This window comes from Helobdella robusta (assembly GCF_000326865.2).
Source record: "Helobdella robusta unplaced genomic scaffold HELROscaffold_2, whole genome shotgun sequence".
Taxonomy (NCBI): Eukaryota; Metazoa; Annelida; class Clitellata; order Rhynchobdellida; family Glossiphoniidae; genus Helobdella; species Helobdella robusta.
In genome coordinates this window covers 7,765,499-7,901,644 of record NW_008704083.1, presented here as the reverse complement: position 1 = coordinate 7,901,644, position 136,146 = coordinate 7,765,499, and the positions used below count along the sequence as shown (strand labels likewise).

The following is a 136,146-nucleotide window of genomic DNA, read 5'->3' as shown; positions in this document are numbered from 1 at the left end:
TCACACACACACATACACACACACACATGCACACACATATATGAACGAACGAAGCAACGTTCCTTTTGTCCATAAACCCTCGTTATCGACTTTATTTAACTTTCCATTTAACTTTGTTTAACTCCGTTTTGGCATTTGTTAATGTTAACTTCTGCCATAAATTGTGAAGTGGAAATAATTTATGGAAGATGTGCGCAGTAAAAACTTGTTGAAATTTTATATTTTAAAAAATTTGTTCACCCTATTTTAATTTTAGTTATGCAAAGTTATAAAAAAAAAGCTTATAAAATTCTGAAATATGTTTATGTGGCCAAACTATTTAATGGGAAGGCAATAATTATCATTATAATCATTGCCTTATTTTCTATTTATTATTACTATCTATCTGTTTATCATAATGTTTCGTCTATTGTTTTTCGTATCCTAAAAAAGTTGGCTATTCAATGTTAAACATTTTTTGTTTAATTTTTTGGTATATCTTTATTATTGATTTTATTTTATGTATCTGTTGGCCATTGCTATAGATCCGGTATCTATGACGGATATTTATATGAGAGGATAGTGATCAATGCATAACTCCGTGACATTGAAGAAACATCTGTCCAGACTGATACGAAAGCAGTTTCCTTCTTCTTTGAATAGGCCTCTCGTCTTTGAAACTTGGAAATGATGTTGAAATGATTGTTCAAGTTATTAATAGACCTGCTGTCAACAAGAATGTTGCAATTATAAAAAACTTGTAAATTTTCTGTTGTGCTGTCATTGTTTGCGTCATAATAGTCAATAATCTTCATATTTTGTGCTAGATTTTTTCATCCAATCGTGATAATTTCAACATTTTTTCCAGTTTGTAAATAATTTAAAACACTCCTGTGATTAGAAGGCCAAACGTTCAAACAAAAAAATTTGTTTGAAAATATATCTCCTATGTTTAAGAAAATCATTTAGATGTACAACTTGCATTGTATTCTTTTACAGATTCTTTTTATTTTGAAATTTAAAATTCACTTTTCAAATTCCAATTTTTTTTATATTTATTTTAATTATTTTTAATCCATGAACAAACTTGAATATTTTTATTTAGACGATGTCAATCTGTCAAGTAGCATATTTTTATCCCAAGGAAGGCTATCAATATCAGACTTCGCATAACGTCAATCAGCCTAGGCATCTGAAAAACCAGAAACATCATCTGCTGAATGTTGAGCTATTTAAATGCAAACGTCAAGCTGAAACATTCGTACATGAGCTGACATTATATCATTATTAAACAAATACACAGCACTACATCACTTGTTTATGTATGTATAAGAGACTTGTTTGCTATCTGCAGATTGCCACGAACAAACACGCTCATCGGTGGATAAATCTGCGTAATCATGCTCGCATATCTGCATGTCCATCTATCACTGCGTGTGTACATCTTCTGCGAAATGTATCTTGCATTAGCCCGCTATTTTTTTTAACAATTTATTGCCATCTGGTTGATATGAACATAAATGTGAACGTTTTTAAAAATTTTACAAATTCAAGTTGGTTATCAATTTTGTTCATTATAAAAATGAAGCTCTATATAATTATTTTTTAATAAATTAATTTATATATTAATTAATTAAATCAAATTAGTAAGCTACGCAATGTTAAAATGATCAATACAACATTATGTGACGTTATCAGCGTTGACTTTATTTGCAAAGTGCATGCATCTCCTATAAAATATTTTTTTCCCTGTACTCTTAAATCGGGTTGCTTGTCCTATTTTTAAACATTTTTTGTCTCCATGGTTGGTCAACAAATGTAAGTTTCAAGTGAGATTTTTTAATAAAATGGCTATAAATTTTGCAAAAGAATACTTATCGAAGTGTATTAATTTTTATCAACTGTCACCAAACCTTTTTCTTTACATGATGGTGCGTGAAGAAATCGGAGAATTCGGTGATGCATTAACCACCATTTAAATGATTTATTCAGAAATTTTGGATGAAAATTATTGTGGCTGACGAGGTTTAGTTGCTGGTCCAGTGTCCAGTTTGTCCTAGTTGGTCCAGTTTTTCGTAATCATCTCTACCGAAAAGTGACGCTAAAAACTTCTAAATTTGCCAATGAGTTTCGACACGGTAAACATTTCCAAGCATCGTTTTTACAAGTACCGTTTAGTCATATACAGTATCAAAGTATGTGATTAAAATGTGGTGTCTTTATTAAATTTTACTTTCTGAATTATTTACCATCGTCTAAAAAATAATGAAGAATGCTTTTAATTCATGAGAAACATTCTAACAGATTCAAACTGAGGACATAATTTGCATTTATAACTTGCTTTGTCTTGCTAATTGTATTCAATTACCATGCATGTCTTGAAAATTAAATTAAACTTCGGATAAACATAATTATGCAGAAACAAACGTAAATTGATTGAAAAAATTTAATTAAAATACGTCGTGACCTGTTTATTTAAAAAAAAAAATAAAGGCAACTGATTTCCCCCGTTCGCCGTAATATTTTTTTGTTTCTGCGTATGTGCTTGTGTGTGTGTTTTTGTGTGTGTATTCATGTGTGTGTGTGCGTGTTTCTGTTTGTGTTAGAAATTACTCGAAAGTGTGCAGTGGTGTTTATAGGCAATCCCAGAGTAAGAAATATTTTGGCATTGGCGAAATGCGAAATTACTGCCCAACAAATTTTCAAGTTGAATTTGGAGATTATTAAACATCCAAAACTTTCATATTCTAATACTTTGTTCTTTACTCAATTGTTTATTTGATCAAAATTTAATCTCCCATCGTCTGTTTGTCGTTTGAAAATTTTAATAAGTTGTATCATCTATATAATGTTACTTTGTTCTACTGCATTGTAGAACTCCTTGTAAACTCCACAAACGTTACATCAAAATGTTAAACTGCGTTTCATCAACTTTCCATTAGTTTCCACCAAAACGCTTCAAAATAAAAATAGCATGACATCAAATTAGATGTAGAAAACAGCATAAACCATACAATAACTCCATCATTTTGTACATTTATGTTATTTGCAGGTCAAGTAAGCAGGCGCTGTTGACATGGAAAAAGCTATGAGATTAGCCTAAAAAATTATGGCTTATTCGCACATTTTTACCGTCTTAGATGCCTACACACACATGTGGCAGTTTGTGTTTTATACAATGTTTATGTTGAAGTCTTGTCACATATGTTAGTCGCATTTTTATGTTTTTTTAATCTGGCAGTATCTTAAATTGTTGATGTAATTTGATTCTTTAATTAACTAAACAACATCCCGTTTAAATTTGAAACAGACAATTTCTAAGTTCACGGTTTTGTATCGTTCACCTTCATAATCTATACAGTGTTCGTAAGTAAACTGAGGAGGAATATGTTTTATATTTTTGTTCGTATGTGAGAAGACACGAAATATCTTATTAGATAATGTTCTCTTAATGAGATGAGCAAATAAACATTGTCGGGTATCACGATTACTTTATATTGCTTTTACACTAAAAGAACAAAATTTTCATTCTTTTAAATCAGGAGTTACGCGAAAAATATTTAATTTTTCTTTTTATGAGCTAATAATGTTTACCGTGATATAATAATTAATAAATTTCCTAATATGCGTGCTTTAGCATATTAGCGAGTATGGCTGATAATGTCAGATGGAAATTTATGAGATGAGGATGCAGAGATGTGATGGTGATGGGTGTGATGAATGATTGCCATGTTGCAACGCCATTCCAGTTACGTGATGTTTTCACTGTTTCAGAATAAAGCAATACGTCTGGATTTGTTAGGTGTCATTCAGTGGGTTAGCCTGTGTTTGTGGATGTGATGTGATGGACGCATTTTCCTGCCGTTTATCGTTTTGTTGAGGTTTTGTTTCCCATATCTGGTCATAAATAAAAGTCCTTTGTCTCTTTCGCGTTGTTCTCTTATGATGTTATGTCCTTGAAACTGATGCGAAGTGAGAAGTTGTAGGAATCATTATTATAATGTTATTGTGCTAAATGTTGCATTTTACTGATTTTCAAGTTTTGCCAAAAAATTGAATTAAGTATAATTAACAGGGAAAACTTAATTTTTAAAAATTAAAGTAAAATTGTTCACTCAAAGCTTTGGCTCCCGAAAGTATTTGCTCACGAGGGTTCAAAATTTAGTTTCCATCAAAGAAATCATATTTACTATGGTTGAAAAGAAAAAAAATTGTATTCTATTATTGGATCACGAGAAAAAAAATTAATTATTATTTTGAATTGACCTCTTCAATATAATTGGGGTTTGACGAATGCACATGAAGCCGGCACGTGGTTATTCATAAACATTTCTAAATGCAAAAGCCAATCATCAATCATGAACTTTGGAAAGAATTGATTTATTTGGAAGATGAGCATATTTTCCAAAATATTCACGTTTCTGATTGCGGCCATTGATTTTTAGTCGCACACTTCGCCGATTTAAAAATTTTCACACTTGATTAAAATTTTAAATAAAATTTTTTAACGAAATAAATGAAAAAAATAAAGTAAAACATAAAACTTTTTTATAAAAAGTTAAATTTTAATTCAAATATGGTTTTATTCGTTTAAATCGCATTTATTATCTTTACTCAAATTTTCAAAAAATTTATTAAACAAATAAAATACTTTTTTGAAAGAGGAAAAGACGAAAATACAAAGAAAAACAAGATAAAAAAATATAGTTGTAATTTAGGGTCTGTTGAAGAAAATGCTATCTTTTTGTGTGTGTTTTTTACTGGTTTTTTCCTGCTTCTGCTAATTGTCAATTTATTATTAACACTTATTTTATTTTTACCCTCTGGTCAGGTCTATATGTGTTGTTTTTCTCATTCAGTTCATTCACTGGAAATTTTAAAAATTAGAATTCCCTATCAAACTATCCAGAAGTCAAAATTCAAATTATTGTTTTTTATTTTTAAATATTTAAAAAATAAATTAAGCAAAAGTCTTTTACTGGAAGAATTTTAACGAAGCCACACGCGTTAATTGAACTTGATGAATGGGCTTTGATGTGCGTTTATTGGAATTTCAGATTTCTCCCGCAGGAGTCCTCAACTGCGGCTGGTTGCTGATGAATTGAGTGGAATTGTTGCGAAATGGAAAAAGGATCTGTTGCGCTTTCTTTGCGATTTCCATTTCAATCTTATTTGTTTTTGTTTTTAGGTATGCTCACATTTTTGATAATGTGTTTGAAAAAGAGCTATACTATAAAAGTTTAATTCAATAGAATACAACAGTTATCCGATTTTATGCATTTGCTGTTAAAATTAATGATTAATAAATTTATATGTTTGTTGTAATTAGTCAGCTTTATAAGAAATGAAAAATTTGAAGTTTAATTTTTTTACAATAAATAGATCGACAAACTGAACATTCAAATGAGGTCATGACACATGCTGCATGGAATATGCCAACGAAATTTTTTTAACCGTTGTAACAAGCTTTTTTATAAATCAATCTTGTTTTATTTTATCTAGGGGCATTGCCCAGATACAAAATTTTAAAACTTTTATTGAATAAAAACCATTTAAATTGTTCTGTTTTTTAAGCCAAAACAATTAGATGCCCCGCAAACTTCGTGTTTATGGTGAATCTGAATATAAATATTTTTTTATTAAATCATAAAAACGGTGTATAGCTGCTGATCAATATTCATTCATTGATAGTCAGACAGGATTTATGTCAGCAGATGCATTCATATTTGCACGCGCACAGCACATGCAAATTTCTTTCAAAGCAGCCTCTAAAGAAACAGGTCGTTGGCAACGTGTGCTCACAAAAAACAAGAGATCTACTCATGCCTGTCTTCATCTGCCTCTGCCCTGCTACACCTCTGTCGTCGTAAAACGTCATTAATATAATATAATATGAGCAATTTATCGTTTGTACGTCAGTATGTTATTGTGTTTGTGTGAGTGTGTGTGTGTGTGTGCGACGATTTATGTGAGAGCCTCATAGTTATGTTGTGTATCACTGGTTTTATTCGAGGTATTCGACGTTTATCTTGAAAAGCACCACTACTGATGTTTGCATGCTTGTTGGGATAGGCTAGGCGAACGAGTAGCTGAACAAAATTCAAGTAGTTAACATGTTATCAAAATGTAATAATTTATATCAGCGCATACCAATCCAATCAATTTAATAAGTACTTTATATATATATATGTATATATATATTAAATATATATTATATATATATATATATGTTATATATATATATGTATATAATGTACACATATTATTCATTTTATATATATTTTTTATTTTATTTTATTTTATGTTTTTGCTGTTTCTGTTTATTTTGATTGCCAAATAAGCTTCGCTTCTGGTCCTAATAAAAAAAAGTATAAACTTGTTGATAGATTTTTAATTTGTATTCAACAAATGAGCAAACACAATTAGACGTACAATTTCTTTGCTAACTGGAAACAACCACGATGGTGATGATGATAATCTGATGAGGGAGACGATGATGAGGAAGACGACGATGATGATGGGGATGGAAAATATGGTGGTGAACCCGAAAAAGATGAAGAAGAAGAGTATGATGATAAAATCGAAGGTTGATATAACATGCAATGAGAAATGAGGATGGAGTTATTATTTTTACGTTTTTTTGAATGGGAAATGGAAAAACTTTTAAATTTAAATCTTGCTGGTTCATGTTGGCAGGTGTTCTGAGGAATGATAGAAAAAATGAGATGCTAATGGAAACTGTAGAAATCATAACATTTAACAATATAACAAACTGCGTGAGTCACACATACACAACACAAACACGCACACGCACACAAGCACCCACACACACTTTTCTCATACACAAACGTAGGTTTGCTTAAATAGATATATATGCTGTAAATATTCGCTTATGTGATATATGATCGTTTGTGTGTGTGTGTGTGTGTGTGTGTGTGTGTGTGTGTGTGTGTGTGTGTGTGTGTGTGTGTGTATCGTATTTTGTTCTTATAGGCCTACGATACTTTTCTCTGCCGTGCATGTTGCAACACACTCTGAGTATCATAGAATTTGATTTTTTCTCAAGAATAAATAAATAATAAAATATGATGATGGCGATGATGATGGAGATAATAAGAAAATGATGAAACTGATGTCATATTTAAATATGAACTCAAAATAATAAGGATGATCAAGATGGTAATGGTGATGAAAGAGTTATGAATATGATACATGGTCTGAAATGAAAGTGTTGATGACGGTGACGATGATGACAAAGTTGATGGTGTTGATGGTGATGATGGTGATAACGATGATGATATAGTGGGCTGTATCACGTGAAATAAAAAACCAAATAAAATAATTTTTAAACAAGAAAAAAATTTTTCTCCTCTATTCTTCGTTTGCTCGTGCGCTCACACCTTTAATTTCTTTTCATTTATCATTAAGTAATCATTTTATGATTTATGCTCTAAATTTTTATTTGAAGAAGTTATCTATGCGTTATCTTTTTCCTTCTTTTTGAAATGATAATGGGTTTTTCTTCACTCTCTCTCACCCTTCTCTCTCTCTCTCTTTCTCACTCTTTGTAATGTTTGTTAGAGATATTGATAACAACACACAGTTTATGTGCTAGTACATTTAAATGAAGGCCTCCCAAATATTACATGTGACATATCACTGCGACGCTATTAGACCATCGTGCCATCATCAAAAGGGACGGTGATCGTGGTGAGGATGTTGTTGACGACAAAGATGATAATTTTCACGTTTTTACTTGACCAAATTTTTGAAAAATTAAATTAATATAATCAATTTTATTGAAACATATCACTTTTCTATTGGTGAAGAAGGCAGTACATTTACAGCGATTGTAAAAAGCTGAAAAATTGCCGACCGATTACGTTGATAAAATTAAGTTTCAATAAGATCTTACCCGCAAGTAATTTTTTATCATTCAATTATTCTTTCATTTCATTTTTCATTTTTATTTTTCCATTCTTTATTTCATCTAACGTTTTTATTTTCTGTACTTTTGCAATGATGTGCAGCACGTGAATGGAGATAACTTGATTGCAATGATGGATGCGAATGAAGAAAAAATGATGAATGGCTTGATGAATCATTTGAAAAAATCCAACAACTGAACGCACCGCCAAAACTTTTTGTTTGTTTTTAAAGAAAGTAATGTTTCACTACAGAGTAAAAAAATATTCTTGAGACAGTCTACGAAAAACATCTTGTCAGCCAGACTTTTGTTTTAAGAAATAGATTTACAGACTGAAGTTTTTGAGTTTCTTTCTAATGAAATCCGTAAATTGTCTAAACTCAAATAAATTTTAGATAGGAATATAATCTGTTGGTGAAAACATGTAAGTTTGAATTAAAAAAATGTTATAAAACAGTTCAACTTGGGGTCTTTGTATCTGCCGCAACTAAATATTAAACGAAAATTTCTTTCGGTTTGAGTTTTTTTAAATTTTTAAATTTAATAATGTTTGCTAATTATTTGGTTATTGTAAAACAAGAACTTCAAAAAATAATAATCAAATTGTAGCAGGCTATTTTTTCTTAGATTTATTAATGATTTTCATTTTTTACCAAGTTTATAACAAATCTTTTAATTATTAATTATTCATGATTTTAAATTTTTGAAATTACTTTTATATAAATAAAAAAATGTTCAATTGCACGTTTTTGAAACTCACTTATGTAATCGTATCGAACATGTCTGAGACAATTCCTGGAAAAGAAACACCATCTACGCCGACGTAAATACGCAGTTTGTTAGCACGGCGCATGAAGCCACGTGATGGAGATGCTGGAAGAAAAACACTCCATTATCACCATCTCTTTCTACTTTAATTCGTTGTAATGAACATGATAAATTGGCTAGCGAGAAGAATTTTTTAAATATACACACGCATAAACACACACACACGCTCTCACACACGCACAAACTCACACACACGCTCACACACACGCACGAGCACGCACAGAGACGCAAACTTCAATTTGCGTTTACCTAAGCTCTTCATTTGTTGGTTTACAATTTTGTAAATTGTGAAGTAAATCAATAGTTAATTTTTAACAGTGTCAATGTTGATATTTCCTTCATATTTATAAAAAAGTTTTTCCAAGAAACCGTTCTTTCGTTTCCCAAATGCATCAAATAAATTAGCGGGAAACCAACAGTTTCCATAAGGAAATAACCAATTGCATACACGCCACTTCAAATGTCATTCAATTGTTTGTCACAGGAATGCATTTAAAATCAAAACATTTCAATTGTCAAGCATGCAAATATTGCAAAGATTCCAACAATCTTGCAAGAAAATTGTTTCACTTCATTTATAATTTCTATTTTTCTGATTGTCATAAAAAAAATTGTCTAAGTAAGCATGTGTGCAAATTCACATTTAATAGCAGTTTTGTGATACAAATATGTTGTTTTTATTATTTTAATGCTTTTCTATTAAAATAACTTCCATTAAACTTTTTTTAATTTCACATACGATGGCATATTTTGGCTACTTGTTGTTGTATGTTCAACTGAAAACTTTTGTCAAACACAAACAAGTTGGAAGAGTTTATCAAATTGTTAAGAAACATTGAGCTAATTGAACTCTGCGGCTGTTTATTTTCAAACGTTCGCCCTATTTTAAAGACATCACTTTTTTTAGCAAAATTTAATTTGCTGAAATTTGAAAATTTTCTTTGATTTTTAATATTTTTCATTTTATAATTACTTTTTTGCAAGTAAACAATTTTTAGCTTTTAATTTTTTTATTTCTGTCTTTTACTTTCTTTATTAAACAAAAAATTTAAACGCACATTCCGTCAAAATTGAACCTGAAATTTAAAAATAATTCAAGTGTCAGAATAGAGGGGTGAATAAAATGAAAATTTTTTAAAAATTTAAAAAATAATCTTTTTAGACAGCTATATTTTTAATGTTCCTCTTTAATTATTTTTTATTGGAAGTTTTGGATAGACGAATATGTCTTCCATCTAATCCAATGCAATTTTTTTTGCTTGGAAGATGGAGTCTCATAAAGTATTTCAACTAAAGCCTGGTTCTTCAGAATTGAATAGAAGCACGTACATTTCTGAACTGCGCGCTTCCTAAACAAATCTCCGTGAATAATATTTAATAAATCTTTTGAGTTAAAATGTTAAAATTATTGGTTGTATAAATGTGTATGTCAAATAATAATTAATTGATCTTTAACCAAATGCAAGTGACTGCGATGTAACATTTTTCCAGTTAATTTATTGCTGCTGAAACTGGCTGGTCGGTTCATTTGCTGTTTGGGATAGCTTAGCTGGTACTACACGAATTGTTTATAGCTGATAGTGTAGAAAATAAAAAAAAATGTTCTTTATGTAGACTAATCAAAAAATTTTTTTACCTTTTGAAAACAGGTTTTAAAATTAAAACATGTTTAAAACTATTTGAACATTATGATGTCTTAATGCACTAATTGTTTTCCCATATTTTCTTTCGTTTTATATCAAATTCAATTTAAATAAATTGCAATTTTTTGAAGCATTTTTGGAAACAATTTTATTTTTTCTCATTTAGCTCAAACTCTATTCGTTCAAAATATTTGTTGAAACTATAAACTGCACTTAAAAATCTCACCAAATTTTATTGAAACAAATAATTCAAAATTGCGCTCTGGCATATGCACTTATTTAGGACATTACCAGTAAGATGATTTCACAGCAACCGAGAAATGTAACGATATCACAAACAAGTCCTGTTTAATTTGTTACCGATTTTTAGGTTTCTGATAGATTCCATGCATTCATTCCAATCCTTTGAAATAATTAAATGGACAACATGTCGTTTCTTTCAAACATTCTCCTTTTTAAATTTTTTGTTCATTTTTCACCGTTTCCTGAGTTGAGTTATGAAAAGCTAGAAATTTGTTTTTGCATTTAAATTGTTAATGTTGCGTTGACATTAATTGGATGATGTATAACCTGCCCTCATGCAAGGAAGTAGTTACACTTAACAGCTCACTGAGTTTTTACATAATCAGCAATTATTTTGATGGCTGCGAAGAAGTTGAAATTCACTTTATGAATATTGTATCATCATTCTTTGAATTATTTATGCCGAAGCAAACTCTGTTAAACTTGTTGAAGAAAAGAAAACACGTTTGAAGAAGGGAACTAGTTTAAGAAAAACGTTCGTGCTTGGGTGTGTGAAGGCGGAACTCAACGAGTAGCAAATAATCTCAATTCAATCGTAGGCCGTCTCAACACAGAAATATTTCATCGCATCATTGCATCATCACACCATTACATCATCACATCATCACAATATCACAATATCTCATGAGAATTATGTTTTCTGAAATAAAATCTCCTTATATGAATTATTTATATAACACGTCATATTAAGTTGAATGTTTATATTTGACATTCTACTGATCTCAGCCAATGTAGGCTGGGGATCAATCATTTAACCCGCTATGCTTCAATCACGAAGTAAGTGATTTTTTAAAGAATAATAAAAAAAAATCATTGTTGTACAGGTGTACAGGCGCTTGTCTCTATCATTTGATTGGATGGAAGGTTTTGGAAAGGCTTGCAACAACCATTACAAATGTTTATCTGCATAAATTATTACGACCACTTTTTTGGTCTCATGCGTATGTTTACAACTTATTACGAATGTTTGCTTGCACGTATGCGTGTACGTAGTATGCGATACATACTCTAGCAAACATCGTGCACGTGTTGGGGCATGCATTTCTGCAATTCAAACAAATGAATGGCTTCGATGAATAACAGGGAGGAGGCTGCTGAAAAAGTATCCACAAGCACGTACACTTTCCATTTCACATCTTTCTCTCTCTCTCTCTCTCTCTCTCTCTCTCTCTCTCTTACTCTTTCTTTCTTAAATTTTGAAATTGCTTCAAATGAGCTGAAAAAAATGTAACTACTACTTCTTTGCACAAATTTTTCAAATTTTAACGAAGCGTAACAAAAGTTTATAAAAATTTATACGTAGATTTATCTGGTGTATGCATTTATATATTCTATACGCACGTGTGTAACTATCCTACCCGATGAATGTTACAACAAAATGGTTGGTTACACTTTACATCCCACTCGTTTTTACGTTTAAAAATTCGCCGCTAATAAATTACGAAAAAAGTTGGTTAATAAAAATTGAGGATTTTCAATTTGTAAAACAACACTGTAGCAGTTTTTGACAAATGTACAAACAAATGTAGAGGTAATTGAATCATCAGGAAATAAATAGTCAACACGATACTAAAGGACAAACAAACAACCGAACAAATGAACGTCTCGAAACGTGCGAACGAATTAAAAAACACGTAAACAATTTAAAAATCTAATGATTAATAACAGTAACAACTGATGAACCAATTAAAGAACGAATAGAGAAACGAATGAAAGAACAGAACAAAGAAGGACTTAAATGGATGACTGAAGAGTTTTATAGGGTCACATAGGGTGATGGATGGCAAGGTAGGTGAATGAACAGTGGATGGATGGCTTCATTAGTTAGTCCGTCAATAACAGCTCCTTCTTCTTTCACTGCCTACGAGTAAAATTTAAATGCAAGTATTATTGACACGGAGGTGCTGATAAGCATTGCTACTGCAGCTGATCATGCTGAGTACGATGATGAAAATGAAGATGAGGAGTAAGAAAAAAAAGAAGAAAAAGAAGAAGAAGAAGAAAGAAGAAGAAGAAGAAGAAGAAGAAAAAGAAGAAGAAAAAAAAGAAGAAGAAGAAGAAGAAGAAAAAGAAGAAGAAGAAGAAGAAGAAGAAGAAAAAGAAGAAGAAGAAGAAAAAGAAGAGGAAGAAGAAGAGATGGATGTTGATGAAAATGAGGAAGACAAAGAAGAGGAAGAAGAGGATAAAGATGGCGATGAAAACGAGAGCGACAAATAGGAGGATAATAAAGAATAACGACGTTCGGCAAAAATGTAATAATTCTTGTGAAGAGAAACTGCGGAATTAGAAATATAGCGGTGAGAAACGATACACATGACGTTAACCAATATCTAAATAAGGCTAATTGTATTTGAAATCACCGTTAAAATTAAATAATTGAAATGTTTTTAATATAAAAGCTGAACATAATCAGTTTTTTTGAAACACAAAATGCAGATATGCAATTGTGTTAATCAACTTATGCTTAAACAATCTGAAACTGAATAGCACTCCAAACTGGTCACCACATGTTGCTCGCATAATTTCAGTCAGTAAACAAAAAAAATTTTCATATTTTTTAATGAATACTTCTTCAGCGTGTGCTTTCTTTGGATAAATAATTTTTGTGTAACATCGCTAACTTCCGTCAAAATAAATGCTTTACAATTTCTGAGAAACTAGCTTTTTATGGAGGCAAATAAGAGCTAAAAATATTTGATACTTTTGAAGAACACATGAAATAAAAATACCAGTCAATAAAAAAGTTGCATACTGCCTTCAATTAGATGACTTGTTGTTGCCGTGGAATGGGTGGGCCCTCGTTAACAACAAAATGCATTTGACAAAATACACTTCGAATTTATTTTAAACCGTGACCATTCGAAGTATTCAAAATGTATTTAACAATTTATTAAATACAAAAGTAACCAAGATTTGCAAAAAATAATTTGATAAAAATTGTTTTGCACTTGTTGAAATTAATAAAGTTTATGAAACACCTGCAATATATGGTATCAGACGAAACAATTCTAACAAGAGATGCCTGGATCCAAATATACAACAGTCTAGTCGTTAGTTGCGTTGAAAAGTTTTATTATAAGTTTAACATCAGTTATTCGACAATTAGATTGCACTGTTGTAAATAATCTGAAATTAATTTTTATAGGGAGTATTAATTCATTAGGTTACCTGGATAAAGTGATTGAGTTGGTTTTTGAGAAATTTTAGAAAGAGGCACTGTACTGATGAGGTTCAAACGTAAACGTTTTATTAACCTGACAGTCATGTTTGATCCTGTAAGTTTTATAATTTAAAATTTTCAAATGGTTTCTTTCCGGAGAAAATAAAACTTTAAATGAATTAATTTTTCACTGATATCATAGAAACATCAAATCGAACAACAAATTAATTCTAAATGAAAGCAGTTAAATAAAACAAAAAAAATAATAACTCAAAACAGCAAAAGATTGAAGATTGAAAAAAAATCTTTATTATTAAAATGTGATTTCAAATTCAAAAGACACTTCTGAGATTTTAAAAACTTAAAACCTAATGCATTTATAGTCCTGATGCTTCGCGTGTCATCCACACAATGCATTTCAGAAAAATGAACTTGTATTTATTTGAATTAAGGAGAAATGAAATAACTACTTCATCATTAACATGAGACAACAATTTTTGAAAAAGATGAAGACGACGATCACGACGATGATGAATATGTATGTGGCTAGCAGCGATGATCGCTACGACGATGGCTACGATGATGGCTATGTTTATAAATCCTATTTTATGGCTGCAACTCTCAGAGAATGATGTTTCGAGGAAATTTAACGATGAAAATAAAACAAGTTTAATGTTCACAACAAATATGAGAACTGCTACCTACATTATTGTCGAAGCTACTACTTACACTCAATATTGTTGCTGCGACCAGAGCTAATAATATTAATATATTTACGTTTAACACTAGTATTCAATTATTATTATTGTAGTATTAATATTGTAGTATTATTGTATTGTTGATGCATACATTTCAGCCAAATTAGCGATATCCCAAATTTTATTATTCAATTATAAAAAGTCCCTATACCAGTTTTCTAAACGTAAAAATGATTGTTACCACATGCCGGTGGTATAAAAACTCGCACAAGAATCAAAGAAATAATGTAAAGAGCATATACAAAATTTAATTCATAAGATTTGTGGCTCTTTTTTTTGGTCATAATGTCTGGCTGACACCTTTTTTAGCGAACAGGGCCTCGCGGGCCGCTTGAAAAAGCTCCGCGGGCCGTAGTTTGCCCACCCCTGCAGTAGAACAGCAAACAAAATCATTAATAAATAAATTAAATAATAATAAACCAAAGATGGAACCTTGCGCGACGCCAGTTGAGAGACAGAATTGTTAACACATACATATTGATAGCAATCATTTAAATATGATTTAAACCAATTGTATGCAACACCTCTTATACCGTAAGCATATAATTTATGTAATAAAATATTAGGATCCAAAGTATCAAAGGCCAATAAAAATACCAATAGAATACTTTTTAGATTCAAGGGTGTTTGAGACATAATTCTGTCGTTTTATACTTCGTGTTATTCAGCAACAAACATTTATTTTTGTTTTTCTCAAATTTTTAATTTGTTTCTGTTAAAAACGATTCAAAATTAGACATCTTCGAACATAAATATAATCCATGTAGCAGTCGTTCCGCAATCAAATCACATAATAAGTGCCATATTATGTGAACGAACGAATCATAGCGGTTGCGTGCATAACTCCCACACGAGAAATTGTAACTCATTTCAACAAGATTTCACTGTCAATTTTGCCATGCCAGTTGCGCAAACATGGAATAATTCAGCCGCACACCAGACGAACAATATCACATCATTATACATTTCATATAATCCCTGACTTAAATCACAAAAATTATTCCTTCCGATGCTTCTTCTACAAAATTTTCCCAATGTTCTATTAATTTAACATTTTCGTAAACGGCTTTTAATTTTAGAAAAATCTTCTCCAGTGAAATAACTTACTATCCAATCAATCTCTTTTTTTATTTGATTAGTCTATAAAATATCTGACACAACCAGCTGCCTTTTCAAAATCGGCATGATGTCCATCGCTACCATAACTTCGTGCAAGGCTCCTGTCCACTAATCTATCAACTTTCATAATTGCATTACTGTCAATTTCTCTTTCGCGGCAGGCATATTGCTGGGATCCATCAAATCCTTCACACTGAAATGTAATAACATCGCGTTCTTACATACAATTGATTCTTTCGTACAATTAAACAAGTCACACAGTCCGAACCAATAAGTCTAGTTGAATTTTTTAGGGTAACATTTTTACATTTTAATTTTTATCAACATGCACTTTTTGACGTAGACGTAGCACAGAAATAAAAAATCATCAACGCATTAATGATTGCTTTGATATAATGGCATTACGAATCTCACTTTCAAACCATGTAGCAGTTTATTTGGATTCGACAATCACAAAATGATTTACTTATACATACATACAATAACCGAGAATCTACACCTGTACTTTTTCTTATTTGAATATTCTCTTAACAGACTCATTTTTCACGGCAATTTTTTGTGTCATTTATTTTCTGCCATCAATTTCAAGGTTGAGGAGCATGAACCTGAGCGGATTTATAATGCCCTAAACCAGCACACTATATTTTCTTTTCAGTTGATTCACGCCTCCTTTTAAATCTTCAATTATTTCATTTATTGTATTATCATCAAAAGTTTTCAAAAAATATTAATAATAATTGTAATATTCTAATTGTTATTGTTACTGCTTCTTATGTAGATGCATATTACTTCAATTCATTGTAAATATTTACCAACTCAAATATTGGCGTCATTGACGTTGTTGAGCAATATTAAAAAATATTTTTATTATCTAAAGTTTTCATTCTTAATTTATTCATGATCATGTGACCGAACCATTCAGGAAACACTTCAAAGTGTCCGGGATACGTTTGGTTGCTGGTAGATGATTGGCGGGAGAATGAAGAGTTGTTTAGATACGACCTTCTCATTGGCTGCCCATCGCATTTTAATTTTGTTGCGTGGTTTCATTGTCCAACAACGATTGAGCAGCAATTGAACAGGCAACGTCAGAAATCACTCCACATGATGCAACTACAACAATCTTCTCAACAACAGGATGAACGACACTCCTGGACATCCAGACATGGTCAACAACAAAATTATCACCATCAAAAACAGCAGCAAAGGAGGCAAACAGACACACAACATCGAATGAAAAGGTTCCTCGTTAACCACTCCAATTCACAGGAACAAATTTCATTGCTACGTAACGCCACGCCTCAATATCATACAAATCGCCAGAGTTTGTTTCGAGATTTGCATCACAAAGAACAAGCGGATGCTCAACAATACAATCAAGTTCAACTGCTGCAGCAACAACAACCGCTCAACGAAGAAATGCAACAACAGTTGAAAAGGTGTCAACAAATGTCCTTACGAATATTCTCTCACGTATCATACAAAATTGTTCTGGACGACGGAAAGAAGGTTGTTAAAAGAATTCTTTCATCACTAACGTACAAAAAATTTGTTGAAGTTTCAAAAAACGTTGACATCTCCGATGAGCTTTTACATGAAATCACGAATGATGTGCATTCCTCGCAGCATCATGTTCAGCCAACGAAAGATATTTATAAGAAAACGCATTCAATCAGATTTCATAACGACGCCGTCAACAACGCTGACAATCAAAACATCAACAATCATAATATCAACAACTTTGAAAGCATTGAAAACATCCCCAACAACATCAGAAACAACAACAACAGCTACAGCAGTAGCAACAATAGTAGACTCAACAACAATTTCAACAATATGCACATTGTTGACAACATCAGCAGTAAAAACGATAGCTGGAGTAAAGCCGATGAAGTAATTAGCAATTCGAATAACAAGATGGCCACGACGGGTAACTCAAGGAAGAAATTCATCTTGGTGAATGAGGAACATGTCGATCTTATAATGATCTTCCTTCTCGGCCTTCTTGTTTTTCAACTTTTTTCGCTCTTACGAGTTCTTGCTTACTACCACAACATACGACGGCGTTCTAGACGTCGGCAAAAATTAACCGAAGAAAGTTATTTCTGTCGCAATTGTTGCCAAAAGAAAGACTCAAATTTGAAAAGCAGTTTCATTGGATGCTTTGCTTTGGAATTTTGCAAGGTCAGTTGATTCATAAGTAATAACTTGCAGAATTGTTGTTTTGCTAATTTTTTGTAACAATAATTAATTTTTTCATTAATTTTTTAAAACATTTTATTAAAAATTAATTTAAAAAATTATAAATTATTTTAACTCAGAAAAAACTATGGCTGAAAGTTTTGGATCTTGTTAAAATTTTATTCATGTTGAATATTGCGTACGTTGTAATATCCTGCTGTCAGCAAGTAAACAAATTTCAACTAAATCACCCGACAGAGCAGACGAAAATAAATAAACCTCTCACAGTTATTAAATCAAGCTGCGTTCATAACAATAAAAATGCACTGCTGCATGCGTTGAACGAACCTCAGTATTACAGTAAATATGGATTTGAAAATGATGTCCACAATGAATGGATGGTCGTCTTACCAACGATACTGTCAGATTTCTTTTCTCTTTACCGGAGAAACAAAACTAATATTAAATATTCCGCCAACTTCTTCGATTATCACAAGATTGAAATTTTCAGTTCAAATATTTTGTTTGAAAGTCATATTACGAATTTTAAAAAATACAAAACATCCGTAAAGTGGTATATAGAAATAGAAAAACAGAAACTGTACGGCCTAAGAGTTAGCGCCATTCAATATTTACTGAAACAGATTTCTACAATTGAGAGTATAAATCTGTTGCAATTTCATAGAAATTTATTTTTAAAGAACAAAATCAATCCGGCCAACATTACCAATCTTTTTCACAACGTCAACAATAAACTCTCGAACTTTCAGTCAAAGTTCGCGCTGATACTACAGCAGAAACAAAGCCCCAACCAAAAATTTATTAACCAGGCCGTAAATCGGCCATCATCGTGTGCAACATTTGTTAGCGAGAACAAAATGTGCTGCACATGCTGCTTGGTCAATGAAAAATCAAACAAAAATGTAGGCCGGCACAAAATTGATGTGACTCTTCATTTCAACATTGCTAATCCGAAAGCCAAATGTTTTCCTAATGACATGTTTAGGAACATAGAATATAAAAAGATCAAAGACTGCAACATATACAACCAAAATAATTTTGAAGACGACGGAAAGGGCATTGACAACAAAAAGCACAACAAAAATAGCAACGCCTCAGAGAATGAAAACATCCTCATTGCATTTGACTGCATGGTTTGTTTGTTCCTCCTGGCAGTTTTAAATATATTTTCAATGCTTTACCGTCTTTTAATAAAAGTAACAGCGTCGGAATGCAAAGCGCAAACCAGCGGTAAGCCACTTGAAATTTTTGTTTGCAGATACAAACGCGACAACGACAAAATTAATAGTAACAACAGCACTATGGAGAATGCTTCCCACACGGCTTCAAGCAGCAACAAAGATTGGAAAAACATTTCAAACGATTTGCAAAAAAACAACCCTAACAGTTTGAATAAGAACGAAAGCACCATACCTGAGCAAATAAATTTATGCAAACTTTTAAAACTGTATCAAGATAGAAAATATTCTGGTTCGACAGAAATATCGTCAATACTTCAACATTTATCAAACAATAGCCTACCATCGCTGTCCATATTTTCAACGTTCACAAAGTTCAACGATTACAGTAGTAGCGATATGAATAATGCGCTGACACAAAACACTCAACATGCTAATTTCTTCAATCCTGCATCGTCAGCCTCCACACCGCCATCAATCATTCGTTCGTCTCGTTTATCAGAAGATCTCCGTGCCTTATTTTCCAGCAACAAAAACGTCGACGAAATTCTTAATTCGAATGAAAATTTTTATTTCAAGTGTGACTGGGGCGATGAAAATTCTAGTGTGAGTTTAATTAAGGACAGATTAATAAGCTACCACTTGAATTTATTCAACAAGCCCTCATTAACGCTACCCTCGCAGAGTTCTGCTCTTGCCAACGAATATGGTTATGTGTCATCAGAAATAATGAGAATCACAAAACTCTCCGACACCACCAACACCCAATCAACACTCATCGAATTATTAAGTTTCGCGTCGGTTTTTATTTTTTTGTTTGTCTTCTTCACGGTGATGCTACAAATCTCATTTGAAAATCTAAGTAAATTTTACGCCTCAAAAGAAAAAACTGAAAATAGAAATGACTTAATCGAAGAAGCGGTTTTTATAGATAGAAATATAAAATGGTTCGTCTTGGGAAGGTTTGAAACATTCGCATTTGAGGTCTCTCTCAGTAACGTGCTCTGCCTATTCTTAAGTAGGAAACAAAACTTTCTTTTCATCATTGTAACACAATAATATTGTTTGTTTAAAAAAGTATAAAAAAATTTAATCAATTAAATAGGATGAACTAAAAACTGATTATCAAATTCAATTAAGATCAAATGAAAATATAATTTAGGCTTTTCCCGAAAAATCATAAACAAACCAAAATTAACAATTTTGATTTATTTTTGTAATCAATGGTTCAGTCACAGTCGATGAAATGATCAATAAACGAACTTTCTCCTTGTTATCAGATGTCCAAGTGGAGGAGTGCAGTCATGTTGAAAGGCGTTTGTACGATGAAATTGTATTCACAATCTCCAACGTCGTCATTCCAGGAGTTAATTATATCGACGGTGAAATTGGGTTTTTTTAATTCAAATTAATCAATAAAAGTATTCTATATATTATATTGGTTTAACTGTTTTAGAACAATTATCATTCACATTCGTGCCCGTAGCAAATTCATTGAATAACCTAATATAACATTTTCCAGATGCTGAAGGCAGCAATCCAATTGTACACCTATCAAACGACCACCATCTTGGAAATAATAACCATTTTAAATTTATATTTTACGCGATGTCTGCCGTTTTCATTCTGCACTGTGGCCTTTTAACAATATTTGAAGCTTTACGAATCGTCCCTAGTAAGCAAATAAAAATGGACTCTTCTGATTCGATAATGGATATACATGTTTCAAAGAACGGCTCATGCTGCCGTCCAAAAGAAAAAATTTTGATCAGTGCAAAAAAACCAGAAGAGGTAGAATTAGTCGGAACCACGAGCAACTCTGACGTCAATTCTTCTCTGAGTTTAAATGTTAACTTAGTGTCAAAAAACTGTGAAAAATTAAAACATGATTCGAATTATTTAAGAGATTTGTCGACAATCAGTCAAACATTTACAGAAACGCATGTTTAGTTTTTAATATTTTAAACTTTAAGTTTTTTCTGAAAGATTATTCAATTATTCAAACAAAAACAGACATTTAAAATAAAAGTTGTCCATTATCTTTCATTAAAAAGAGTCTTTATATAACATAACATTAGAATTTATAATTATAGTTTGACGGGTTTTTATTCTTTTTCCTATTGATGTGCAAAGTCGTAAACGCTCATTAAAACCATGCTGACATGAAATTGTTGATAATAAAAATAAAAAGTAGCAAATGTGAAAATCGTTCAAACAAGATAAACAAATAAAAAATAATGTCCGTGAGAGAATGTCTGTGAAAAAATTTGTTTCTATTGTTGCGGTTGCTCTAATGTATGAGAACACCAAACCAAGAGGAGCAGACAAACTGGACAAGTATTTCGCCCCTACCGGAGACTCGTCAGCAGCCCGAATACCTACTAGAATCGTATTATAGTTTTTCCTTATATATCCCTTCGTTAATTTGTGGTGCTTTCATTTGCTATTGAGGATCGTTAGTTTTAAATGTTAGGATTTGCGATCTGACACTATCCATTAAAATCACAAAAGGTTTTTCGTCCTACATTAGCAAGAGGGTGATTACATAATTTACGCTTTGTTTTTATAACTGACAAATCTAAAACATAAACTTAAATTTTTTGTAACATGAAATTTCTATTTTTTACAAAATTTACGTTGGGTTAGGGTTTATACTCCTATAGTTAATGAATTTAAAACATGAATTTAACGTGTTAAAAATCATTACAAATTGACTCGACTTCTTTAATTAGATACTATATAGATATGTTTTATTGTTATTATGATTATTATTACTATTAATGTCAATATTATTATTTTTACATTTATTTATTTATAAGTGGTTCGTTGCATTTAACCTAAATTTATTCACTTGAACAAATTTTAAGCAGAACACTTTGCATGCATCTTACATGGCTTAACAACAACAACTTACCTAGAGATAGTATAATCTAGTGATCCATTAAACTCTTGAAAATATTTTTTACTGTTAATTCATGGATTGGTTATAATGTTGAAAAGTTGTGTCCCTGCCTTCTGCAGTTCGTGATATGCTGAATGGTGTCTTTTGTTTGACATTATTTTAACCAGAAACGTGGTTAAGAAAGGCTTAAGTACAAAAACTCTTCCCTTCAAAATTTTTTTATAGTTCGTTTAAAATTGTTGTTAATGGATCTGGTCCTTTGTTCTGTACATGAATGTTTTATTTTAACCGTTATGCCAGTGAACGGAGAAATGTTCATAGTATTTTGGAAATACCCAAAATCCGTCATCAACCAAAAATTTGTTAACACATTACCCAATCTATACACACTTATCTTGCCAAACTTCTGATTGTCACATGAAAGATGATTTGCAATGTTCTCTAACTGAGCAGTTTTTGCTTCCAAGTAAAACCAATAATTAAAAGAATACGGTCGAACAACATCGGTAGGACAAAAGTATTACACATCAATTTTAATATTTTTTTGTAAACTCAAATCTTTATTCTAAGTATATGACTTAAACCTTAAATCACATTTATAGAATAAAACAAATAAACCTTTAATAAACCTTTAATAATTTCAATTCTTAAAACTTATCTTTTGACTCTGTGAAACTGATAATGTTTTTTGTCGTCTGCTTATTTTGTCCTCGTCAAAGTTTGTAGATGTTAGGGCGTTTCGGACATGTCGAACAAATTGAATTTTGTGAAGCAGCCAGGTAAAAAATTGAAATTATTATTTAATGGCTTTTTTTAAATAACACTAATGCTGGTCAGTGCATGCAAATTTTGCAAATACAAACGCTGTCTGTTTTTATATGCTTTTTTGTCTAGTTAAGTTTTACATTCCCTTTCAAAACAAAACTCAATAAAATGGACAGGTATTGACTTTTTATTCCATTATGAACTTTACTGGAAGCGGGAAAGATTTACGACATAAAATAAAATTAACCTCACGACAATGAGATCTGCAACAATTTAAAATTAACCATACCGACGCAAAGAAACACCTCCTTGAAAGTGATCAGATCAAGTAATGTTCACTAAACAAAACATGCAATGCAATTCGATGGACATTACTGATTTCTAGAATTTTATTATGTGCTGGGCTGAACAGTGAACATTTGAAACCAGTGCAAATTTTTTTTAATTTGAAAACTTATAATTTTTTCTACATGATTTTTAAAATTATTTATTCAATCTATTGCAGCTCGGATTGTCATGATTGTTCTTTCAAATATGAAAGAGGCTGGTTTAAAATTAATTGAGGCTCTGGAACATTATTTTTTAGTTGTTTGTAATTTAAGTGGTTCAAATCGGCTGCCTTATTTTGGAATAGCTACTTTGGGCACTCAATACAAAGTTATTCTACATTTTTCTTCATTTTTGAACTGAGGTAACTTCTGAATTATTAATTCATTATCAAATTATTTCAAGGTTTTATTGCCAGTTTTGCATGTAAAAGGAAATTTTATGAAAATTTCTATGGCCTTGTCAAAGTTAAAATGGCAATTGGAAGATATTGATAGTGAAAGTTATGAAAATGCAAACTTTTTTAAATCTGAAATACTTCAAATTGGAATTCAAGAAGCTGTGGCTATGTTCCAAAATCAAATAATATCTTTATTAACTGTAATTTTATGTTATGATTTATTAATGACATTGCATGCAAATTGATTTAAATATAAACATTTAATTTATGATGCACAATAAGGGCCACAGAGTTTACATTTTAAAACATTCATTTTATTATAATATATTTTTGTTTCATTAGAATAATCAATGGTGAGGGTGTGTGTTCAAGATTTAAAAATAACTTGTGCAAGAATAATTAGAAATGAATATGTCTATCCTTAGCAAATAAACGTTGGATCATGTGGAACTTTAACAACCATTAACAATACATTTTTTACAATGCATATTTAACCAAAATTATTCATAATGCTTTTTCTTGCTCTCATTTAGTTTAAAAAACTATTTTATAAAATTTTCATAGGCAGCTGGATATCAATCGCAACTGGAACTGACAATCTTTACTACTGAAGATCAAAAATTAGTTTGCCCTGGTGTAGAGCATATTGCAAAACAACTTGACTTTCAACACATTAGAGTATAACATTTTTAATTCCAACAAATATCATTTTAGTAGGATTATAAAATTCTTAAAATTTTACTTTCAACATAAACACATTCATGCAGAAAATTCAAATAGTTTTTTTAAAAAATATTCATGACATGTGGAATGAACTGACAATCTCTGATGATAATATTGATCACCTTCAAACTTTTGGTACAGAAACCGAACCATCTGGCTTAACTGAAACATTGGTTTTAGAGCCAAGTATGATTATTAGATTATTATTGATCTAATGAATTTTTTAATATCAATTAACCTGTTTGTCAACAGTTTTGCTGTGTTTACAAAACTTTTTTATGGCCTGGTTACATGATATCAATACGGACAGTGAATTTATTAAAATTGTTTTTGGTCTGGTTACAGTTTGAAATTTCATAATAATTTAAAAAAGAATAATTGAAAAAATAAATATTCATTAGAATCTGGATTTACTGTTAAATGTGATATGCAAGAAGCAATGCTGAATCTATTATTTATATCCAGTTGCAAAGAATTTGTTAGTAAATTTTATTTAACCTTTGGTGTAATTTTATTTAAAATTGTTGTGAATTATGACCAACATTTTCAATTTTCTCCCACTACAGGATATCAGTTTAGATTTCAATAACATAAATTTATTGCCTCCATCAATGTTATCTTCATCTTCACAACTGAACTTGTCAGAAACTGCAGTCCGACAATTACTTGTTGTTGCATTAGTTCCAGCTGAATCAATTTGTGACTCTGTTATTTTTGGAAATGTAAGATAAATTACTTACCTATTTATTGAAAGAAACAAAAATTTAAACTTGTGTTACTGATAATTACAAATAAAAATAATTGCTAGCCACTGATACTGAAAGCCACAACTTGCTGGAAATTGGATTGGGATGAGTTAGAAAGCAACAAGCAATACTTTTCAACACTCTGCTACCTCTTGAATGAAAAAGTAAGGTCTCATATAATCAGTAATCACCAGTTGATGTTTTACGAAACAAACTACTCCTTTAGAAACGTGCTCTTGTTGTGAAGCTAGATAATCAACGAACATTCAATTCATCATCAGATGATGAAGATTGCTATTCTAAAGTTCAGCAACATAACAAGAAGCAAATGATTAATTTCAAAAAGAACTTTCCGAATAAAATTAAAGATGAACGTAAGGATATGGCCAACACATGTTACCAGCCTCATTTTGTGCTATTATCATCACCAAGTTGTTCCTTGCTGATGAAACCTGTAGCAACACGTGAAATAATGTTGCCTGTTGAAACAGTACCTCTCAACGGTTGCAGTGAGGAAAGTCAGCAAATTATTAACAGTGAACTAAATTCAGTGAGACACAGAATTAATTTTCCATTCATGAATTTCTCATGTCGAAAATTTCTTATTCACAATTTTTCACTTGAGCAAATTCAAAAAAGAACCATGTTAAATTTAAACGGTTTGTTTGAAAAGAAACAAATTTTTTTGCTATAATGAAATTTTATTCGGACATCACATTTCCTGTTCTGCATAAATTTTTAAAATTTAAAAAAAATGTACTACAGTTATACAATAAACTGATTTAATTCTTCTCAAAAGTTGAAATTGATGGAGAAGTTCAATCCATTGCTCATCTCTTCAAATATGTATTCAAGCCTTAATGCGTTTGTTAACAGTCTACCATATCAAAATGGACTATCTCAAAACAAAGAGGTTAATAAACACTTAGATGAAGAATAATCTTATATACGTAAAAAAATTATTAATAACCTCTTACACAACTTGAACCATTTTTTAAGAACGCCAGGTTGTATGCGCACGTACTTAACGTTTTCATAGCCGTTTAAAAACGTTTGAAGATCGGTTTAAGTGGTTTTTAAAATTAAGCAGCACGTTTGTGAAGAGTTTCCCCAGGGTCACATCATTCTGACCTTGATTGATAATAATTTTACAAGTATCTGTGAAGTTTTTCAAATAACCAATTTAGTACAGATATGATTCATGAGTCATTGGATTAAAAAGATTCTACTTGCATATGTATTTATGTAACCATTTATTTAATTTTTATAGGTTGCAAAAGAGAAAGCACTCAATATGAAATACTCTTACAATGCTGGGATGGGGCATGATAATTTTGTAGAGAAAAGAAGCAATTGTGCCCGTCAGCACGTTACGGCAAAAAGAAATAATGTTATGAAAAACAACCAGCATGCCACAAACTTGCCGGCTAACAGCCACAAAGAAATGAATATTAGCCAGAAAATAATTTCCAATGCAAAGACCCCGTTTAAGAGGAAGCTGTACACACCAGACGATCAACTATTTGATTTTCCATCTGACTTATAAAGACAGTAAATTACAAAATTGATTTTTTAAAGTTTGTATTGCTACAACACCAACCAATTTAATTGAAAATGTTTTAATGCAAAAGTTGGAGATAATTTTAAAAAATAATAATATAAAAACTCTTGTACTTGACCACATTTTTCAACATTCAGTGTTGTGACGTTTTTGCTGCTAAACAAAACTTAATAGAAAGTTTAATAATACAAATTAATTTCAAAACATTGCTATTTAAATATTATAAATAGAAGAAAAGGACTATTTCGATCTTAATTGGCTAGAAATTATAGTATCCACTGTCACTGCCATTAGATTATTTGAATTGATTCCATGCAGCTTTCAAACGACCCTCTTCGTTGCTGTTAAAATTCCTCAAGTCTTGTAGAATGGTGTCCTGCATTGAATCATTGCCAGTTTGTGTAGTCATCCATTTTTTTGATAACATAAAGTTCCATGCCCACAAAAATCCAACTGTATGAGTTGAAGAGGACCTTGAACTTTTACCTTTGGTTACTTGCTTGTTATATTGCTTGATGACAAAATTTTCATATTGCGTTGAGGTTGTTTTAGTGTTGTTTTTGTTGTCTTGAGTGATCTTTTTATTGTCAGTCTTCCTGCTAAGTGTTGATACAACCATCATGAACATTCCGCCGGTGCAGTGTATGTACGTTGGTAAATCTGCACACTGAGTTTTAATAAATGAAGAATAACAGTTATATTGAGTTTAAATTAATAGAAATAAAATTCATACTTTTGATGATATGTAATCTTCAGATAAGCTCATGGACGTTGTGCACTTGTCCCGCATGAACCCATACGATTTTAATATATGGTCTTGAAAGTCAAGTAACTTGACTCGATCAATTTTCGGCCAATTGTTACCCTTCAAAGTTGTGTTTAATAATGTAAAGGTTCATAACATCTATTGTCAAAATGATGTTAAGCACTAACCTCAAGACAGTCAACATCCATAGGGATGTATATTGGACCTCTTAGAGGATCTGATTGTGCAGAAAATGGCAAAGCAAATGGATCAGCAGGTATGGGCAATAAATGAAATCCGAATGTGGATGCTTTCCTGGCCCAAGCATTAACTTGTTCAGCTAAAATACTTCCAGTGGCGACTAACCATTCTAAAGCTAATTCAAATGCACAAGTTGGCGTGTAGGTCTTATGGTGTTTTAACACACCCCATTCTTGTCTTTCTTGACTTGCATTATCTATTTCCAACCTTACATATTTGTATAAATTACTATCTGAATGTGTCTTAAATTGTGAGTAATCATTGTTTATATTGGATTTTGATGGTTTTAATTTGCTTATCACAGTCATAGGTTGAGTACTTCGCCTTCTAATGAAACTGTCTTCCTCCTCAACACCAGGGTGCACTTCAACCTAACAAAAAAAATTTCAAAAAAGTAATGAAAAACTGAAAATTTGAAAAAGTTGTAGAATAAATGAAGTAATTAGCTATATGATACCTCGACAAAACTTTGATCAATCTGTTGAAAGTGTTCAGTAGATGTTGATTCAGTTACAATGCAATAAATTTTAAATCCATATACAAAGATATATTTATCAGGTGTCTGACAGATGAGTTTTTCATAAAGTAATTTTTGCATGTAATCGACAGCTTTGTTTATTGATGACAGGCCACGAACATTATTCATAAGCCAACAGACAGCATCTGCGGATATGAAACTGTACGGTGGTAATTTGATCCAGTCATATGGAGACATTATGAAATTCAATCCGTGTGTTGGATCAAGCATTGCTTTTACGACTTTTGAGTACTTGGATGACTCTGTATAAGTATAGTGTTCATTGCCTGTGGTGACTACACATCCAGCGATATTTTGAGATCCATACAAATAATTATCATTGATATCTTCGACTTTATTTTCATATTTAGGAATTGTCAAACCTAAACTGCCTCTTCTTTCATTTTTCACACACGGCTTTTTAATTCCGTTAATAAACTCGATAAATTTGAGAAATCCGTCAACCAACTCATGTTTTTCTTTCAAATCTTTTTCCTTATAAACATTAGCTTTTCCGTAAATATTATCCTGTATTATCTTAGTTCCAGTATTATTGCATGGCAGCAATGCGAATCTTGCTCTCCAAAATTTTAGTGACTCAAGAAATCTTGCACTATCTTCTCCTTGTGTAAGCAAATGATGATCTACATAATTCCAATTATACATATCCAGAGTCTCTGTCTTGAAGCATGTTATTGAACTGTCAAAGTAAAAGGAATCTGGTACTTGAAATCGATACGAATATTTATATGTGCCTTGTTGCGTGAATTTATGTCGAGGACAGTACCTTCTGACAACAATGTCACTTTCATGCAATGTAAGTTTATGGAATAATCTACCCATGCTCATCATTATATCTTCTACAGGTTGTGTTACGTTCTGCGAATTTGACTTGTGAAAGCCAGGTTTTCGAAATGTCGTTTGATGAGGCTGTTGCTCAATAATAATTTGAAACCCCTGAGCCACTCGTTGGTATATCATCTCGTAGAAAACCTCTTTCAAAGTTGGCGTGTGTCTAGCACCATAAACTCCACTGAACCTCAAATCAATTTCTTCACAAACCAATGTGTATTCTGAATATAAATAGAATTGTTCCAATACATATTTATCAGGAAAATAGTCAGTTGTTATAGGAAGTATTGGGGGAATAGTCATAGATTTCCAATCCATTGTTGCATAAACAGGAAAATTATTTTCCAAGTCTCCTGTCTTGCAGTTCATGAAATGATTATCATACATTTCTCTTTCTAAAGTTTGTGTTCTTCTTGCATACAGGGGATGTGGTTTTGATGATATTGATGACTTACAACGATTCAGGGAACCACAAATATCATTGCTACTGCTTGCTAAACTGGAAGTGCTACCAGCCTGAGGAAATTGTCTGTTATAAGTGTTAATAAGATTATCAGTGAGATGTCTTGGCGGACTTTCGATATATGATCCTGGGTTGAATAAAGACTCACTGCATTCAGACGTGTGCTTTTGTCTCGGTTTTAATAATTTAAATATTGATGAACTTTCAGAAAATGTTGATTCTCTAGATGGAGAAACATTTTCCCTAATTGACCTGAACATTTGGTTAACATTGGTATTTTTATGAAAGCTGTTAGGCAGTCCGCTAGGATATGCATGAGCCCAACGATTTCTGTTTGAAGTTGATTTAAAATTTAACTTACTGGGAAAAAATGGATTTACCAATGTTTTGGTTGCACTGCCCCTCCCACTATTGTCATTATCATGGGATAAACTTGGGATGCGATGGTGACTGTATGGATAAGTTACACTACCAGCCATTCTTTTGCAGTGACTGAAGTGAGAATCAGATTCTGAAACTTTACCTGAGAATGAGTGGGAAAGATATTCATCACTTTTATTATCATTATTGATTATAGTTATATTTGGAGATCTATTTTCTTGATTATCTGAAAACAGCCCAGTAGTGGCAATGGTGAATGAAACTCTTTCTCTTCTCTCTCCATATTTAACTCTTGTGGACCTATATGGAAGATAAGAAAATTTATCCTGTTGTTCTGGTTTTGACTGGTACTTAAAAACCTTAGTGTCATAATCATCATAATTTATAAATGACACATCATCTTCAACTTGTACTTTTTGCTTACTATAGTTGTTATAATCTTTATTCTGGGTCTTAAGTATATCTGCTTCATAAACGCTTACATCATTTTCATTTTTTGAATTACATTTAGCTATTATATCTAAATGATCTACATCTAACATAGCTTTGTTCTGAATTTGACATTCAATTTGAATATTTGAATTGTAGTAACTAAGGTTGAGCCAGTGAGGTATGTTATAATCATCTTCCACCAGTAAATGAGGATATCTAATATGATCTTGGTTAATTCTGAACAATGGAACAGCAAATAGTGGTCTTTCTCCTAAGCAAATGAGATCACAACTACTCCCAATGTCAATAGATCTTTGCTTTGTAATGTTCATCAACTCTCTGTTAACATCAAACACACCAACTCCAGGTGTAATGATCATTGACATTTTGCCTGTCCTTTCGAATGATCTATCCATGTAGAATTTTTCATAAACATTCAATGCCATGTTGATGACTTCTAAAACATTACCATCTGATGATGTTGAATTGAAACTGGCTGGTGGTTTTTTAGCAGCATTAATCGAACTTGCCATGTTATAACTTCTTCTTCTCTTTCTTTCAGGTTTAGATTTGGTGAATTCATCATTTTCTTTGTCTCCCGAATTTTTTTCGTTGTTGTCACTTGAACACCTTTCTCGACCTTTCAGCCCCATTGCAGCATATGGATTCCATTGTATTGCTTCTTCATTGGAACCTCTTGATAACTGTTTATCTTCGTGAAAATGTAAAACGTCATTGTCGTAAGTTGAAAAGATTGTTTTCAAGCTTCCGATAGTTTTAGACCAGTCTTCATTACGATCATTCTGAACAACTACCCAGTAAAAATCTTCATAGAATCTACCTCTATTATCTTCTCTAATCCATTCCTTCATGCATTCTGGAAACTCATCTACAGATTTAGCATCATAAAATGTTCTAGAAAACAATGTTATTGTTACATCATGGCTGCATTTTTTTTCTCTCCAAAGTTTGAACAAATGTGACAGATAACCATCTACAGCTTTTTCAAAATACAGCTGGCCATAATTATCAAACAACCACATTTCAGAACTCATCTGAATAAATATATGAACCTGAAAAAATATTTTGCAAAAAACTCATTTTAATTATTAATAGACAATATTGAAAATAAAATCAGCGAAAATTTTTATTATACTATGATATTTTACAATTAAACAAGGCAATTTATTCAATTTCATGCTTGATTGCACATGCATTTTTTTTATATCTTTTGTGAAATTTTAAGATGTTTGTCTCTAAATTTGAAATAATTTTAAAACAGATACAATTTCATTGTTATAGACAATTACAAGTTCAAATAAAGCAGAAATTAACCAATTTGAAAATGATTTTTTGAAAAATTTAAATAAGCTAATAATACCTGGGCAGATGAAGACCGAAAGCTGACTCTTGTTTTGTCTGTGATTAAACCACAGGTCACCCTAAAATTATACCAAATATCATCTATCTTGATGTTACACCACAATTCCTCAACCTTGGCTCTCATCTTCATCAATTCAATCTTATAAAAAAAATTATTAACATTATGATAAAAAATTAATTGTTTAAACAAATGGCCCAACTAACTTTTTCTTCATAAAACAAAATTTTATTCATCAAAAAGTTCCTCATACGCAGCATGTCTGATCTACTGTAGTACTGATCTTGAAATACTAACTCAACATGGTGAAGTGAGACAGATTCCAACTCTTTTTGCGTGAGAATCTGCATTATTTTATTAGCTGATCAAAAATTCAATGTGGTTGAACTTAAAAACTAATGTCTTACCTTAATAAAGACATCTGCATTTGATTTCATTTCAAATTTTTTCCCCAATGCTGCTGGAATACTTATTGTTCCTTTAGCAGGCATGTATGTTTCACTTGACTCCTTTTTGGAAATCTAAATAAAAATTTAACAATTAAATTTTAATGTTAATTAATGAAATGAAATTAATTAGCATTTGTCTATTTATCAATTATCTCTATCCATATGAGATATAAATGAGAAAGATTTTAAGTACTAAACTGAATTAACTTAATTTTTTACTGAGTAATTTTTCAATAAATAGACATGCCTACTGCATTCAAAAACGATTTTATTTACTTAGTCTTTTTACTCATAGGCGATTAGCTCATTTATTCTTTATAATTTATTTGTATCATTTTATTTAATAACTAATTTTATAATTATATAATAATTATTCTTTAAAAATTTAAATGCTGAATAATAGTCAAATATAATTTTATGATTTATGAAAACTTGAAAAGAAAAAAATTAAAAATTACAAATCTTAAAAATCTTAAAAATCATTTTGGATACTTTGAAAAGAATTCGAGTTGTGACATCTTTTATTGTTTGTGTCAATTCTATGACATCATTTGGTTTGGCTTCAGAGAAGTCATCCGGATGATAAATGATGTTTTCGCAAATACTGCTAGTATTATTGCCATTACTTGTGTGGTGGAAAGTAAGCTTCATTGATGAGTGATTAAACCGAAGTGTTTCCAAACAATGTCCTATCGAGAAAATGAAAAAACATAAAACCGAACTTTTGCAAGAATTTTTAGTTTAATACGAATCCACTTTTACAACATCGCATCTGCTCGATAATGGGCGAGTTTTGTTTTAGTAATGTTTTGCAGGAAATGAACATTGCTGCAGACCACAAAAAGCTATTCCTGTCATATATATGCAATGTATTTTATATATAAAGTTCAGTATTTTTTAATTTTATTTAATACTTAGAATCTTGGTGCTGACCAATCCAGATTATACTTGATTTCATATGTACAGTTCAGTATTTTTTTAATTTTATTTAATACTTAGGATTCCGGTGCTGACCAATCTAGATTATAGTTACGTAATATTTGCAAGCGCCTCTAGGGCGTGAATAGTCCACTCAGTTATGTTACGCAATGGCGTTGCGTGATTTATAATTAAATGGTTGATTATCGTCACGCTCCAAATATAATGCTAATGATGCTTTGTTTGCTATGTTTTCATTATCGTATTTTATATTAAATATCGTCAAAGCAAATTTTAGTAAATCTAAATCTTTCAAGAATAAAATATTAAAAACTCTTCGAAAAAATATAATTTAAACTGCTCAAATAAAGTAACAATATCTAACATAAGAAATAATTTGAAATATTGAAATTAGCCCTTCATAAGAAAAATTAAAAATCTATTAAATATATATGGAAACAAAAATATGGACCACACAACGCTCAATCTATTTCAAGAAAGATAAAACAAGTCATACAGACAGACTTTCATAATTGTTAGTATAAAAAGAAGGCCATATTTTGAACGTTATCGTGATTTTCTATGAGTTTAGTTTAGAGGGAAGTCATTAATTTTTTAATGGAATTAGGCAACAAAGTGAACGTTAAATCTAATGGCTGATACAAATTAGCCAAACAAAAATATATTTAACATAACATGCAACACGGAAATTTATTTTGTTGAACCAACCAAGTTTTTCAGTATTTTCAGATATTTTTTTTTCGTTTCATAGAGAATTTTTCTTTGTTTGTAAGTTTCAATCTCCTCTTCCGTTTTTGGCTAAGTGTTTTAAATATAAAATATAATTAAGATAAATTTGTGACTAAATTACAAAAACAATACTTGAAATGCAGGAAGTGTGAAGTTCTCATTGCTTTTTAGCTTAGCAAGCACAAACGTCGCGAATCCATTAAAAAATATCGTTTCTTTTCCATCGTGATTGTCTAAAGTTCCAATTATCTGAATATCTAGCGATCTGCTTCCTGAAAAAACATGCCTGGACACAAATGTTACACAGCTTCCTAAACGTTAAATGCATAATGCATAAAAATTTATTAATTGTTATAGTTACATGATTGCTGAGAAAAATTAATATTATGATTGATTACTATTTTTAAAATATCAAACTAAAAAAAGTATTCAATTATCCTCCATTATTTTCATAATTTACCTCTATATAATAAATATCACTGCTCGTTTTTGCCTCTCAAATCAAATTAAATTCGATATTTTTTAACTTCCTGTCGTATCCAAGCAAATATTCTCTTATTCACAAAACACAATTAGAAATCGTTATAATTATTTATAGTTTAACTTAATTGCACTTTAAATGTTTTTTTTATCTCCAATAAATAAAAAATGATGCTGATAAAGTCAGTCTGTTTCTACATGAAATGTCTTTTGAAATTACTTACCCTGAATATTCAAAGATAAATTTTAACGTTATTATAAACACTTTTAAATGATCAATGTAAAAGCATATTTGTCAAACAACATTCAACAAATATGCTAGGGTTTATCTCTGAACAATTTTTCTTAATTTTATACCCTCTAGAAAAATTAATAGGAACCATTACACTTAAAAATATATAACCTTTTGCAAATAAATATTAGTACATTTGTATAAATGTAAAATAATTTGTACAAACAGTAAAATTAAATTGTAATAATTTGAAAAAAACCAGTAGGAACGGGTTTGAATATAACACAATTATCCATAGAGCCAGTGACAGATTTATGCATGGATGATTTGTATGCACACATTGCTCCAAATTCGTCCACCCATCTAGCAGTTCAGGTCACAACATTTATCATTAAAAAACAGTGTAAAAAATATAAAAAAGATTTATAAGAAAAGAAATATAAAATCGCAAATATTTTATGAAAATCAGTTGGGAAGCATAAATTTTGCTTAAAAAATTTATTGGTCCAAATACAACTAATAACAAACTTCACGAAAATCTAAAGTAGAAAAATGAAAAAAACAATATGCACCTCAAAATTTCCCCTGCTTGACACCGATTTAGCACACTACAAACGGATGGGCTTATTGAATACATAGTGCTAAAAAGGCCTTCCCTCGGTCCTGAAAATAGTGTTTGTAACAAAAAAATATATATGATTAACTCTAAAAATTATCCAGACCAACAATAACAGAAAAACATTAATTAATTTCTGAAATATAATCATAAAATAAAATAAAAATTTACTATACTGGCAATCAGATCTTTAGCCAGATGTTCCAATGAAGCATACTTCTCAGCATCTCTATATGTTGTCAGCATGTTTGTGTAATTGTTGATAGATTGTTTAACAAATTCATCTGTCTCCACATTTTGATTGGCTCGTTCAATGGAATCAACATTGAAACATCCAATTTTGTCATTCACTGTTATTGGAACATACCACAACCAGGCTTTTGCCATTAAATAATTGCGGGAAAAGTCATCTGTCGATAAGTTAAATTTCAAAGATCTCCTAAAATCCATTCAAGAGTTGTGTCTTGATTATACACTACAACTCACTTATTTATTTTTCATTGAATATAAAAACAAATTTAAAAACTATTAATTAGAAGGCTAAACAAAGACTACCCCAGCAGTGACACGTGACATCAACAGAAATTCTCAATGACCTAGAAGTTGCATGGGTGACCTGGCCAATGAATTCCAACATATCTCCAACAACAGCCGACCCTGTAATCTCAATCCTCTCCACACCAACCAAAACTGGATGAGGTGGCTTGTTGATAGCACTCTACAAAATTCAGCAAATTTACAATAAATTTTACATCTTTTATAATAATATTAATTAGTTTGGTTAAAAATGTACAAATAAAGATGTAATCAGTTTGGTGTAAAATTTTAGCAATTTAAAGAAATTTATCAAAGAATTCACATCAGCAAAAACAAAAATTTATTTATACAAACTAAATAGACTAATAATAAATAAATTTTGAATAAAACAGAAACTGATATACAATTATACATATATATATATATATATATATATATATATATATATATATATATATATATATATATATGTATATATATATATATATATATGTGTGTGTGTATATATATATATATATATATATATATATATATATATATATATATATATATATATATATATATATTGACTTTAATGCCATGTTTAATGCAATATTTGGTGGCAGCAATGTCAGCAGAGGCCTCAAGAAACTTCATTATCTCCCCTCCTTGCACCATGTTCAACATCTGCACATTGCCTGGATGGACCACTCTGTATATAAAAAATAAAAATTGTCATTACATTAATTAATAAAGGCAATAATTAATTAAAAATAGATGTAACATGTGCTTTAATTACATAAAAAATTAAATATAAATAAGTTATACATACATACATAAAATCGAAATGTGAAACATACTAATATTAATAAATGATGAGTGTAATTTAATATAAAAAATTAAATTAATTAATTGGTATTATTAAGTATTAACTATTAAATAATAAATGAATAAACTATAAAGTCTAACTAACTTTGTGAACCTAGTCCATCTTTCATTAACTGGAAATACTTGAGACGAAACACATCGGTTTAAAGTGTTACAACTTTTAATAAAAAATAAATAAAATTAAAACAACAATCATATTATGATTAAAAATGAATTGATGACATGACTGAATGCAATGGATGGGGATGTGTCAGGCGCCAACACGGACCTGACAAAAAAAGAAGATAAACTAACTTTGATTTAGACAGAAGGAATCTTGAAATGACTGACGCTACACCAGTAAAGCTTTTAAGCAATGTCATGACAAATTAAGTGCAAACTATAAAGTTACTTTTTGTTTGCCCAAGTCAAACTTGATGAAAAGAATCCAAAAATTAACTTAAGTTGTAAACAACCATATAAAATAAATAGATGATAAATAACCATAGAGATTTTTGCTAAACTGTGACCAAATTAAAAGTTACAATGTGGCAAAACTTGCGTAAATTGTGAATATAGCTTCTATTGTATTTTATTCTATAAATTAGATTGTAGAATTATTATAATAATATGCATGTTTTTATTAAACATATATACATAATGAACGATTTTTGAAAAAAGATTATTTCTGTAGTCAAGATCAACAAAAACCAAAACAAGATTTTATTCATTTTTGTTCTGTTATTTGTAAGGGATCGTTGTATTTGATATAGTCAAAATGATTTTCTGAAAAAATGTTAAATCCTAGCTTCTTTTTTGAATGTTATACAAGGTTGCATCAACTATTTAATGTACGAACATCATGGTTTCAATAGTTACATAACTCATTTGAAGAAGGACGTTCCGATGGGAATCTAATGCAACAAATTATAACGGAATGATTCGAATTTGTTGAAAACCTCAGAAAACTAACTATTTATTTATAATGTGTGAAAACAATAAAGTGAATATTTTTGCGGCCGGGTGTAATCAAAATCCTATTTCACATCATGAGATTGATAATGAAGTGACAGTGCCAACTCACAGCGCACAACATAACAAACCAACAAATGACAAAGACAACTGTATCAAGCGATTTGAGGTATTTGAAATTGCCGTTAACGATGATTCGGTGAATTTAAAAAGCAAATCCACATCATTGCAATCCGCTTTCAAAAGGTATAGAACAAGGAAACAGGTAAAAGTGTTTTTAGTTGAATGGGAACATATACTTGTAAAATGACACAAGAAATTGTTATGAACAGCGTACACTGGCGTCTTCAAAAGAGCTTGATTCATTGACCTCAAAAGAGACAGACTCGAAATCATTTTCGCCACACAAAACTTCTTTAAGCAGTAGTGAAGATGACATGATTATGTTGAGAATGAGATTTGTAGAAAGAGCAAGATATTATATTATATAGGAACTCCTTACGCTAGAAAGTTTTGGAAGCCTGAAGGTACTATACCTACTATTTTGTCGATTGAATTTTACTTTCTATAGAAAAAATCAATACATGTTAATAATACCTACAATTAAGTTGTTTTGCCATGTTTATTTGTTTTAGATCCGGAATATAATTCACCCCTCTTCCTTGATTGTTGTGGCTTGGTAAGACGAATTATGCGTGATTTACGTAAAAATTTTGGTTTTTGCTTGGGTCCGTGGAATCAAAGTTACCAGTATGATACGTTACCAAACGTAATTGAAAAATTAGAGGATGTTTTGCCTGGAGATCTGGTATTTACTGCAGCGACGTTTTACAAACCAAGGGGTGATTGATTTATATTTTCTTCGCTTTGAGCTATATCAAAAATTTTACGAAATTATTCACCTACTTTTTTGTATAGTGAAACCTCAAAAACATGATTTAACTCATGTGGAAATTTTTCTCGGTCAAGGTGCAAAAACGATTGGGTCACGGTGGCATGCCGGCAAGGTGCAGGAATTTGAAGATTTCAAATTTGTTTCCACTTCTTATCATTCGCAAAAATACATTTTCAAATCAATTGATACTTGGTTGAAAGGCGTCTGCAAAAGGCTGGCATATGTCCATTGATGTTTTTGTGTTAATTTTGTAAATGGTATTGAAAAAACGACCTGTTAATTTATATTGGTTGTGTGATATCCTATATTATTCTGCTCAATGAAAACTTTACTGGAAGGAAGAGCATCACAGACCTCACACATTAAAATTTGTGCAGAGAAGTATTATGGTAATCTATATCTACAACAGCTGAAACACAGTACAATGACGCAAACGTTTCCATGTCAACATTCAGGTCCATTAGTAAATCTCAATTCGTGTAGGTAATTCATTGAGACATACACTTTAAGATGTTTTTGTATTAAAAATGTTTATGGTTCAAGCTATTGAAAATAACGAAATAGATACCTACGACGCCGATATATATATTTGAATTTGAACAGAACATAATTTTATTCGGCAAAAGCACCGGAGATCAAGATACATATGTATGTGTAGACCACCTTAACTAAATGAAATATATATATGTAGTACGCGTGTAGGACTTATAATCCCAGCTATACTTCTTTAGCAATGAAATGTCACACCTGAATGCAAAAATTCACTTAAGCGTCTATTTTAAGATCGAAAGATCAAGCTTTTAATTACTGAACGACAAGCGCTTAAGAGCCACTCATTTTCTTCCATTTGCATTTTTACGACCCGGCTGATATTTCTAGTGACATAATGCAATTCGTTAAACCAAAATTATTTTTTAACTCATCAGCCCAATTTGTTATCGATTTTTCCTCAAAAAACTTCATCTGATAGTGCATTCAAAAAATAGTATTTTCAATTGTGTTGATTGTCTGTTGTAATATTGATTACAAAACCACACACGCCCGCACACACACGCATACATTTATATAAAAAAAGTAATAATTAAAATCTATCAAGAAAACCTTGATGATTACATAATATTTAACTATTCGTTTATTTTTCTATTCGGTAGCATAGCCTTATAAAGTTATAAAATTAATCCAACTTAAAAATACTACAGCCACTGTGACGAACATAGTTGGTCTTGGGGGCAAAAGCACTTCATTCCATCTGATCGTTCCATATTTGCATTGGAGCCCGGTAAAGAAGAGTTTGATGACGAACATTGCACTGACACGAGCGATGAAATAATTGAAACAATGGATTCAGCAAGTTGCATGGACTTGAGAGGAGGCAATGGTAGTGAATCAACACCAATAAAATCTGATGACAACATTGCTGAAAGGATAGTGAAAGACATCTTGTGTGATGTTATTTATGGAGTTTCAGCTGGCTGGGAAATGAACGCGTGATCGTAAAATTCTTTATATCTGCAGCTCTAATATGCCATCTTATTTTTTAAACATTTTTTTCTTTTTTTGTGATTTAATTTACGTTTTAATGATTTATTTGATAAAAAGGTCCAAAAAATCAAGTCGCAATAAAATGTAAATTTATACAGCTGTTCGTTCCTTTATTTAGTGTTTTTCCTAAACTTATTTACATTATATATTTCCAGTTTTCATTTAAATCGCCAAAAATAAGTTACAAAATTAGGACATCGGTTGATTGTCGACGCGTGAAAAATTGAAAGTTGTCGAAAATGGTGATCAACTTTCAAAATTATTTATCTCTTCTATTTGAAGTTTCTTAGAATGCCTTTAAAAACAATTTCAAAACAACTCATTTCCATTGTTTCTTCTTATCTTAGTAGACAGTAACTTCTTCCTTTGTTTTCATTTTTTCATTGAACTCCCTAATCTTGTTGCCAGCTAACACTAATTGAACAAATTTCAAATTTGTTTTAACGATGGCCGACCCGCGACGACACCACGGCAATGGCTACCATCATCGACACCAGAGGAACAAAAAAGAGGTTTCAAATTTTCATTGTTAATCAGTTAATGTTAATAAAATAATTCTTTTTACAATTTCTGTATTTCATTCCATTTGATTCTAAATTTTAGAATCAAATGAAATGAAATTGTAGTTTGGACTCTTACTTTTTTAAAAATTAAATTAAATATTAAATTCCACTTGTCTCTGATTAATTTGTTCATCATTTTTTATTTACCTTTTTATTTTAGTTTTAATTTAATTTAACTAACTTACTTAGTTTTAGTAACACATTCATTCACATCATGTACACAATGAAATAACAAAAAAAATATTGAAAAAAATTTTTTATTCATCTAAATTAAAACTTAATTATAATTGTTATCATGTAATATTATAGCATTGATTGAATTTCTTGCTCAATGATTTAATTTAATAAGTTAATGTAATTAATACTTCATTACTTCAATACTCCCTAATTATCACTTAGTTTTATTTATTTATTTATTTTCAATGAACAGCACGTAAGTTCCAATTCAATCTCTGGAGTAAGCTTGATCCACAAATATTTACCTAAGGAACTGATATTGAGGTGTTTTTTTATTAAACTTTGTTAAATTTGTTTAATTAACCTCTTTCCAAAACAGGAATACTAGTTTATGTTTTGATAAAATTTACAATAGTCTAAATAAATTGATAAATTGACAACAATTTTTATTGATTCCCAAAAAATTTGTTCAGAATATTTTCATATTTGGATGTGACAAGCTTGTGTCGGTGTGCCTGTGTGTGCAAGTACTGGAATCAGATGGCTCTCGATGGCAGCAACTGGCAGATTGTTGATTTGTTTTTCTTCCAAACTGATGTTGAGGTTTGTACATGGCTCATTATTTTGAAACTTCAATTACACTAGAAACTTTATCTCTAGGTTAATTTCAGACAGTTTAATATTAGCAATTACACAACTAAGATGCACATTAAAACATGCTCTGCATACTATCTTGTCACTCATTTAAGAATGTAATTGTCAAGATATAGTGTACTTTACATTTGAACCAGATGCATTATATCATAGTGTAAGAGGTGATCCTGTGCTATCTAAGCTATCATACCAGCCAAACCATAATTATCATAAAATTTTTAGGTGCTGTTGGTGTGGATAAAAAGTTTAAATAGATTTTTTTTAACATGTTGAATGTATAGGGACTTGTCTCTATTTTTAGCTGCCCTCTATTTTAAGTCTGAATAATCATTAACTATGATATCCATGGATTAAAATGTTGTATAAATTGATGTCATTCACCTATGAAACAAACATCTGTGTCATCATCATTGCAACAGTCATTTGGTAATTGTGATTTTTATTTAGAAAAGTATCATTTCCATATTTAGATTGTTGGTTCTATTTTTCTAATCGTCATATTATTTCTCTAAAAGTTCTCTAGAAATAAATTATTTTTTAGTTGCCTTCACATATTTTAATTTGATTATGTTTTATTTTTACAACCTGAGACTTCAGAATTATATCATAAATATGATTTATTTGTATCTACTGCAAGCCTAATTTATTTGGCTCATAATTTAAATTATTATTTGTAAATTTGTTGCAAGTGATTCTATGTTACAAAGATCTATTCATGTATGTTATGCTACATATCAACATTTGTTTTCGTCTTTAGATTCAAATTGTGTTAACGTGTTGCAAATATTTGTGAGTATGCATTGCATGGATGTTTGTTTCAAAGTTTTGCAATCATTGTGTGCAATACAGTTGTGTCACAAGAATATGAACCTTATCATCATCCTTAAGTGTAAATGATGTTCTGTAACTTTTACTTATAAATTCACACATGTATTTTATAATGGAAATAGTATTTACTGTCATGACTTATGCTTTTATATATGGGGCATAAATTATGTTAATATTGTGCACAAGAGAACAGCGTACAGAACAAATGTTCGGTACCCTTAATTCCAGGTACAATTTCAATTCATGTTCAAAAAGTACTCAAATATTATATGATATGCAACATAAAGGACGTGCAACTGAAACTGTGAAACCGTATACCTCCAACCTGAAACATATGTACAACAACATTTGTATGCAGAACATTCAATTTTGTGTACAGCTTTTGTGATCTGCATGTTTGGGGAGAATGTTGTTGTATTGTATTTTGTGGCGTTGTGCTGTTTTGTGTTGTGATGAATTTTATTGTATTGTGATGTGTTGTTTTGCATTGTATTGTAGTGTGTTGTATTTCGTTGCTTAGTACTGTGATTAATGTTTGATATTTTTTTCATCTTGTTATGTAGTATTGTGTTGTATTGTACATGTTGTACGTTTTGTTCTGTGGCACGTGTTCTATAATTTTTTGTATTGTATGTGTTGTATGTTTCTTTGTACTGTATGTGTTGTATGTTTTGTTGTATTTTATGTGTTGTATGTTTTGTTGTATTGTATGTTTCATTGTATTGTATATGTCATATGATTCATTGCATTGCACGCGTTGTATGTATGTTTTTCTTTTTATTGTATGTGTTGAATGTTTTGTATCCAGGGGCCAGTGGTTGAGAACCTCTCAAAGAGGTGTGGTGGATTTCTCAAATCTCTCAGTCTCAGGGGCTGCAGATGTGTCACTGATAATGCTCTTGAGTTTGTATTTGTTTGTTTGTTTGTTTCTACGGTTTCTTTATATTTGTTAATACATATTTCATGGTTTGGTGTGTGTTTATGTATTTATTTATTGAATGTATGTAGTTTATGTATGCTATGTGTGTTTGTGTTCCTTTCTTTTTGCATCAAATTTCTTGTCCTTTTTTCTATATTATATATTGTATGCTTTATTATTAGGTTATTTTTGATAAGTTTATATAATTATGTTTGCTTTTGTTGTGTGTTTGCTCATGTCTTTGTATTATATTGTGTTTTTACGAATTTGGTACTATACAATGGTGTTATGTATGTATTTAATATGCGTTGGTTTGTATTTGTTTATATTTGGGCGTACCTATTTATTATCTTTGAGGTCATTGTAACTATCTATCATTGTTATTGTAGTGTGTTCTGATTTAATGGCTGTTTCATATTTGCTCAGATACGTTTTTATTTTATATTTCTATGTTATTGATTATATTTTTAATCACTTTCATTTCTCACTATGGAGTATTTTTGTTAAATTTTATTAAACCGATATAATTTAATATAAAATGCAATTCAACTGAAAAATGTCAATATTATTTCAAATCGTATGAAATAATTTCTAATATCACTAACAGCTAATTTTTTTTTATTGGACATTTTTTTTTATTCAAATGTCAAAATGAAATAATTTTTTTCTCATTTTACTTCAGATTATTTTCTAGAAACTGTCAGAACATTGTGGCTTTAAACCTGGAAGGCTGCACCAAAATTACTGATGCGTACGTGCTAATGAAACCCTTGATGATTTAAAATAAATGAATAAATAAATATATAAATAAATAAATATATGAATAAATATATATGTTTCTATATGTTTGTGTGTGAATATGTGTGTATTTGTGTGTGTGTGCGCGCGCATGTTAGTGCGTATTACAGGAATGTTTGTATAGAAGATTTCCAATATAATTATTTTGATGGCACTCAATATTAATTTGTTAATGACTGTTTTTTAATTGTTGCACTCCCTTTATTGTTTGTATTTTATCTCTACAAACATCATCTGAGATATAGAGTTTATAGTAAGAGTTTTACAGATGCTTGGTAGAGGTGTGTCTTTAAATGGAGAGGACATTGGCACATTGTAGGTCATTAGGTTGCATCTTGATGTGTAACACTTTACTTGTCAATTATTCAAACAAAAAATATTTAGGCCAAGTTAGGTGGTAGACGTCACACGCACGCACACGCTCACACACGCACAGTCGCAAATTCGTGCAAACAAACAAACACGCGCGCACACACTCTAAAAAGTTAGGATACTGACTGATCTTATTCTGGCTTTTACACACTGAATGATGTTGCAAAGTTATTCACCTATTTATATGTGTGTTTGTTGTTTTGATAAATTTTCAAATGTGGTTTTATATTTTTAAAAAATAGTCATTATGTACTAAGTAAATGATGAGTTTATGCATGTATGTTTTTCATGCATATGTTAATTTCATCTATTCATCATTTATAATGAGCAGACTGTGTTTCTATAATTGCAAGAAAGTTCACATCCTTTCACAAATGATTCATTACTCACCTTGACTAACACATCTCACTCTGGTTGTCTTAGAAAATAATCTCAGTTAAACTAGCAATTCGCATTAATGTTGAATATATTGCTGTTCTATATATGATGGTGCTGATGGTTTTTAAAACATTCCATTATTGCTGCAATGTGTTTGTTGATGTTGTCTGTGATGATGAAAAATAAAATGGTATTAAAATCTACTTGCATCCTGTGATAGTTTTATTCTAGCATGAATCCTGATAAATGTCCGATCACAAGATAGTATAAATTGAAATAGATGCTGTTTTTATGTTTTTTAAATATGCATATTCTAGAATCAGTTTAATTTCTGCAACTTGTTTATTTAATTGGATTGAACTAGTCTGAAAAAAAACAATCATTTTGCGCGTTTAGTAATTTTTCAAAAGTGTGGCGATAAAAATTTATTTACACATCACGTTTAGTGCATGTGAGAGTTTGGGTCAGCACTGCAACAAACTGATGAAGTTGAATGTTGACTCCTGCAGCTCTCTCACTGACAGATCACTCGTTGCCCTGAGGTTTGTGTTGCTGACTGGCTGGCGTTCTTTCCTACCGTGTGGTGTGTGTGTGTTGTGTGTTTAATGTGTGTGTGTGTGTGTGTGTGTTTGGTGTGTGTAAGTAAGAGAGAGAGAGAGAGAGAGAGAGAGAGAGAGAGAGAGAATGAGAGAGAAAGAAAAAGAAAGAGAGAGAGAGTTCGATGTGTTTGGTTCTTTCTGTGTCATGTGTGTACTTTTTTGAAAAAGCGAAATTCTTTACAACTCATTTGAAGATGAAAAATTTTATACCTGCGTAATTTGATTATATAAAAAAAGTTAGCCATTACAAAAACTATTTTTTCTTAACAAATTATACCAAGAGTAACTACGGACAAACACTACACAAACACTACGCAGACACTACACAAACACCACGCAAACAGCAAAGGATGTCTGCACATGGAATCGTTGAGTTTTGCATGGTGCAACCAGTTGACAGATGATGGTGTAGTGGCCCTCTTAAAGAGTTGCGACAAGCTCGTTAACTTTGTTGCTAAAGGATGCACACAGGTGTTTTCTCTACTTCTTATTCTCATTAATTTATTTTTTCATTATTACTCATTTGTCATTACCATCCCCGAAATGGGATCAGTTCACCATTTCGTAACATCGCACCTCATTTGAGATGGCGGTGATTTTATTTATCTTGTGTGGACGAATTTACTGAAGAGACAGTTTGAGATCTGTTAACATAGAAACAAACCATCAGATTAACATTTGTTTGCATTATAAATACATTTTTTCTTGAAAAATTACATCCTCAACAATCGTTTTATGTTGATTGATTTTTGTTGTAACATTAGTCGTGAATAACATATGAAATTTTTTGTATTAAAATAAATTTTATTTTATCGAAATAATAATGATAATTTTGTTTGAATATAAAATTTAAAATTAGTTGACAGATGCCAGTTTCAAATGCTTGGCTAGGTGTTCAGAGTTGAAGACACTCAACTTATTCAACTGCTCAGTTTGTTCTCATTTTTACATTCATGTTCATTTATTTTTGAGCTTCCTATGTTTGCCATCATCTTGTTTGTGTTGAGAATGATCTGTCTTAAGATGATGAGGATGATGATGTTGGTTCCATGTGGTTATGCTTAGTCATTCAGTTTATGTAGGCTTCCAACAAAAATAGTTCTTGATTAATTGCATGAATTTTTAAAACTAGTTATTTTGAATTCAACTATGTGGTGTTCAAGCTATGTCTGATGTGCGACAGTTAAAATTAGCCTTCTTTGTGGGTCGTTTTTTGCAGTGATCTTATTTAGATAGCTGAAATTGACACTTCTTCAAATATTCTCTGAATTAGAATGGATTAAAGTCAGTAGTTGAAAAGATTATTGAAATATTTTGGGTTGGTCAATGAAGCTGATGACAATTTAATCTACAAGAATTGATTTATTGATGAATCGCTCGAAACTGCCCACCACCATCCAGCAACTAACAGACGAAGGTATTGTGGCGATCAGCAGAGGATGTCCCCACCTAACATGCATATGTCTGTCTAAATGTTTACATCTCACTGATATTAGCCTCGTCAACCTTGGAACAAATTGCAGAGAAATCAGGCTAGTAATTGCATCATCTTCCATTTGAAATTGCCATCCCCTTTAAAACCATCTTTTAATTTTCATCATCAGCGAGATTTTAGTTGAAATTTTTTAGATGTTGTAATGATTGAAAAAATTGCCTTTATTGTGGTTTGTTGGCGAATTAACTTTTAAAATTAACCGACATGCTGCCGACAGAACGATAGAGGTGGCGGGATGTTCATTATTTACAGATCACGGCTTCGAGTCACTCACAAAAGTTCTTACAATGCTCTTTTGTTTTTGACGTTTGAAATTTTGCATGTAACGAATGTGGCCGTTTCAGATGTTGTTTGATATTTTCATTTGTTTTTGTCTGATTATCATTATAAAGAGATTAACCGAATAATCTTCATTTGAATAACATTACAGCATAGTCACTATTTTGAGAAGATGGATCTTGAAGACTGCACGCTGGTTAGTTCACTTTTATTTTTTTATAAGTCGAGAAAATTTGCTACTGATTATTTAAATAAACGTTGAATTCAACATTGGTTCGATCGTTTTTACATCAACAGTCCTGTCATTCTAAACGCATGAACTAATTTCTTTAGGCTAAAAACGGATAATATATTTTTGATCAATTTTTTTGTTCGCACTTATAAAAAAATTGAAGAAAACTAAAATTTGAGTTTGTTTGGAGAAGATGTTTATGTACAAATTGATAGGAATGTTTTAAGCCACTTGAACTCTTGCATATATTATCACATATCATATATATTGGAATTATTATCATTATCATCGTCATTATCATCGTTACTTTTATACTTGTTATATCTATCGTTGTTTTCATCCTATTTTCGTAGTTGTCATTCCCATTACCGTCAGTCGTCGTCATCTTTATAATTGTTATTGTCGGCTTTAACGCATTGATCACATGAGCAGCTGCATCACATCATTTGTTTCTCCAGATAACAGATGCAACGATCAACCACCTAGCCACAAACGCACCACATCTTTCTGTCATTGTTAGTAATGTTTTGTTGATGTCAGTTCTTAGTAGCTATGTTGTTGGTGTCATTGTTTATAAGTTATGATGTTGATATTATTGATAGTTGGTTAGCCTCTTTGTCCATCCATCCATCCATCCATCCATCCATCTATCCATCCATTCATCCATCCATCCATCCATCCATCTATCTCTCCAGAGTCTGTCTCACTGTGAATTGATAACGGACGATGGCATCAGACACTTGTGTTCGAGCATATGTGCATCTGAATGCTTGAGGGTCATCGAACTGGACAACTGCCCACTCATCTCAGACGCATCACTCAGCTTCCTCTCGACGTGCAGACATCTTAAAAGAATAGAACTGTACGATTGCCAGAACGTTTCCAAATCTGGCGTACAAAAACTTCAGGTTTTTCAAATCGGATTTTTGGTTTAATTCATTTCAGGTTTTTTTAATTCAAGTGTTTTTTTTTGTTTAAATTTTTCGAAAATGAATTTTAAAAATTTTTCAAGTTTATCGTTGTTTGAAGGGGTTTTTTGGTTCATTGAATTCTCTGGCTTGCACTGTTTGTTCGCTGACCGTCATATCAGATCGTATCGAGATAATATAGAAAAATATTATTGACTGCAGGCTACTCTACCGAATCTTAACGTGCACGCATACTTCGCCCCAGCCACTCCACCCGCGGACAGTGGGGGATCGAGAAGGAGATATTGCAAATGTTGCATCATCTTATGACAAACACTGGGCCCTCTCCTCATCTTGGACATTCTCGTCGGCTTCTATCTGGCTTATCATTTCTCTCACTACGTTCTATCCTCTAATGGATATTTCAAGGGAAGATGAGCGTTTAAGATTTGTATGTTTTGATATGCTCTGATCATGTGCAAGAAAGTAACGCTTTGTTGAAATTTAAAATTTGACAAAATTTGAGATTATATCTAGTGTATCTAATTCTTTTGTTAAAGTCAGTTATTATGTTTTCATCTTTATGTTACGATTTTTGAAATCATGAATTGTGATTATTTTTTATTGAGCAAATTGAATAAAATTACAATTTTTACCTCACTTGGGTGCTTGACATGATTGATCCACTTATTGAGAAATCTTATTTTAATATAGACTGGACTATTTGCATTACTTTATAAGTTTTGTTTCTCCATTTGATACTAAATTTTACTCAGCATAAAAATAGTGATGATATTGTAGATGGTGAGGAATGGCAGATGAAATCGGCCACCAATTAAGTACTCACTTGATCGCTAATCACATCACAATTTGTCATCAGCATTGGACGCTAATGAAAACGATTTTGCATGTCAGTCAGAAACAAAATGGCGACCGTCAGTTCGAAATCATCTTTCGCAATCAGCTGTATGTGATTTATCCATTCAAGTGTTATTCATAACATAAATAATTGTAATAGTTCTAATTGTAAATGGTTATTATTATTAACCAAAATATTTATTTATTAATTGTGCAAAGCATACTCATGTTTTAACTAAGACTTTCATGTATATAAATACGTATAGGTATAATTATATATATAATATATATATATATATAGATAGATATATTATATGTATATGTGTGTGTGTGTGTTTGTATGTGTATGTGCACATAAACAATTGTATAAACCATACAAAAAATTATTTTGTACTTTTATAATTTCAAAGACATTACTTTTATGAATATTACTGTTAAGTTACGTACAATAATACAATACATTCTTTGATTTTGTTTTTTCAATGTACATATATTTTCTTTTTATTTGACGTACATACAACACATCAATAGTCACCGAGTCAGAAATGAAATGACAGTATAGATAGAATGAAAATAAAATCTTCTACCTTAAGTTATTTGTTTGGTTAGTTTTCGTTTAGCGCCATCATCGTCAAATTCGCTGTTACAGTTGAAGGTATTTATCGTTAGAAGTTATTAAACGTTAGAACTCACGCAATTTTTAAATTTAAAACAATTTGGTCAGCGTTTCATATTTTTATTTCATGTTAATTTGATGTTTCATTTAAAAACTGTTGAAAATGATAAAAAGACATTATTTTCTGTTTACACTTGTGTGTTGTACTACGAAGATATCTTATCATTAAATTTTTTTTAATTTTATTATTCTCAATTTTTTTCAGTAACCCATTGCACGCCTTCTCCTCTAATTTTTTCAGTCTATCGAATTTTTTTCATTTTTTTTATAGTAGCAAAACATTTCAAATAAAATTCGTATAATTATTTTTGAAAATTTGTGTGTTGATTGCTTGTTTAACAATTGCCATTGAACACTTATATTTATATATTTTATACTCAAAAAGTAACTTTTTCTTCGTATCTTTGTTTTTTTTTCTGTTCGTCTTTAAATAGATTACACAACGACCAAACTACAACTGTGACATCTTTTTTTTAAATAGTTGCTTACGAAGCCTGTATGTATGTGTGTGTGTGTGTGTACTTGTTTGTATGTGTACCTGTTTGTATGTGTACGTGTTTGTATGTGTGCGTGTTTGTATGTGTACGTGTTACCATTGTGTTCGTGTGCGTTATTGTACGTGTGTGTGTAAACGTGTATGTTTGTATGCAGACAATGCTCGCCTACATGAGTATATGGTCGCTTGCTTGCTTCCGCTTAAATATCGATAGATTTCCATGATAGTATTTGTTTTGTGGATGTTTTTCTGACATTCATGTGTGTGTGTTTGAGCGTTTGGGCTTTTTTTTATCAATTTTTATACTCACTTAGCTGCATGTAAATGCAATTGCAATAAATTAATGTATATATATATATATATATATATATATATATATATATATATATATTTATGCGTGCGTGTGTGTGTGTATAATATTATATATATATGTAGCATAATTAACTACTAACATAAAATTAATTCTGTATACACCCCACACAAACACACACAAACAAACACACACACACACACATATATAACAGTGTTGACACTATCTCTTTACAAATTTCTGTAAAAGTCAACCCTCATCATTATTATTTCCAAGATAAAATTTATCTTAATTAAACTTCTACGGTGGATCATACTTGTTTTATAATTTGCATTGTGCAATTTATTGTAAACCAACCCAGGACTGGATTTACGGGAGGTCCCACAAGAAATGGCCCTATGAAAAAAATACCGTTATCTGATTTATTGCGAGTGAGCATTTTCTACGTTTCCCTTAACATATTCTTTTACATTTTTACTGATAGTACTTGTACAGACATGATAATACTGCTTCTTTCGTTAGCTCGCTAATTAAGCTGCGTATAACTTGCATCTGACTTTACCAAATTGCTAAATTTGTTGTTGAAATTTTTTTATTTGTCTGCAACAAATTTTTAAAAGACTTGATTGTTTATTCAGAAAGTATTTTCGGGTCCAGGACTTCAGGTCTACAAATCCTACCCCGAGTCTACCGTTCTGACATAATTTTTTGAGCTCGACAACTCTACATGTTCCATTCCCACGTACATTGATCACAACGTTGGAGGTAATAAAGTTTAAACGTATGCGCTTCATTCTGCGAATTGTGTTTACATATACACACAATTACAGAATACGTAAACACACGCACACACATACGCACACGCACACACACACACACACATATTTATATTATATATAACACTTTTTTTAAATAATTGAATATTATAAACATGGCCGCCTGTATTTATGTACAAGATTAATATGACATTTGATTCTTATCTGGTGATGTTGGAACTGTTCAGTCAATTTATTGACAAAACTTTAAATTTACATTTCGTTTGTTTGCTAACTGAACTGTATATCTATACGATCATCACTATATATATAATATATAAATATATATAATATAGATATATATATATATAATTAGAAATGACAAATCTCTCAATTTCCTTAATGAACATTCAATTTTTGTTGATGTTTCTTTGGAATAGAGGTTGAAGATGATGCCACACAGCATTGTCCGTTGAGTACACTAATGGAAGTAGCGCACAGAAAACTAAAAAATGCTAGAAAAGTTATGTAGATGCATGATTTTGCAAGGTTTTCCTATTAAGTGATAACGAGTTGAGAAACTTTTTAAAAAATAGTATTACATTATATGATAGTACAACAGCCGCTTCATCTTCATCAGCAAGTTGAAAAGAACTTTCAGAACAATGTTGGAGACTGTGCCTTTCAACGTTGTTGGAGATTATACAAATAATCTTGCGTTGTATCTTATATTGATTCGTATATGCACAAATATAAATTCAAATTTATAAAGATGTTATGTACGCATGCTATTTAGGCGATGATTTTTAAGAGGGATAGAATCAATCATGTCCGTAAAAAAGCGAGACCTGTCTTGTTTCTCATTGTTCTCTCTTTTTCTCGCTATTTCACCATTTCGTCGTAATTAACTTGATTGTAATTATAAAATAATGATTTCACGTAAAAAGTTATTCAAGTATGATTAGCAATAGATGGAAATTATTTATTATTCTTCATGTTTTCTGTAAATTCTTGATGAGTTTTCATGTTCACGTTGAATTATACTTGTATACTTGGATATATTTCAGAATAGTTACTGTGTGTGTGTGTATATATATATATATATATATATATATATATATATATATATATATATATTTTTACAATTACTATTACCAACATATATATATATATATATATATATTATATAATATATATATAAATATATATATATATATATGTGTGTGTGTGTGTGTGTGTGTGTGTGTGTGTGTGTGTGTGTGTGTGTGTGTGTGTGTGTGTGTGTGTGTGTGTGTGTGTGTGTGTAAATATTTGTGTGTATGCGTATGTGCGTATTCGTTTATGAACTAATTTCTATATGACATTTATTTATTACATCTAAAACAACAAACATCCTAACAGTTACTTTTAGTTAATAATTTTACTTTATTCCCCGTAGCGATTGTTTCAACTTTAAAATTTTTATAAATTTATAATTTGTTTATCATTCAATAATTATACTGTTGCAACTGTTTATTATCATTGTATTTTTTCAAGTTCTCGATTAAAAGATTATTTCATTCTTCAAACATCACACTATATAACACTATCTTAATTATGTTTCATTCTTATCATTTGTTTTCATTTAATATTAATTTTCAGTTTATGTGAGTTTTATTTGAAAAAAATTATTCAATGTTTGTTTTCTACAGTTTTTTACGCATCTCTTCACATCAGCTTGAATCGCACAATTTTTATCAAATCATCTTTTCGTATATTTTTACGAGTTTCTCAATTCTAAACTGAATTTGGTTGAAACAGTTCACTATGATATACAGCGCCGTTTGATTCCAGCTACATGGTGTCGAGTTTGTCATTAATAATTACTGATCCGTTCTTTGGTTCCTTGATCAAGTTTGACTACTCCTACCTAAGTCAGGTCTTTCAATTTGTACCTTTCCTCAAATATTATTCATCCAAATGTATGTATTTTTAAACTGGTTATTGTCACATCTGTATTAGAACTAAAGTTTCTTTTTTCTTAACTTACCTTAAACTCTGTCCCGTCGATCTGCCTGCTATTTAGCTGATTATTTTAAGTTTAAACGTTCTGGCGGTTTGGACTTGATGCGTTTTGCTATAAAAAGTAAATTTCCAATCTTAATAGAAAATAATTTTTTATTTTATCTCGAACGTCACAAAATACAAAAAAGTGTATTGAAAAACGATTGTCTCTAAAGTTCAAATAGTGTTCCATACCAAATGCTTCATATATTTCTACTATTGCTTGACCTACCCTAACACTTAACCTACCGTGTCCAATGTACAACAACTACACTGACTCCTATAACCATCTTACCTCGCATTGTCTATCAAACATGATAAGGTTAAATTGCTGACCTCTAACATGAGAGGTCAGCAATTTTTTTTGGCTTTCAGTTTAAATATAAGCATTAACCAAGGCTTTCTCGCGTAAACAATTACAGGCTTGCATAATCACTTGTGTAATAAAATGATAAAAATTTAATTTTTATATAATCTATCTATGGCTTTTTTGTATTAAAATTTGGATGCGGTTGTTTAAAATCTTAAATGTTAATTGCATGTTAATTGTTGATTTGTTTAACTGGAGTAATTATTCATATCAAAATGAACACTGACCTATTTTCTCAAACCAACTGATCCGTTTCGCACTGATATGTGATAGAAACGTGCTTGTGTTGCTGGTATGCTGATTGAGCTAATTTAATGTTTCTATTTTACTCTAACTATAATTTCTTTATGATTCGAATCAATTATTTATAAGACTCAACAATGTTTAATTCAACTGAATTTTATCTAAATGATTTGTAAAATTATAACACTGAACAATTACAACTAGACCTAGTACATTTTAGCTTACGTACGTTTTAAATTGTGCTGTACAATGACGCTTATTTCTTGTACGCTGTCTTTTTATATTATTCAACGCAGTCATCAATATTGAAATTGTTTAAAAGTATAATGATTGTCAAACATGCCAAATTGCAATTTGCGATGCCTGTTTTATAATTAGCATGAGGACAGCATTCATTCAATGTTATAAAATTTCTTATTTATTTTGCTGGCCGTATGATGATGTATCTATATATGTGTAAGTGATTGTATGTGTGAGTATGTGCGCATGCAATTGTTTATTATTACATGCATGTGTGATGATTATACTGTATTATTTTTAACAAGTATCAGCAAGTGTAACGTTATTATTATCATCTTATTTTTGTCAAAAAATTATTTTCGTTAACTGGTAAGAAAAATATTTGACAGTTATATTTTTTTTCTTCCTGGATGTTTAAGATGCTTTGCTAGACATGTCTAATTATAATGTTTCAATGTTTTCCTTTCATCTTTGTGCTTTATTTCGAGTTTTATTCACATTGATAAAAATACTTATTTATTTTTTAGATTTAGTTATAAAATACTCCAATAAATTTGTTGAAACTTAATTATCATTAAAAAAAACTCTATAAAATTGAAAACGCTTTTAATTGTTACATCTCAGCAGATATTCTTACTCTGCTTACGGGCTATCAGATAATTCTGGATTGTTGTCCGTAATGAGGCCGGATATTTTTAACGAATCTTTTTTCTTTCTGAACAAACATTTACAAATGTCTTCAAGTCCTCTATGTGGTAGCACTGGTCTCCTTAAAAATGTTTTATCCAATGCTTCTTTGTAATCAATTGTCGGATTTTCCATCATAACGAACCCGACCATGACAGACCCAACTCTCCCGAAACCGTGCTTGCTATAAACCAGTATCTTGAAGAATAATTTGGTTGTAGCTTGTTATTAAGTAACTGAAATAACATATGTATTTAAAAATAGAAACGGCAAACGTGCTTTATATCCGTCTCTTAAACTTCTTTTAATCCAGAAAACAGCTCTTTTGAAAGCTTCTCTGTTGAGAGGGTTTTTCACACCTTGAACCAGTGGACACTGGCAAAAGCACCGACCTTCTGGACTGCTGAATGGCATTGGTAGTTCTTCTGCCAGGCACATGATATGTGTGAAACCATTTTTCATGCTCTGGATTCCCGACCATTCGTTTCCACCCCACAGAGGACCGATAATTTGGCTATTTCATTGAACATTTATAAATACGCTTATTGGATGTGTAAATTTTTCTTAACAATATTGAATGTTTTTAAAGTTTATACGTTTTTCATGCCCAAAAGTGAAAACCTCATGTAAGGAACTCTTAAAACGTCGGCATAGAGCACCATATTTTTGGGAGGTCGAACGACGAGAGTCGAATACTTGCCCTCTCCTGGATAGTAGACGCCAACTTTTTCACATTTTGATTTTGCTCTGAATATGTAATCGAACACGCCATCGTCTATCAACACCAACACTTGTCCGTATACGTGAATGTCCTGCTTTCAAATATTTCTTATTAATTCATTTGAATGTTTCATTGTAATTTATTTCATTATTCTTCAATCTGTTATAAACGCATTTATTTTTAAACGAATTTTTCTAATTGTAATTTTGCACATATATCAAAATTCATGCACACATCCGCACCTCTTCTTTGGCTCCTCGATAGGGAAGGTTAACAAAGTGCCACTCTCCGGTTTGGTTGTTGAGGTGCTTGAGGTTCGTGCGTAGGTGCACCTCAACTGAGTCAGATTCCATGTTTTTCGAATCAATCTTCACGATCGCCTCAATGATTTATAATAAAATTGGTTGACATATTTCGTTGCGTTGATGAGAAATAATTTACTATTAGATTGAAATTTTTAAATTAATAATAAAAAAAACTTGACAAAAAATAATAAATCCTTGATTTAAAAACTTATAAACTTTAAGATCAAAATATTGGAGCTGGAGCTTCAATAAAAGCAATGCAGATATGGCACGATGTGAGTTTTTTTTTCATTTGTGCAGTATATGAAATTTTATGTGTCGTACGTACAAAAGCGACTGTGACAACAGTTGAATTTATTACGCTCGCATAAAAATTATTTTCGTCTTAATTGTCATTCCATCAAACATTGTTAAATTTAATAACATTTTCGCAGTCGTCTAACTTTAAAACATTTAATATTTTATTTTTATGACAAAAATTAATTGTAAATTTTCAATAAGATGTGAATGGCTTTTGACATGATATTCTCACAACTATTAAGTTTGAATGCATTAAACAAATTTTTAAAGCTGAAAACTTATTCCTTATTTCAGATGATAACCCGAGTTTTCATAAATGTTTTTGCTAATTATAGTTTTTCATCGTAAACATTCACTTTAAAATTTAAATTATAAACTTTATACACAGACTCTGAATTGGTTTTTACTTTGAAAACAAGCTCCTCCATCACACAGCCAACATTGGTTCCAGTTTTTGGAAACGTTTTGAGAATTTGATAGGAGGCAAATGACATGAGAAACGTTTCAGCAAACTGGTTGCCAATAGAGTAGGATGGCTCCAATTTCATGTTGGTAGGAAAAATATCATTTGGCATAAACTTGAAAAGAGAATTTTTAAAATTTCACCTAGTGCAATCAAATAAAATTTTAAAACATACCATTTTAAGCCCTTTTTTAACGAATATCTGTTTATAATACACGCTTAAAACGAGGTAGCAGTTTCCTGATAAATATTTATAAGTTTTGCTACGTCACAAAGAAATCAAGAATATTTGAAATAACCGGCTGGTTGAATACGTGAATCATGCAAAGATATAAACACATGTCAGAAAAAGCATCGAGCAGAGTGATCGAAAACAAACCTGAATGAACGTTTGTGTTTGCAGAACGAACAAGGTGAAAGATGAACATACAAACATATAAAAACATACAAACACATACAAACACATGCAAAACATGTCAAACATATTAACAGGTACAAATACATGTAACACAGAAAATGCAAATACATACAAGTGCAAAAACTGCAAAGCACACCAACACATACAACGTATACAAACACGTGCAAACAGACGCAAAATCCTTCAGCCGTTCGTTTTACAAATTCTCTCAGAAACTCTGCAATTTTATTTTTAGCAGCCGACATCAGCCAAATTTGAGCCACAATCATTAGCACCATCAATCAACAATTTTCTTCCAAAGTTGTCTCTGCCCTTTAAACATTGTGAATGCACGTTTACTGTTTGCTGTCAGTTCTAATTGAATTTCATGTCTTGATGCTGATTTTTGTTTCATTTCTCTTCTTGTGGATAGCATGGAATCCTATAGGGAATTGTAAATTCTCATGTCAACTAAACCGAATTTTTGTTAATGTTCACAAAAACTGAACCTGAAAAGTTTAAATTTCACGAGAAAAATTTTAAAATGCTAGATGTTAGCAGAAGTTTGAAAAAATAGTTGGTTCCATGTATAAATGATTATATGCATAGAATTCAGGTGAAACACGGATGCAGCGACGTAATTAGACAGGTGCAAATGACAAAAGACTGCAAAAACTCTCTTCTTCCTACCCTGCCAACATTTTTAATGTTTTTAAACAAATAAGTCGTCTGTATGAAGTCACATGCTTCAAGAACTTCGTTTATTGTCAATCGTTTAAACGTTCTTATCAATCGCAAAAAAATAATTAATTAATTAATTATGTACAGAAGAAAAATTTTGTTTAATATTCTAGTACAACTATCACTGATCAAGTTTATTGCCGCCAAGAAAGAGCAGTTGTTAGCTTAAAGTATACCTAAACAATTATGTTTTCATTTAAGATCTACTAGATCAATTTGAGAGTTTGAATTTTTCAACGACTACAGCGATTGTTACTTTTGACTTATAAATGAGAAAGAAGCTGTTTACAGGATGCCAAAAATCATCCGTATGTGGAGACCTCTTTGTCCCTCTCAAAACAAATTCTGGGTTCGCTCCTGCATAAGAATCAGGTTTTCATTATAATATGCAAAAACACCGTCAATATTACATAATTTTGCTCTAGTTAATAAATTTTCATAACTCTTGATCTTTTTTTAAATGTCATTTAACATTAACATGCACTATTTAAGAACAAGCCAGATTTATGGTGCAGCGTGCAATTGAACCAGGAAGAACAAGCTTGTTGTGTTTCTTCGAAAAACTTCTTATACTCACTGAGCGTCATTTGTGCACATGAAGTGTTGTCATCTTCTTGTGATTGGTTTGTCTAAAAAATGAATCACTGTTTGCTATGCACTTATAATTGGGGAGGCTGAATTGCACGTCAAAAAATTTATTATCATTCATTCTCTGTAAACTAGTTGCTGACATATGAGAGAGCCCATTCGTTAAACCATTGTTGTTATGTTTATGGCTTATGTTGGCGTAGTTCCTCGATCAATATAATATAAAACGGTAACACAATTTAAAACATAAAATGGCAGATAAAAATGAATATTAATTTATAAGACCGTTATGAAGCGGTTCATTTGAAGGCATGGAGTGTTTGCAGTAGACTTGTGTACACTTGTGTTGATGCTCTGTTTGCCGAGTAGCAGCGAACAAACAAATTCTGCTTGCACACGTGTGTATCAGTCAGTATCAGTGTGTTAATGTACGTCCACTCGTACGAGCTGTGCACGCTCATGCATGTACTTGTGCATCTTGTGAAACATGTGCATGCGTCTATACTCTATGTTTGTATACATGGTTGCTTGTGAAAAAAAATTTTCAAAATAATTTTTTATTTGTCGATTTGTGTGCCTGTGTGAGTTTGCGTTCGTTCTTGTTGTCTTATATTAATGCGTGAGCGTAAGAGTTTTTTTGTCAGTCTGTGTGCATAGGTTTGGAAAGAAGCATAATGAGCAAGGTTTCATACTAGGAAGTGTGCATCTGTATGGACTTTGGGAAGTACTTTTTAACATATTATACTTCTGCTTAATGGCTAACTCTCTATGGAATCTATAGTTATAAAGGAACATATGTTTTATCATGAGGAAAAAAAATTAATATTTATTACCAAAAAAGTTAGCATGCATTGAAGGAAGAAATTTATTTAGCTGAATGGAACAAAAATGAAATAATTTGTAGACTGAACTGTGCTGCAATGAAAAATAATGGCAAGAAAGGTTGTTGAGCTCCATCGCAAAAATTTTAATGCTGCTAACCAGCCTCAGTCTTCTAGAAATATTTATTTATTAAAACACATACAGATACAAATAGTATATATATATTATATATATATATATAATATATATATGCATACATGTATGGAATAGAACATTGTTAAGCTGTCCTGTATAAATGCATGCGATTTGAGTGGCAAGAACTAGTCTTTAACAAACGAGCAAATGAAACGAACAAAAAAGGAACAAACGAACGGATGAAAAAACGGACAAACGAACAGATGAATAAAGAGTGAACATTAACAAAGTAATGTAACACGTGACGCTTCATTAAAAAATCTGTAGATAGGCGTACAACAAATTTCAATCGAACATGTTCAGTTGAAATATTTATTTGAAGATGAAAAATTTTGCTCAGTTGCTCCATCGTCATAACATTCATGACGTGTATCGTGCGTTGTTGTTACGTTTTTTAATGACAATTATTAAAATCTTATCATCAGTTTTCGGAATCTTCAAAGTGGAAACTGTTGCATCAAACATTTTGTCAAAAGTTGCGTAAAGTTTAAAAAATTTATGTTGAAAATTATCATGAATGTATCAATTCACATCCAAAATTTGATTGTAATGAAAGCGCAAACAGCAAACGTGCTGGAAACGTTAACAACATCACAGTGAACAGCGTAAAATATCCATCGACAAATATTCTACTTCATCAATCGAGGACTATTTTTTTCTGAAAAGACAAAGCTTTGAGCGATGGGTCCCAAAGACCAGAGTTACAACGCAAACACTAACCACCACGTCTACCCAAACGTGGCCAATCAGAAAGGAGGCTCTCAAACAATTTGTTTGCCCGTCTGCAGCACGCCATCCTCCAAACCATCTGATGATTGTTTGCTCGATCGACATTGGTACGCTTTTTTGTGCTCAAGTCTGATCACATTTTTTTCTGGACTGCTGTTGGTCTTGCTGTGGAGAATATTCAGTTGGTTCGTGTGGCAACGCAAGACCACACTCACGAATCGATCCTCCAAAAGTTTAAAAGGAACGCGGAAGGGATCGGCTGGTTGCGGCTTGATTGGCGCCGACACAACTCGCCAAAACTTCAACAGTTCGTCCGAAGTGGGATGGGTGACCGAGGCCAAGGATTGGGCGGGCGAGTTGATATCCGGGCAAACCACCATCGGAAGGATATTGGTTGGAGTTATAATTAACAATATTATAATTAATAATTATAACGAGAACGAGTTATATATAGTTTCATAATGGTAAATAATAATAATGATAGTTAACATGTTGCAAATAATGTCAGTTACACAATTTATTATTATGAAGCGATAGACACATTGGCTATTATCAATATATTGATTGTATAAAATTGATAATAAAATTGATAATATTAATACTTATTATTAATATTATTACCATTATTATGATTAATTTTTTATTACTTCTACGATTTTTCTTTTTGTAATTTTTATAAAATTGCAAAAATCCGCAGTTTTCAAGAACGAATAAAAAATGTTTATTTTGTTAAGGCGGAAAAAATGAAAAATTCTATGTAAATGTTTGGGCAATAATGGTTTTATAATTACTTCTAAAAATTTTCGCATTATTGTTAGTATTATTATTATTATAAGTAGTAGTAGTAGTAGTAGTAGTAGTTGTTTTTGTAGTAGAAGTTGTAGTAGTAGTAGTTGTAGTAGTAGTAGTTGTAGTAGTAGTAGTAGTAGAAGTAGTAGTAGTAGTAATAGTAGTAGTAGTAATTGTAGTAGTAGTATTAATGATAGTAGAAATAGTAATCGCAAAAGTAACTAAAGTATTTGTAGATATAGTAAAAATTTGTAGTGGTAGCAATTGTAGCAATAGTAGCTGTAGTAGTTGTAGTGGCCGTAATGGTAGTGGTAGTAATTTTATTGTTATTGTTGTGGTTGTTGTTGTTGGCAGATTGTCTATATGTTGTCTTAATAGTTAAGTATGGTGTTGTTTTTTTGTTTTGTTGTTTTTATTGCATGTTGTGTTTGTGGTAGTAGCAGCAGTAGCAGCTGAAAAAAATTATGATAAATATTTATAAATTATTCGGATTAAGAAAAACAATTATAAGCACTTCTAGATTATTTGTGAATTGAACGAATAATTAATAAATTAACATATAATTGAAGTTTAAGTCCCGACTGGTTCAGAAAAGTCTCGACGAGTTCTTCTTTTTGAAAATTTATGTAGATTTGATAGCGCTTATATGCCATCACGTTTTCATCCCATTTGTTTTTTTTATTTATCATTAGGTGAAAAAATAATTAGTTATGTTATTTATTGATTCATTATTGGCTGGCTATTCAATCAAATAAATGATCTCCATATTTATCAGCCTTTCAAATTAATACATCAATAATTCTGATTGCTCCTACTGCTGCCCAGTAACAATAAAAGAACATCAATGAGTCAAATTGGATCAACCAATCGAATGGCCAAATTAATCACGAGATTAAAAGAGATTAAGCCGTAGAATAATAATAATAATAACAATAATATTTATTATCATTATTATTATTAATTATAATTAATGACTCAATCATTAATCACTCAGGTCGTTCTGGTTTTTCTCTTGAGTTTCGCCTCTCTCATCATCTACTTCATCGACACATCCACGTAAGTCGTTCGTTTCTTTGTCGGTTTGTTTGTTTCAACGTTTGTCTTTCATGCTTTGTATGTTTTTTTGTATGCTTGTTTTGTATGTTCTATGCGTATGTATATGTGTAGGTATGAATATGTGTTTATGCGCGTCTGTGTGTGTTTTCTTGTTTGTATATGTGTATGCGAGTGCATCTTTACTACGCATTACAAGAGTGAAGTATGCAAACGTAAGTGCTCTGCTGGATTCAGAAAATTTCGATAGAGGAAATATTTAGAATGTTTGAGAGTTCGTGTATGATGTGTGAGATGTTTAATATTTTTGTGACTGTAGTCTATGTTGCCGCTTTATTTTAAAAATTTTATTACAGCTACGGAGGAATGTTGGCTGATTTATAAAGAAAAATATTGAATCTGCCTGGGAAGACAGTTTTTGCCATAAAAATTTGGGTATATATGGCATAATTTAATTTACTTGACCTTTTTCTACATGGCGTAGTATTGATGATAATTTGTTTAGCAGCAGTCTTAAGCAGTGGTTAAATAGATTAAACACTGTTTGATTGCCAATAATTATTCATTCAAGATTTTGTTTTTACAATTATGAATAATTATTGATTGATGTACGCTCACATATACGTTCTTGTACTTGCGTGCAAGCAAGTTTTTACAATTATGAATGATTATTGATTGATGTACGCTTGCATGTAGGTTCTTGTACTTGCGTGCAAGCAAGTGTACACACATACACACACACTCGTTGCACAGATACTTTCGCTTGAGTTTCGTTGGGTTGGGCACGATGGTAAACAAATTTTTTTCAATCTTCTACTTGATTATTTCTCATTCACATTGATGCACGCAATCAAACAATGAAGTAGGTAGAGAGCGCATTCGATTAATTACAACTTCGTCATTAACAGCAGCTGCGTGTGCGCGTAAGTGCGTGCGTGCGTGCGTGTGATTCGATCAATGTTCAGCATTCGTTTTTGTTGCCATGTACCATGACCTGTCTGTACCTTTGTGTCAATAAATGCCTTGCATTAATGAATACCATGTGTTTTATATTCAATACACACTTCATGTTAATAGATACGTATTTTGTATTTATGAATACCTTGTCGTTAGTATAATGACGAAATTTTTATATGGAGGTTTACGTACCCGTGCTTTAATGAACCTGGCAAAGTATGCATGCATGTTCAATCAAATTAATTATCTATGTAACCGGATTTTTTCCCTCAAGTCTTCCAGGAAATAAGCAGAAATATTATTTGTCGTGCTTCTTATTTATCTTTCTTACTTCAAATGCAAGCTGACATGTAAACGAGTTTTAAGAATAAAGGGGTTTAATACGGCTTACACAAAATATGCATTATCTTTTTTATCACTTCTTTATTCTTTTCTTCCCATTCCTTTATCTTCTACATCTAGAAAAAAAATGTTCTCACTGAGAATTTGTCATCACATTCTCATAAATATATTTTGGCTTGGGTAGGTTTTAAATCATTTTAACTAGTTTAGTCTACGTTTACATCTAAGAAGAGACTTTCGTTGTATTGTTTCTATACGAGTTTCTTTATTTATATGTATGTTAAAACTAACGACAACATGTTGATTGTATTATAAATCTTGCAATTGAAAAGTTGTTTGGCAAAGTTACAGAAAAAAATTAGGTACAGAACAAAAAAAAAACGAATATAGACAACCAACACAAATAAAAACATTACATACGCAATTAAAAACTCTTCAAACTATTTTTAAACATCTAACAACGTTCATAACTAATTAATAACAACATCATTAAGCAAAGACACACAATGATAATTTATGGCTGGTTAAAAAATACCTCGGTCTTCGGTGTGGTGAATGAATGAATGAACATGAACACTATATGGCATGGCAATCTTATTGATCTTCTACAATTATTTCATCTATTGGAAGGCCATCGTTATAAATAGAAACGCAAAAAAAACAGTCACAAATGACATCTATAACGAAAAAAAACTGTAATATTATATATTCCTTAACTGAGAATACAAAGTAATTTACAGTTTTTATTTATTTAATTTATTTTATTTAACTATTTCTCACCATGTTAATACTAATATTACTGCTATGAGCAATTTTTTATATACTTTCACTTGATCAACAAATTTTATGACAAAATAAATTTTGAAAATGAATTAGATTTCACGTCAAACTTTGATTAATTTAACTGAAAAAAAAACTGAAAAATTCAAATGCAGAAGTTAATAATTTTGCAATAGAAACGAGAGGGGCTTAGTAATAGCAACAACGAAAACAAAGAGAGAGGTGACGATGGATAGAAGAATGATGATGAAGATGATGATGTCAACATTGGCTGCTCTGCTATCATGGAGGTCCCAACAACAGTGATGATGATGTTGATGATGAGGCTTTAAATGATGATGGCAACTCAATGCTAACAACAATGATAATGACGATAACAAAGAATGAAGATGATGATAACAACGATGACGCAACTACAATGATGACATCGATTGTGATATAGAGATAGTGATGACAGTGACGACCACAACGACAGCTACTACGGCGGCACGATGATGACGAAGATGACGTTTCTCACTGTTGACGCAGTAATGTTCGCGCTGATATAACTCAAACACTTCATCGCACCGTGCATAACGTAAACGAGTTGTACACGCATACATTTATGCGCTTGTTAGCCCAGCCTGCTCTAACGTGTACAACAATTTCTACCGATCAAATGCGTTATTTCTATTTTTCCGCCAAACAACCAACGATTGTGTACAGCGAGGCGTACAAATTTGATAGAGGTGTTTGTTGGTTTGTTTGCTATTTCGTTGGTTTTTGTGTGTTTGTTTGTTTGCAGTTTTTTTGTTAGTTGTTTGCTTAGATCCAGTGTACGTGCCCTGTTTTTCCACCACTATTGAACCTGCACCTCCTTATCTGATGATTCATTTTTTGTGCTATCGCGATTGTTCGCCTCGCAATCATTTGTTTGTGATTGAGAATTTTTTTCATTCCAAACAAATAGAAAGTAAAAAAACATTATATACGGTGAACATCATTTCATTTCAATTTATTCTCTTCCGTCGAGTTTATTGCAAAAAATGCTAACAAAACAAATGAATTTACAGAGTTATGTATAAACACAACGGATTAAAAAGTACACACAAATATACAAACAAACGAACAAGCATGCAAACAGGCAAACAAACACATATTATTCATCGCTGTATGTGTTTGACAGTGTGCAACAGCATCTCCTGGAGGCAGTGAATGACTTGTCTGTTCGTCCATTCGTTCACTCATTTGTCGTTCATTTGGTTGTTTGGAGTGTCGTTTTCTCGTTTGCCTAGACATTCATTCATGTGTTCATTCATCTGTTTGTTTGTTTGTTTGTTTGTTTGCTCATTCGTTCCTTCGTTTTTCTGATTCTGTTTTTGTTGTTTGCATATTTTCAGTGAGTATCTTCGTCATTTGGAAATAGGATTAGTATGTAATTATATCAATTTCAACACGCACACAGAACGTGCATGAACGCACATGCACACATGCACACATACAGACACACACACAGGCACATGCACACGTGTATGGATGAACAAAAGTTCTTGCAGCAGTTTTCTATAACAGACGTAAAAACAAATATGATGATATCTGATATTTATGTAAATATTTGCTTAAATGACAAACAAGTTAATGTTTCTAGAAGAAGCTGATAACATGATACAAGATGATTTTATTTGATCAGGAAAAACAACAGTATTGCTGTTGAAAAAAATAAGTAGTTCACCTGTCAAACGAGTAAAATAACAACCATGCAGTGATTTCATTATAAAACTAGTTGGTTTGTAGTTGATTCTGATACAAAATATTTTTCAAAATTTTTTCTATTTAACTTTTTTCAATTTCCACCGTCCTATCGAGAAAGCCGCTGTAAAAACTGCGATCTATTTTTAACGATTTCAAACATCAATAAAATATGAAATATTAGCAATAGTATTTTTTATAAGCATTATGTATAAAATTGATAAACAAATGTGTGTATGACATTGTTGAACATATGCCTAACCAGCTACACGTTTGCTTTTCATTATCCAGTCAATGATTTTAAGAAAAGCAAATTTATATAGCAGTGATCTATTAAAGACGAGTTATGATTAGTTGTTCCAATGCATTGCATCTATTCTCAAAGCCAACAAATAACATCAGTTAATCTTGAGACGTTGAGAATGTGACTTCATTCTTATTAAAAATTCATGTTGAAACTTTTTATTAATTAATTCAATTGAACTGGAAAATGTTTTTTTTTGATAAACTCGTCAAGTAAAAACCAGTTTTTGGCTACTTTTATGATTTTGTTATAATATTTTAACAGATGTACACAAATTTTGTTGGATGCGGGCTTGGCAGTAATTTAATTAACAAACTATATAATGTATAACTGGAAACAAATTTCAATTGTATTTTGTAAACAGAGCCTGAATTGATCGCACTAATTACTCTCAAATAATGATTTCGCCGATTTCAACCATATTATCGGATGATACACCAAATCCAGTTACTAAGTACAATTTAATACATTTGAGATGATCATGGGTTTATCATTTCAAAAAAAAAAAAAAAAAAAAAAAACTAGAACCAGGCAAATGACGACTGGTAAATAATTAAAAATGCAACGTTACCACACTTAATCCTCGTCCTTCTCATCCAGCTGACTGAATAATTAATCTTAATTACGTTGTTTAATAGTCGCTGTACTTATTTGAATGCTTCGGTTTACTTGTATCGTTCATAATATTTGACATAATTTAAATAAAGTTAAATAAAATTTATTTATTTGGCCATTTATTTAATTATGTTTTTATAATTTCCTTGCGGACGTGAAATTGGAAAATTATTTTTTCTAATTCAATAAGAAAATGGCTCAAAATTGAAATTAAAATTCATAAAAATTTCAAACAAAAACCCTTGAGAATCAATCATTCATTTTTTTAATTAAACTGCAGATACATATTATTAAAACAAAAACCCTTGAGAATCAATCATTCATTTTTTTTAATTAAACTGCAGATACATACTATTCGATATCAATTTAAAAAGCAGCAGGATCTTGAATTAATTGTATTGCAGAGGGATAAAAAGTTTTGTAATGTCAACCGAAGACTAGCAGTGGAATTTATCGCCCTAATAAACTTGTGCTTTATGTACACACACGTCGTTAAAGTACAAGACAGCCGTTGCTTCTGCAAAAAAAGGTTGACAGAAGACAAAAATGTTTACAAAACTGGTCACAATAACAATCTGCAGAACACGCCTTGCAGCTTCTAATGCTCCTATACATTTATTTACGATACAGATGCTAACATTTATGCAGATCATAAAGGTAATGATACAAAGCAATGTATACATACGCACAAATACATTCATCTACATACATATACACATACATATATTATAGATATATATTCTATATATGCGTGTTTGTGTAAACATGATTATGCACGCCGATTTGATTCTCTTTAATGAAATGATGGGAAAAAATTTATAAAACAAATTTTTTCAATCACATTTGTTTACTGAATTTTATTTCGCTTTCATGTACCGTATAAATTATTTTATTTTTCGTTTACTGTGATCATATGAACATTTGCCATGATGTGAGGGAGCATTTAAGAATATCACTCCCTCCGGTTTTTATCGTTAACAAATAAGTTTTTCTTTTTTATTAAATGAGATCACTCAAAGGAATTTATAGATTTTATAAAAACTTGGTGAAAGTTTCGATGAAGTTAGTACATGTTTGAAAATGTGGAAAAATTTGGTGACAATAAATGTATCCTCTCCGTAAAACAGTTATTTGTCGGGTTGTTTCTGAGACGTCATCAATTTCAATTTAAGTTGAAGTGATTTTGTTCAACGCATTAAGGCAGGATCTCCTTTGTCAACAACCTTCATGAAATAATAGGTTCACATTACACTATAAATTTTGGGAACGTAAAAATGATTGAAATTTAAAAAGTTAAATTCTTTGTGCACTATGTGGATATATTTTGAAATGTTGTACACAAACCCATCTGATAATAATTATTGTGATTTGATTTAATTGATGTGAAATTGAATATAAATTAGCTAAAAAAATGTTTAACTTAAATTTAAAATTGACTATATTTTTATAGAAGAAAATGCTGAGAGAGCATTAGATATATTTTTTCGTACTTAGCTCTCAAATTACACTTCCGCCTTCATATTTCTCAAAACTTATATATTTATGTTTCAGAACTATTTGTACACATTTTTTCAAAAATGTTTTCAAATGATTTTCAAACAAGGGAGGAAGTTGAATCGTGCGAGAAATGGGCCAACAGTACAACGCAGCAGGTCGATCTGGCTTTCAACATCTTCTTCATGGTCTACTTCTTCATCAGGGCTAGTTCTCACTTACTCGTTTGTAACTATAAAATATAAATGTTTCATTATTTATAACTTTCTTATTTGAAAATTTCTACCCGCGAGTAGAATTGGTGTAGATGTTAATAAATATCATGTTTCGCGTTGTTTGTTGTTCAGTTCATAGCGGCCCCCGAGAAGTTGTGTTTCCTGCTCGAGTTGTATTCGTTGGTGGACTACTTCACCATTCCTCCGTCGTTCGTCGCCATCTATCTCAACAGAAATTGGCTTGGTAACGAATTATTCTTCTATAAAATCAAACTCAAATATTTTCAAACTTGACAAAATTAAAAAATATTATATAATTTTGAAAAATACCTTGTTTAGTATAAAAATTTATTTGGTTTCATTGAGTATTTATGGGAAAAGCTGACAATTGAAATTTATTTTTATTTAAAACTTTTCTCTTTGAAACACTATATTGAGGTTAAATTCCTTGATGAAAAAATAGTTTTTCAATAGGTTATGCGGTTTTTAGTATCATTTTGCAAATTAAATGACAAACAATTAATAAAATAAATAAATAATAAAACATTGTTTAATTTAAACTGTTTTCTTTGACACGCGAAGGTCTGCGCTTCACGAGAGCCCTCCGTTTAATGTCCATTCCAGACGTCCTGCAGTATTTGAACATCCTCAAGACTTCCAACAACATTCGTTTGTGTCAGCTAGTCTCCACGCTTGTCAGCGTTTGGTTCACTGGAGCCGGCTTTGTCCATTTGGTCAGTTGTTATTATGTCCCCCTAATTGTTGTTCATTCTAACGTTTTGATGAGATTCTTGCGGAGGTGCTATCGATTGAGGCAGATCATTGTACTACATGTGATGTAGAAATTTAAATCATTTTAGAACAATTTAAACATTTTTTCGTAATTTTGCTTGTCATTAAAACATAGGTAGAAAATTCAGGCGACCCATTTCAAGACTTCAAGTACGTCCGGCCCAAGACCTACTGGGAGTGCGTGTACTTCACGTTAGTCACCATGTCGACGGTGGGCTACGGCGACGTTTACTGCGAAACAACGTTGGGGAGGTTCTTCATGATTTTCTTCATTCTTGGAGCCTTGGTCAGTATTTGCATAGCTTCTGTTAATGTTTTTGCCAATTTACAAATATGGTTTTGTAGAGAAAAAAATGGCTGAAATTTTAAATGCTCATGTTTTAAAATGTTTGTTATTATATATATAAAAATCAGAACGATGAACTAACCTGTTCACACATGTATCGCTATCAGAAGGCTTTAATACTTTCATTTAGGCCATGTTTGCCAGTTTCATACCGGAAATAATGGATATATTGGGAACAAGGAGTAAGTACGGAGGTGCATACAAGAAAGAGCACGGAAAAAGGTTTATATAAACAATCTCGTTTATTAACATAGCTCTCAATAAATATAAATTTCTAATAATTTGTCACCAGGCACATCGTTCTCTGCGGGCACATCACCTACGAATCCGTATCTAATTTCATGTCCGACTTTTTGCACAAAGATCGTGAGGACGTGGACGTTGAGTTGGTCATCATGAACAGGTGGGTGGCCAGTTTATTCCATCACACTGGTGCAAAATGTCCTTATAGTGATAATGTTATTGTAATATTTTGTCTGCATGTTATTTTTTCATTACATTTGGTTTTCGTAAATAATTTTTGACAAGCAATTTCTCGGCAACGGTAATAAAATTATTTACACGAATGCTGTTAGAAAAGAGCCTGACCTCGAGCTGGAGGGTCTATTCAAGCGCCACTTCACTCAAGTTGAATTTTTTAAAGGTACAGTCATGGACGCAAACGATTTGCACAGAGTCAACGTGAGTCGTCTTCTAATATTAATAACACTCGCTGAAATAAATTTAATTCATTTTTGCTTATAGTGTTTTTTATTCAAGAATTGACGGTTTTCTTTCTGACCCAGTATTTTATACGATACTTCAAACGTTTTCATTAATCGCGAATTCAAATTTTTTTGCATCTTCTCCATTACCATCGTCATCATTATAACATCAAACAAACAATTGTAAATGTAAGGAAATCACTTGAGTTTCTCAATTTGTACACAAAAGTTATTTATTAGAGGCAACAGTAGCATTCGAGCATTTCCTTACACACATGACGCATCATGCATGGGTAACATTCATAAGCATATAAAAACGACAAACCAACGCGGCATTGTAACACGGCACTAAGGTTTTTTTTTACTAAATTATGTAAATCAAGTCTCATTTAAATCAAAAAAATAAAATTAAACAAACAGCAGTCTATGAGCGTTGGCGGATTTTGAAATTTGCTCTAAAAGTTGGGAGATTTGGAAAAAGCGAATGTTTTTTCTTGGTTCATCTAGATTTTCACAGTTAATTCCATCTGTATATATAATTGAGATGTATAAATAATGTTGGGATATTTAGACTCTGGATGTAAAGTAATTTCTTATTCAAAAATTTAAAAAAATTGTAAAAATTACTTTCTGGAGCCATTGAAACAGAAGAATGCATTTATAAATTTGTATCAACTTCAAGTTTTTGCGCGAAACAAGCAATTTAAAGATTATAAATATCGACGATGACATTAACTTTGGAATGTTCCGCACAATTCTTTAACGTTGCCTGACAACTATTCCAAAACAATGCTTCCATTTTACCTTTAAACATTTTTTTTATCATAATTATTTGAGCAGCATTTATTATAGAAAAAATATGCTTAATCTTGTTTAAAAAAAATTGTATTTTTTTATTGCATAACGTTCACCATGCTTTATTAAACACAACATTTATTCCTAAAAAATAATAGTTAACTTGAAAAAATAGAATAAATGACATATCTGCTGCTCTCTTTCAAACATAAAAATTGTTGAAACAAAACAAAAAAAAAGAGAAAACATAGCTGACCTAATAAATTTGATCAATACCTAATAAGGAGAATGAGGATGGAGATTATAAACATAGCGATGATGCTAAAGATGAAAATGATTGCACGCAAATTTCTAGTTCACATACACACAAACGCACGCACGGACTTACACACGCGCGTACGTACACATAGACATACGAATGTCGTCAAAACGTTCATACAAAATGTATATAGAAAAAGGCAGTGGTAAAATAAGTCTAAGGTCTCTCTCTCTGTCTCTCTCTCTGTCTCTCTCTCTCTCTCTCTCTTTCTCTCTCTACACAACACGAGGTAATTACTTTACGCGTTTGTTTGTCTTCGGCAAACATTGGACATTATATTTCGCATGATTGATACGATAGTTATAACATGATGATTACATCAAGATGATTACGTTACGTCATGATACTCACATCAACATGATTACATCAAGATGATTACATCAAACTTCTCCAGCAATGAGAAACTTTTATTAATGTCAGCAACCAACCTATATGCGGCTAAGTTTTTTGCCAACAAAAATATTTTATACAGAGTAAATAGTACAAATTCAATTTTGTTCCTAAGTGGGTTAATCCTATTAAAATCTCCAGCGATCAGGAATAAAATATTATAAACAAATATTTTTGAAACTTTTTTGTTTCGCAAACATCTGAAAATGATGAAACAAAACTATCAAATTATTTCAATAAAATAATAATTTTTTAGTTCAGCTTCAACGACTGTTGTTTTTTATCATAACATAGTGACCGTAGAAATGATCTTTAATCATCATTATTGTCGTCTTTATCTAGATAATTTTTAACGTTCGATTATTATTTTGTTACTCACCTAATCAATATGCCTTCCTATGTATCTTGCTTGCATCATCATCTGATGGAGCCAACATTATCATTGCAATCATCATTCTCTGCAACAGTTTCCGTATTTATGTTACTACCATCATCTTCATCATCGTGGCTGTCATCATCGCAGTCACATTGAATGTCAGCACAATTTCATTGCCATCACATTATCATTCATCATCTTACAGATCATCTGAAATGACATCACTATTTCACCATCGTTACGTCATCAGCACCAATATCCGAAACGTCATCGCTATTTCATCAGCACATCTGCACATCATCATTTGGCAGATTAAGGAAGCGGATGCCTGCCTCGTGTTAGCGAACAAATATTGTGAGGACCCGGATGCTGAGGACGCTGCCAACATTCTTCGTGTCATCTCCATCAAGAACTACCACGACGACATCAAGGTCATCATTCAACTTTTGCAGTACCACAACAAGGTGATACATGTTTTTAATTGTAGTCAATCGTAATTATTAATTAATTATAATTATTTAATTATTACAATTATATTTAATTATAATTACACTAATTAGAATCACACGTTATTGAACACATTCAAAGTTATTTCGTTGCAATAAATTCTTTACAATTAGTTTAAAAGTGACGTATCATCATTTTCAAAGTCGTACCTGTTGAACATTCCAAGCTGGGATTGGAAGAGAGGTGACGATGCCGTCTGCCTGGCCGAGTTGAAGCTGGGCTTCATCGCTCAGAGCTGTCTGGCGCCTGGCTTCTCGACGCTGCTGGCTAATTTGTTCACTATGAGATCCTACAAATTGGTATGTATTGTATTGTATTGAATGCTGCTTTTTTGATTATTGGCTGATCCGTCTAGGCCAGAGATGGGCAAACTACAACCCGCGATTTTATGCGGCCCGTGAGGCCTTGTTCGCCTAAGAAAGTCGTCACCCAGACATTATGACCAAAAAAAGAAACCACATATCTTAAACAAATTCACCCCAGGTCGAAAAAATTTGCTATCTAAGTACATATGCGACCCTTCAAAGGTAAAATAGTTTACAATGCGGCCCTCACAACAAAAGGTTTGCTCACTCCTGGTCTAGGCAAATGAATTGTAATAAGGCGTTTTATTCCACGTTTCTGTTTGTTGTTTTTTGTTCTTTGAAAAATTAGTTTTCTCAAATGATTTTCAGTTCAGTTTATTAATTTATGAATAATTTTGATGTATTTCTACAATACGCCAGTAATTTATTCAAACGTTTTTATAAACTGTTTTTGTGTTGTTGAATTAGAAATTAAAATTGACCACCCATCTTGAGGCTTGACATTTTGCAAGTTGAAGTTATCGGCATGCTGTTTGTTATAAAAAATAATGTTTCGGATAAAAATAAACATTTTTATTCTATTTTCATTTATTTGCATAAATGATTTTATTTTTTTTGCCAGGATAAAGTGGTAAGAACATTAGTTCGAAATAAATGTGCTATTTAGAAATTGTTCACTCGATTTATAAAATACTACTATGGTTGAAAATAAAAATAATTAGTTAATAATCAGAAGTGCATGTCTCGTGTAGATATTATATGAATCGTAGCCTCACGTGCTTTCTAGAGTAATCATTAAAAAAACAGTTGGCAACCAACCAGCCATTCAGTGCTTCAATATCATTCATCAATGTTTAATTAACGCTTTCGTCTTGCTTTGTCTTCGTTAGAAGTGATAATATGTCTAACTTGTCTCGATAATATTTGTGATTATTTCTCTTATTAATAAAAAAAATCTATCAAAATATATGATATATCAGATCAAACTATTTCAGCTTTTTTCATTGCACGATATATTTTGTTTAACGTGAACACAACTCTAACCCTCATTAAAACTGATAACCAAGTCCAGATATGATGAAACTATCAAAAAATGGAATAGATAATTAATGAATGAATAATTAAACGTAAAAATAAGCAAACAAATATAAAAACTATAAAATAAATTAATGAATTGATGCATGAACGAACGAACGAACGAACGAACGAATGAATTTGTTATGATGAACAAACGAACGGATAAATGATTGTATGTATGAATGAAGAAAGATCGAACAGATGCATAAATAAATAATTAATTAATTAGCTATTTATCTAGGGGTAATTGACCGAAACAAATTAAGACATGAGAAGTTATAAAATTTTATTTTCAACTTGGGGTAACGCAGCCAATAATGACAATGCAACGAGAAACTAAAAGCTTTTATTACTTTTCATTTTTTGTAAAAATTAAGCCATCACCTGCTTTGTCTAGTAGATAGTTTTTTTGCTTCGATATTTTAGAATTTATTGAAATATTGATAGTTTAATTTTAATATTTTCAGATATTGAATTTAAAATTATCATTAAATATTATTTTTTAAATAAAGACATGAATTTTTTATTTTTAAAATAAGGACATGATTTAACACAACTTAATGGGAACTTTCATTACATTATATAAGCCAAAATCATCTCATTGAAGCATTTATACTTGAAAGAAGTTGACTTTTTCAGATAGGCCAGCCAGTTTGTGCTCATCACACCCATCATCATAGTCATGTGATCATATTACTCATCATATTACTCATCATCATCATCATCCTTGTCATCATCATCTTATCATAGTCACGATCGTCATCATCTTATTCATCCCCCCCTCACCATCTTCATCATCTTCCATCAAAATCTTCCAACTAGTCTCCAGACATGCCGCAATGGCAGAATGATTACATGCGTGGCACAGGGATGGAGATGTACACGGAGTACATGTCGCCAGCCATGCACGGTATGACCTTTCCAGAAGCTGCCGAGTCAGTTAGATTACTTTTTTTTTATAAATTAATTTCTGATTTTAATTTTTTAAGAAAAGTAATTTTGAAACTATATTATTTAAAAAGTAAGTCTACAAATCACAAACTCAAGCCTACGTGCTTAATTTTATCGCTAGCCTTTACCGTTCACACACACATTCTCTCTCTCACACACGCACCCACATGAACACACACACACACATACAAACACACACACACACACACACATGTGTTTAGATTATGCTTCCTTAAGCTGAAGCTTCTATTGATAGCGGTTGAATCACGTGGAAACAACGACTCACATGACAGCAACATCTGCATCAATCCAGGCCCAAATGTCAGAATCGATCACAACACTCAAGGCTTCTTTTTCGCCGAGTCGGCAGACGATGTCAAAAGGTTTTCCACATAAATTTCTCGTTTCAGTGTTTTTGTCGCCGTTTTTTGGCTATTAGATTGCTCTTGTGGAAGTTTTTCGATATTCATTGCCGCCTGCTTCTGCTGTTGGATGTTGTTGCGCGTGTTAATTAGATGCCGCTTTTAGAACTTATCTATTCAACTTGATTTGATAGAAATTATCTATTCAACTTGATTTGATAGAAATTATCTATTCAACTTGATTTTATTAGTGAGTGTGTGTGAAGTGAACGTAAGGCGTAAGACGAACATTTTTACAAAACGGTCGTAAAATTTTAATTTCATGCTGCCAATATATCAAAGTTGTGTTGATTCGATCGGATGAAAATATTTTTATATCCCAAGTTGTTGTTTCAATCATTTTTCATCGCACAACAGCGTGGGTGTAATTTTATACCTACGAAATGAAACAAATAACAATGGTACTATTGATAATAATATTTGTGAAATAATAAAAATAATAACATTATTAAATTATAAAATAAAACAATAATAATGATAACAATAATAATATTAACAATAAAACAATAATAATAAATAGTAATGTATACTTCCGACGTTTAGGGCATTGTTCTACTGCAAGTCGTGTCACATTGGAATTTCTGACATAAAACTCATCAAGAAGTGTAGGTGCAAGGCTGGAGGTGAGTGGAAGATGATGACGACGACGATGACGGTGATGATGTTGTTGTTGGTGATGTTGTTGTTGATGATGTTGTTGTTGGGGATGAAGTTGTTGTTGGTGCTGTTGTTGTTGGTGATGTTGTTGTTGGTGGTGATGTTGTTGTTGGAGATGATGTTGTTGTTGGAGATGATGTTGTTGTTGGTAATGTTGTTGTTGGTGATGTTGTTGGTGATGTGTTTGACGATGATGATGTCACTGGTGAGGACGATGATGAATTATACGGAAGATGCCACAGATACAGTTAGTTGTGACAATTGTTTTGTTAGAATTGTCACAGTTCTAACAAAACTGTCGATGGTGTTGGTGATGGCGTGTTGATTGCATGTTTTATTGGTGCTTTATTTTAGACGGTTGTCGAAAGTTGCTTGCTTGCTTGCTTGTTACACTAAAGTTGTGTCTTTCGTGAACATACAAAAATGTGCAAGTTGCAATTTATGAACATCGAAAACTGCAAAAATAACTTCGATATGTAGTGCTTACAAATTGTTGGAGCAGCAGCAGTAGCAGTAGTAGCCTCAGCTGCTGTAGCTGCAGTATTGGTAGTAGTAAGAAGCTGACGTTATTAACGTTGAACGATTTTATTATCGTTGACATTGCTGACGATGTGTGTTTGCGTTGTTTATGCCGTTTATATTCTGACTACATTCCAAGGACATTGTTAAACATTACCATATTATTAAAATTATTACTAGGTTTTTATTGTCATTTCATGGTTATTGACAACAGTTTATATATCTTTTTTGTTGAATGTCAAGTTTGCGACTTTGACTTAGCGAGGGTTGCTCTGGTGTGGAAATACCTATTACGTCTAGCAAATTTTATGAAATAATTCTCTAATAAGTTCATCAGAATAAAAGTCACATTTTGGATTCATAAAATAATTCCACAAATAATTCTTACTGTATGAATGATGTTGAATAGCGGCAGAACGCATTTGGTTCACATAATCAGTTGATATTTTTGAATTTATATAAATCAGGGTCCGGCAAGAAGGGATTCTTCACAAGAATTTACGAGAAAAAGTCTTTTCTAGATATCGGTGAACGATTTTTGGTTATAAAACAAAATGCTACATTAGCTTGTAAAAATTTAATTTGATATAAAACCGGTAAATAAGTTTGCAATCTTAATTATTATTCAAATATAAGTTTGTTACGTATCTTCATTGAAAACTATTTTTTGAAATGTTGTAATTGCCCACTGGAAACAAAGTTGAAGCACTTCGGTATATTAAACAATGTCTAAACAGAGCAATCAGTGTATCATGATTTTAAATACTTTTGCAGCTAAGATACCGTTCTTAAACGTTGATGGCAAAAGTTGCACACCCCTAACCTACCACAAGACAATCCCGAACATTAAAACTATTTCCCCATCCAAGTTTGATTTTCAACGTTGCCCATATTACATTTTTGTCCTTCTCAAGTTACATTAAGATTTTGATAATTAATATAAAATTATTAATTAAGTAAACATTAATTTTATTTTATATTTCAAGTTAACTTTAATTCCTAATACACCTTTTATCACGTCTGCAGTTCGAGTTTTGTTGCCAGCCAAAATTTGAATGATTTATTCCAAGATAGCCCGATGAAAAGGTGAGAAAGTTTGTGATGAATTGTTTCTCCAAGAAACGAAAATTTTTCAAAATGAATTTTTTGTTTTTATAGTCACGAATTTTTAACTTCAACAATTCAAATAATTTTTTTAAAAGATATAATTGTTAAATTTTCTGCCACTAAATTTATGTTCAAGATATTCATCAGTGCGTCGCGACAGCTTCTTATCGATATCTCTAGAGATAGCGACGAAGGATCACCATTTCATGCACGAATCGGCCCACCAGCTGCAGACGCAATCGCTGCAGCACCATCACCCGCAATCCAAATACGATCGTCTATTTTACGAACAAGCTGCGGATCCTAGAAGATTCGATTCCACTGGAATGTTTCACTGGATACCCGCACAGTCCATGTCTTCCTGCATCATCGTCAGCTCCGTTTTTATATTTTTATTACTTAAATTTTTATTTCTTTGCGTCAAGTTTAAAATTAATTTCTATTTAGTCAATTTAACTAAGCGACTTTTTCTTTTATTTCAATTTAACTTTCAAATTTTTATCATTTTATCGTTTATGTTTGGCTTGCAATAATTTCATCTTTTGTAAACTTGTTTCAGACACGTGAGCAAGCGGCCATGACAGTTTTGAGTAATCACGTGGTCGTCTGCTTGTTTGCTGACGCCCACTCTGCCGTCATAGGACTGCGAAACTTGATCATGCCCCTGAGAGCCAGCAACTTCGACGTCAGCGAGTTGAAACACGTCGTCATCGTTGGAGATCGTGAGTACATAAAGAAAGAGTGGAAGAGCATCAGTAACTTTCCGTTCATCAGCATTCTTGGGGTCGGTCTCCACGGACAATTTAACTGTCATTATGTTCATCCATTGTTTGAACAATTTTAAATCAGTAGCTTATCATATTAATTTGTTGGCATTGTTTATTAGGAAATTTACATTTCTGAATAATTATTATTATTAAAAATTTATAAAATGTTTTTAACAAAAAAAAAACTAAAATATAATATAAGACACTTCAAAAATAGATAAGATAAAAAAAAACTCATTTTTTTTTGTAAAAATAAACAATTTTAAGTGATGAACTCGAGAAAATAAAAATTATTAAAACAGTGTTATTTATAATCTTAGGGTTCGCCTCTGAACAGAGCCAACTTGAGGGCAGTGCACATCAACATGTGCGACATGTGCGTCATCCTGTCAGCCAGGAATGCCACGGGAGAGGACAGTAACCTGGTCGACAAGGAAGCCATACTCTGCTCTCTCAACATCAAAGCCATGTCCTTCGACGACTCCATTGGATGGCTGCATGCCTACAATCAGTCTGGTCCCGGTTCGTTCCTTTTTTGTTTTGTTGCGCGTGGGTTGTCGGTTTAGTTTAATTTTTGTTTGCTAATTTTTATCTATAGCTGTTGTCAAATAATTTTTTTGATGTAATTTTGATTGTCTGTACAGCTTGACGATTAGGGAATATTAAAATATTCAATTATGTTACTAATATTAAATGTAAATAAAATTAAAATAAGCTTCAAAATTTATCAATGTTCAACACGAAGCAGCTTTTCTGCCATCGTTATCATCACCGACCATCACGAAGGCATCATCATCGAGACCACCGAAGAATGGAGTGTCGTCGGGCAATGACATTCCAATGATTACAGAGCTGGGTTAGTATGCTTTATTCAAAAATGGCACGAAACGTTTCAATTTAATTTTCATTTTTTTTTTATCGGTCGTATATATAATGTATATTTCCGAATTGACTCTAATCCGCCAGTGCCGTGTTGAGAAATTAAACATTAAGTGGCGTTTACAAATGAAGACATAAAATATGACTTGAAACGCAACCTCAAATTAGGCAACGATGCAAACGTACAGTTCCTCGATCAAGACGACGACGACGACCCAGACACTGAACTCTACATGACCCAACCTTTCGCTTGTGGTACTGCTTTCGCTGTCAGTGTCCTGGACTCTCTCATGAGTACCGTTAGTTTGAAATCTTTTCTCTAAATAAATTTATTTTATCAATTGAATTGATGCTTGTATGACTTTGTTTTCGGCCCCTAAATAAAAAAGTATTTTACAAAAATGCAAAATCAAATGCCATTTTTTACTGAAATTATAAAACAATGCAAACTTTCTTTCTACCAGACCTACTTCAACGACAACGCGCTGACCCTGATTAGAACACTGATAACTGGCGGAGCGACGCCAGAGTTGGAGCAGATACTGGCTGAAGGCGTGGGTATGAGAGGTGGATATTCAACAGCAAAAAGTTTGGCTTATCGAAACAGATGTCGCGTTGCTCAAATTGCTCTCTACAGCGGACCATTCAGCGAATTCGGGGTTAATTATTTATTAATTCATTTGTTTTTTTAACAAATCGGTTTGGTTTTGAAACGAAAAATTTGTTTTTCTTCATTTATTTGTGTCAATAGATTCAATAGTTTAAAGTTTTTTTTGTAAAATGATTATTCACTTTTCTTCAATACAGAGATGTTTGTCTTTTATAATTTTTAAAAAATTTGGGGAACTTTAAAAATGTCAAAATCAGCGTTTATTCAAGCAGACTTTGGATGGAATGTCAAACCTTAAGCAGTTTTATAAAATTTTCAAAGTGATTTTCTAACCAGTTAATTTTTCATTACCACAGGAGGAGAGGAAGTACGGCGAACTGTTTGCATACGCGCTGAGAAATTTTGGTATTCTGTGCATCGGGTTGTATCGGTTTCGCGATTCCAACAGTTCCATTATAAACACTCCATCTGCAAAGCGATACGTCATCACTAATCCGCCTGATGACTTCGATTTGTTATCTTCTGATAAAGTTTGTTTCTTTCTTTTGTTTCATATAATTAAGTATTTTCTCTACAATTTAAAATATACGAAAATATGTTTTTGATATTGCACTTGGCATTTATGAAAATAGTTTTGGAAAAGCTCATTTCGAATGAAACGCACGTGACTGAGTTAGTCAAACCGCAAAGATCTTCTAACCCAAATAGTAAATGTTTGATACCTAGAAATAAGATTTCTTACGCTGTGATGTTTTGCTCAACAACAACTCAATGAATATATATTCTGTTGCCATATATTAATACTATTAGTAAATATATCTTTAACATTATTCTTTCAAATGTATAATAAAAAATCAAGATATGATGATACAACATTTAAAAATACATTATTTTATGCCATCAAGGTTAGACATGCATTTATTCAGTATAATAAGCAAATTAAGGCATGATATTTACATTTAAAAACACTATTTTTGATCGTCTTGCACTGCAGCTGTTTTGTCTCAGACCGTTTGATGTCAACGAAAGACAGACAAAACGAAAAAGAAAAAAAAGAAAACCAAATAATACCTAACAGGAAAATTGTAAATTTACTAATTTGGCTGTTTATTTATTTCAAATTGTTCTCAAATGAATTGTCCATATTGATGTATCTGTTAATGATTTGTGTTGTAAAACGCGGTGGACATTATTGTAAATTAAGTTTTGATAAGTTTTAACGTCATTTCCTGAAAATGACATTCAAGTAAATGTTTCTGACACATCTAACTCATGAACGATAAGTTAACACTATTATTGATTTCAAGATTAAATTTTTATATATTTTTTTAATATTATTACTAAAAATGTTTTCTGTAACGGACGACGATAATGTAAATGATATAAGTTTTTCCAGTAATTTATTTCAAAAGTTTCAGTGTTTCTGACTAGGTAGGTAAAAAAATCTTTAAACAACCGAATTGTCCAAAATGACTTGCGATTTTGTTGAAAATATTATGCTAGCAGACATTGTATGTCATTTCAATTCTTTTTAATTTCTACACCACCTAAATCTGCTCTTTTATTTCGTTTATTATGGACTTTCAAGTTTTTTTTTATTAAGACTATGTATTTGATTAGGCTTCATTTTTTTTTAATTTCAATAATTTTAAAAGGATCTGTAGACTTTATTATCCCAACGCTAAATTATTTTTAAGATCGTAAAACATCAGTATTATTTTAATTCATTATTAAATTTCTAACATCCTGTAATTCTTAGAGTAACATTACAAATTTGTTCCAGGTTTATAGGTGACTCGGAGAAACTTTTAAAATTGTTTAATAGTGAAAATATTCAAACAAACTTAACTTTTTTTGTTTGTTAAAAACTTGATGTGAGCGTAACACTTCGGATTGAATTAGCAAAAAAGTCAACTTTCAAAAAAAATTAATAAAAAAAACTACAAATTGATATCTTTTAAAGTAAAAAAGGCTATTGTCTCATTCAGCTGAACCGAAATATTAATTTTTTAATGAGTGATATTTTATCATGAGATTTGACTTTTCAAACGTCAAATCTTTAGTTTGCCGATAGCTGGGGTTTATAATATTTATGCAGTCTTATAGTCTTATTTTTTTTACAATCATATATTGAAAATTATATGGTCTACGAATGAATAAGTTTTTTGTATGTTAATGCTTCGCTTTCGAGTTATTTTCATTAAGAAATGTAAAATATACCACATAGTTAAGAAGTATAATATATAGGAACAAGTTCGATCTATTTACTAAGTTTACTTATTTTCATAAATCTTTTTCAATATATTTTGTTATGAAACTTATACACCAAGTTACTTGGTAATGTCCATTGTCCAATCTAACCAAAAATTAAAAAGAACAATTTTTTTAAAATGAAGAAAAATAATTTGTATGGTTTACAAATTTATTAACTTTTTTTTCTTCTTATTTTGTATCAATATATTAATGCGTCTACCGTTATTTTCGTATGTTTTTTGTTATTTTTGACGAAACAAAATGTCGTTATAACGTTAATGTGTCTTGAACTATACACCTTTTGTAACTATTTATTTATATATAAATATATATACATATATATATATATATTTCTAATCTATTTTTATAATTATTTTTGACTGTTACCACATAAAACTTTATGTACGTGTATTCATAAATAGATAAGTTATATGTTACAAAAACTTTAGGAATTGTAGAAGTGTGATTTTGTTGTTATATATTTACATAGGTGTGCGTGCAGGTTTGCAAAATAAACACTGTATACAGACTATCCTACATACGAGTTGTTGTTTTATGTTGTGTTTCTTTAAAAGCTTACAGTTAAGTGTTTAAAAATAACTAAATATTGTTTATTTGAATGTGTTAATGTTCGTCAAAAACGGCATGTTAAATAAATTGTGATTATTTTTAAAGACAATGCGGCTTGATTTGTGTCTGTTTTATTCCAAACGTTTTAACGAAATGTGTCAATATACATATTTTATATTAACGCAGTTTTCAGTGAAGACTAGTATTGATATTTTACACAAATGATGGTTGAAATACTTACTGTGTAAGATATTCATTACAGAAAACTGTTAATTTTTTTTAGGCCGATGACAAAAAAGTTGAAAGCATGAAATCAAACTTGTCCAGATTTAAAACTCGCAAATATCGCCAACCAACCAGCAATGGGTGGATTTCACGGAGCACTCCTAAAATAAAACTTATTCGATTGCATTTTCCATAAATATAAAACCGACAATTAAATTTACTATTTTGATTTTATATTTTTTAAAGGTTATTTTGAAAAATTTTGTTAAGGTTTAATCTGTAATTCTAAAGTATTTTCATAATTTTGCTTTGCTTATTGTCCGGATGTTTGAGAAATTATATCTTGAACAGTTTCCGACTCGTCAGCTAAGCCTTGGAAAAGTTAAATTAATTAATTTAAAAAGTCGTTTGTAAAATGATGTTTATATTTTTCAACGAATAGGCAATTAAATTAGTTTGTTATTAAATGTATCGATGAAGAAAACAAAGTAAAATAGAATGAAGAGACGAATATTTCCTATCGTGAGATCGTGGAAGAACGATTTAATGATATAAAATGTAAAAAGAAGCATTTAAAGAAACATTTACTTGTCCGCATCTTGTTGCGAGCGGACATCATGAGGCCACAGAGAATCATCGTAGTGAACAAAACTCCGACAATCCCAAAGACCGTATTGACCACGGTATCTACTGGGACGAGATTGGATTCGACAGCATGCGTTTTCTTCTTATCTGTGTAGTTTCAATTGTTTGTAAAATAATGCAACCAAAAAGTTGTAGTTAGCCACATTCATGTTTTGTTCGCATCAATTTTATTAATATTTAATTATTATCAACTATTTTCAATTACATTTAATTATTTTCTGCTGAAAGTTCTAAACTTAATTTTAAAAAGTTTCCAATAACGTTGAACCGTAACTAATGATGAAAGAAGCACAAGCGTGCGTAAGACTTTCAAAAATGGACTAACCTGCGCATGGGGGACAGTTGGACAGAGCGTCACCTAAATAAAATAAAATCCTGAACTAAAAAATCCGGATTGTAGGATGTAGGATAAAAAAAACCTTTCACATCCACATCAACGTCCACATTCTTTTGACTAGTGTTGCTGTACGATTTTGAATCTAGTAAAAAACAAGTATCATTCTCTACAGCAATGGTTTTAAACATGTCAGACAGGACTGCCAATTTTAAATCTCATAAATGTTTGTTGAAAGTTATCTGAAACAAACACAAAACTCACTAATTTGAATTGTAGTGGTGCAAGTCAAAGCGTTTCGTCCCCTCTCTCTCAATATTAAAAAATTCCTGCTTCCACATTTCTCGTGAGCTAGATCGGACATGAAATCAAATTGAACAGTTTCTGTGTTGTTTATTTTGGATTTGCATTCCACCTCGTCGCACAATTTTCGTTTAAGTTCGCCAACAATTTCTGGCTCCGGTGGCTTCAAATCTGAAAATAAGTTTTCAAACTAGTCCTGTTATATCCGGATACTTTATAAGCACAAATAATCACATGAAGACAATGCTTTGTTCAAAAATTCATCGATAATTATAATTTAGCTTGATGTTCAATGTTTTTGTATTAATTATTATAAATTTAATATGCCCAAATTATACACCAAAAACTATCATACTAAGTTGCATAATTTATTAAAGGTAGCAAATTATACTTGTTACTGGGTGAGTGTATTCTTTATATTCCAGTTTGCAGTTTTTCATCTCTGTTCCAGAACAACCATGTTGGTACAATTGATACTTATATTTGATAGTCAGCTTACTTTCAATGAAATAAAATGTCTTGTTGAATTTGAACGTCTAAAACATATAAAGTTTTTTTATTAAGTAAATTAAATAATATATAAATGTTAATCAATCAAAAAACAACACATTTTAAATAAAAAATTTCATTTTGGCACACACACACAAACACAAAGAGAACTGTATACTGTATAGGAATACACACGGATGTGCTTTGTAGGTTATCATCTTTTTTTCCCTTGCACAGAAAGGTCTGTTCGTCCATTTGCATAGCGACGGTGTAACTCTGATAATTTGGATACTTCACCATGCAAACGAACTGAGCGATGTTTTCGTCATAATATTCTGTTACAGAACAAACTGGAGATCTCATTACTGCTGGGTTCCAGCCAATAAACAGTGCAATTAATAAATGTTTTATTTGATGAACTTTTAAACAAACATTTTTAAATAAAAGAGTTTAATTAATAAATTTGAACACTGATGTTTAATTATGAAACAATAAAATAATATAATAGTAATAAATAATATTAATATTAATAGCAAAAAATTCTAACGTATCGGAATAGCGTGTATTTTATAAAAAATACTGCCATCTAAACTATCGCAACTGTACTCTACGACCGTTGAATTCTCGAACATGGGAATTTGATCTTGGTTTGGGTTTGGTACGGAACCAGCTTTGTGGTTACCGCAATTTACCGGAAAATTATCTGACTTATCTATGAAATGAGAACATTCAATATTTCTTGTTTTTTCCATTTCAGGTGTTGTTGTCGTCGTCGTCGTCGTCGTCGTCGTCGTCGTCGTTCCAACCACCGTATCGTTAGTAGAATTGTTATCAGCTACGTCACTAAAATGTAAATCTAAATAATTTTATTTAAGAATAGTTTTGTTAGATTGAGTAAAACAGTTCAAATCGAACAACCGTTAAAAAAGTCATCATTTAATAACGATGACGATAACTATCACTGCATCATTTATGTAAAAAAAAGGTATAACTTCTAAATGACATGGATCTAAAAAAATCCCATCTCCGATGGCGCCTTTTGATAACATTTAATTTCAAAAATATTTCTCCGATAACATCCACATACACTCTTACTACGTAACTTTAAGTTTTCCTACCCATAACGCATGAAAATATTTTACGAGTAAATTTTCTAAACTAGACTAGAGGCTCAAATAGGTTTGTTCCGATAGATCTTAAGTGATGCGTGATTAACTCACGTGTAATCTGTGAGAGTGATGAAAAAAAGAGTTACAAACTTGATTACAATTACTAACTATCGAGAATATTTTTTTGAAACAGCACTGTCCTAACTAATGATACAAAGTTTAGGATAATAATAATAAAAAATATTTTCATCCTGGGTTTTTTCCTCTTTATTACGTCGTCGTTTTGTTTTGTGTAAACTTTCCTGAACGAATTAGGACGCACATAATTTTAATTTTTTATTCTTTGTACAGAATTATTTCAATATTTTCACTATGTTCAAACTACATTTTTACATAGATAACGATTCTCTATAAAAATCTTTAAAGAAGTTAATTTTGATTGGCTGTAGAAGAAAATGAGGCAACTGATTAACAAATCATGAACTGCACAAATTTACAAGAGGAAAAATTTAACAATTCTACATTAAAAAAGCTAAAAAGGCGTTGAATGAAAATACCAATTAATTTTAAATTCTCACTGTTTTAAAACTTTGAGAAAAGTATTCAGTATGTTTGTTACACTTTTGTTGATTCATCTTCGTCGTTGCAAAAGCAACATGGCTCTATTAGTAAAAATCAAACATAAATTTTCAAGTCGTTAGGCCATGAGCAGTAGTAAGTAAGTAGCACAAGTGAATATACAAAGTTTTTACAATATACAAAGTATACAATATATACAATATACAAAGAATAAACAAATTTCTGTTGACATACATTGAAAGATATTTTGCCGTTTTCGCAATTTCAACAATTAATATTTTCGCTATTTATCTCCATACGATGTAAACACAAGCTGAATAGAGGATGTCACCGATAACGAGTTAACGTTTAACTAATTACATGATAAATAATCTACTCTAGACTACAAGTCTAAAAATAATAGAAAGATAAATATTTGTAGAGTTTCTAATCACTTGCAGATAAGTTTCTGGTAAACATATTAGGAATGATAGATAAATCCTCAATATACTGTTTCTACACTGTTCAGAATGTTAGCACTACTTTACAAAACCCAACCTACTTGTAGCAGGAGTTAATGCCAAAACCCTAATAAATATTTAAAATATTTATTGTTCATATTACCATTAAATTGTATTTCTTTCTTTTTATCAGTTACTGTAACATTTTTATCCTGCGACTTTATTTGTAATCTAATAAATTTTTTTTAATTTTATTTACTTTTTCAAACGAAAAACAAAAGATCCCTTTAAAAATGTATTATTATTATTAAAAAAAATAAAATGTTAATGTTCATTTAAATGACGAATAATGACTGAGACAGTAGAAACACGATAAAGAAAGAGAGAGTTTAGTTATGTACAGTGCACGTGAACAAAGCACAGAAGTAGTCACAGCACATTAAATTATATCTTCTAAATAAACCAGAAATACCTACATACATACTACATACATACATATATATATAACTGCTATAGCAAAAGTATTTTACAAGTAAAAATAAATTATTCATTAGACGTAATTTAATTAAAAAACTTTATATACATTGTAATATTTTTTTATCCATATCAGTCTGCCATCTACGGACATACAACTTGAAACATCTACCAAAGCTATCGCCACTTCCAGCGATGAGTACATCCTAAAAAGCTACCAAGAACATCAACATTCAATCAATGAAATGGAATTTAAGAAGGGTGGCTGTTGAAATAAAAGAGGCCAGCATCAAAATGGGCATCATCATAACTTGTAACTTTTAGAAAGTACGATATTCAGTTGCAATGTCATATGGATGATTCTCATTCTAAACACACACACACACACACACACACACACACACACACACACACACACACACACACACACAGAATAAACACGCAGACGTTTGAAATGAAAAAAGAAGCTAAAAATAAATTTATTAGATCGAAAAAACGGACAGATAGACATGGTGTTATGAAAAAGATGAAGGCATACATATAATAAACAATCATCATGTTACCTCAAAATATGTTTGCAAACAATTGCACTTGAGTTTATATAAATACAAACACACATATATATATATATTATATATATATATACACATAAATATAAATATTTATTAAAAAATTAAAAATGGTGGTCTTATAATAAAAACATAAAATTACTACAAACCATTACGAGCGTGATGTATTGTTGTACAGTTACATTAAAAGTTAATATGTACCTATGAATAAAAAAAGACTTTAAAAATTGATCTACTGAATCTATGAAGACGCTTTCATTTATTGCCGTTTCTACCTATCTAAAATTATATAAATACAATATATCTTTAAAATGAAACAGTGGCTAGCGTATTAGGAAGAAAGTTAATTAACAGAAAATATCCAAATATTCATTGCATGCTAAATTCGTAAAAAATAATCTTCAGCTAAAGTTTAAGACATTCTGTAAAAGACTATATATATGTTATATATCTATATAACATACACACATAAACAAACAAACACACACGCACTCACACACACACACACACAAACGCACGCATTCACACACACATACACACACACAAACATGCAATTATAGAATTATTTTGAGCTATAAAAAAAACACCTGAGTTACAAACATGATGTGTAGTGCTTAGTAAACAAATTTGGCATGGTTTAATTTCTTTCTTTTTGTCTCGTGATAGGCCCGTTAATAAATATATTGACACAAAAATATTGATCTAAATGCAAATTATAAAATATAATAGAAGATTATTATTATTAAAAATATTAAAATATGATAGAGTTATTTTATCGCTAATGTACTATGCGAACTTAGAAAGTTGAAAATAAAAATTCATATAATCTTAACTTAACCAAATCCCATTATTTTAATGTGTCTATATAAGACATCCTTTACCCACACAATATCTATTAAAAATATCTTCTAACGATAAAAACGATAAATAATAATAATAAGAAGAATACGAATAATAAAATAATCTAGTCAACTAATTTATTAATTAATTATTTAATTGATCAACTGATCATACATTAACTATCAAGAGACAAACTTTAACATTAAAAACTTTGGTTGTATCACAGAATAATTTATTATAGATAAGTGCAATGATATTAAAAACATATAAAAAAATATTTCATATATTCAGATGACATTTTTTAACGTATTGCAATGCTTTGATACGAACTTTATTTCTCAAAAAAGGCTTGAAAAAAATTAAATACTAGATTCTTTACGTATTTGCGTATATTAGTTATCATAATAATTATCACCATCACTGTTATCTAATCATCGTTATTAATGTTATCATCATCGTCGTCGTCATCATCACCATCACGATTGTATTAATCTTCTATTATTAATTCGACTAACGTGGCGAATCAAAATTGTAAAAATTTTTTTTTAAATAAAAGTTAATAAAATATCTGTCATATACCCATGTATCAGTTATTTATACGTATCGATGTTAAAGTTTCCAATAAAACCCAAATGAAGGTTGATACAAACGATAAAAAATGAACTTTATGTTAAACCGTTTTACATTGTTGAGTTTTACATGTTACATGACGAAAGCAGTCATCGTCCCTTCAATAGAAATCGAAACATGCAAAGGCCGCAGCTTTTATCATTTATCATATTTTTATTTATATATTTTTATTATTTATCCCATCAAAATATATTAAATCCAAAAGAATTTACTTTACTTTATCAAAATAAAAAAAAAACAACTTATTTTTGAATCATCATCTTAGCAGCTTCTATCGTTCTAATCATTTCCATTATCTATAATGAACATTATCATCATGGAAATATGATGAATATAAAAATCAGGTGTCATATTTTTAGAGCTAATGTAAAATTTTAAAAGAAAAGTAGCGTGAAATCATCACCAAATTTACACACAAACAACAAATACTAGCAATCTCTAAAGCGTGCGTCATGTAGCGTCATGGTATGTCATGCAATCGGCGTCATTAATTACGTCATCAGTTACGTCATGCATCCCCTCTCAGTTCAACACGTTTGCATAAAAGTTTGCCAACTGGAATTAAACAACAGGATCACCAGTTAGCTGAGACGGCAGGTCTGTTGAGAGTCATGAAATAAATCTGAGAGGCCGAACCACTACGCACTGAAGAGAAGAACACCTGAGAGGTCAATGAATGATTGCCATGTGAGTAGGTGAGTAGATGATTGTGTTAATTAATAAAAGAGTGAACGAGTGAGTGAGTAAATTGCGAATGAATGAGCACAAACCGATCATGTGAATGACCAATGAAGTGTGCAAGTAGATTGTTCACATTAATTGTAGTTACATTAAGAGACTAGTGAAATGTGAGGAAATCGTAGTGAAATTATGGGACAACGAATTATGTAGGAGCAAATGTGTTGTTAATGAGTTACCTAAAATAAAAATGTGCTTAAACAAAACGAATGAAATAAATGAAAAGAGACGGACAGCAATGAAAGGAAACTAAAAAACATAAAAAGAAACCTTATCATTTCTCTCGCAGAGGAACTTGAGTTTCTGTGACTTCTTGTGCATGAAGACACCATCGAGAGTGCCACTGTCCAGTGTTCTGATCTCGATGGCCTTCTGTCCCCAGCCCATGATCTGATTGGTTCCTATGTAAGCTGGCCATTTTATAAGAGTTTCATGTCAATCATTTGAGAATGTTTAATTAAATGAAAGTTAATCTCAGTCAGTCAAGTTTATTTTTCATACCTTCATTATTTACACAGTTGCCAATACTAAATCCAATGCAATATCATGCAGTGTTTCAATTTGAAGAAAAAAAAGACAAAAAATTACATACGACCAGCAAATAAACAAAATAAAGAGTAACCAAACAAGCAAGCAAGCAAACAAACAAGCAAACAATAAAATAAAAAAAAACAAACAGACAGACACTGACCAACACTACTAGGCAGTTCACCCCACTGCAGCACAGAGTTCTTCTCCACTTTGCCATACGTATCAACATAAACACCATCATCTGATCAACAAATTGTTAATCACGAACATAACTTAGGAAATATAACGACATCAATATAAAAATATTAATAGAGTATTTAAATTGAAAAAAATAATTAATACGCAATGAAATTGAATCACAAAAACACTAGAATAATAATAATAGCAATAACAAATACAGACTGTCATAACAAAGGAGCAGTGACATGCCATTGGAGCCAGGTATGACGATGATGGCGTGAGGTACTATGGTGTGTGTCGTCTGCAAAATTATTTACATTTGCTCTTTATGGTTGGGACTTTATTTCAATTTATTAGTGAAATTATTATTTATTATTAATCAATAATTTTTTTAATTATTATTTCTATTTTGTTATTAAATTCGCGGAAACTAGAAAGTGAAAGAAAATAATCTCGAATAAAAATCAACAAAAGGCAGATGAGCAAATTAAATTGAAACAAAAGATTAACAGAAAACAACATCATAAACTTGATTTCAAAATAATTTACTTTGTTGTTTATCGCGCACAACTTATACAATTTTAATATGACAAAGACTCAGAGGTTTGTAATGATAATAATTGCATTCTGTTAGGCGCATTCTGTGATTTCAGTAACCTCACTGAAAAATCAAACAAAAAAGTCAAAAACAAAACCAAAAAATCGATAGAGGGCGAACTAACCATGGGCATGAAAATGTTGAAAATACTGGACGTGTCGAGGTCGATGCCATGGAAGCCATGACACGAGCCGTAGACCACTTTGAGACGCTGACTCTCTTCAACCGTGAGGTCAACCAGCAGAGGTTTGTACGTTAGGCCACTGAAAGACTGCATGCATCAAATCATTCGTTAATTGCTATAAACTATTGGCATGATTTAACGAGGTTTCAAAAATAAAACGTGATAAAGAAAAAAAGTTGAGAAACTAATACCTTGAATGCCATAAACTTGAGGTAAGGTTTAGGAGCCCATGCAAATATTTCTATGCAATCCGCAAGACCAACGACTAAGAACTTGATTCGCTCGTATTTGACTGTGAATGGAGATGATGAGTTTTCAGATAAATTGATGAAAAAATTCAAAATTATGATAAACTGATTGCATTACAGATGAAATTAATAATCATCTAACTGATTTTAAAATGAGTGCATCCCTCTAGATGTGCGAGATTTGTGTAGCCCACCTTCTTGTCATTCTGTTGGAGAATTTTAAATACGTATTTAAAATTAAAGTTAGTGAATAACAAAAATTAAATACATAAAACACAACCTATAGAAGAAAAACCAATTCGGTTGAAAGCAGAGTAAGTTCATTACTAAAATGATAAAAAACACATGAGGTATAAGAAATATTTCATAATCTTTACAATTTTCTCACAAATTATTATAAAGAGATTATAAAATGATCAAAAGAAATTTGACAGCAGAAACAAAAATGAATAAAAAAAAATAATTTTCATCCGCCACTAACAGGATCTGTTTTGAGAATTTTCGACTTGAGCCAGGAGAGATAGTACATTCGAATTTTGTTGCTCTTGCCGGAGATGCTGACCAGCAAGTTCTGACCTTCCAACACATCAATTTGCTGGAAACGACGTCGAGATATCAACGTGTATACTGAAAGAAGATTGGATATATTAAACAAGTTGGTGTTGGTTATATCATCAACCAAATAATTGCATGTATGGATTTATTTGTTTCGTATTTATTGAGGAGGAATTAAAAAGTCTTTCTTTTAATCTATGTATTTTCTAAAGTACATGTTTTGTAGTTTAAATTATTTTCATTTAGGGGGTTTTATTTGTGTGCAAAATGAACTTATAAAAACGACAACATGGATGAAAAAATGGAAAAATGCAGAGAACCTTCGCCTTGTCCACTTCTATCGAGGAACATCAACCCATTCTCGGTGCCGATGAGCAAGTTCACGCCTGATTTCCATGTTTGAACAGGAAGACAATTAAATCGCAATATAATATAAACATGACGAATGTAGAACCGAAATATAATATAAACAAGATAAATAACCTGAGCAATAACTTCTAATTAAAGTAATGATGAAGACGACATGATCGAAATTGACAAGTAAGAAACTTGAAGACATACCCCACAGAGCAGCACAGTTGATGTCCGTGTTGAATTTCTTCTTGTACTTGCGGATCTCAGGCATCTCAAGGAAATCGCCGCTCTCATTGAAGTTTCCATTTTGAGTCCCCGCGTTATTGCTCACCACTACGTTGCTGCTGTTGCCATTGGGCAGAATATTTATGCTGATTTTCGAATTTTTTCTGCTCTGCGAATCGGGCGTTTGTTCTTTGGCCCCGAAACCAAACGAAAGAAAGGAACGTGATGAACCTTGTTTCTTTGTGAGCGGTTGCTGCTGCTGGGCATAATCATTCAGTGACGTCACCTGGACAGTGTGTGTGTGTGTGTTTGTTTGTGTGTGGTGAGTGTGTGTGTGTGCGTGTTTCAGCGTTTCAACGACTGTTAACTCAATAATTTACATTTAAAAAAATGATAATTCATGTTTAAATGACTCAACAATTTTATAATCTTAAACAGCTGAAATCAAAATTTTGAATTTTAGACATTACAAAAGTTACAATGCAAATACAAATAAACATCTAAAACAAAAACGGCCTAAAACTTGGCAAAAATAAATAGTGGAAAGTAACTTGGCCTTATTATTAAATAGGTATTGATGTAGGCGTAGAGTAGGTGGGAATGAATGAACCAGAGAAAAAAGGTCTCACTATATCATCATCACTATTTTTCTCAGTGTTGGCATCGTTGGAAGTTGCATCTTTGTTCTTCTGCTTTGGTTTGTTGTTTGATATGAGATCAGGCAGGCTGGAATTATCTGCTCTGAACTTGCCGCTGTTCGAAGATGATGAACCAGAGGAATTTGTTGTCTTTGTGGTTGTGTTGTCGGTAGTGTTCGAGCTGCTGCTGTTGTTGTTGTTGTTGTTCAATCTCTCAGCTGAAGGAGTTCGTTCTTTGATCTGCCAGCACCAATTGTTATTTGAAAAAAATGAAAAAAAACGAAAAGATATAAAGAGGACAACGTACCTCTGATAATAATTAGTTGAAGTAATTTAAAACGATAACACATTCTATGAATATTTAAACCCTAAAAAACATGGTCCATAAAGGCAAAAGAATGAGTGAACGAAAAACTGAATGAATGAATGAATAAATGAATGAATAAATAACCGAATAAACAAATGAACAAACGAATGAACGGATGAACAAGACACAACAAACTTTGTCTTTAGCACTAGCTTCTGAAGTAGCTGATCTAGTTAGTTGAGTTTTCTTTGCATCAGAAGGCACTGAGTGAGCAATATAATTGATAATAAAATAACTCTTCTATTTATTCAAGCTTGTTATTTAATAATAACACCAGGAATGTCAAAAATAAAAAAAAGAACAACGAAAAGAATAACAAAAACAGCAACTAATAACAATGACAACAATGATGACAACTTACTGTTTGCGTATGTGACGGGTAACGTGGGATCATCAGAGCCTAAGGCCTCCAAGCAAAATCTAAACGAACATTTACAGTGTGAAATTAATTAATTTATCAACCACAAAAAATGCATATTCCTTATGTCATGATCATCATCTTCGTCGTCATCATCATCGTCATCATCATCAGTCATAATCATCTCCACGGTGAGACCAACACAAACACCAACAGAGGTCTGGGAGGTGCTGACGCCAGCAAGGTTCCATCTGGCAGAGGCGCCAACTCTTCATCAGAATCTTCATCATCATCCTCCTCCAAATCAGCAACGACTTCTGCTGCAACCTGCTGCTGCTTTGCTGCGGCGTTGTTGCTCTTACTGTTGTTTGGTTGGTCCTGTTGGACTGACTTGAAAATGCCACTGCCGAGGTTTGAAAGTTGAGCTGCAAGTGCGTCAAGCTCCTAATAAATTAAAATTGAATGTACTCATTACGGAAGGCAAGTTATGGAAAAAATACTTTAATGTGCAACCAACCTACTGAGGACAACATAATCATACAACAAAAACAGAACAAGAGAATTGATATAAAAGCATTTCATTTGGAGGCAGCCAGGCTAGGTAGGGTTAAGGTAGGAATGAACAAAAAAGAACAATATAAAAAAGATAGCATGGATAGAGAACTACACTAGCAACCTCAGGATGTCTTTCCTTGGAATTTTGTATCAATGGAGCTGCAGACTGACGATTCGATATTTCTGAGTTGAATGAAACACTTTGAATTAATTCCATACTAATGGATATTCTAACATAATATTTTAACGAAGTAGAAAAAATACTAACGAATGACTTTGTTCTGAGCAGGCGATGGTTTGTAGAGAACTTCTGCAGGTGGTACAACCTGCTGCTGCTGTGGACCTGCGGCTATCTGACTGTTCCTACGGTTGCATTTCAGTTATCTTGCACACTCAACAACATTTTTATCGATGGTTCAATTAATAATCAACAAATACCCTAAAATATCCATCCTGTCAAAAGTATCTGCCAGATGAAGAGAGGACAAATTATCACGCAGAACGATATGCAATTAAACATAAAAAAATGCAATACAAAAACAAACAATATACAGTAACAGCAAGCAACATGTAGTCGCAACAACGACAAGCAAAATACAGTAACAACGACAAAAAGCACGCAGCGACAACAAACCTGTAGCGAGGTGAAGCCATCTTGGAAATGTCATGATTAGTCAGTGTGGGTCGACCAGCTAAGATGGGATTCTGTTGTTGTTGCTGCTGAGTCTGTTGTTGTTGTGACTTGTTGAACTGGCCTGATGACGATAACGATTTCGCAACTTTGTTGTTGTTGAGTTCAGGGTTCAAAGGTGTCTGCTCATCTGAAACGATGAACAAACAATATGCATTACAAACTTTTTATATTAATTGCATAAACAAAGAACAACAAAATATTAAAGAACGAGATTAAAATTAGCAGAAGTTACTCAATAGAACATGTTAACATATGGACGAGTGCTAACTTTTAAACGGCGGGTTGGATGATTTCGGTTGCAGCTGTTGTTGGTAGTTGACTGCATGCCTAGCGTTCATACCAAAGACGTGATTGGCTGACGACAGTCGACTGTTGTTGTCGCTGGGTGTTGGTATGTTGCTACTGCGTGTTATAATGTTGTTGTTGTTTATTATTTTGTTGTTGTTGATGTTGTTGTTGGGTATGATTTTGTTGTCGGATGTGATGTTCTTGCTGTGGTGAGCTTCCCGGCCAGACCTTCGTAACTCATTCCTGTCCTCTTGAAAGCCAAACATTTGATGAGGTTGATGTGGCTGGTAGTTCAAATTGCTTGCTTCTTGCTTCTATGTAGAAAGGTATTAAACAAACTTCATAATTAACTTGACATTTCAATAATATATATATATATGTAAAACATATATATATATATATATATATATATATATATATATATATATATATATATATATATATATAACACACACACAAACACACACACACACAAACACACACACACATATATATAAATATATATATATATATATATATTTATAAAACATTTGCTAAAATAAAAATAGAATCCATGATTTTTCTGAGAAATGGCACCATTTAAATGATTCAAATTTAATAGCAAAAATTGTTTTTATATCAGGTATCATTAAAACAATTATTTATAAATAATTCTCAGCAACATTCATAACAAGATAAATGAAAGAGCCAACTAACCATTCCAACGTGTGACGGTGCAGACTGTTGTTGCCGGTGCAGTTGCGGTATCTGCGACGGCTGCTGTTGTTTCTGTTGAAGAACGTGAGGCTGGTATTTGTTGTTCATGTTGAAAGGTGCTTGATGGTGCGGTTGCTGTAGATGTTTCGAAGGAGGTGGTTGTAGCTGTTGAATTTGAACTTGCGACTGTTGCGGTAGTTGTTGTGGCTGTTGTGGTTTCTTCGCATTGTGGAGAGCGGGGGCTGGCTGAGCCCTGGACAAGGGACTGAACGAGGGACCTGATTGTGGAATGGCGTATGGGTTGGGAGTTTTTCTGCCTTCTCCTTCTTGGATTTGTAAGAAGTTTCTCCTCAGTGTCGACTCGCCTGGCATCTGCAACACGGAACTGTTGGTGATACATAGCAAATTACATTAACAATTGCGAATCTCTGTATTATTATTACAACAATAAAAAAACAGAATTATCTTCAAAAATTGAAAAAAAAAACATTTTGGAGGAAACTGACTATTCAAAAAATGAAGTTAAAATGATGCAGAGATCATTATTATATCCTAACAGGTTTGCCATTACATAATTTTGTTCAGTATTTATTTTTATTATTTATATAAATATTATTATATTCATCATTATTATTTTAATTATAAATTTGATAATTATGAAGAACAGCTACCTCGGCTCTCCACCATTCTTTGCATTATCTTCTTCATTATCACTGGCGTCGTATTCATATTCGGTCTCTATGTCTTCAGCTGCATATGCATATAAAAATTAATAAACATTAACTAGCATTCACGTGATATCAAACTAGGATTACATTACATAGGAATGGCATACAATATGACTTGTAAGTAATATAAAACTAATGGAGAGCTATGAGCAAGTGAGTTAAAACATCTCAAAAGTTCCATTAAAACAACTAGATTACGAGTATACGAACAAAAAATTGAAACTGCAAAATTTAATGAAATTAATATTCAAAACAACGCGCAAGCTTATAACAACAAATTAGTTATCAGCAAATTAATTGTTCACAAAATTGATATAATTTTCTCCACAGATGAAGAACAAAATGCACTTCAGACTGAGGCACTTAAGAGAGTAAACAACTAAGCAAACCACTGACGTCGTTTGCTCTTCCTGTGTTTGTCAATGTGCTCCTTCATTTGAACTTTGACCTGCTTTTCAGTGGGAAGATCCTTGAGGAAGGGATGCTTGAGGAGTTGGTCGGTGGATGGTCGCGAGTTGTGGTCCTTGATCAGACAGTCTGTTATGAACGATACAAACTTCCCCGTCCTGTTCAAAAGCGTCGTTCGTATGAAATAACATGGAGTAGCCACCCAACATAGCATGCCATAACACAACATAAGATAACTTAACACAAATTAATACAGCATTTATACTCTTATATAACATATATAGCAGTAACATAACAGAAATGTGGGCAATATAGATAATAATACAACTTGACTTGTACTTATAAGTTGATACTGCTACTTTAAAATGAAATTTTCATGAGTAGGTAGGTTGGATACTACGCAATGTATTATCATAACGTGTGTCATTGCCTGCATGCTCAAGTACGCATTCAAATGCGTGCGTGTTCATGTAAACGATGATGAAAAAAACAATCACGTCAAGGAAAAAAACGGTGAAGAATTATTATAAATAATAACCCAATTATCATGATATAGTGTAAGATGGCGTCATTAAGAACCATGATGACGGGGATGAAGTAGATTACACTGATATCATCACACATGATTACACAAGAAAGGAATAAACAAACGAATGAATGAATAATAATGATGATGACGATAAAATGATGAACTATAAAAATGTTGACCCAGTTTAAAGTTACAAATTACATTCAATAAAAAGTATGCTATTTTTGATAAGATTCCTGCTTTCATACATGACTCCTTTGATAATTAACATTCATTGATCTAACCATAAGCACTAGATACACACACACACGAACGCACGCACGCACACACACACACAAACACTCACAAACACACACACATACATACACACATACATACAATACATAAATAAATACAAAAAAAACAAACATACAAGCATTCATATATAACATTTAAGTATAAACATAATGAAAGTATTTGCAGCAGAGCAAGTAGTATTTTTTGTAACAATTCGAACAGCTAACTAAGATTCCCAAAAAAACAAAAGAAATGAGCGCGATGATAGAGAAGTGCTGTACATAAAACATTACTTATCAAATAGTTCTGGCTTGTTTAAAAAAACACAAAGTTAAAAAACTTCACCATTGAGTAATCCATGAGTGGAACAGAAAATGAATCAACTTAGAAAAAAAAACGAAAGCCAATATTTTTTAATTAAAATGAGCATGTTAAGTTGAGTACCATTTAATGGTAATTAGATTATACTACAATTTAGCAGATACACAATTAAATGAGTAATGATAGAGTATCAGATAAGTAGATACAATCAAACATATAAAAACGTAATGACAGAGTATCACCAATGTATCATCGATGTACCATGAAAGAAAGAACCATCCTCTTTATGATCATCTAAGTTTAAAAATCCTTTGATATCAGAGGATGGTACATATTACTACGAAAAAATAAATGACTCAATCGCATCGCCGATTTAGTTTCTAAACGAGAAAGGAAGAATAAGTAGTTATGAGTACCTACCTTGCTGGTAGATGTACATGTAGATGAAAGCGAAAACCAACAGCGAATATTATTTTGTTTGTTTTCCAGTCTAATTTTAGTATTATTAACGTGTGATTTTGACGTGGACGACTTTTAGTAGAAGTTCGTTATTCGTTTTTTTTTATTTATTCTTTAAAATCAGGATCTGACAGACGCAGAAACTGTAACAACATGCAAGGCAGTAGAACAAAATTAAACAAATAAGTGAGAAAATAAATACAAAAAGTATGTATATACTATATTATACCATTCTCATATTATTAAAAGAACCTAAAAGCAACTAACCATAGCAAAAAACATCAGGACAAGAACAGCAGCAACAACAATAACAACAACAACAACATCCACCAACCATTTTTTCTGCCTCAGTTTCGGGGGTGGATATCGAGGTATGAGGAAGAGAGCTCGCATTGGATGTATGTCACTCAGGGCTGTTCATTATAAATGTAAAAAAAATATTTGTAAATTAATAATTTCATCAAAAAGTGCGAAATAATTATTAATTAAAAAAGATAATAAATATCTCTGAATAAAAGGTGATAAAATATAAAATTTAAAGAATTTAATTTAGTTAAGAGGGTTGCAAATGATAACATACGTGGTTTCCCTTCAGCCATTTCTATTGCAGTAATTCCCAATGACCACAAATCACTCTGCCGTGTGTGTATGTGTGTGTGCGTGTATTGCCTGAATTTGTCTATTTGCTTGTGATCTTTTGTATTAGTTTAGTTATTATAAACAGTTAAATACAATTCAATATTATATTATATTAGGTCAAAATTAATAATGAAAACTGTGGTATAGCATGAACATTATCAATAAACTCCAAAAACCATATCATTATAATCATTATCATTACCACCACCATCATTACAAACTAATCATCATCATCATCACAAACTCATCATCCTCATCATCATCACCATCGAGACCATAGTGACATCACACCACCCATCAATCAAGGAACCTTAAAGCCATAAGTTGCACCGGGATTTGTGTCACAGGCTATTACTTCAGGAGCCATCCTAATTAAAACAACATTACCATCATGTCATCATCATCGTCATTATCATCGTCGTCATCATTATCGTCGTCGTCATTATCACCATCACCATCGTCATTATTTCAACAACATCATCAGCCTCATCATTTTAACAACGTCATTTTACCAGCGAACTCAAAACAAATATTCATGATACATAACTTATTGTAAATAAAAAAAACTGAACAGCAGTTCTCCATATGACAAAATCAAAAAGGCCATCTTAAATTGCAGTAAATACCTAATGTATATATATATATATATATATATATATATATATATATATATATATATATATATATATACCAATGTGGAAAATCACAACCCATTACTACTTGAATGTGTAGAAGTTCAATGATGAATGATGAGAAAAGGGTTACAAATTTTTCATCTTATTTTTAACGGGGTAATCTATCTATCTCTCATCTCTGCTATGCATTGTGTATACTGTTGTGTTCGTTCCCACGCTTAATATACAAACATACAAACTTGGGTACATTTACATATATACAAATACAACTCTTTCACACATGTATACAAACACACAAACTCAATCACACATGTATTCAAACGCACAACTCAATCATACATGTATACAAACACAACGTATACAAACACACAAACAACTCAATCACACATGTAAGCAAACACACAACTCATTCACACATGTATAATAATGCACAACTCTTCCACACAACGTATACAACATGGAAACAAGTCAGTCTGACTAATGAAGTGAAATGTGGATTTCATTAATTATCGTTGTTATTGTCAGCTGTGACACCACCAGCAAGGATTATGTCACAAAAACAAACAATTATTAACTAGCAAAACAGGTTAATCTGTATTTTAACTTTTAATCCTTTCATTTTTCATTTGAAATTATTGATAATACATTTAATTTTATTAAACTATCTATTTATCTATCTATGTTTGTCAAAAATTTAATGGTAATATGTTGCTTTGATTCTTCAATGAAAAAAGCATCAATCGAATAAAATCACATTTTTTTATTAAATCGGACTGACCCACACAAACACAAACAAACAAACAAACACACACACACACGCGCGCGCGCGCACACACACACACACACACACACAGACAGAAGCGAAAATAATAATGAAAATGATGAGAACATTCTTTCATAAGATCATCATAACAGGTCTTAATGGCAAATAATAATTTACGTAAGAACTAATGTGCTAGAAACAAACAAGTAAATAAATTAATTTATTCATTATGATGTATCATTTCTCCATACATCTATGCTACACAATAAAATATGAACCAACAAAAAAAGGCATATTAATATAACTGTGAATGTATGCTCGCGATTTATCTTCAAATTATTGGCAAAGATTATTAAAAATCACTATATCATAAGCAGAAGTGACAGCTGTGATTCTTATTAATAAAATTATACCTAAGATAAATAATGATATCTGCATTAGATATGTTGAATGATCAACTACACGTTAATTAAAGCATATAAGGTCGAAAAAAGGCATTATTACAAAAAAAAATCAGTTTCTAATCTAATTAAATGCATGGCTGATGATGTTGTTAAACCCAAAAGCTTATAGTATGATATTAAATAACAAGGCTACTATTGTTAACAAATTACCATCACAAAAAATATAGTGATTTATATTTGAGTAGGAGCTCATTATGAAATTGATATCCAACTTTTTATTGCATCATCAAGTTAGTCTAGCCCCCCTTGCTTTATTTATCATCTGCTGTTGATGACTTTCAGCAGATGATTCAATTCAATTCTTCCATTAATCAGTCTACTAAACTGTACATTGATTTGTCTGGCATATTTTCACTAATTTCAACTATCCCATCTTTGCATTTTATAAGAAAATATATTTGAATCTTTTTAACAAGGAGGCAGTCTGAGAAAATGTTCAGTTTTTAGATGAGAGTAATCAGTTGTTAAAATGAATTAGAGTCAAACCTTAAGCTGTCACCCACTGACATATATAAACTAGTACAAAGATAACTTGCCCATTGAAGTTTGAAAAAAAAGTGATACTCGAATACAAAATTTTTCACTTAAATATATCTTTATGGTGCTTGGGAAGCTTTTGATGTGAGCTTGTTTAGTGCCTGGCTCAAGTGTGTGTATTTCATACATTTAACAATGATACATACATTCATCCATTCACTCATTAATGCCTTCATGCATTTACTAATTTACTATTAATTCACACACACACGCACACCACACACACACACACACACACACACATGCATTCAACCAAACTGACCAATATGGTGTTCCGATGAATGTGTTTCTCTTACTCATAGTCTTGTCCAGCTGAGCGCTTACACCAAAGTCAACTGTTAAGAATGTATATACAAAAAAGTTAACACGAAAATGAAGACAGCATGGGAATATTTGTCTTCACGTTTTGAAAGAAATTAAACTATTATAAATAAAATGCACTAACTAACATGATAATCTACTCATGTAGTACTAACATTTCTAACATTTCAGTCAAAACATTTTTTCAGCAACTTATAGAGCATGTTTAACTTAAAAATGCTAGCTAGTCTGTACAATATGTGGTGATGAGAATGACTTAGTTCGTTGCTGACAATAAAATAATGTTTGCTCTTAAAAAAATGATGTTGAAATGATGATGAAATGTTTGCTTTAGTAATTATACTAAATATATACATTTGCTAAATTGCTAAGTATATACAGAGATATATTGTTCATAGAGACCTGACATAATGGAAATGTGTGACTGTGACATTTACTAAAATCCTGTCATAAATCATAGTAAGTAATTAGCTGAAACACCATGTCAGCTCGTAATGGAAGAACCATTAGATGGAATAAAAATTTAGTGAGTATGATGCTGAATTGGTTAGCCTGCCTTAATTATGCATCAGTTCATAGGCAGGAGATTGATATTGAAGATATTTAGTCAATGTTAACCATGTATACTATAGCCATTACAATTCGTTTTAAAACGGGTCTTATTAATCCACCAGCAAATGATAAACATCAATAAACTAAACTTACTAGAACATGATCATTGTTAAAGAGAACTTTTTTATTGGTTTATTTTTTTAACCCTCAGCATATATCTGCTTGCTTGTATTTTTATGTAAATGAAAGTGAAAGAGCAATTTATCAGTTAATGAAAAAATGGCTTTTCAACATCCAGGCCAAAACATAAGATAAAAAGAGCAATCAGATAAAACGTGTGTGTGCGCGCGCGCGCGCGCGTGTGTGTGTGTGTGATCTTTTTTCATGTTTATGCATGTACTTTTCAACTTAAATTATTTTCATAGTGAGTGAATATACATACCCATATGTGATGATGTGATGATGATTGACATTTTGTAACTTAAGATTAAAATTTCGAAAAAAAGGACAAAAGTAGTAGGATAAACTGTACAAACCTAACTTAACATCAGCATTATCAGTGAGTAGAACATTTTGACCCTTGATATCTCTGTGTATGACTTTGTTGGTGTGCAGATGGGACAACCCTCTCAAAATCTCTCGTGATATGTAGGCTATCCAATCTTCCTTCAAACTGTTGCCTGTATTGCAAATGATTGGTGAGTGTAGATGCTGAAGTGGTCGGTCTATTAAAACTTCACTATAAAATTGTTAATCTATTTGAAGTAATGTAATAATATGCGGATAATGCATTTCAAAATATGACCAACAACGCATGCAAAACAACACTGTTGTTTTACCTAGTTGCTCTGCATATTCTTGAAGTGTATTTAAATAACTGAATGCAATAGAAATAAAATATGTGAAGAACAATGTTAACACAGTTGAAAACACTGATGTACCAGTAAAAACATAAAACATCGGATTCTAGGCCCCAGCAAACTACATTATTAACTGAAAATAAAATTGATAACCTGGCCAGGATAATAAAAATTATGTAAATAAATTTAGCAACTGCATAGCCCGAGGCAGTTACATGAAAGAGCATAATGCTCAAAACATATGGATGGTGAATGTGTGTGCTTTGCACAAATAAAACCAGAAATAATGTACTCAACAAAACTAAGAATACACATACCAATGGAAGCACCAGATATATTTCTTCTCACCTCAAACGAACATATAAACGACATCAAACAAAAATGAAAAAATCAACATCCAACATAACACAGACATACATTAATATGGACTAAGTGTGAATGATGATTTGAGAAAAAAACAATACTATCAAATATCCTTTTGAAAGAAACATCAAAGATACATATTATTAGAATTTCCTAAAATAAGTCTGAACTGGGCCATCAATGATTAGACTGCAGCAAATAATTCAATTAAAATCTCACACAAAATTACTTTGAAGCAAAATGAAATGGTGATTGGCAAACTTAAAATGTAATAACGTTCACCTTTGGTAGCCTTGATAAGTTCAGTGACGGAACCAGCACCACAGAACTCCATGACCAGCCAGAGTTGGTCCTCCTTGCTCGAAAGGCTCTTTTTGATGAAGGCTCCATAAAACGTTGCGATGTTGCGATGGTGCGAAAACTGAAAACATTGTATTCACATGAGATTGTAATAAAAAGAAGCTCAATAATCAAATTTGCTTTATTAATACGCATTAAAGTCAATAAAAATCAATTCAAAACATTTAATCAGAGCAATTTGATTATCAATTAATGTCAATAATAAAGGAAAAATATAGCTACTGTTATGTTATGCCAAACTGAGTTATCAATCACAAACGCACAATTTGTGGCGTACATGCATGCAAGCAAGCAAGAATTACATTTGCACATTGTTGGCACGTTAACATTAATGTTGTGATGTGTGCATACATGTCTGTCTGTTAACTGTTCACGTACACGCGATGATGATGTGTGTTGTTGGTTTGTTTATTAATGCTTCATACTTCAATCAGATTGGTTCATCAAAAAAAAATTTCATTTACTTTGGCCTGTTGTACTTGAAAATTCGCATATGCAAACTTAGTTATAATAATTTCCATGGCCACCTAAATTGCTCTTCTCATTATTATTCAACAGGTTAGCAGTATAAACAAGGCTTGCTTTTGAAAAATCATTGATTTGAATTCATAATAATTTACAAATAAATAAAATAATTAATATTGATATAAATCATAAAAAAGATATTGCTGTTACAAAAATTGAAAACACAGTTTAGGAGGTGGATGAATAAAAGCGAAATTGAAAACACATACGAACAGATTAAAATTTTTATCAGTGTCAATGTGCAAACTGAAAACAAACACATGTGTGAAGAGGGATGAATAATGATTGTACAGAAATAAGGATAGTGATATCTAGGTGCATTTCAGAAAATTGAATCAATACAATTTAATTCTCATCTATGTGTACAAAATTACGCTGACTCAACATTTCTAACCAGCAAGCGAAAATATATACATACATCTATATTATATATACATGGATATTATAAAAAAATTAATGCATGGACCAACAAAATATTTTTTCTATATAGTTTGAAACCCAACTATTCATAATTGGTAAAATATTGGCTAGATAAAACGTATTGCATTATCAGAATTTACCAAAGTAATCTATGCGTTAAATGGAAAATTTTTCACTGGCTATCTCTAATTGAACCTATAACGTAAATATTAGTATAGTTATGTTATAGGTAACTAAAGAGCTCTATTTAAAAGTAATTTACCAGAATCTTATTCAGCGTTCAAGTCAAATTCTAATTATTAGCATAAACAGTGGAATTCTCACCAAGATAGAGATAATATGTAACATAAATATGTACAAACCACAAAAAGATAAACAATGCAATTAAATTTTCAAAATTATTATTGCACAATGTAGCATACTACATGCACCTAACCTAAATAGGTGAATAAGTAGGTAGCAAGTGGAGAGAGAGAGAGAGATAAGTTGCTCATTTTTAATAATGCTAGCAAGTTTAGCAAACAAAAAATTTAGTATGAATAAAATTGTTATTAAAAAAATAGATGTCACTTGATGTAATAGATGAAGTTTTACATTCAAAATGATGTAGATTATAAAACATATTCACAAATAACAAGCAGTGATATTATAAATATGTATCTTGTGTGTATTTGAATCAAAAATAAAAATAGAATTGAAGGAATGATGATGAACAGCAGATGTAGTTATGTCAGTGACTAGGACATTATATCATGAAAAAATTTCAATTGAAAGAGCTGCAGAAGCTTTGTTGAAAATAAACTTGACCTAGCAAACGTGCAGGCAACAAATTAACAAGCTTACTACTCACTCACTCACTAAATAAGCCTATCCAGTTTTTTTTTATCTGAATCATCATATCTTCACTGCCATCATCAGCGTTATTATTATCTTAGCCAAAATACTATCACCACCAGTATTATCATCTTAGCGTATGTTGTACTATAGTCAATATTATCATCCTGTTGAATTGATTTTCATGCTGATCATAGAAACAAGTGGAGCAGGTGGTCATTCATCAAAACTACATTCAGTTGGATTCCTAACATAGATGGCAGTGGCAAGGCTGGTAGATAGACCGGCAGACAGAAAAGCAGTGATTGATTAAAAAGCATCCCACTACATTACATTACATTGAATTGCATCAAATTAATCCCGTTTATACATCAAATTAAATGACATTACATCACATCAATCATAGCCACACCACATTACAGGCGGGTGATGAAACTAATAAACAGAGGAGACAAAAAATAATTTAGCTCATTAGATGTTCATTAGTGTCAGCAGCATCAACTCACCTGAATAACAATAATACCCCGCTACTGATGATGATGATTATGTGATAATGTGATGACAACAACACCAATGAGAATGGTGATGATGACAACAACAGTAATGATGCTTGGTCGTTGATGATGATGATAAAAAGATGATGCTGAATGGATGAATATGCATGTTGTAAGAAAATACTTTCTTCTGCACACAGACAGCTCATAATATTTGATGTTAACTGCAGTGATTAAAAGAATGATAGTGAGTTTTAACTATGAAAAAAATTAGAAAAATGAAATGACTTAACGTTAACTGAAAAACTATTATACAATTAAAACTATAAAGAATAAAAATTAGCAGAAATAAATATATGTAGTACTGGTATAAACATATTACCTCACCTACTACTGCAGCTGCTGCTGCAACTATTTACAACCATAGCTGAATAAGTAAAATATAAAACATAACTGCCACATCAAAGAATTCTGATCGTAAATAAATACAGATTGTTTAAAAATCGAAATGAAAAACAAATATTTACTATTTACTCTAAGGACGATGTGAAATTGAATTAAAATGAGATTAAGACAATCAAAAAATTATAGCTTGGCTATAAAAGCTGTCTGGATAACCAAGCATGGATGGACAGACATGAGTGCATGAACCAACCAACACCAGATCAACATTTTGACAGATTTGTAATTTGAAATACAATTTTCAAGACGTCATAAAATAATAACAAAGATACATCATTCAAAATGAATTATATGTATTAAAGGAGAATATATAACAAACAGATAAATGCTTTATGTTGAACAAAAATAATAAAAATATTGTTAATAACAATTATAATTATAATAATCTTAAGTTTTATTATAATTGAACTTGCATCATTAATCTTATTCTGACAGAAAATTCCTTACAAACGAAATATTTTAAATTTTTGAAAAAAATTTCCATATATTTATTCCTCTACAACATCATGAAACATCAAAACCAATCAAAGATTCATGTTTTCTTGCTTCATACATCTTAGTCAATGCTAATCAATTTTACTCATGTTCATCAACTTAAATCTGTGTTCTGTCAACTTTTCTTTCAATCTAGTTGAGTTAATATTTTTTCTAACACACACAAACTTTTTCTACAAAAAAGTATACAGAAAGAGTAGTTAAAAAGTTGAAAGTATTTTGTAAACTCTCAATTAACTTTAAATTGAAAATTTGTAAATTCTTTGGAATAATGTTGTGATGACCAGAGTTAATGGCACATTGAAAAATAAGGCAACAACAACAACAACACACGTTTAGACGACATTTTCCCCGAGATCGGGGGTTGCCGTTTGGCTACCTATGATGAAACCGAAATACCCCTCTACGCCATCCACATCTGTCACTCGCCTCAGTATCACGCAACCCCGCTTTCACCCTGTCCTTCTCCACCTGCTCTCTCCATCCCAATCGCGGATGACCCCTTCCTACCACTCCTTCAACCTCGAAATTCAACGCTCGCCTAATCCCGACCCTTTCATCCCTTCTCAACACATGTCCATACCATCGCAATCTCGATCTCCTTATCAATGTCACAATGTCCTCATTCAGTCCCATCATTGACATCAGCTCTGTACTACTCCTCCTATCCTTCACTTTAACCCCACATATCATCCTCACCATAGCTCTTTCAGCCCTCTGCAGTACACTTTCCTCCTCTCTCCTCAACACCAAAGTTTCTCCACCATATACCATCGCTGCTCTCACACATGCTTTATATACCCTCCCTTTCATCTTCACTGACCATTTCTTTCCACACAATACCCCACCCAGTTCCCTAAATTTCATCCATCCTACTAGAACTCTAGCCGTAACTGCGCTCAAACATCCTGAAAAATAAGGCAAGCTATATATATTAATAACTAAACTTGCCCTACACTAAGTAGAGTTCATCAAGTTTATATCAAATTTAAATTGTGTTTAATCATTTACCAACTGCAATAAGACTAATAAGAAAGCAATAAAATAACTTAAAAGCAAGTTGGTTACGATCAAAAGGCTTCTAGGTTAGTTAATATCATAGAATAACGTCTATTAAAAAAAATAAGTTAGGTTGATATAAAAAGACAACGACACCATTAAGGAAATAAAACCACATAAAAAAAACAGGCATACAGTAATAAGCACATACATGTATGCATCACTAAATGCATGATAGATAGACATCATTGTACATCCCCTCTGGCTTCTAACAATTAAACTTACCTGAGTCATGTATACACTCACATGCACGTGTGTGAAGGTGTGGAATTTTATACATACATGTAGATGGTACTGATAACCTTTACTAACATTTACATTTTATGCACCCTTATATTTTTGAAAAATTAAACTTCAATATTATTATCTACACTTATGTGAAACTATAAAACAATTCATCAGTATAAACCCAACCATCTAATTCTACAATGAAACATTACTAAGCTTGCCATACTTACTGTGCCGGTGCATCATAATCAAACAATTTTGTATATGTGTGAAATGCAAGTAATGCAGCCAAACACATTTCAAGTAGGTTCGGGTCTGAGTTCAACGATGTTTGCCTTTCAATTCAACCAGGTCAACATGGACGGACACACGCACACCACATACACACACACATACACACACACACCACACACACACTCACACATACACAAACAAAAACAATTTTATAAGTTTACGTAATATAAACTAACATATACTTTCAAAAATAATATTAACTAATAATAATAATAATAATAATAATTTAAAAAGGTATATATAACTAAAAAACAATTGAAACAAAAGTATGAGTGCAGAGTTGAAATTATGAACCTACCTACTTGTTGTCTATCTATCTACTCAGCAGGAAATAACAAAGCTTAAATGAATCACTGACATTACATGAAAATATGAATATTCTACACTCAACAGCAACGCCATGTTATTTTGTTTGCAGATTGCGAAGAACACTACGTGAAACATTGGATGGATACCACCACATGTTAAAACAGTTGTCTCAAACAATTTTTTTAAATAGCAGACATAAAAAAAATGACTTTAAATATTGAATAAATTGATAAGAAGTAGATAAATACCAATGCACTGGACAAAATGAACTAATGCTGAGTCTTCAAGTTTATTTAAAAATTTAATTTAAGAATGAGAAAATAAGAAAATGATCAATTTTTACTAAAATTAAGGACAAAGTAATTTACATCTACAGTTCTTATCTTTTACACCTCTGACTATTGAACCAATCAGGGTGAAATTATCTGAAAAATAATAATAACAATTACAAAGTATTTTTTACAAATCTGCAACATAATAACTAGTAAATACTTTTTATTTTACTAGATTAAAAGTATAAAAATTCCCATCAAATCTACTAAATCAATAAATATGTGAAAGTAAACTAATCAATCAAAACATATTTCATTGAAATGATCAGCATAACAAAAATTAACACCACAGGCATCATTGGTTGTTTCTTTATTAAATTCTGTTTATTAACTTACACCTATTCAAACAACCAGCAAAACATATAAATTATCCACATCAATACCTCGTAAACAAACATCAGTGAAAGAGGGATAGGCCAGGGCAAGCAAGCATTACAATAACAAATATTTCTACTTGATGGCAACAACTCAAACCTGTCATAATTAGTTTGAACAACAAACACCAGACACAGACACACACACACACACACACACAACACACACACACAGCACACACACACAGCAGTGAAACAACCCACAACAATCAATCATAATCGTGATGGTGAATTATACTGGGGTGGTTAAAAAAATGAACAAACAAATACTGCCAGAAAAAAAACAGTTTAATATATGCTTAAAATTTTGTAATAACTTACAACAAATCCACAAAACTACAGTGAACAAATCACATTATTAAAAACATAAACTGCCAATAACACAAACAAACTATTGCACACAATTTCTCATCATTAAAAACAGAAAAGTGAGTAATTGAAAACTCTGTAAAAGTTTTGTGAGCATTTGTTTATTAGTATGTAAATAAACATAGCTCCCAGTATCCTATTACTTAAAAATACTAATTACTTTTAGAAACATTTAATTAAAAACATACATAACAATGATGAAGCTGGCGAGTGATGTTTGGAGATTATGAAAATCAGTGTTTCACACAAACACACACAACCATACACGCATACACACAAACACATTCACACGCGCGCTTACTCTATGTGATGTGAAATTATTAATAGTTTAATGTTGAATGATGATCTTAAATTTAAAATCTGATTTTACTATAGGTTATTTAAATTTTTATTTCTAAAGTAATAAAAATAATCACACTGACTATGATGTTAATGGAAATTTTAAAAAAATATATGAAATAGTGAAAAATAAAAAAAAGGTAATTTATTTACAAAGCCTAATTCAATCTTTCTATGTAAATTCTTCAAGCAGATTTATGAATGAAATGCAATCTACCATTCTTTTCTGCTTAAGAACTCCTATTAATAATATTTAAAATTTGAAGTTAATTTTATTAATATTAATTGAATATTTAAAATATCCATAAAAATATTGAATTTCAAATTTAAAAATAATAAAAAAAACCGAATTTACAATAAAATAAAAGTGCATAAAAATTATCTACTAAGAATTTTACAGAAATCTATCATCAGCATTTTTAGCAGTTTATTTATAGAACTATACACTGCAGCTAATGAAATGAGTGACAATAGACTTTATAGAAACATTACCAAAGTCAAACTGCAAGCCATTAGACCAGAATTAGAATAGAGAAAAGGAAGAGAGAAATAAAAACAATGAGGGAGAAAAGAAAAGAGATGTTGATAAGCTTATATGGAGGGGCTTCTTTGTTCAATGGTATTGTGGAGTGTTGCATTTGTTTATATTGCATTGCAAATTGTTAGGTTTGATTGTTTGTTTAGCTCTAATATTTATGCCTCAAGAACTTCAATTGTGAAAAATAATTAGGTATATGATGCCACAAATTCATCTTGTGATTGTCATATTTTTCAAGCATTCTTCATTTTCGCAAACCTTTTAAAAATAATTAAAGAAGTTGATAAGAGGATATTATTGTGAATTATCTGAATAAGAACAGAGGAATCTAAAGCATGTTTTGGTGATTGTGAGAGTGTTCTATTGTTACGAGGCATGTGTTTGTATTTACATTACAAGTGCCCTTACTTTGATGTGTCAACATAATTAATGAGTCTTTGGCTGCAGTTCAATTGTCTATGCATCACGGTGATGCTTAACTGCTAAGCTAATGACAACTACATTATATAGATCTTTACATATGTGCCTATACTCTACACAGTAAATAATCAGGATGTCCTATGATCCATAGATGTAATTATATACAAAAGTGACTAATGAAGAAAATTTTTGTGCATGTGGAGTAAAATGAAACGTGAGAATACTGCTGATTAATTTAACAATCAAAAACAATGCGAGGTAACATCAAGTAGACGTCATTTGTTTGTAAACAACATTAGAATTTGATCTAGTGATAGCAAAAGGGTGAAAAAAAAATAAAAAAGCAAAATTCAATAAAACACTTACAGCAAATCAAATACCATGTGCTTAAGTTGACTAAGAAGTAATACAAAAGATAACAGCGCTATGATGTATCATGGGCATAACGGCATAGCCAATGAACAGACCGTACATATGTGATGATGCTAAGATAGGTTAACTAAGGATATATACAAATTAAAAACTGAATGAACAAAATAATATCGAAAAAAATAATAATGCAACCAGTAACTATAAACTTCTTGAAACCATTTAGCTACATAACCAAGAGGCCCCATATTCTTAATCTATTTATCATTGATCAATTTTGGTTGCATTATTTGAACATTTAGATACAATAAAACAACATTAGTACATATAATAATATATTTAATGGTAATGTTATTTAATAAAAACTACAGTGGCATGTTGAATGTTCCCGAGCCTAACTAACATGACAATGCATCTTCCATAAATAACAGTAATGACCTAACTAACCAATATTTAAATAGCAGACAAAGTAGCTTATTTATGATGATTTCTGTTGGCTTGGTTTGGTCTGCTTCATTGTTACACTATCTTGCAACAGACATAAAATTAATTTATTAACCTCATTCATTAGCCAGTAGCCCAAGTTTTATGCTACCAAGTTAACTAAAAGGAATTAATGGTAATTTATAATCGACCATTTATTTTTGGAATTAATCACGTTTAATTTAAAAATGCCTAGATGTGGAATGCGAATTAAATTTATGCGAATTAAATTTATGTGACTTGAATGTTGAATTAACTTTCCAATGATTTTATCAAATGTGGCTTGCAAGAAAACGAACACAACAGCTGCTGTAAAGTAGCAGAATTAAATGACCATGAACCTGATGTGAAAAGTGTTATTAAGAAACATCATGTTAATAATTTCACCCAAGAGCAACACATGTGTTTATTTATATATGAAAAATTATTTGAAATATAGCATTACATAATGAAAACATTAGCCTTGAGTATGAAAATAATTATATAGGCCTTCACAACCTTGGGGCTATGAAATGACATTTTTTTAATGATGAGAGAGATGATATTGATTCAAAAACATTTTTGATTTGTAAAAAATATTATAGAACAAACAACATCAAGAAAGAAATTTAATCAGAAAAATTATAGCAACAAACAGAAGATATTAATCAAAATATGTAAAATCATTTTTAAAGTGTGTGTGTATGCGATGTGTGTGTTTGTGTGTGTGGTGTTACATAAGAAAAAGTTGCTTGGTGTTCGTAATAAAAAAAAATTAATATAAAAAAATGTACTGAAACAAACATTAAATTGGAACTAGAATACTCTGTAATGAATGATTTGCATGACATATCAAACACACACAAATATTTGTGATAATAAAAGCTAATCAGCTAGATAGAGTGATTTTATAAGAAAAGAATTAATGTAGATTACTAGATTGCACAGTCACAATCTATTAATGTACAACTCATAACAACATAACTGTCTAGTCCAATTTATGTAAGTACAAAAATAAAAATAATTTCAATGAATGAATGGATAACAACATAATCATTCACTCATAAACACTCACACCTACACCTACACACACCTACACACACCTACACACACACACACACACACACACACACACACACACACACACACACACAATTACATAAACACACAATGTTATTAGTACAGATCATGCAGAAGTTTTATGAGTTTGTGGCTAATGAAAATAATTGAAACCAAGAATGTAAAAAAACAAACTTTTACCTTTTTAAGAACATTTATCTCTAACTTTAACTCTTTTTCTTCATCCTGTTAATTTATATTAAAATCAATATTTTAAAATGTAATTTCAAAAAAATTATTTTTTTTTCAATTAAAACACAAACTGATTTCAACAGACATCAGTCCCAACAACCAAACAATCAGCAAACAAACATAGATAATAAATAGAAAAATAAAGGAAAGATAAATGCATGTCTGAGCCTTCAATTAGCATTTAGCATACAGCAACCCAACTGCAAATTTAATAACTCCCAGGCCAGTACCAATAAAATTCAACATATATTCATCATTGAATAGTAATAATCAAGTATGTGTTTGTATGTGTTTGTGTGTGGTTTGCCAGTGTATGGGTGACAGGCAACCATAAAACATGAAATAAAACTAACCCAGACAAACAGCAAGTCACTTTCGATAAATGTAAGTGTAAGGTTCATAATTATATAAACATGCAGCATATTAGTTGCATATAAACTTGTAAAAATACATATTTATTGTACTTAAAAATTTAAAAATTTGAGAATTGGATAAAATAATAAAGAAAATGATACAAGATTATTATTCAAGAATAAAAGTTTGTTAAAAACATGAAACATTTTGGAGTGTAAAAAAGCATTAATTTGAAATTCAATTCATTATATTCCTTAAGAAAACAAAATAAATGAACAAGTATTGATCATAATTATACATAATATTAAATTTATGTTAATGATGAATGAGTTGTGAAATAAAATTAATCTAGCCTTAATTTACTAGCATGACATGAGTGCATATGATGAGCGAATCTACACATGTGTTCGCATGCATGTGTGTATGTCTGTCTCTGTGTGTGTATATGAGCTAATTTTCTAAATACAAATTATTATTTTATAACTGAGAAAACACTGTAAAGCCCTGGATGTTGGAAGTTATTTGGATCTCTCCTGATAACAACAACTCCTTAGTTTGAAATGAGTACAGAAATGAAAATTGCTCTTATCAAATAACCAAACAGCCTCCTGGCATATTTATATGGTAAGGAAGAGAGTTTTATTTGATCTAGAGAGCCTTTCAATGAAGAGATGAAAAAAAGTGTTTAATTGAAAAATGAATAAAGTTTTTTGATTGAGATGAGTAAAAACAGGTAAGTAATAATCTTTCAAACCAAATGAACACCCAATACTAGAGATGAATGATTGCAGAAATCATTATCAATCCATGTATGAACCAACAATCAATCAAACTTTTAGCAACATAAGTAAACTTTCTTTCTTATGAATTTGTTCAACCAATTAATCATTCATTGTGCAATAAATATATCAGTGGATGCATTAAATATTTATTGATATTTGTGGCAATGCATTCAGTACTACATTCATCATCCATTCATTCAATCTTTCATTCATCATCCATTCATTCAATCTTTCATTCATCTATCCATTCACACATTCATCCTTAATTCCATCAAGCAGTACAAGGGGAGATAAAAATAACAGCATAGAATAGAGAAAGTGATATAAAATGAATTTTTTTTAATAAATATGATTTTATTTATAAATTCTACTTTGGAGACGACATCATTCTTAAATATCAGAAAAGCCAAAATAAAATTCTTCTAAGAAATAGTAATTCACTGTTAGCTAATTATCATGTACATTATAAATCTTACAATATCAGCAAACTTACACACACACACACACACACACACACACACACACACACACACACACACACACACACACACACAAAATAGATAAGTGAACCTCATTTATTTTCATAACTTTGATAGCAGCCAGTTGTCCAGTTCTGGTGTGTCTACCCTAAAAATAAAAACATTAAAAAATGTTAATGGTCATTTAAAAAAATTAAGTTAATTTATGTGCCTCTGGTAAAAATTTACAAGTGACCTCCTAAGCAAAATTGATTTTCATGTGGTCACAACGAAATTTTATGCAACATGAATAAATAACAAAAGTAAAATAAGCGTAGCTTCCTACAGTAAATGATGAAAATTAAATAACAAACAAATGTGAACCTAGTTAATATTTTTAAGCCTGATAATAAGCAGAATTTCTTCATGTAGACAGAAACATAAAAATATTAACATGTACACACACTCAAATACACACACCAGAGAACAGCACAGACAAAAAAAGCAGCTAACATAGCAGTGATTTGAAGAACAATGACAAATGCTGATGTGAGAAAAGAGAGCAAAAAAGCAGAAAAAAAGAAGTTCGAATGAGTAATTCAGCAATTCAGACATAACTCTGCTGTTTCATCATTCTCTGATCTTCAACACACATACCTCTGTGTGTGTGTTTATGTGTATGTGTGTGCGTCTGTCTGTGTGTGGTGTGTGTGTTTGTGTGTCTGGGCATATACTTGTATGCTTACCTAATTTAAAACACGTAAAACTTTTGTACTACTATGAAACTATGTAAGAACATTTAAAGATCATGTAAGATCATATAAAGATTATATTATTGCATATAATGTATATTAGATAAATAATTATTTTAATTTATTCTTATTTTAAATGAAATTTAAATGATACAGGATATACAAGTCCTAAAGTATGGTTTTCATCAAATAACCTAACAAAGAAGATCTTTTAAACGTGTTCCAATTTAAAAACATGAACCTTTATTTGAAAAATCATCAAAATCAAAATTGCATCAAAATATGAAATTGAATAAGGAGAATAAATTAAAATAAATAATATTTACTTCCTTATTTGAATTCAGTATTTATCAAAACAACCCAACCCATTATTAATCAATAATAGCAATGAGTAGCACATGGGGAAAAAATCAATAGAAAAAAATTGGAAAAATGTTTCATTATGACGAAGAACCCTTTCAAAATATGATGGTAAATGTTATATACATATAAAACTGTTTCTTAAAAACGTTTCCATCAAGAGCTAAAAAGAGCTAAAAAACAATAGTACATCACCAACACCATCCTATAACTAGATGAATAAATGGTAGACAAATTAACTAACAGCCAACCAAATCAAAATGGTCTTCAAAAAAGTTTAAGAAAATTTGAAAATGTGCAATTTAATTTGAAATGAAAAGAAATAAGATACTTTGAAGACTTGTCCATATGTTCCATTGCCAATGACTTCAATCAAATCAAATATGCCTGCAGGGTCCTGTATGATAAGCATTACAAAAATATACAGTTATTTTCTATTTATTTTTGAGTATTTATATTTTTTAAATTCATTTAAATAATTATGTTGTAATAATATCATGTGAATCCTATGTAACCAAACCAGCTATTTTGTGGGTCCGTGAGGCCTTGTTCGCCAAAAAAAAGGACGTCAGACAGACATTATGACCAAAAAAGGAGCCACCAATCTTAAAAAAATTCACCCATGGGTCAAAAAATTTGCTATTTAAGTACATATGCGGCCCTTCAAAAGTAAAACAAATCTCAACAAGGTCCTCACAGCAAAAAGTTTGTCCACTATGAAATTAAACCTATCAGAAGCAATAATATCTTGCTTAATAACTACATCTAAGTTCTAACAATGATATAAGATTATAAGGAACAAAAGATATAAAAACGAACTAATAAATTAGCATAATTTGTTGAAAAAATAATAGGCTGAATGATAAAAAATGAGACAAGTGAAAACAGAAACCCAAAGAAATAATGAAATCTAATGAAATAACACAAAAGAATGATAAGTTAACAACAGGGATTTGTGTCAAAAAATATGATTTGTTTGTGATTAGAATGTAATAATAGCATTTAATTTGATTTTCCCAGCATGGTTAAATTAATTTGACAGCTACAGGTGTGGCCAAAGTTAATAACTGAAACTAATGAGTATTAATATGAGAAATTATCTACAATTAATGAAAATGATTTATCCAATGTATCAGAAAACTCATGTGAAAATTGGCTACTGTGACAATGCAGAGCCAGCTAACTAACCAAATAACGCTAAAGTTGTTGAGTGCTAAAAAAGTTTACAAAGAAAATAATAAGTTATATGTATAAAAATGTGTACATAAACAAAGAGAAAGAGAGAGAGAGAAAGAGAGAGAAAGAGAAAGAGAGAGAGAATGGTGGAAAGAGAAAAAGAGGACAAATATTTGAGAAGAAAATATTGAAATATTGAAAAGAAGAAAATCGAAAGCAACAAAGAACTTAATTCTTTGCAATTAACACCTGCCAAAAATTATGAAAAGTGTTTAATAATAAAAAAAATAACTTAGCAGATTTGAAATAATTTATTAAAATAAAAAAAAAACAAATTATATGATGCAAAATTATTTATTTTAATAATTTATATAAAATTCAAATAAATGGAAATATGGAATAATATAAATTTCAATTATTTCAAAATTTAAAAATGAAAAAAAATCATTATGTAAACAAGCATTCAATCAAACAAATGCTTCCTCCCAGCCAAATAAACAGATGCAAGGAGTGAGTGCATCCAAATATAAAACTAACTCCATCTACAAAGACACAGCTAAATACACAGACACACATGTACCAAAACACATACACGCATCCACAAGCAGACACACATCCACACACACATATACAAACACATATACAAACACATAAGGATGCATACAAATGCAAAGGCATACACATGTTGAAATCCAGAGCAGCAGTTTCATTAAATTAAATTTAAAGGAAAAATTCCATATCAGTGAGGCATATTTTTTCAATAAAATTCAATCTGAAGAAATAAAATGAAGCTTAAATTATGCTTAATTACGTTAAAGAAATCTATATAGAAACATTTTAAAGGTTTCTCTACAGTACAATATTTCAGTAAATTTGTGTGAAACCTTGAACTTTTTAGCAAGCCAAACAAAACTAAAAAAACAAGATTTGAAAAATTAAATAAGATAGCAATGATTACAATGAATTTTAGTATGAAGATTCCTCCAAAGACACATTCTCAAATACCTAAACATACTATACAAAGTTATTTATACATACTTATGCTAACAGAAACAGACATACATATACACAAACACAAGCATAATAAAATTGATAGGTGTATATGCATAAGACCAAAAAGAATGACAAAAAATTACAAAAAAAATTAGTGATAAAATAAGAATATTTATTATTATTATCATTATTAGTATTACCATAACAACAATAAAATATAAAAAATAACATTATTTATTTCCAAGCCCAACAATTTGAAATTAATGAGAACTTGAAGAAAATAAAAATTGTTACTTATTCAACATTCAAGAAACTGAATATGAAAGTTAACAGATTGTTACTAAACTTAAAATGATATAAAACCTAAATGGTTTTTATGAACAGCTAATGGCCCTGAAAATCAATTACTTGTTCAAAGAAGAGAGCATATCATAAAAATTATAAGTAGTAATAATAATTATTATTATTGATAATGAAAAATATGACATGATGCTAATTATAGTGATAGCAATTGTTCCTATTTATAAATTGTCACCATCATAAAGTATGATTTGAACTTTGATAACATTGCAATGAATGCTATACAATAGGAGGAGTAATTATAATAGTTCCAAAAACAACTGAAATTAGATAGCCAAAATAATAATAATGATGACTGTTACCAGACAGATTACAACAATCTACAACAACATCATTATCATTACCACAGCCACTACCCTCACAACCACCATAATCAACAACAACAACAACAACAACAACAACAACATAGAAGAACAATAAAAGCATTAATGACCAAGCAGTGATGATGATGCTGATGAACTTGCCAATACAATTACGTATGAATGAATAACACACACACACATATATGGTAAACACACATACACACAAACATAAACACACAGCATGGCCACACACACAAACATAGAAGTTAGCTAGCCCATACTCTATAATTAACATGCTCAAAGCATAAATCATTTGCACTGACACACTTGTACACAAATAACACACATATATACAAATAAAAAAACACACACACACAAACACAAACAACTTAATGCACAATAATCACACTCTTATGTAAGCATTTGTATACATAATGCACACACACACACACACACACACACACACACACACACACACACACACACACACACACACACACACACACACACACACACAGGAACAATTGTATGCATGATTAATTGAAACACAGCACAATAGCTTAATGAATGACCAATGAAGCAATCACATCCCACACTAACACCACTACATTAAGTTAATGTTATTCCCATATCATGTTCACCTCCATCCCTTAGCTTAATGAAAGTTTCTAATTTTATCTCAAAATATTATGTTAGTGTAATAGTAGATTGTGATCATTTACATATATACACTATGAATAAAAATATTATTTTTTATTTTCACATAAATGCTATGGCATTGATTTTAATAAAAAAAAATGCCTCAGTCAAACAGAAATAATTTAAAATACAAAAATAATGTTTTTGAATAAAAAGAAGTGAAATATCTAATAAATCAAAATTAAAAATATTTTGAATTTTAAAACATTCCCCCTTTATAAGCAAAATCTTTAACCATGAGCATTAGAAAATTTTGTAAATTGACACTCTACTTTACACTATGGGTAAGGTAGTAGCCAAAGATTTAACACCCCATTCCTTATTTTCCTTGCTAAGACAAAATTTGTGTTATGTGAATTTTCTATCACATACAATGTGTATATGAATTATAAAAAAGCCTCACATTAAAATGAATGAATAGTCATGAAAACTATCAATTGAAAGTTTTCAAAGTTTTTCAAAGAGACCAGTTTATTTATATTAAATGAATTATATATTCTATTTGACAGATTAACTAACTAAAATATTAATTATTCATTTTACTTAACTTTCAGCGTTATTATTATTAATAGATAGGACATTATAAAGAACAAATTATTACAGGTAAAGGTTTCCCTAAGAGTAAATATTTGAAATATCATGTAAAGGTTAAAGCTAGTGCACTATGGACGATGACTCTGTTAACTCAATGGAGCCCATAAATAAAAATGTTTATTTATCTGATTATCAATCACAGTCTAATTAACTATTGGTCACTAACATAATCATGAAATATAGCTATTTATTATAATAATAATGAAGAATTAAATAAACATTAGTAATTTAATAAATTTATAAAATTACATTTAAAAAATTTATAATATTAAATTTATAAAATTACCTTGAGGTTTGCCAAGTCGATATCATCCAAACTTGAGCTCATTTTGTTATTTTTAAATTAAAAATGTTAATCTTGTCACAGTTGTTGAAAGGAAATTGATGCTAATTAAAATGATCAAAACAAAATTCAAATTTATGAAAAAAGACAAGCGAAGTTAATTAATTAAAATAAAATTAAAAAATTATTAAATCTTCATTGTTATTTAGTTCCCCTCCAGATAGTGATGACAATGGTATAAAATGCAAATGTCTATAAAATTATCTGTATGTCTATCTAGTAACCTCTAAGTCTATTTAATTAAGTGTAATGTGTAATCTACTACTAACTAACTAATGATAACTAATGAATAATGATTTTTTTTTATAACTCCTTGGTAATTAATTTATTTATTATAGCTATTGGCAGTAAAAAATTCAAAAATATGAATTTTATGAAGTAAATATTATGTACAATTTCGGTTCTAGAGGTAAAACTTTAAATTAAAATCACAAAAATACAATTTTTCCAATTTAATAAAATTCTCCTGGCAACAAAGAAGAAATTCACTTTTGTCGTTTCCTATGTATATATCGACGCACCGACAGGATATAAATAATAGAGCTCACTTCAAATTAGATAGTTATGTTTCATTCACTTTTTATGCTTAGAAGGTGCCACAATTCCGGTTGCTAAAAATTGAGAACAGTTTTAGCGCCACCTTTCATACAAGATTTCATACTACATGCCATTGGATAACACAGTAATTGAATTTTTGATTTGGCGTAAATTTTAACCTAGAAAAGTCTGTGTGCTTTTATTCTATTTATTAGTTCCGACGTCCACCCATATATCTTGATTCAAGATGCTATATATAAATATATGCTATCCTCAGGATATCCACTATTAAATCAAACATTTTCATGTTCAGGAGATTAAATGTTCCATGAATCTAATAGAAAAACTACCAGCTTAATTTATTATATCAGCGCTACATTTCAAAAATTGAACTATGCTATAATGTGTGTTTAGTATTCAGTCAGTCAGTCGATTTAAGATGCTATATATCAAGAATCTCAAGTTTTTCAGTTCCAAATTATACATCTTCATGCTCAGGAAATTAAGTGCTACATGAATCTATGAATCTAGTAGAAAAACTACCGGCTTATTTAATTAGATCAGCACCACATTCCAAAAATCGATCCTTACTGTGTTCATTAATGCCATATATTTTGATTCAACATGGGTGGTTCCGTCCGACTATATAGAACAATATATATATATGCCAATGCGTCATTTAAAGCACATTGCAATATAATTATTATTGTAATTACTGTTGTTATTGTATCAGAGTTTAAAGGCATTACAGCTCCCTATATGGTGCTATGATGTACCAGAGGGACATGTAAAAATTAAGATTCCTGCTTGGAGCCATGAAATTAAATGTCGTCAAATAATTTTAAATCTTCGAAAATGTTTATAACTGAGACATTGCTTGCTTATCATAGATATAAATTTGTCAGAGATGTCTTCTGATATAGTGTTTGGTTTTAATTTCTTTGGAATTTAGGCATGAGAATTGCTTTATTGTTAAGATGTTTTGACGGCAATGTAATTAGCATATAGCACTAAAGAGTCATCACGTCAGCATATTTTAAAGCTAAAGAATAATCAGCACAGGTGTAGTTAAAGGGTCATTAGCATTTTAACAATATGTTCCATTAACCCATCTCTGATTCACCTCTCCTATACTGGCAAAATAGAACATCACCGCATCAATTATAACATCAACGATATTTGAAAAAGAGTAACCATCTATTTAATGAAGTTTATAACACAAAAACTTCTTCTAAATGAGGAATATAGGATTGAATATATAAAATCAAATGTTACATGACAGATTTGAAAAAGTTAAACATTTTGTAAAAGTTAGATTCAAAGTATTTTTCCAATATAAAAATTAAACTTCAAAAATATTTCTTCTATTCTACCAATATCTTGAAGTTGTGTCAGGGCTAATAAAGTTAATATGTACAACCATAGTTCGTTAATGAAATAGTGAAAATTGTCAACTATTTTATAAAAAAGTTTATAAGTATTTACGTACAAAAATCAATTGGAAATGCATGAAGACATACTGTAAAAGTTCACCGAAAAATGAAACTATCACATATTTCTAAGTAATAAATTGTAATGTGCTACGTTTATAGTCCGTAATTAATTTGTATTTTCAGTCTAACAATTAGAGAAGACTGCTAAAACATAAAATTAAAATAATTTGTTATATTTAATGAAAAATGTGAATGACGAAAAAATGACGAAAGAATGATTAAATGTACTCGAATAATGGTATGCATAGTTTATATATATATAGATAATAGTAGGGTTATACCATGGATTATACCACAAAATCGTTAGTTTACTTGCATTCACTGAACAACATTAAAAAAACAACATCTCCCTAACAATGGTTTCTATTAGTTAATCGGTTGGGATTTTGTTAATCAAAATGGCTTCAATTTGCTTATGTTTTTAATTGAATTTCCCATTAAGTTCGAAATGCTAATAAATTTCAACGAATGAATAATTGGTCATCAAACTAAAATACCGCTAAAAATAGTAACAAAGAATAAAATACAACAAAAAACTTGATCCACAATTGAATTTAGTAAATAGGGATACTTTAATTTTTTCGGACAATATTATTTTCAAGTTTAAAGAGTTTTTTCTGACAAAGCCAGCCAATTTCAACTTTTAGTAATGATATTTAAACGTCATTATCACCGTTGTTTCATTTAATGTCTAAAAGAAAAAAAATTGATGTAGAAAAAAGTTTTAAATGTGTAAAATATCATTTTGCGGGGACAATTTTATTATTTGCCTTATTGCTTCTAAATAAAAGTCTCATATTATTCTTAAAGATTTTAAGATCAGTGAGAATCTTCCTAGAGTCAATAAAAAGCACAACGACCATGATGAGACCGACAATTGAACAAGCAATTTTTCCCAGAGTTTCTGCCTGTTCGCTATCGAACGATTTTCCACTTAAGTCAAAGTCTGTTAAAGCTGTTTGAAAATTTTTTAAATGGTAAAACAAATTTCTTAACAACGACAATTTATTTTGGTCATTAATAATCAGAGAACGTGTTTATTATTTAGCTTCCCGTCAGTGATTCTACCTCATTCTATAAATTTAAGTTTTTAATTTCAAAAACTTTATACCAGTAACTTAAAATTTTATTTTTTTCATTCATTCAAAATTTTCATTATATTTTAAAAACTAATGAAAACAAGTTAGTTTTTAGCGGAATTGAACGACCTTACCCTGGCAGGGCTCGAGTGGAGGTTCCCAAGCTTTGTTGCGATTGCAGGTGGATGAACGAATGGTCAAGTTGCCTGGTTTGGCGGTGGAAGATTTAAAAGCATAGCCTGGGTTGCAGTAGTATTCAAGTGTTGACAACAAGTTGTTTTGGTTACTTGCGTTGTAAGTTGCAGGCGACCAGTGCGGGAACATCGGACAGTATATCTCTGCGTTCATCGTTTTTTAAATAGTTCACTTATTAACCATATCAGTATAAACATTACATGTACTTATTAAGTAATGTGCTACAGTATATATCAATCGCTTTCTTAATATTTTACCAGAGATTTGGTTAGCTTATTCATTGACTTCACAGAATTTATGAAATATTATTAGCCTAAACATTTATCAAGACTCTTGAAAACATTGTTACCGAAATATTGAATAACTGAATTTTAAACTAAATTCGCAATTTTAAACAAATTTAACACCTTTTTTATTTTAAATAAAAAACCAAAATCGACAAATCCTTAAAGTGGGAACGTTTTATTTCATCTTTTGAGTTTGTTGAGTTTGAAAAAGTCATCAATTAAATAAAACGACGAAACAACACCATAAACAGAAAGTACCTTCACAAGGGGGCGGTGTGTCGGACCATGTACCATTTTCAGTGCATTTTATTTCTTTAGACGGTGTTTTATCAGGGAACTGGTAGCCTGCTGAGCAGATGTATTTAACTATGGTGTCGTACTCAGTCTCGTTTGAATTTCCATCGGCGTTCGACACGTTGGGCTTTGTGGGACAATGAATAACTGAAAACAGCGTTTCAATAATTCTAAAAAAATTTTAATAATAATATTTCACATTACCATCTTGCAGTTATTAAGACATTTAAGATTAATACATCAACTTCTTTATTCTAAATAATAAGCCACTTTATAAGCAACAAATGATTATCAAATTTATACCCATACAGAATATATTATTATTAACAAATCGGTAATAACTTTCGCAGGCGGTTAGATTAGAAGGCTCCCAAAGTGCATTTTCGTTGCAAATCATTGTCTTCGTTGTCGTGTTGTCGACCGGATATTGGTAGCCAGTGTCGCACGTGTACTGAAGTACAGTGTTGTAGACAGGTGTCCCGGTCGAATTCACTTTGGAATGTTCGTACACGGGCGCAGGTTGGCATTGTTTAACTGAGTAGTTGCATGGCGTGTAACATTATCTAAACGCAAGTCTTCATGCACGCGGCTTTACAGATGATAGTATTGCATGATATCAAATTAGAACTAACAGCTTTACTCAGGCAGCATTCTTACTTGCACACACACGCATATTATGTGTATATAATTGAATAATTATTGAAAAATATCGACAGCATAAAGTTAGTAAAATAATTTAAATATTTTCAAGTATTAGCTCGGTCTTTAGGTTGCCACTTGTTTTGATTGATATCTTGGTGATGATAATTAAATGTCGAGGAAAAAGTGTATCTTAAAGAATAAACGTACATCATAAAAATTAATAGGGAAAAAACTCGTATAAAAACCAACTGGTGCAGTCTTTTGATGCGTCGTACGTGTCATTCCATTGGCCAGTTTCACATTTTATCGCAAAATTTGTTCGTCCATCTTTCCTTTCATAGCCAGGATTACAAGTATATGACACGACAGCAAACCAGTCCGTATTTGTGGAGTTGGGAGTAGAGTTTGGTGGTTTGGGTATGGCATCACATCTGTCGGCTGGTTAGTATTATTCGATTTATCAATTAATTAATTAGACCTTTTTCCAACACAAAAGATAAGAAAATAATTTGGTTACAGACATTTTATCTGGGGTGATTGGGCAATGATTGATAAATATAATTGCAGAATAATAAATGGCAGAGTAAATAAATTTCAATGATTGTATATGATATGTTCGCGTGGATTGTATATGATTTTATTCGTTACAATTTGATACGAAGACGAAAACTTTCAAACCTTTGCAGGTGACCTCGGTGTCATTCCACGAGCCAAACTCATTGCACTGAATCGTTTTACTGTTTCGCCCATCAGCGAATTTGTTGCTCGCATCACAGGAATAAGTTATATTCTCAAGGTAGAGGTGGTCAACGGATGTTAGTTCACTTCTGAAGCCATTCTCTGGCTTCACAGGAGGAGCGGGACAGTAAATTGCTAATGAAAAAAAAACATAAAAACTTTAAGAATAATGAAGTAATTATTGATTTAATTTTTTTGTTAAGTTGTTTATTTTTATTTATTTAGCGATTTTATTTAGTGTCTGCCAAAGCATATCTTTCAGTTTTTGCCGCGCTTAACAACGCAATATCGCGATAACAATGGCAACTATGCAGCAATAACGGTAGGAACTTAATTTAAATGAATTACAAGATTCAAAAAAAGGAATGTACAACTTTTATTTAAAAATAATCATAACCGTAAAAGCAATAATAAACACGAGATAAGGAAAGACAAACGTTTGCAGTCCGGTATGACAGGATTGTTCCACTCTTGGACATCGAGGCATTGAATATAAAAAGTATTGAGTTTGTTTGCATAATCGTAGTAATGTCCTTTGATACACGAGTATTTGACCACTGTACCATACAGTCTGTTTTCCGTGTCACGTGTTATATTTTTGCCTGCTTTACTCAACTCCGGACAGAATATAGCTGAAAACGCAAGAATTTTTTGCTTAATACTATTAAATGACATAATTTTAATTGAAATTAACGCTTATTAAAAGTTTTGAAGGCAATAAAAAAATTAACGTTGGCATGAAGTGAGGATGGGATTCCACCATCCGTTCTCTTGACACGTCATGGTATCAGACGAAAATTCACCAATATCCTTAATAAAATTTGTTTCACAGTTTAAACGGTGAAATGAATGCTGAAATCTAAAGGTAGACGAGCATAATGTTAAATTGCTATCAACTACAATTGAAGGATAGATACTTTTTTGAACTTGTGCCCAGGAATACATGTAAGGATACTTTTTGTCCAGAAGTTTGTATCGGTGGTTGATGGTGTTGCGTTTGCAACGTATGGAAGAGGAAAGCAACGATTCACTGTTTTAAAAAAAAATTTAATTTTGAAATTTTCCTTCAATGAAATACACATTACCAAATAAAGTCATATTTAGAATAAAAAAGTTACTAACAGCTGCAGTCGGTGATGTAGTCACTCCACTGACCGCCAGCGTCACAGAGAGTGACCTTGGAGGTGGAGCCATCCAGCATGCGGTATCCTCCGTCATCACACTTGTATCTGACGTACGTCATGTACGTGTTGTTGGTTGTGTTGCGAGTTGAGTGTGCGTACTCTGGCAATGCTGGACACCTGACAGCTGTCTCGCCGTTCAACGTGTACGAAACATATTTAAAATAATATAATGTGCCGGCAAATAAATATGAGCACTTTATTAATTACTTATTATTAATTAATTATTATTAATTAGGAAATTACTTAATACATTTTTGTTTAAATAACGTTGAAAACAATCCTCCTTTTTAACATTAAAATTTTTAAAAAATTAGTAAAGAAACAAATTCAAAAGTTACAAAATATTATACAAAATAAAATACAAAAGTTGTATTATGACGAAGTGCAGATGCTTAAACGCTATAAAATCAAATTGCATTCAATTAATATCCTGAATCCTTTTTTAAATGCTGAAACTCAAATTAGTCCATAAAGTTACACGGAAACTTTCTAACGCAGGCACTGTGGCTGTGCAGCAGACCACTCCCCGTTGGATTTGCATCTGAGAGTCCTGGAGGTCGTGTTGTCGTACAGAACGTATCCACTGTCACACGTCAGCAGGACGTTCGTCTTGTAGACGTTGTCACTGCTGTTCAGCTGCTGGTTCGGAAGTTTCACCAGGTCTGAGCAATGACGCGCTGCACGATGCATGATAAATGAAAACATTATTCAAAGTAAAGTTTTTGATGTTTTAATAATAATAATATATATAAATTGTTAAAGCAATAAAATCAAAACTTAGTTTATGAAAAATCAATGTAAATAAAGCTGATGACGAATCTGACTGACGTAGGCATGTTTTTAAGGTTTCAGTGGGGCTCCAAGTTCTGTCGGGCTGGCAGGTGTAGGTGATGCTTGTGATGTTGCGATCAATGACGTGGCCCGTGTTACATGTGAAGGTTATTGATGCGTTCACCACCAGCGTCAGATTTGCCGGCTCAGTGTTTCTTACCATTGGAGCGAAGGGACAGCTCTCTAAATGAACGAAAATTAAGAATCGCTTAGTAATTTAAATTTTGAAAGTTAATCATTGACATTTAGACAACTAGACAACTATGTATGCGAATATTGTTTGTAAAATTAATTTTTTAATAACACCAAGTGTAGTATTATTAATTAATTCTCAAAAACGTTCTTTAAGAATTATGACTTTCATGAAATTAATTTCACCAAAGCAGCCTTTCTTGACGAGGCTATCATTCCAGACATTGTTACTGGTACACTCGACAGTTTTGTTTAGCGACATATCCAAGAAGAGATAGTTTGGCCGACACGTGAACTGCCTCTGGTCTTTATACCTTGTCCCTGTGCCTGTGAATGAAGTCTGATTTGCGTTGGCTACCAGCGAGGTCAAATCCTCGCAAGAAACCTCTGGAAGGGTAGTGAGAAATTTAAAAATTGTTTCATATTTGTATGTACTCATACTCACACATTTTATTCTAATTCTGAACCTGGTAAATATTTTATTAACACTCAATACCATACATAAGTTCATTTTCTAGAATTCTGTAATATTTATAAAATCAACTTATAGAATTTCTTAGAACTGTGCCGTATTTATAATTTCTACGTTACTGCGTCATGTAAAGGAAATGAAATGAATTATTTCGTCTGCTGTTAAACAATTTCTCTTGAATGTCCATCAATTTTGTATAATTGTTTTAAAAATTAATATAAATGATAAACAAACTTTTAACAGCTATCAAAAGAAAAAACGATTGAATGTTGTTGACCGAAACAGCAAATCTACCAACCAGATTCACACGTTATTCCAACGTAGCCAGCCACACACGTGCATGCAAATGAAGTGACCTTGTTCTCGCAAGAAGCACCATTCTTGCAGGGGCTTGAATCGCACTTGTTCACTAAAGCTGGTTGGTGTGTTGAAGAAAAAATTGAATCGACAGTGAAATGTGATAAATAGATACCACAGCTTAGTTGTCTGGCAGTAAACATATTAAAAAATAAAAACGAACAATTTTACAAATTTAAATCAAATTTAAACATTAATAATTATTTTCCTAAAATGTAGAATATTTTGTTAAATCACAAAACCAAAAATGAAAACCTGTTTCACAGTTGGCTCCAGTCGCCCCAGTAACGCATGAACATTTGTAGCTATAGGATTCGGGAGGGCCTAGGTTCTTGACCACTGAACATGTGCCACCGTATGCACACGGATTATTTAAACATTTATTCCAATCTAAATAAGGATTTCATTGAATTATTTATCGTTATAATATAACATTATAATACTGTTTGTATAGTGATGCATCTTGTGGCTATTGAAACAGTAAATGATTTTAGTAAAAACAAACACTCATTATGTTTAGCAAAATATTAAAAATTTACTTTGAGAATAATTTTTCAAACCGGTTAAATACAAAAAAAAACATTAAGTCAAAAAAAATAAATTAAGAAAACAACTAACAAAATTCGCAGTTGCTTCCATTGTAGCCAGCGATGCAGCTGCATGTGTAGTTGGAGATGGCAGGGCTGGCTTTCAAGTCGCTCAGATCATTGCAGGTACCGTTGTTCTGGCAGGGGTTCGATCGACACGGGTAAATCGCTGTCAAATAAAATTAAAATTTATCGATCAAGTCAAAGTTTAAACAAAATATATCAAAGTCACTTCACTGTGACAGATAAATTTAAGTGAAACTAGTAAGAAGACTTGTTTGTTCTGAACATCAGCCATTAGAAGTTTATCATTAACACCAATGCCAAAAAAATAATAAAACGTGATGTAACCTAATACTCAACTAACAGCTTAATCGAAATTCAGTAAATATTGTTATGATTGAAACTTTCAAAATATGAACTGACAATATTGACAGTTGGTTCCTGTGAAGCCAGTTGGACAAGTGCATTTGTAGTAGTAAATGTGATCCACGCAGGTTCCTCCGTTGGTGCATGGAGAACTGGAGCATTCATTTCTGTCTGCACGTTCAACGATTAGTTTAAAAACTCACAATAAAATTCAATTTTTATTAAATTTCACATGAATAAATATTTATGAAAACTTGTAAAAATGAAAACGACAATAGTGAAAATGTTCATACGTATCTACATACGTACATACCCTGGTAACAAAACTGCGCCAAGATGTCTGAATCCAAAAGAACATTGATGGCTGTTGTCTCAGCTGATGGGTTAACGATGAAGTGAAAGAAATTAAATTTAAATAAAATTGACAGTAAAATAATTAATCAATTATAATTAATATCTTTCTGTCTATTAGTACAACATCACGCAATCAATATGAAAAGTTTAGTTTTTACTATGGTGTTCATAACATAACTGCCTGTGTGTTAATAGTTGGCGAAATACATGTTTCTAAAAATAACAGCAGTAATTGAACACTCTTGCGACAGAAAACGAGGCAGCAACAAGATTTTTAAACTATTTCACACCTAGGCTTTGCAATCCATAAACGTTTAAAAGCACTATAAAAAAAACTTTACTTTGCAACTCTAGGATCAATATTACAGAACACCAATGTTATGTATGCAGTATTATGTTATGGTGTTGTCAGTAACAAAGAAGCAGAGATCAAACGATAGTCATAACGAATCTTGTGAAATGTAACGTACGTTTTTGACATCCAAGCCAGAGAACCGATGCAAGATTTTCGCAACAACTTTCTTCTGACCTCTGGTACTGGAGACTGGTTTGGTAGCTTACGACAGTGCAATTCTTTGGAACATTTGCTCCTAAGCCTTGCCAAATGAAATGAAAAAATGTGTCCTTGTTCTTTCCAATGTAATTTCTAATTGCTATAATTTTCAGTCTTACGTCAAATTATGTTGACACTTATGATATTAAATATATAAGAGATAACCTGAAATTCAGCTATGAATAAATTAAAGTGATCATAATATGGTTTGAATGAGTAATATTTTAAATTTGAATTTGTTATTACGCATAATTTATGTATTCATACTTGCAGAACTTGACATGTCACTGTAAAGATCGGTGGAATCCAAATTTTTGTAAGAGGATGTTGTTGGTTGTTTAGTTGCTCCCAAATAGTATGAAGTTGCTCCCTTCAAATTCAGAAACAAAACCTTAAAAAACTACCTTAAAACACAAAATATACAAAAAAACAACGAATGAAATTCAATAATGCTAGCCATCGCAAAAGTTAGATATTTGACGAAAAGATAGTTGTTAGAGTTGTAGGAGATGAGATCAGCTCCTTTCGCTAAGCAGTCTCTTCTTGCGTTGGAAGCATTTGTTGCAGTACCGATCGCCTTCGTCAGCTGGTAACAGTTCCCATTATAAAGGTACCAGTCGGAAGAACAATCTTTCCATGGTTAAAAATTTTTTAAGGTTCAAAAAAATTTAAAATCTAATTTCTCAAATATTTTGTTAATTTTAAAACTTTTACCAAATTAGACTGAATGAAAAGGTGAGGTTGTAAAGTGAAATAGAAAAACCTAATTTAAACACCGCACCACATTTAGCAATGGGACTCCAATCAATCGACATTATCTATCAATCAATCTATATATTAGAATATCTAAAATAGAGTGTAAAATAATAAAAGACTAGTTTTATTATTAAATCAATTAATAAAATAAAAGTAATCAATCAATCAATTAAAGGTTAAAGGTTTCTCTCTCTCTTTTGCGTTTGCTTCAGAGGTTTCAACGACAAACACACACAGCGTATATGAATACGCGTGCAAACCACGCATCATACACATTGCATATGATAGGCGGGGATCTCTTTGTATTCGAACCCAGTCATTGCAATAGCAAGACCAGGCGCCTTTAACAATTGAGCCATCACGCCGCTTATAAAGCGCTCAACAATGTTCAACAGCGCTCCTCAATGAATTTTGCAAGCAGATGGGTCTTGAGATCCGCTCTGAACTTCATAAATGATGGAGAAGTAGTCAGAGAAGTAGGTAGAGAGTTCTAGAGAAAAGGGCCAGAAAAAGCAAAACCAGAGTGTTTAACACGAGTTAAGAAGAAGTGAGAACAAGAAGACGATCGTAAACCGGGGTGTTTAGATTCAATAAATATATTTGATAAGTACTTAGGAAATAATATAGATTGAGACTTATACATAAATGTACAAATTTTTAAAATTATTCTATATTTTATAGGTAGCCAGTGCAAGAGAACAAAGTATGGAGAAATATGAGAAAAGAAAGAAGGAAAACTTACTTCCAATGCAATATTTTTTCAGCAGCGATACCGTTTTCGATGAGTTAACCACGTCTAGAAAAAAAAATTTATACAACGTTTTAATTTTTTGATCTTTCAATTTTTGTTTTATTATCACCACAAACATGATAATCATAGCCATCCATCTTCATTTTTATCATCATCATCATCGTTATCATCATTTTAATTATCATGTTACTTCACAATTTTTTATACATGGCACTTGTATTGTTGTTGCATTACAACTATTCTTATTAATATCGTTATTATTTTTGTTGCTATCACTGATTTGTATGCCATTTATCGTTATTTCCTTATTTATTCACTATTTCCAATGTTTTTGTGACTTGTGACACAATTAAAAAAAAATATAACGCATGCAAACGACACTTGGTGAAAAGAAATTTGATTATTAAGCCGGACGTGGGCGTGTGGCGTAGACAGACAGGTGCTGAATAATACGGGTGGGCAGTTCAGCGCTTGTCAGAGCTGCATAATCAAAAACCAAGAGAAAAAACAACCCATCAGTTTACATGCCATGTGAGCTAGATTGCAATAAATAAAAAATACAGCATGAATAAGTCATTCAATTGATCGTGGTTTAATTATTATAGAATTTATAGTTTTTATAATTTTTTTAGGTAGTGGATAAAGGAATTTTTTTTAATTCTTGGAGACGCCAATGTACATGAAATGCTTACAAGATATATAAAATTTAAATGTCTGTAAGATATGAAACTATTAAAATAGGAATTTATTGTACGCTGACCTGAGCAAGCAACGAGTTTAATTTGATCAACATTGAAGCAGCAGGACACTGGCAGCCACTCCCTCACATCGTTCACTGTCCCCCAGTAACCATTGGACGACATCACAAAACAACGACGACCGTCTCCGTAGAAAGTTGCATTTGCAGCCGCGTCTGTACCGGTGGTTGTTTTTTCCCCAGCATTAAAACTTTCATTGCACAGTAAGTACATGTCATTAAAGTTTCAATCATATACATCTTCATCGTAAAACTTTTAAGCAGATGTTAATAAGTGAAACAAACAAAAGAAATCTCCAAATTGCAATTGGTGACAACTGCAATTGTTTTTTTTTTGTTAAGATGTTGTTTTTATATTGTTAAGATAATTTTAAAATTTTTATAACCTGAATAATTTTTATATGTAGAATTATCTCCATTCAGCCAGGTGAACGCAGAGCCAGTCTCCATGTCGGACAATCCAATGTACATTTTTGTGTAAGGGAACTAGTAGAAAATTTTGCTTATTAATTTTACTTTTATATTATTACATGGAAGATGCAAACGCTTTTTTAAGAATTTGATCATAATTAATTTTCATTAGTGGTTTTCAAATTTTTGTAACTCAATAGAAAATTATTTTCACCACTTTTGCAAGTTTTCTGATGAAGTCATCTTCAGCGAAACTTTGAATGCTGGCCAAGTCTAAGCCTGCGCTGATGCACGTTTGTCTGGCGCTGTTCAATGGGCCTGAACTAGCTAAGACCTTGAAACAACGATTGTTGAAGATATTAGCTGCTGGACATTGAGCATCTGTCAGTTTTTCAATCGCAATAATCATCCTTTACAAATTAATATTTAAAAACATTTCAGCAAAAAATCGCAGTGTTTCGTAGCGCAGCGAAATAAATGATTGCAAAAATTAAATGTAATCCATATGATGGTTGGCATATTTGAAACCATTTTTCATAGACTTCACTTATTAAAATAACAACTACCGATACTAAGGTAGAAAATCTGAGAGTTCAATTGAAAACAAACCTGTTGCTGTCGAAATAGACAAAAGAAAAGCAAAAATTAAGATAGCACGAGACTTCATGTTCATCTTATTTATTCATTCAAATATTTTCAAACTACATCTATCATCAAATTTCGACAAATTGAAATATACAAACATCTAAAATAATCGAAAATAAATTCAATAACATAATGGAATGTTCTACACGAAAATAAGCGTAACAAAACAAGTTGGAGGAGAAAATTACTATTAACGTCACACAAAGCTGCAGAAATTGAAGGGCCAATAAAAAATTGAACAGCAGCGTTGTGAGCAAACAAGCGGACGTCGTCATGGCAGGCGGTTCGCGTCCTAACAACGTCTCCATCGATCGACCGGCAATCAAGCGTGACAGCAGTCTCCAGCCTTTCATATCCTGTTGCACATGAAAGAAAAAATCTGCACTAATTAACTAAAAATATGCATCGAAAAAATTATCCCTGAAAAAACAACAACAGATTATTGATTAATTCTTTATTGAACGACACTGAAACAAAGTGTCAAACTGCATGTTATAAAGTTGACATGAAGCAATCCCAGCAACTTAGATAATAAGAAATACCTAGGTTAGATTCTTGATTGTTTTTTGACAGACATTTTAAAATTAAATTAAAGTTTCTCTTCCCCCAATAAGACGTTGACATGGACAATGCAAATCTTGGGTATATTTTGAGTAGGTACAGCTAATAATCTTGTGCAAATCACTTCATCTAGGTGAACGGCCTGCTTCATGCAGCCAACGAACGTACAGTACAGAGTATAAACAACATACAACAGAATATGTGGCAAACAAAACATAAAAAATAAACTTCTCAACACAACATGAAATACTAACGTAAACAAATAACACTAAAAACAGCGTAAGCAAACAGACAAACAAGACTATCAAATAAACAGCGAAGAAAGCACGCAAAACAAACAGAATGTACATCGATTGAATTTTTGATAAAAATACAAATAAATCTAAATATAAACTTATATAAATAAAAAAATTAGATCATATTTAAATATATTATTTATATTATTTTATTTCATGCAACAATTGTGTGATATCGACAGCTCATATGTCATTGAGATTATAGTGCTGAATACGCACCTACAAACTGAACTCAACCGACACCATCCATCTTGTAGAAACCGTTGCATTAATTTATCCATCACTTCCATCCATCAATTTATCCATTTATCTATCAGTCCATCCATCCATCCATTCATCCATACATTATGTATAGCAGTTGCAAGCAGTGATGAGGTCATGAC

The 136,146-nt window shown here is 31.2% G+C and overlaps 12 protein-coding genes across 12 annotated transcripts; 5 read left to right on the top strand and 7 right to left on the bottom strand.

Annotated features, from left to right (window-relative positions):
• Positions 1-14,410: 14,410 nt before the first annotated feature.
• HELRODRAFT_160686 (hypothetical protein) lies at positions 14,411-21,047 on the top strand (the record flags this gene model as incomplete). The annotated part of the gene is made up of 5 exons (XM_009017626.1): positions 14,411-14,507; positions 16,640-17,901; positions 18,039-20,115; positions 20,378-20,479; positions 20,620-21,047. The coding sequence occupies 5 exons, from the start codon at positions 14,411-14,413 to the stop codon at positions 21,045-21,047; spliced, it is 3,966 nt and encodes a 1,321-aa protein (XP_009015874.1).
• A 1,697-nt stretch (positions 21,048-22,744) lies between these two features.
• Positions 22,745-25,821, top strand: HELRODRAFT_160685 (hypothetical protein; the record flags this gene model as incomplete). Its single annotated transcript, XM_009017625.1, has 9 exons — positions 22,745-22,778; positions 23,270-23,421; positions 24,056-24,169; positions 24,259-24,400; positions 24,616-24,692; positions 24,781-24,936; positions 25,023-25,124; positions 25,187-25,478; positions 25,760-25,821. The coding sequence occupies 9 exons, from the start codon at positions 22,745-22,747 to the stop codon at positions 25,819-25,821; spliced, it is 1,131 nt and encodes a 376-aa protein (XP_009015873.1).
• Positions 25,822-30,300: 4,479 nt separating this feature from the next.
• Positions 30,301-31,903, bottom strand: HELRODRAFT_63880 (hypothetical protein; the record flags this gene model as incomplete). Its single annotated transcript, XM_009017624.1, has 4 exons — positions 30,301-30,668; positions 30,867-31,245; positions 31,554-31,694; positions 31,760-31,903. Coding segments are annotated over 4 exons (1,032 nt in total), but the record flags the coding sequence as incomplete, so codon positions are not given.
• A 3,627-nt stretch (positions 31,904-35,530) lies between these two features.
• HELRODRAFT_160683 (hypothetical protein) lies at positions 35,531-36,764 on the bottom strand (the record flags this gene model as incomplete). The annotated part of the gene is made up of 4 exons (XM_009017623.1): positions 35,531-35,716; positions 36,106-36,226; positions 36,488-36,559; positions 36,697-36,764. The coding sequence occupies 4 exons, from the start codon at positions 36,762-36,764 to the stop codon at positions 35,531-35,533; spliced, it is 447 nt and encodes a 148-aa protein (XP_009015871.1).
• Positions 36,765-38,005: 1,241 nt separating this feature from the next.
• Positions 38,006-38,480, top strand: HELRODRAFT_64084 (hypothetical protein; the record flags this gene model as incomplete). The annotated part of the gene is made up of 2 exons (XM_009017622.1): positions 38,006-38,195; positions 38,272-38,480. Coding segments are annotated over 2 exons (399 nt in total), but the record flags the coding sequence as incomplete, so codon positions are not given.
• Positions 38,481-39,932: 1,452 nt separating this feature from the next.
• HELRODRAFT_94088 (hypothetical protein) lies at positions 39,933-48,848 on the top strand. The gene is made up of 14 exons (XM_009017621.1): positions 39,933-40,302; positions 40,784-40,854; positions 41,004-41,133; positions 42,821-42,915; positions 43,614-43,682; positions 44,926-45,021; positions 45,423-45,549; positions 45,938-46,009; positions 46,480-46,614; positions 46,801-46,851; positions 47,004-47,048; positions 47,543-47,599; positions 47,780-47,992; positions 48,215-48,848. Exons 1-14 carry the CDS (start codon positions 40,237-40,239, stop codon positions 48,320-48,322), a joined length of 1,335 nt encoding a protein of 444 aa, XP_009015869.1. The 5' UTR covers positions 39,933-40,236; the 3' UTR covers positions 48,323-48,848.
• A 5,777-nt stretch (positions 48,849-54,625) lies between these two features.
• HELRODRAFT_160679 (hypothetical protein) lies at positions 54,626-56,544 on the bottom strand (the record flags this gene model as incomplete). Its single annotated transcript, XM_009017620.1, has 5 exons — positions 54,626-54,891; positions 54,946-55,184; positions 55,292-55,482; positions 55,634-55,771; positions 56,404-56,544. The coding sequence occupies 5 exons, from the start codon at positions 56,542-56,544 to the stop codon at positions 54,626-54,628; spliced, it is 975 nt and encodes a 324-aa protein (XP_009015868.1).
• A 3,339-nt stretch (positions 56,545-59,883) lies between these two features.
• HELRODRAFT_64618 (hypothetical protein) lies at positions 59,884-80,336 on the top strand (the record flags this gene model as incomplete). Its single annotated transcript, XM_009017619.1, is given in 22 exon segments — positions 59,884-60,324; positions 61,715-61,776; positions 68,103-68,217; positions 68,341-68,452; positions 68,791-68,942; positions 69,116-69,286; positions 69,477-69,568; positions 69,639-69,749; positions 69,922-70,027; positions 72,242-72,394; positions 72,581-72,736; positions 74,642-74,754; positions 74,992-75,153; positions 75,736-75,815; positions 75,827-76,024; positions 77,656-77,846; positions 78,035-78,259; positions 78,563-78,764; positions 78,991-79,098; positions 79,290-79,420; positions 79,586-79,780; positions 80,088-80,336. 22 exon segments carry the CDS (start codon positions 59,884-59,886, stop codon positions 80,334-80,336), a joined length of 3,525 nt encoding a protein of 1,174 aa, XP_009015867.1.
• A 2,756-nt stretch (positions 80,337-83,092) lies between these two features.
• Positions 83,093-85,302, bottom strand: HELRODRAFT_160674 (hypothetical protein; the record flags this gene model as incomplete). The annotated part of the gene is made up of 8 exons (XM_009017618.1): positions 83,093-83,151; positions 83,368-83,511; positions 83,750-83,782; positions 83,844-83,960; positions 84,023-84,232; positions 84,453-84,597; positions 84,722-84,918; positions 85,098-85,302. The coding sequence occupies 8 exons, from the start codon at positions 85,300-85,302 to the stop codon at positions 83,093-83,095; spliced, it is 1,110 nt and encodes a 369-aa protein (XP_009015866.1).
• Positions 85,303-89,559: 4,257 nt separating this feature from the next.
• HELRODRAFT_106153 (hypothetical protein) lies at positions 89,560-104,679 on the bottom strand. The gene is made up of 24 exons (XM_009017617.1): positions 104,532-104,679; positions 103,569-103,712; positions 102,422-102,494; positions 100,071-100,128; positions 99,702-99,756; positions 99,446-99,534; positions 97,525-97,684; positions 97,072-97,150; positions 96,401-96,785; positions 95,757-95,904; positions 94,358-94,481; positions 93,448-93,629; positions 92,917-93,164; positions 92,787-92,850; positions 92,546-92,611; positions 92,152-92,297; positions 91,813-91,876; positions 91,614-91,714; positions 91,363-91,509; positions 90,863-90,941; positions 90,621-90,701; positions 90,200-90,339; positions 89,744-89,852; positions 89,560-89,722 (listed from the first exon to the last, which is right to left on the bottom strand). Exons 1-23 carry the CDS (start codon positions 104,587-104,589, stop codon positions 89,766-89,768), a joined length of 2,778 nt encoding a protein of 925 aa, XP_009015865.1. The 5' UTR covers positions 104,590-104,679; the 3' UTR covers positions 89,560-89,722; positions 89,744-89,765.
• Positions 104,680-115,874: 11,195 nt separating this feature from the next.
• On the bottom strand, positions 115,875-121,407 carry HELRODRAFT_64203 (hypothetical protein; the record flags this gene model as incomplete). The annotated part of the gene is made up of 3 exons (XM_009017616.1): positions 115,875-116,012; positions 117,287-117,352; positions 121,366-121,407. 3 exons carry the CDS (start codon positions 121,405-121,407, stop codon positions 115,875-115,877), a joined length of 246 nt encoding a protein of 81 aa, XP_009015864.1.
• Positions 121,408-129,656: 8,249 nt separating this feature from the next.
• Positions 129,657-130,845, bottom strand: HELRODRAFT_64941 (hypothetical protein; the record flags this gene model as incomplete). Its single annotated transcript, XM_009017615.1, has 4 exons — positions 129,657-129,781; positions 129,979-130,113; positions 130,342-130,479; positions 130,737-130,845. Coding segments are annotated over 4 exons (507 nt in total), but the record flags the coding sequence as incomplete, so codon positions are not given.
• Positions 130,846-136,146: the final 5,301 nt, after the last annotated feature.

What these genes read in the sequence shown, in the direction of transcription:
- HELRODRAFT_94088 (XM_009017621.1), top strand. Translation starts at nt 40,237, where the DNA reads ATGGCCGACCCGCGACGACACCACGGCAATGGCTACCATCATCGACAC. An exon ending in ATCTTGAAGACTGCACGCTG is followed by an intron (nt 47,049 to 47,542) that starts GTTAGTTCACTT and finishes TTGTTTCTCCAG; the next exon opens with ATAACAGATGCAACGATCAA. An exon ending in CACCACATCTTTCTGTCATT is followed by an intron (nt 47,600 to 47,779) that starts GTTAGTAATGTT and finishes CTATCTCTCCAG; the next exon opens with AGTCTGTCTCACTGTGAATT.
- HELRODRAFT_106153 (XM_009017617.1), bottom strand. Translation starts at nt 104,589, where the DNA reads ATGGAGTTCTGTGGTGCTGGTTCCGTCACTGAACTTATCAAGGCTACC. An exon ending in TAATGCTGATGTTAAGTTAG is followed by an intron (nt 102,495 to 103,568) that starts GTTTGTACAGTT and finishes CATTCTTAACAG; the next exon opens with TTGACTTTGGTGTAAGCGCT. An exon ending in AAGAATGGTGGAGAGCCGAG is followed by an intron (nt 96,786 to 97,071) that starts GTAGCTGTTCTT and finishes TATCACCAACAG; the next exon opens with TTCCGTGTTGCAGATGCCAG.